General features: G+C 48.6%; 2 protein-coding genes across 5 annotated transcripts; one reads left to right on the forward strand and one right to left on the reverse strand.

Moving 5' to 3' along the window:
• Positions 1–28,263: 28,263 nt before the first annotated feature.
• Positions 28,264–48,473, forward strand: NAGK (N-acetylglucosamine kinase). Of its 2 annotated transcripts, XM_087965730.1 has the most exons (10): positions 28,264–28,432; positions 31,954–32,038; positions 33,571–33,669; positions 36,479–36,620; positions 38,197–38,307; positions 39,568–39,680; positions 42,016–42,103; positions 42,990–43,087; positions 45,301–45,379; positions 47,373–48,473. In XM_087965730.1, exons 1-10 carry the CDS (start codon positions 28,404–28,406, stop codon positions 47,561–47,563), a joined length of 1,035 nt encoding a protein of 344 aa, XP_087821856.1. In that variant the 5' UTR covers positions 28,264–28,403; the 3' UTR covers positions 47,564–48,473. The 2 variants fall into 2 exon arrangements, with proteins under 2 accessions (XP_087821856.1, XP_087821855.1); XM_087965729.1 differs by lacking the exon at positions 38,197–38,307 and having other exon boundaries at positions 28,266–28,432.
• A 1,710-nt stretch (positions 48,474–50,183) lies between these two features.
• Positions 50,184–91,901, reverse strand: PAIP2B (poly(A) binding protein interacting protein 2B). 3 transcript variants are annotated; one of them, XR_015749560.1, is made up of 5 exons: positions 91,507–91,579; positions 63,758–63,921; positions 57,315–57,500; positions 51,654–52,506; positions 50,184–51,547 (listed from the first exon to the last, which is right to left on the reverse strand). XR_015749560.1 is itself a non-coding variant. In XM_087965742.1 (4 exons), the coding sequence occupies exons 2-4, from the start codon at positions 63,908–63,910 to the stop codon at positions 52,450–52,452; spliced, it is 396 nt and encodes a 131-aa protein (XP_087821868.1). In that variant the 5' UTR covers positions 63,911–63,921; positions 91,742–91,901; the 3' UTR covers positions 50,184–52,449. The 3 variants fall into 3 exon arrangements, 2 of the variants coding, with proteins under 2 accessions (XP_087821868.1, XP_026545715.1); XM_087965742.1 differs by lacking the exon at positions 91,507–91,579 and adding an exon at positions 91,742–91,901 and having other exon boundaries at positions 50,184–52,506; XM_026689930.2 differs by having other exon boundaries at positions 50,184–52,506.
• Positions 91,902–102,230: the final 10,329 nt, after the last annotated feature.

Genomic DNA, 102,230 nt, shown 5'->3' on the forward strand with positions numbered 1-102,230 from the left:
TTTACTCTTGTATTGTTATGGTTGAAGCTGAAGTATTCATTTGCAGGTAGGACATTGCAATGTATAATTTTATGTACTATACTTATGTACTATACTTAGTTCCAGAATTTCTAGGTCTAGAATTTCGAGTCTGGTGGCATAAGATATTCTACAATGAGTAGTACTCAGATGAGAGCCCTGCGTGTGATGCAGGGATGGGGCCAGGACCATCAGGGAGTGAAATGCTGCCTTCAGAGATTGTTGGAGGCTGGCAGCAGTGAGGAAGAGGTCCCCGAAGAGCCTGTGCCCAGGGCTGCTTGAAGGAAAGAGCAGCTGCAGCAGCACAGGCGATTCGGGAGTAAGGCTGGAAGGTGATGGCCCCTCCCTCAAGAGATAAAAGCCAGCTGAGAAACTGGAGTTCTTTGCAGGAAGCAAAGAAGTTATTGCACTTCAAGCCTTGTGGACCTTCGGAATATCTTGGTTGGTGTTTGGAGACTTCTTTGTGTTTGAAATATTTCTTAGTAACTTTATCTAGTGTTTTTGGCAGCCTTGCACCACCTTGGCAAGGCTCGTTCTTATCAGAGACGATTAGTTTGAAACAGCCTTTTAACCGGGAAGGAATGGAATTCGTGAAGAATCATTCAAGGTTTTGCTGTTACCTCTGTTTGTTTCCTTGGAACACGGTTTGGGTCAAAACACTCTGGGTGGATACAACCTTGTGACTCTGCGTACAACATTGAAACGAAACCATAAATATCGCGGTAGGGAGAACTTCCCCGAAGAGGGTGGGTGCTTCAGCATGAATCTGAAAGCTTGGAAGGCCAAAACTCTGGTCCTCGTCACCGATCCAGATTAGATCTTGCAACCATTACCTTGGCTGGAATACATACATTGACCTTCATTCATGAAACCATAAAGGTATGGGAAAAAAATGTATAGAGTCCCATTAAAATGGCAATAAAATAGAAGTCAAATTGCTAAAGCTGGGGAGGAAGGGAGGAGAACTTACAGGAGGGAAGGTAGGAAGTGCTGTTGGTTGATCAACTCTTCTGAGGTGGGAGATCTCACCTGGGAAGGTAGGAAAGGTGGGAGAGATCTCATCTGGGGGAGGGAAGAAAGGTGTTGCAAAGGGCACAAGCCATGGAAGAGAAGGCCGTTCTCCTAGACCAGGGGTCTCCAACCTTGGCAGCTTGAAGCCTGGAGGACATCAATTCCCAGAATTCAAAGCTGGCTGGGGAATTCTGGGAGTTGAAGTCCTCCAGGCTTAAGTTGCCAAGGTTGGAAACCCCTGTCCTAGACCCCCTCCAGTTGGAATTCCTTGATTGACGGCAGTGGTGGGATTCACATTTTTTTTTTTACTACCGGTTCTGTGGGCGTGGCTTGGTGGGCGTGGCAGGGGAGGTGACTGCAAAATCCTCCTTCCCTCCCCACCCCACTCACCTGCTTTCCAGCTCCGTTCTCCTGGGCAGGGCAACCAAAGAAGACCCAGCCGATCAGCTGGGACTCAATGGGAGGCAGAGAATTAGAGGGGGTTGGCGGGGCCAGTCAGAGGTGGGATTGGCCGGTTCTCCCAACTACTCAAAATTCCCGCTACCGGTTCTCCAGAACTGGTCAGAACCGGCTAAGTACCCCTTCTGACAAGCGGGGTTTTGGAGAAGGAGCAACTGAAGCCCCACGTCGATGGGTGAGTGAGCAGGTGGATGCAAAGAAGCCCCGGGTGAGGATTGTCACCGTGTCCCTGATGTTCTCTTGCGCTAATGCAGTCTGGCACTTCCCGCTGCTCACTGACCGTGCACTGAACCTGCTGACCTTCGCGCCTGTGCGGCAGGCCGGAGGCCAAGCAGGACCCACATCCCGGGACCCATGGGCTGCTCTGGGGGCATTGGAAGAAGCCGCAAAGCCAAGCCAGGAGACACATGCCGATCATCAGCCGGGCGCCTCCCTTTTCATGAGTGCCAATAGCGGCCTGACCTTGCGTGTGTGTGTGTGTGTTTGTGTGTGTAGGGAGCCACACAAGGGCACCCCCATTGTACCCTCTTTGCACACTGCCAGGAGCATGTAGAAAAGCGCATATGTGCTCTGGGCTTTGGAGAATTCATGTGTTGCCTTTGGCCCAGGATGCAAATCGCCCTCTTTGGAGAGGTCCATTTCCTCCTACAGACACCCTGAGCTGCCTCTTCTCAGCTCTGGAAGGTCCTCACTTCAGAATAACGGAGGTGGAAGGGACCCATGGAGGTCTTCTAGTCCAACCCCCTGCTCAAGCAGGAGACCCTCTACCATTCCAGACAAATGGCTGTCCAGTCCCTTCTTTAAAACCTCCAGGGATGGAGCCCCCACAACTTCTGGTGGCAAGGAGTTCCATTGGTAAATTGTCCTCATTGTTAGGAACTTTTTCCTCAGTTCCAAGTTGCTTCTCTCTTTGATTAGTTTCCATCCATTGTTTCTTGTTCTGCCTTCAAAATAAATTGACCCCCCCTCTTCTTTGTGGCAGCCCCTCTAACATTGGAATACTGGTATCATGTCACCATTAGGAATAGAATGGAATGGAATAGAATGGAATAGAATAGAATAGAATAGAATAGAATAGAATAGAATAGAATAGAATAGAATAGAATAGAATGGAATGGAATGGAACAATTGAATGAAAAAAATAGAATAGAATAGAATAGAATAGAATAGAATAGAATAGAATAGAATAGAATAGAACAGAACAATTGAATTAAAAATGGAATAGAATAGAATTGAATGGAATTGAAATATAGAATAGAATAGAATAGAATAGAATAGAATTAGAGTAGAACAGAACAGAACAATTGAATGAAAAATAGAATAGAATTAGAATAGAATAGAATAGAATAGAATTCTATTCTCTCTCTCTCTCTCTCTCTCTCTCTCTCTCTCACTCACACACACACACACACACACACACACACACACACACACACAGAGTGCCCAAAGCTGGTGGGGTTGGCTGCGACATGGATGGGAGACCTGAACCCCAAAGAAAGCCGGGTCCATCCTAGGGGTCCTCAGACTGTAGAAGAGCGAAGCCCACCACCCTCCAGATTAACAGATGAAGAGAGTTGGAAGGGACCTTGTAGGTCATCAAGTCAAACCCCACACCCCACCCAAGCAGGAGACCCTACACCGTTTCTGACAAATGGCAGTCCAATCTCTTCTTGAAAGCCTCCAGTGATGAAGCTCCCACAACTTCTGAAGGCAACTTCTGTTCCATGGGTTGATTGTTCTCACTGTCAGAAAGTTTCTCCTTATTTCCAGTTGAATCTCTCCTTGTTCACTTTCCATCCATTGTTCCTTGTCTGGCCTTTGGGTGCTTTAGAAAATAGCTTGACCCCCTTCCTCCTCTCTGTGGCAGCCCTCAAATATTGGAAGACTGCTATCCTGTCTCCCCTGGTCCTTCTCTTCCCTAGACTAGCCAGGCCCAGTTCCTGCAACCATTCATCGTATGTTTTGGTCTCCAGTCCCCTAATCCTCCTGGTTGCTCTTCTCTACACTTTTTTTTAGAGTCTCAACATCTTTTTTATAGTGTGGTGACCAAAACTGGATACAGAACTCTAGGTGCGGTTTTACTAAAGTTTTATAGAGTATATTTATAGAGTATATATATATAGTACCTCCCTTGATCTTGATTGTATCCCTCTCTTAATGCAACTTCGGATTGCATTGGCTTTTTTGGCGGCTGCTGCACATGGCTGGCTCCTATTTAGCTGGTTGTCCACTAAGACTCCAAGATCCGTCTCACAGTTACCGGTATTGAGCCTGGTTTCACCCAGTCTATATGTGTAGTTTTGGGGGTTTTTTTCCCCTAAGTGTAGGACTTCACTTTCCTCTGCATTGAATTTCATGTTTGCTAGATAGGGTCCTGATCCCGTCTGGATCTTGAGCTTATCTTTTTGGGGTGTTCGCTATTCCTGCCAGTTTCCCTTTTCTGATCTGGAAGCAAGCAGATCGGCTTCTCTGGCGCTGCTGATGGGTGGGAGGGCGAAGGAGGGAGTGGGGGGGGATCTCCCCAGAGGCCCCTCACCCCATTGTGCCAATCAAGAGGGGAGTGAGGCTGAAATCAAAGGGAAGTGTGAAGTTCAGCGGGAAAACAGCACATCTCCATCTGCAGACTCGCTTCTCTTCTCAGCTCCGGGGAAACATCGGCTGGGAGAGTCCCAGGGCAGCTCTTGGTGGGCGCTCCCCCCTCCCTCCACCGCAAGAAGAGGAAGAAGAAGAAGAAGAGAAGGAGGAGGAGGAGGAGGAGGAGGAGGAGGAGGAGGGGAGGGAGAGAGAAGAAGAAGAAGAAGAAGAAGAAGAAGAAGAAGAAGAAGAAGAAGAAGAAGAAGAAGAAGAAGAAGAAGAAGAAGAAGAAGAAGAAGAAGAAGAAGAAGAAGAAGAAGAAGAAAGAAGAGGAGGAGGAGGAGGAGGAGGAGGAGGAGGAGGAGGAGGAGGAGGAGGAGGAGGAGGAGGAGGAGGAGGAGGAGGAGGAGGAGGAAGAAGAAGAAGAAGAAGAAGAAGAAGAAGAAGAAGAAGAAGAAGAAGAAGAAGAAGAAGAAGAAGAAGAAGAAGAGGAGGAGGAGGAGGAGGAGGAGAAGGAGAAGGAGAAGAAGAAGAAGAAGAAGAAGAAGAATAGGAGGAGGAGGAGGAGGAGGAGGAGGAGGAGGAGGAGGAGGAGGAGGAGGAGGAGGAGGGGAATAGGTAGGGGGAAGGGTAGGGGAAGGGAAGGAAGTAAATGACCGGAAGCAAAGGGGAAATTCTCTCCCTCTCCCTCTCCCTCCTGTCTTATCTATCTATCATCTGTCTGTCTGTCTGTCTCTTTGTATCTATCTATCTATCTATCTATCTATCTATCTATCTATCTATCTATCTATCTATCTATCTATCTATCTATCTATCTATCTATCTATCTATCTATCTATCTATCTATCATCTATCTATCTATCTATCTATCCATCCATCCATCCATCCATCCATCCATCTTATCTCTATCTATCTCTATCTAATTGCTATTAAATCGTAAAGACTGTTCTAAGACCGTAATACAGTTATTCCTTGACTTATGACCTCCAACTCAGCCCAAAATTTCAGTTGGGAAGCGAGACCGTCATTAAGTTAAGTGAAAAGTCGAGCAGAATCTGTTCCGGAGGAGAAAATGTGCAGGGAAATGGAGAAGGCGGGCTGCCCCCAGGGACGGGCCAGGAAGGGTGGGAGAACGCCAGCCAAAGACGAGGCCGCATCTCTTGTAACCAAGTAAGCAGATCCTGCAGCCAGTGGGGGAAAAAAAATTTGGTTGGGGGGGGGAGTGTGGGGCAGGGCTAACCCCACTTGGGAGGGGCAAGAGGGACAATGCAAAAGCAGGAAGGAGGACCCACCCCACACGTACCAACGGACCCTTCTGAGCAAATGAGAATTTTTTTAAAAAAGTTCCCCGAAGTTAAAATACAAAAATCCCCCCAAAAGGAAGAAGAAATCAAGTGACTGTCGTGGCGATGCGAATGATGACTTTTTTAAAAAAAAAAAAACTATGCGTGCCCTGATGACATGACCTTGGGGAAGTGGTGGGATTCAAAAATTTTTTTACTACCGGTTCTGTAGGCCTGGCTTGGTGGGCGTGGCAGGGGAAGGATACCGTCAACATTTCCTCCTCACTCCTGGGGGAAGGATACTGCAAAATCTCTCCCCCTCCCCACCCCGCTAACCTGCTTTCCAGCTCCGTTCTCCTGGGCAGGGCAACCAAAGGAGACCCAGCCGATCAGCTGGGACTCCATGGGAGGCAGAGAAGAGATGGGGGTTGGCGGGGCCAGTCAGAGGTGGCATTGGCCGGTTCTTCAAACTACTCAAAATTTCCGCAACCGGTTCCCGAGAACCGGTCAGAACCGGCTGTATGCATTCCTTCTTAGGAAGAGCAAAGCATTGGATTGGGCCAGAATCAGACAGAATCAGCTCCCTGCAGGCCTTGGGGTGGAGTGGGGGGGCTGCTGGAGAGGAAATGACTGGGAACAGAGGAGAGGGTGCCCAGACTGGGTCCTTCACCCTTTCACCCTGCCTGCTTTGCGGGCACCGAAGGCGGAAATCCCAGGATCGGCTCACCCAATGACTGCCCTTCTTTGGGATCCTGAAGTCATTAAGTGAGAAGTTCCCCGCCAGGCAGGGGTCCTCACTCTCACTCCAGGGGTTGGGACCGGGGAGTGGGGTGACACATGGCCATCCAGCATGGGCATCTCTAGTTTCCCAGGATTTCCCAAAGATGGCTAGGGTGGCTTGGACCAGGGGTCTCCAACTTGCTGAAGACCAACAACCTCCACCTTGAGGATGCTACACACTGTTTTATTGCAAAATGGTCATAAAAACGATTGTGGTTCGGCGCCGTTGTAACTTGGAAATGGTCAGTAAATGTTTCATGGTAAGTCTAGGAATATTGGCCTGGATATTCCTCCGTTGGTTTTTGACCGCATCCCCTTCAGATGTGCAGAGAAGAGAGGACAGCCGTGGTTTGCGTTTCAAAGCAGGGAAACCTGGACACCGGATCCCTCTTCACAAGATCATGTTCAAATAGAGCAAGAGGAAGAACCCACAGGAATCTCCAAGTCCGCCACCCCCACCCCCACCCAAAAAGCTCTGGCTTGATTTCTCCTACAAAAGCCTCCTTCTTCAACCAGATGTTTTCCAGATATGCCGGGTTGCAGCCCCTAAACTTTTCAGCTAACATGCCTGGCTTCCAACCCACTCCCAGTTCTGTTATATTCTGTCGTTCTGTCTGTTATTCTGCTTTTATCTGGGAACATCAGGAACAAAAGCTACCACTTTTGGAGGGCACCAAGGACTATTTCCCCCCCATCCCCTGGGCCATAACCTACCCCCATCCAGAAGACTCCAATCCAATGAATCCCTGTCATGCCCCTGTTGGAGACTGACTCCGAGGGAGAGGAGGAACAGCCAACAGGGAGTGGGAGTGTGGCTCCAGAGGTTGCGGAGGAGGCTGGGGAAGGGCACAGTCTGGCTGGGCAGTCAGAGGAGGACCCAGGCCCATCCCCTCTCCATCCTAGGGCATGCAGGGAGGAGAGGATAAGGGAGAAATGTGAATGACATGGTCTATGAGGGAGGAAAGGGCCTTGATCCCCTTCACGGACTGCAGCTGTGAGAACTGTTAAAAGGACGGACATGCGTATGGGCCAGTGCTGGAAACAAAGCGTGAAAATATTTCTAGTCTGTCCATTCTTATCTGAGTTTGGCATCCTTCCCAGTGTGTGTTCCGGTATCTGTGGACGTCTTCAAGCCCTCATCTTGCCTGGTTTCCTTAATTGCTCAGTGTGGTTTGTGTTGTTGTTTTTCTAGTTATAATTTATAGGTATTTTTTTTAGTTTGAACGGCATGTCGTCCTTTTTGCAACTGTTTGTGGGAGAGTTTTTTTGTCTTCAGTCAAGGATATTTGGAGCTTTGAAAAGCCAGATGGAAGGAATTAAAGGGGCTTCACCTGTTTGTGTGCCTGGGTTTATTTTGTATCCCAACCTGGATCATCACAATCCCATCCCAGATGGCTTTCTTCCCATTTGGCCCAAGAGATGGTCTTCTTCGGGGGACATGGGCAGGGGGGGAGTGCAGAAGCGGGGGTCAGAAAAGATGCACAGAACTGGAAGGGGCCTCATCTAGGTCATCTAGTCCAAACAAACAAAGAGACAGACAAAATGGCTGTCTTCTTTAAAAGCCTCCAGTGATGGAGCTCCCACAGCTTCCGTCCCACTGGCGAACTGTCCTCACTGTTAGGAAGTTACTCTCGTTGATCAATTTCCATTCGTTGTTTCTTGATCCTGCCTTTTGGGGCTTTGGAGAATAGCTTGACCCACCCTTCTTCTTTGTGGCAGCCCCCCAAATATTAGGATATAATGATTTCCTGGGCGTTTTAACCCATTCTAGGCAAGACAGAATAACAGAGCTGGAAGGGACCTTGCAGGTCATCTAGTCCAACCCCCTGCTCAAGCAGGAATTCCAATAACATTTCAGACAAATGGTTGAACAGTTTCTTCCTGAAAACCTCCAGTGATGGAGCAACAACAACGTTCGGTGGCAAGCCGTTCCAACTGGTTAATGATACCTCACTGTTAGGAAATTCCTCCTTAATTCCAGCTTGCTTCTCTCCTAGATTAGTTTCCATCCATTATTTCTTGTCCTGCCCAAACCCCCCCCCAAAACACCCAATCCCCCTTCTACCCCCCCCCCCCCCCCCCCCCCCAAAATAAAACCAACAAAACCCCCCCCCCCCCCCCCCCCCCCCCCCTCCCCCTTCCCCCCCCCCCCCCTCCCCCCCCCCCCCCCCCGCCCCCCCCCCCCTCCGGGCCCCCCCCCCTTCCCCCCCCCCCCCCCCCCCCCTTCCTCCCCCCTTCCCTCCCAAGGCCCCCCCCCAGGGCCGCCTCCCCCCCCCCGGGGGGGGGCCCCCCCCCCCCCCCCAACCCCCCCCCCCCCCCCCCCCCCCCCCCCCCCCCCCCCCCCCATCCCGTTTTTTTCTTCCCCCACCACCAACCCCCCCGCACACCCCTTCCCCCCCCCCCCCCCCCCCCCCCGGGGCGGGCAGAGGGCCCCCGGCGGACGTCTCCACGAACGCCCCCCCCCCCCCTTTCCCCCTCCTCCCCCCTCCCCCCCCCCCTTTCTCCCCCCCCCCCCTGGGCCTTTTTTCCGCCCCCCCTCCTCTCCCCCCGCCCCCCGGGCCCCCCGGGGGGGGGGGGCGGGGGGGGGCCTTTTTACTACCGGTTCTGTGGGCGTGACTTGGTGGGCGTGGCAGGGAAGGATACTGTAAAATTTCCAGTCGGAGGTGGTATTTGCTGGTTCTCCGAACTACTCAAAATTTCCGCTACAGGTTCTCCAGAACTGGTCAGAACCTGCTGAATACCACCTCTGGTTTGCTCCCTGCAGGGTTGGTGCGACATCGGTGCAAAACTTTCCCCTTCGTAGGCCAAGAGCTTGGGCAGGGCCAGCGCCAGGCCTCCGTTCTTCACGCCTCCGTGCCCTGATGCCAGCTGACACGGGAGCCTGCATTTGGTACCTCACACATAAAGAGATCTGAATGGCCTGCTATTTTTCGTTGATGCTAATTTGCTCGGTGGTTGCCGCCACGGTTCGTGGCTCGGTCAGCCTTGCCTGATACTATATTCCCCCGTTCCGCTAAAGGTTTCTACGTCAGTTCGGCTCAGCCTCGCCGGACTTGGTGAACCGTGAATGCACCGTGGTTGGGGATTGGGACACATGAGCTAGCTGCAGCCTGGAACAAACGGCGGTGTGTGTGTGTGTGTGTGTGTGTGTGTACAATCACACACCAGACAAGGAGGAAAGGAAACTTTGCTAAATCCAGCACTGAGAAGCCCAGGATAACAAGAGTTGGAAGGGACCTTGGAGGTCCTCTAGTCCAACTCCTTGCCCAAGCAGGAAACTCTGTGCCATTTCAGATAAATGGCTGTCCAATCTCTCCTTGAAAGCCTTCAATGATGGAGCACTCAGAACTTCTTGTGGCAAACTGTTCCACTGGTTAATTGTCCTCACTATCAGGAAGTTTCTCCTTAGTTCTAGGTTGCTTCTTGGATAGGATAGGATAGGATAAAATTTTGAGTAGTTGTCGGAGAACCGGCAAATCCCACCTCGACTGGGGACATATATCTTGTGCAAATGTTTATATTTTGTATACATTTCTTACTATGATTACATTCATGTTACAACCTACTCGACCTTATAAATCTTATCACTATAACAGTATCATTTAACTTCTTACTTCATTTTCCAACCACTTATAAAATAAATCCCATATCATATCATATTCCACTTCTTCTTCTTTAATTGCCAATGTTAGTCTACTCATTTCTGCACATTCCAATAGTTTCATAATCACCCTCTATTGGAATCTTTTCATTTTTCCAATTTTGAGCAAATACAATTTTAGCTGCTGTTAATATGTGTATGATTAAATATGTGTTTTCTTTATTATAGCTTTCAGGTAAAATCCTCAATAAAAATGTCTCGGGTTTTAAATCTATATGTTGTTTTGTCATCTTTTCCAACCATGTATGTATTTTTGTCCAATATCTTTTAGCTTCTGTACATGTCCACCACATATGATAATACGTTCCAGGTGTCTGGTGACATTTCCAACTTTTCGCTGATTTGCCACCTCTGACTGGCCCTGCGCCCATCTCTTTCCTGCCTCCCAAGTCCCAGCTGATTGGCTGGGTCTCCTGTGGTTGCCTGTTCTGACCCAACGTTGTAGAATACCTTATGCCACCAGACTTGAAATTCTAGAACTAGAAAACCTTGAATTACGCCGTCTTCGGTCTGACTTAAGCATGGTATATAAAATCATACATTGCAATGTCCTACCTGTCAATGAATACTTCAGCTTCAACCATAACAACACAAGAGCACACAATAGATACAAACTCAAAGTAAACCGCACCAAACTTGATTGCAGGAAATACGACTTCAGCAATAGAGTGGTCAATGTCTGGAATACTCTACCCAACTCTGTAGTTTCTTCCCCAAACCCCAAAAACTTTAACCTTAGACTGTCTACTATTGACCTCACCCCTTTCCTAAGAGGCCTGTAGGGGGCGTGCATAAGCGCACCAACGTGCCTACCGTCCCTGTCCTATTGTTTTTCTTATTCTTTTATTTTTCTTATATGTACCCATTTCATGTATTCACAACTATGTATACATTTATACTTATTATCTTGTAAACAATTGGCAAATCAAATAAATAAATAAAATAAATAAATAAACCAGGTTCCCAAAGAACAAGCTCAGACAAAGGCAGAAGCCCCCACCTTTTAAGGTTTAACCACGATTCTGTTCCTTTACAGATAAAAGGCTGCTTTCCAGCAATTAGCTCCCACACGAAAGAGCCTTGCCAAGTTGTTCGTCAATGCTGCCAAAAACCAGAGATAAGAAGTGATTTACAAGACTCTCCAAACACGAACTAAGATGTCCACCAGTTGAGTTTCAAAGCTTCTTTGCTGTCTGCAAAGAACGTTTTTTCCAAACCTGGCTTTCATCCTCTTGAGGGAGGGACTATTACCTTGCAGCCTTACTCCTGAGTCACCTGTGCTGCTGTAATTGTTCTTTCCTCCCAGCAATCCTTCGTGCACGCGCACTTGGCACAGGCTCCTCGGGAACCTCCTCATCGCTGCTGCCAGCCCCCGCAATCTCTGAAGGCAGCAGTCCACTCCCTGATGGTCCTGGCCCTTCATTAGAGTCCTCGCTCTCCTCAGCCATCTGCACCTGCTGCCGGCTAACCACAACATTGTCCTGCACAGGAGAACGGAGCTAGAAAGCAGGTTAGTAGGGTGGGGAGGGAACGTTTTTTTTTTTTTTGCAGTATCCTTCCCCTGCCACACCCACCAAGCCACGCCCACAGAACCGGCAGTAAAAAAAAATTGAATCCCACCACTGATTTTCAACACACCAGATCCTGCCAGGGTGGAGAGCAGGGATGGCACTCCAGACGAAGGTCTCCTTCTTCTAAACCCAAACTGGGTCGGCTTTTCGCTTCCTCGTCCGAGAGCCTCTCTTTCCCGTTGGATTATGAGGCTCTTGGTGAAAAATATACAGATTCCATCATTGCCAATAATCCAGGAGTTACGCACAGCTGGTTTACGTTTTGGAAAATGACATTTTACACAGTTTTGGGGGTGACAATTGAACCCCCTAGACCCAACTGAGAGGCAGCTCGGTCTAAGGGTTACAAAGCAGCAGGTGAGAAGGAGGGAGAACAGGAGTTCAAGTCCTTACCTTAGCCACGAAAGCCAGATGGGTGACTTTGGGTCAGTTGTTCTCTCTCAGCCTAGCCTACCTCACAGGGTTGTTGTTGTGGGGAAAATAGGAGGAGGAAGGCATGCTGAGTATGTTTGCCACCTTGAGTTATTTGTAAAAATAATAAAGGTGGGATACGAACGAATTAAATTTAACTTAGAACATAGAATAATGTTGGGAGGGACTTTGGAGGTCTTCTAGTCCAGCCTCACCTGCCCATTGGAAGGAGATGCTATACAATTTAATTTAATAATTTGTTTTTTAATATTTAATCTAATGTTTAATCTTGAATCTAATCTTTTTAATTTAATTTGTTTTTTTTAAATATTTCATTTAATACTTTTTAACCTTGAATCTAATCTTCAATTTAATTTTTATTTTATTTTATTGTCATTGCACCTCGTACCATGAAATCAAACATCATGTTCAGTGCACATCATGACCAGGAAAATAAACACAAACACACATCCTTCACCCTCCACACATTGAATTGAAAACTCCTGATATTGCATTCATATTGCCCTATACAGTAGGATTCAAAAGAGCTACTGCCCTGGGACAGAAGCTGTTTTTCAGCCTATTTGTCCTTGTTTTTATTATCCTGTACCTTCTGCCAGATGGTATTAGTTCAAAAAAAGGGGGGGGGTGCCCAGGATGAGATGGATCTTGGAGAATGTTTTGAACTTTCTTAAGGCAGCGGGAGCTATAAAGCTCTTCCAAAGAGGGGAGAGGGCAACCAATGATTAAATGTTAACCCTCTGGAGTGCTGTCCTATCTGCCCCTGTGCAATTGGCAAACCATCCACAGGTGCAGTAAGTTAAGATACTCTCTATGGTGCAGCAGTAGAAGGTCACCAGCAGTTTTTCATTCAGCTGTTAAAATTAAATAAATTTTAATTTATTTGCAGGCAGGCATGCAGGAAAGGGCTCAGGCTGCCAGGACGTTTATCCGTGCAGAAGCCCAGCGAGCTCCGCCGAACGTGGCCGGGACACTGCCCAAAGCCACTCCCCCCCCCAGATGGGCAGCCATATAAATTGGATTAATTAAGCCATAAATCAACCCGCCAATTTGCTTCTTCCAAGCAAACCCGCCCCGGATGGTGCTGCCCCTCCCTGCCCAAAGGAAAAGCCAACCGCCCTTTCACATCCTTATTTATTTTATTTATTTATTTATTTATTTATTTATTTATTTATTTATTTATTTATTTATTTATTATTTTATTTTTATTTATTTGATTTGTCAATTGTTTACAAGATAATAAGTATAAGTGTATACATAGTTGTGAATACATGATGGGTACATATAAGAAAAATAAAGAATAGAGAAACAATAGGACAGGGACGGTAGGCACGTTGGTGCGCTTTATGCACCCCTACAGACTCTCTTAGGAAAGGGGTGAGGTCAATGGTAGACAGTCTAAGGTTAAAGTTTTGGGGTTTGGGGAAGAGATTACAGAGTCGTGGGTAGAGCAGGGGTCCCCAACCATCGGGTCCATGGACCGGGACTCACCGGTCCGTGGAACAAGTCCTACCGGGTTAGCGAGCCATGCATTTGCCATTTTGATGAAAAGTGCTCCGGTGAGCTTTCTACCCGAAAGCTCACCGGAAGCACTTTTTCATCAAAAACAAGACATGGCCGCCAGCTGATGTCGGTACTGGGCCGCGCCATAAAAAGGTTGGGGATACCGGGCCGCGCGTAAAAGGTTGGGGATCACTGGGGCAGAGTATTCCAGACATTGACTACTCTATTGCTGAAGTCGTATTTCCTGCAATCAAGTTTTTAAAGGTTTTACTTTGAGTTTGTATCTCATTGTGTGCTCTTGTGTTGTTATGGTTGAAGCTGAAGTATTCATTGACAGGTACGACATTGCAATGTATGATTTTATATACCATGTTTGAAAGTCAGACCGAAGACGGCGTAACTCGAGGTTTTCTAGTTCTAGAATTTCAAGTCTGGTGGCATAAGGTATTCTGCCATGAGTAGAGGACTGGAGAACTCTTCTTTGTGAAATATTTCTGGACTTTCTCAATTGTGCTAATATCAGATACGTAAATGAGGGTTCCAGACTGATGAACTGTATTCTAGTATTGGTCTAGCAAAATGTTTTGTATGCTCTGGTTAGTAGTGTGATATTACCAGAGAAAAGCTAACGTAGGATTAGGTTAACAACTCTAATGCCTTTTGGCTATGTAGTTGCAGTGGGCTCTAGCACTCAGATCATTAGAGGTGAGTATTCCAACGTCCTTTACAGAGCTTGGGTCATCAACAAGGTCTTGCTTGTTGATGACCCAACAGGTCATCCTGCTCCAGACGAGCTGGGGTTGTCAACCATTTTTGCAAGCCCACCCCACCCCTTCCAAAAGGTCAGCACTCAGCCGGCCAGGCAGCAGGGAGGACACGCTGCCCGTGTCCTCGCTTCGGCCAGCCTGCCACGAGACGGAGACCCCTCCCCAGAGAGCTCAGTGACCCCGATGCCTTCCCAGGATATGAATAATGCATGGAGATGCTGCTGCCAGAGCTCCCAGTGGCCGAGGGAGGGGCTGCTGCCCCCCACCCATCCCAGGAGGGAGGGGAGGGAGCGCCAAATCCCTCCACTCAGTTCTTGCAGCCGGACAAGACAGACCCAGACTTCAGAGGATAATTAGGACTGCAGGAAAAAAAACCATTGCTGCCAATCTGCCTTCCATTGATTAGATAGATAGACAGACAGACAGACAGACAGACAAAATGGACAGACAGATAATGATAGATGTGTGTGTGAGAGAGGGAGATGATGGATGATTAGGTGATAGATAGATAGATAGATAGATAGATAGATAGATAGATAGATAGATGATTAGGTGATAAATAGATAGATCGATGATGAGAGATGAGAGATATGATTGATGGATGATTAGGTGATAGATAGATAGATAGATAGATAGATAGATAGATAGATAGATAGATAGACAGACAGATGATTAGGTGATAAATAGATAGATCGATGATGAGAGATGAGAGATATGATTGATGGATGATTAGGTGATAGATAGATAGATAGATAGATAGATAGATAGATAGACAGATGATTAGGTGATAGATAAATAGATCAATGATGAGAGATGAGAGATATGATTGATGGATGATTAGGTGATAGATGATAGATAGATAGATAGATAGATAGATAGATTAATAGATAGATAGATAGATAGATGATTGATAGATAAATAGATTGATGATGAGAGATGAGAGAGAGATATGATTGATGGATGATTAGGTGATAGATAGATAGATAGATACATACATACATAGATAGACAGACAGATGATTAGGTGATAAATAGATCGATGATGAGAGATGAGAGAGAGAAATGATTGATGGATGATTAGGTGATAGATAAATAGATTGATAGATTGATGGATGGATGGATGAATGGATGGATGGATGAATGGATGGATGGATTAGGTGATTTATAGATAGATCGATAGACAGACAGACAGACAGATAATTTTAGATGATTAGATAGATAATGAGCGGGGAGTTAGATATGATAAATGATAGCAAGCGCAAGAGCTCTTAAACCTATATACTGCTTTATAATGCTTTTTTAAAAGCCTCTCTAACAATCTGGGGTCATCATTTCACCAATCTCGAAAGGACGGGAGGCTGAGCCACCCTTCAGCCAGTCAGGATCAAACTCTGCGTGTGGGCAGAGTTTCTGCCTGCCATGCTGCATCCTTACCACCGCGCCACCAATGACAAACTACGTAACATTGCCGTGAAAAGAAGGCCTCGGTTTCTTTCCGTCTCCTGGCTCCAGACGAGTTTTTGAGCATCTCCCACGGGGGGCTGGGCTGTCGGCTCCAATGAACTAATTGCCTGACCCTTGCAAGGGAGCTCGGTGGGGGGTGGAATCTAAGGGGGAGGGCAGGGACTCTCCTTCCCCACCCCAGCCTGGCACAGAGGGATATTACCCTCTTGGGAAGGAAAACCAACTGAGGGTCTCCTTGGAAATGAGCAAGGGGCCATTTTGATCCAGAACAGCCAGCCCAAGGCATAGAAATGGAGATAACCATTAGCGTTCGGTCAAACACAAGGCAGTCCTTAACTTACAACCACAATGGAGCCCGAAACCTCTGTGGCTAAGCGAAAAGACATTTCTTCCGGGAGTTTTGCCTCCTTTTACGACCTTACTTCTCACCGTTGTTAAGTGAATCGCCACCATTGTTTAAGTCAGGAACATGGTCGTTCAGTTGATCTGGCTTCCCCATGGACGTTTGCTTGTCGGACGGTCGCCAAACGGGATTATGGGACTTCCCCCGACCTCACCTGGGACGCTGCGACCGTCATAAATATGAGTCGGTTGCCCCGAGTGCCCAAATTTTGATCCTCCATTTTTTTCAGTGCCGTTGTAACTTGGAACGGTCGCTAAATGAATTGTGCAGAGGGGGTATTCAGCCGGTTCTGGGCAGTTCTGGAGAACCGGTAGCGGAAATTTTGAGTAGTTCGGAGAACCGGCCAATCCCTCCTCTGACTGGCCCCCGCCAACCCCATCTCTTCTCTGCCTCCCATTGAGTCCCAGCTGATCGGCTGGGTCTCCTTTGGTTGCCCTGCAGAGGAGAACGGAGCTGGAAAGCAGGTGAGTGGGGTGGGGAGGGGAGGGGATTTTGCAATATATCCTTCCCTGCCATGCCCACAAAGCCACGCCCACCAAGACACGCCCCACCCACCAAGCCACGCCCAAGCCACACCCACCAAGCCATGCCACGCCCACCAAGCCACGCCCACCAAGCCATGCCACGCCCAAGCCATACCCACCAAGTCATGCCACACCCACCAAGCCACACCCACCAAGCCATGCCACGCCCACCAAGTCACACCCATCAAGCCATGCCATGCCCAAGCCACACCCACCAGGCCATGCCACGCCCACCAAGCCACGCCCACCGAACCGGTAGTAAAAAAATATTGAATCCCACCACTGCCCCGCTCCCATCTACACTCTGCCTCCCATTGAGTCCCAGCTGATTGGCTGGGTCTCCTTTGCTTGCCCTGCAGAGGAGAACAGAGCTGGAAAGCAGGTTAGTGGGGTGGGGAGGGAAGGGGATTTTACAGTCACCTTCCCTGCCACGCCCACCAAGCCACGCCCACCAAGCCATGCCACTCCTACCAAGCCATACCATGCCTAAGCCATGCCCATCAAGCCATGCCATGCCCACTATGCCACACCCACCAAGCCATGCCACACCCACAATACCACGTCCAGCAGGCCACACCACGCCCACAGAACCGGTAGTAAAAGTTTTTGAATCCCACCACCGCTGCACTGCCAAAGGATGGTCCCTCCCACCTCTATTCTGATTGATTGATCTATAAAAGGATGCCATGCCTTCTCCGAGGGATGTCCTTTCACTCCATGCTCTTTGTATATTGTGGAATGTCTACCTGCTCTTCTTTGCATAAATTAAAGCAGATATTTTTCCTCCTCTCTCTCCCTCCCTCTCCCTCCCCCTCTCTCCCTCCCTACCTCCCTCTCTCTCCTCTCTCTCTCCCTCCCTCCCTCTCCCTCCCTCCCTCTCCCTCTCCCTTTCCTCTCTCTCTCTCCCTCTCTCCCTCCCCTCCCTTTCTCTCTCTCCCTCCCTCTCTCCCTCCCTTTCCTCTCCCTCTCTCTCCCACTCTCTCTCTCTCCTTCTCTCTCCCTCTCCTCCCTCTCTCCCTCCCTTTCCCTCCCTCTCTCTCCCTCCTCTCTCTCCCTCCCTCCCTCCTCTCTCCTCCCCCTCTCTCCTCCTCTCTCTCCTCTCCCTCTCCTCCCTCTCCTCCCTCCCTCCCTCTCCTCTCTCCCTCCCTCTCTCCCTCCCTCCCTCTCCCTCTCTCTCTCCCTCTCTCTCCCTCCCTCTCCTCTCTCCCTCCCTCTCCCTCTCTCCTCCCTCCTCCCTCCCTCCCTCCCTTCTCTCTTCCTCCCTTCCCTCTCCTCCTCCCTTCTCCCTCCCTTCCTCCCTTCCCTCCTCTTTCTCTTCTCTCTCCCTCCCTCTCTCTCTCCCTCCCTTCTCCCCTCCTTTCCCTCCCTCTCTCCCTCCCTCCCTCTCCCCTCTCTCTCCTCTCTCTCCCTCCCTTCGATCGGCTGTGGCTCTTTGAATGGCCGAGAATGGAAACTTTTAATTTTTCAGCCTTTTAAAAAGGAATGGATCTGTGTCTCTAAACGGATAAAGAACCAGACACTCGAAGGACTGGAGGCTGAACGTGACTTCCAACTACCCGCCGGAAAGTTGGGTTTGACGGAGGTTGGGCAACCCATCATCCCCGGCCAAAGCCACTGATTGGGTTCCCCTCCTGGCTCCTGCACAGCCCCTGTGGGGCCGCACGGTGGCGCCAGAGTTCTTTAAGGAGATCCTGCTGGGTTGCTGTTTGTGCAGATGTGACTTCTCCATTCACATCTGCTTGTGCAAGAGGCACATCTGTGTGTGTGTGTGTGTGTGTGTGTTCTCAGATACAGATTAACAGAGGAGCCAGCACCACGCCACCCACCCCCCGAGCAGAGGGGGCACAGAGCCTTCCTGCGAGGGGCACGCCAGCTGTTGGTCCAACTCAGCTCTGCTGTGCATGCGCACACGCCTCCTGCTGGCCAATAGTCTTCGGGTCTCTGCCGTGCATGTATGTGCAGGGGGAGGGGCACACACAGGGTCCCAAGTGCATGTGGGGGGAATGGGGGCATGCGATTGTATTTTGGGATGCACACACATGGTTTGGGCACTTGGTACTGAAAACATTAGCCATCACTGCCCTATACCATTTGTGTGTGTGTGTGTGAGAGAGAGAGAGAGAGAGAGGGACAGAGAGAGATAGAGAGGGAGGGAGGGAGAGAGAGGGGGAAGAGACGGGAGAGAGGGAGGGAGAGGGAGAGAGAGAGGGGGGGAGAGAGATGGAGGGAGAGAGAGGGGGAGGGATGGAGAGATGGAGGGAGGGAGAGTGAGAGAGGGGGAGAGTGGGAGAGAGAGAGGAGGGAGAGATAGATGGAGGGAGGGGAGAGAGAGGGGGGAAGAGACGGGAGGGAGGGAGAGAGAGAGATGGGAGGGAGGGAGAGTGAGAGAGAGAGGGGAGAGAGGAGGAGGGAGGGAGACAGGGAGGGAGGGGAGGAAAAGAGGGGAGAGAGAGATGGAGGGAAGGAGGGGAGAGAGAGAGAGAGAGTGTGCCAACCTTCCCTATCCCACTGTGAGTCAGTTTTCTTCCATCTTGGAGACTCTAAGATGAGTGGACTTCACCCCAGAATTCCCCAGCCAGCTGGCTGGGGAATTCTGGGAGTTGAAGTCCAATCCTCTTTAGAGTCTCCAAGATGGAGAAAGGCTGCTCTAGGCCGACTCCATCCTGAGGGCGCAAGAAGCATCTTCTCCCAAAGGTGCCACGCCTCATCTACTTCTCACCTGGCAGCATCTGGAATAAGCCCTGATCTGGACCCTTTAACTGTCTCCCCATGAATTCCCCACTCGAGCTATGGGGAGCCACCCAGCCCTGAATCCCACCCTGGTCCCACTTACCTGAGCTTTGATTGCAGACAGAGGACTGGTCAAGAACTGGAACCGGGGGAGAGGGGAGCCCAGGGAAGAGAAGACAACGCAAGAGGCCGTTACGTCTCTGGGACGTAGAAGAGTTCAGTCCATCACTATCAATCAGAATAGAGCTGGAAGGGGGACCTTGGAGGTCTTCTAGTCCAGCCCCCTTCTCAAGCAGGAGAACCTATGCTACTTCCGATAAGTGGCTGTCCAGTCTCTTCTTAAAAACCTCCAGTGTTGATTGGAAGGCTGGGAGAAGACCTGGGCAACCGGGACCCCCGAGGATCCCGTGCAGACCAGACCAGGGAAACGTAAGTCCCTCGGATGTTTCACAGCCCCGATGGCCATCCAGGAGCCTCAGGAATCCTTTGAGGAGGATCTGAGAGAGCCCAGATCTTCTCCACAGGGAACCGTCTGGACTGGAAGGGTTTTTGCAGGGGAGACTCAACGGCAGTAGCTCTGAGAGGGATCTTGGGGTCCTAGGGGACAATCCCCTAAATATGAGCCAACCGTGGGCGGCAGCAGCCAAACAAAAAAAGCCAAGACAATAGTTTACAGATCCACAGAAGGAAGGGAAGGAAGGAAGGGGAGGGAGGGAGGGAGGGAGGGAGGGAGGAAAGAAGGGAGGGAGGGAGGGAGGGAGGGAGGGAGGGAGGGAGGGAGGGAGGAAGGAAGGAAGGAAGGAAAGAAAGAAAGAAAGAAAGAAAGAAAGAAAGAAAGAAAGAAAGAAAGAAAGAAAGAAAGAAAGAAAGAAAGAAAGAAAGAAAGAAAGAAGGGAGGGAGGGAGGGAGGGAGGGAGGGAGGAAAGGATGGAGGGAGGGAGGGAGGGAGGGAGGGAGGAAGGAAGGAAGGAAAGAAGGAAGGAAGGGAGGGAGGGAGGAGGGAGGAAGGAAGGAAAAGAAGGAAAGGAAGGAAGGGAAGGGAAGGAAGGGAAGGGAAAGAAGGGAAGGGAGGGAGGGAGGGAGGAACTCGAAGGAACGAAGGAACAAAGGAAAGGAAGGAAGGAAGGAAAGAAGGAAGGAAGGAAGGAAAGGAAGGAAGGAAGGAAAGGAAAGGAAAGGAAGGAAGGAAGGAAGGAAGGAAGGAAGGAAGGAAGGAAGGAAGGAAGGAAGGAAGGAAGGAAGGAACAAAGGAATGAAGAAAGGAAGGGAAGGAAGGAAGGAAAGAAGGAAGGAAGGAAGGAAGGAAGCAGACAAGAGGCTGACTCTGTAAACTGCTTAGAGTGTGCTGGAAAGCCCTGTGAAGCAAGATGTAAATCTGCTATTGTTGGGAAGGAAGGAAGGAAGGAAGGAAGGAAGGAAGGAAGGAAGGAAGGAAGGAAGGAAGGAAGGAAGGAAGGAAGGAAGGAAGGAAGGAAGGAAGGAAGGAAGGAAAAAACCCACCACCTGGATCTCCTTGAAGTTCAGGAGCTGACTGCATAACTTCATGGGGGATGGACAATGACGACTGGAAAAGAGTTGGGTTCAATTCATAGTCCGTCGGTCTGGCGGTAGCATTAATCTGGATTAAATGGAACGCCCCAACTCAAATGAAGTCTACCTCGGATTCTCTGATAGCCACTTCGGGTGTGTCCCAGTTGCCGCCATCTCGCTGGAAACCTAAGCAGCTGCTGGAAAGGAGCAAGGGGACCAGTTTAGACCAACCCTTAATCCAGAACAGCAGCTGCATGTCACAATAAGAAGCCGTTGGCTCCGTCTCCTCCCGCCAAGTAAGATTTTAACTTTGCCATTCCGGGAGTCCAACTTTGCTGGAAACTGACCTCAGCTCAGCTCAAAAACCCTCTTGAAATCCTTCCCTTGGCCAAGCCCAGCTCCATGGTGAAATCTTCCTTTAATCCGGGCCACTTTGGGGAGAGGAGACAAGCCACGATTCTCCCTGGCAAGCCAACATTGCTTTGGTCCTCTTCTGAAGATGGGTTACTTTTCTTGGAGGTTTATTTTTTTTTTTTCTTCTTCTTCCTGGGTTTCTCATCTTGTCCTCTTGAAGATCCAATTCTATATGCCCCCCCCCCACCTTCACGCCGGAGAAGAGGCTGCGTCTTTAGACCTCCTGCTTCCAAGTCCTCCCGTTGCGGACAAAGCCAAAACTGGCTGGGTTGAGACCAGCATACCACCGCCGGGGCAGAGAGCATCTCCCACGCCCTGCCTGGCAGCCAGCTGTCTGGGACTGGGTTTTTTTTGAGTTGGAGGACCTCACTTCCCCCAAAGCTGGCTCTTGGTGGAACCCACCATTGATGGCCGAAGCCATGATTGGCAGCTTCTCCATCCAGGCCTTGCAGCCTGCACCCACCTTTGTTCTGGTCCTGAAACGACAACGCCCACACAGCCATGAACGAGACAAAGACGGTGACAATGGAGAAGCCCATCCTATCCGCTCCGGCCATCCCTTCCTTGGGATTCAACTTGTCAAGGGCTACCTTGGTGTGAAGGCTGCAACCTTTCCGGCCCAGGGAGGGTATGTCTGTCTGTCTGTCTGTCTGTCTGTCTCTCTCGTGCCTCAACCAGACCTCCTTCACCAGGGAGTCTCTCCTCCTTCCCACCCACTCGGTGGAGGCGGTGCTAGAAGAATATTTGGGTCACTCAGCACCCCTTGGCAGCGTCTGCACAGACAACCCACTCTCCAGCCCCCTTTCTGTGTCCGTACCCTCCTAAGTCCTCTTCTGTCTGTGCAAAGCTGGACAGTTACAGCAATCGCCCAGGACTCGAACCCTCCCTGTTGATATGGCCAAGAGCCGGTCCATAGAACGTTCACATCAAGTGGGCAGGCACACACACACACACGTACACACCCTGGTCGCTCTCTAGGAAATAGCATTTTATTCTTACGGCCTGCCATTGCAACCTCTGAAGCCGCTCCGCAAAAGCAAAATAAAATCTTTCGAGCCAGGTTGACTTTTTTTAATAGCCTTGTATCAGAGGTGGTATTCAGCCGGTTCGGACCGGTTCTCGAGAACCGGTAATGGAAATTTTGAGTGGTCCTTTTTTATTTTTACATTTATATTTTTATTTTATATATGTGTGTGTGTGTGTGTGTATGTATGCATGTATATATAATTTTTACATACATGTCGCTTGTATCCTTACGATTTATATTGACTGTTTCCTAGTATGATTTGATTGCTTATTGTATCATATGACCATTATTAAGTGTTGTACCTGATGATTCTTGACTCTTGATGAATGTATCTTTTCTTTTATGTGCATTGAGAGCATTTGCACCAAGACAAATTCCTCGTGTGTCCAATCACACTTGGCCATTACATTATTCTATTCTATTCTATTCTATTCTATTCTATTCTATTCTAAACTCTTGACGACTGTCTCTTTTCTTTTATGTACAATGAGAGCATTTGCACCAAGACAAATTCCTTGGGTGTCCAATCACACTTGGCCAATAAAGAATCCATTCATTCATTCACTCACTCATTCATTTATTCACAAGGGCAGGGATTTACTTAACAACTGTGACAAGGAAAAGTCATAAAGCCCACTTAACAAATGTCTCACTTAACCACAGAAACTTTGGGTTCAATCGTGATCGTATGTTGAGGATTACCTGCAAAAGAAGCCAAATTGGATCTCAGAGAGACAGGATGCAGGAAACAACCTGTAAAATTTGCCTCCCGCAATTTGAGCAACATTTTCTTATTGTTCACTTTAAAAAGGGTGAAATTTCTTTTAAGCATCCTCTTTCGGCCTCTTTGTACAGCCAAAATGGAAGGAAACCTCCACCTTTGTAAGAGGAGGCAATTCCAGGGAATTCAATGGCTTATCCTTCTGCAAAAATTTAGAAAGCCAGGCCTTTTGGTTTTTAAGGCCGTTTATCAAGAATATTTCTGGTCTCCGCTCCAGTGCACCAGGGATGTGTGTGTGTACACACACACACACACACACACACACACACACACAAAATAGGGTTCCCAGATGAGATGTTTCCAGCTAGGACTAAATTTATTCCACAATGTTTTGGCTCTGAAACGCCCAGAGATGAAAAACGGCAAAGATGATACGAGGTTTGGAGGTATATCCTATGAGCTGAAAACCAAAGAGGCCAAAAGAAAAGAAAAGAAAAAGAAAAATGAGAAAATGCAGAAATAAAACCCACAAAAGAGGAAGAGGCATAGTTGATAAAAAAAAACATCAGAAGAAGGAAGGAGACAGACTGGAGCTTCTGCAGAGGGACAACTGGATTCTCCAAGGTGAACTGTTGATCATGTATGGAGAGCAGATCAGAAGAAGAGAGTTTGAAGGGACCTTGGAGGTCTTCTAGTCCAACCCCCTGCTCAAGCAGGAAACTCTATGCCATTTCAGACAAACAGCTATCCAACCTTTTCTTTAAAAGCCTCCAGGAATGGAGCACCCACAACTTTTGGTGTCCAGCTGTTCCACTGGATAATTGTCCTCACTGTTAGGAAGTATCTCCTTAGTTCCTTGGTTAGTTTCCATCCGTTTCTGCTTGTCCTGCCCGAATAGGTTGTCCCTGGCCTCCATTCAGATTTGACAAGGACTTTCATGTATTTTCATGACTTTAGTTTAAAAAAAGGTTTATGGAAGGTTTGTGGTAATAATGCTGGTTAGGAAAGCTGCTATGAGGAGCTTTTATCTTTCCTCAGGATTTCTCTCTATCTCTAGGCGACATTCTAGTAAAACCCACGGTCTTCTGCCAAAAATGAAAGCCATTTGTCCCTCCCCCCAAAGTGAAAGATCTACAGAGAGAGAGAGAGAGAGAGAGAGAGAGAGAGAGAGAGAAAAGAAAAGAAAAGAAAAGAAAAAGAACAAAAAAAAGGAAAGAGAAAGAAAGAGAAAGAGAAAAAGAGAGAAAAAGAAAGAAAGAGGGAGGGAAGAAGGAAGGAATGGAAAGAAATAAAAAAGAAAGGAGGGAAGGTAAGAAAATAAAGAAATAAAAAGGAAGGAAGGAAGGAAGGAGAGGAAAGGAAGAAAAGAGACACAGAGAAAAGGAAAGGAAATGAGAAGGGAAGAGGAAAGGAGAAAAGAGAATAGAGAGGAAGGGAGAGGAGAGGAGAGAAAGGAAAGGAAAGGAAAAAGAGAAGGGAAGGGAAGGAGCCTGGGGGGTGCAGGCCTTCCAATGGAAAGGTAGAACTTTTCCACCACCCTATACAGACGATGGAAAAGACTTGGAAAGGGGGATTTTCTCCCTGGGGAGCAGATCCGGTCCAAGGCATCCTTCCTTGCAATGGTTGGTGGGTCAGCCTACTCCGAGGACTTTCCTGGACTTTTGGTGCTGGGAGAATCCAGGCCAGGGTGGAAAAGGGGACAGCTGGAGACAGAGGTTGCTTCATGCTTCGGGATGGGCCCCTGGATCTCTTTTTCTAACCTCCAAGACTCTAAATGGCCCCTAGGATGGCAAGGACAATCCCTGGCAGGAGAGCAGAGCACACACACACACACACACACACACACCCTGCCAACCCTCAGGAGAATGCCAGGACTCACCTGAGTTTCTTCTGCTGCTCCTCACCTTCCTCAGAGCTGGACTGGGGCTGGGGAATGGAGGGCGCTTGGCTCTCCCCCTCCTGGAGGCACCAGCCCAACCACCCCCGCCCCCAGCCTCCAGAGCCTAGACTGGCTGGTGCCAAAGGCGCCAGGGAGTTAATGAAGTGGAGAATTTGATGGCAACTGGCCGGCTGGACTCACCCCCCACAGGTCTGACCCCTGCCTGGCTGCCTTTGACCCTTGCCTGGCCATGGCTCCCCTGTGCCAGGGAGGGGTGTGTGTGGCATCTCTGGAAGCAGCAGACAAACCTCATGAAGAGAGAGAGAGGATGTCTGTCTGTCTGTCTGTCGCTCACTCTCTCTCTGTATGTCTCTCTCTCTCTCTCTCTCTCTTTGTATGTATCTGTGTGTCTCTCTCTGTCTCTCTCTCTCTGTATGTGTGTGCGTCTCTATGTCTGTCTGTTTATCTGTCTGTCTCTTTCCCCACCCCCTCTCTCTGTCTCTCTCTCTTATCTCTCTCTGGCTATGGCTCTCTCTCTCTCTCTCTCTGTGTGTGTGTGTCTATCTGTCTCTGTCTCTCTGTATGTGTGTGTCTCTCTCTGTCTGTCTTTCTATTTGTCTGTCTCTGTCTCTCTCTGACTATGGCTCTCTCTCTCTTTGTCTCTGTCTCTCCTCTGTATGTGTGTGTGTCTCTGTCTGTCTGTCTGTCTGTCTGTCTCTCTGTCTGTCTCTCTTTGTCTCTGTCTCTCTCTCTGGCTATGGCTCTCTCTCTCTCTCTCTGTGTGTGTGTCTATCTGTCTCTGTCTCTCTGTATGTGTGTGTCTCTCTCTGTCTGTCTTTCTATTTGTCTGTCTCTGTCTCTCTCTGACTATGGCTCTCTCTCTTTGTCTCTGTCTCTCTCTCTGTATGTGTGTGTGTCTCTGTCTGTCTGTCTGTCTGTCTGTCTGTCTCTCTCTCTCTCTGTCTCTGTCTCTGTCTCTCTCTGGCTATGGCTCTCTCTCTCTCTCTCTGTGTGTGTGTGTCTATCTGTCTCTGTCTCTCTGTATGTGTGTGTCTCTCTCTGTCTGTCTTTCTATTTGTCTGTCTCTCTCTCTCTGACTATGGCTCTCTCTCTCTTTGTCTCTGTCTCTCTCTCTGTATGTGTGTGTGTCTCTGTCTGTCTGTCTGTCTGTCTGTCTCTCTCTCTCTCTCTGTCTCTGTCTCTGTCTCTCTCTTTGTCTCTCTCTGGCTATCTCTCTCTCTCTCTCTCTCTCTGTGTGTGTGTCTATCTGTCTCTGTCTCTCTGTATGTGTGTGTCTCTCTCTGTCTGTCTTTCTATTTGTCTGTCTCTGTCTCTCTCTGACTATGGCTCTCTCTCTCTTTGTCTCTGTCTCTCTCTCTGTATGTGTGTGTGTCTCTGTCTGTCTGTCTGTCTGTCTGTCTGTCTCTCTCTCTCTCTCTGTCTCTGTCTCTGTCTCTCTCTGTCTCTCTCTGGCTATGGCTCTCTCTCTCTCTCTCTCTGTGTGTGTGTGTCTATCTGTCTCTGTCTCTCTGTATGTGTGTGTCTCTCTCTGTCTGTCTTTCTATTTGTCTGTCTCTGTCTCTCTCTGACTATGGCTCTTCTCTCTTTGTCTCTGTCTCTCTCTCTGTATGTGTGTGTGTCTCTGTCTGTCTGTCTGTCTGTCTGTCTGTCTCTCTCTCTCTCTCTGTCTCTGTCTCTGTCTCTCTCTGTCTCTCTCTGGCTATGGCTCTCTCTCTCTCTCTCTCTCTGTGTGTGTGTCTATCTGTCTCAGTCTCTCTGTATGTGTGTGTGTCTCTCTGTCTGTCTCTCTTTGTCTCTGTCTCTCTCTGGTTATGGCTCTCTCTCTCTTTCTGTGTGTGTCTCTATCTGTCTCAGTCTCTCTGTATGTGTGTGTGTCTGTCTGTCTATCTGTCTGTCTCTCTTCGTCTCTGTGTCTCCCTCTGTCTGTCTCTGTTTCTGTCTCTGTCTGTCTCTCTCTCTCTCTCTGTGTCTATCTATCTATCTATCTATCTATCTATCTATCTATCTATCTATCTATCTATCTATCTATCTGTTTTCTTATCTATCCATCCATCTGATATATTATTATCATATATATATTAGGACCTCCAGGGCCTAACTCCAAGCAAAAACCCCTAGAGAGCCAGGCAAATAATGAAGTGAGGGATGGGAAGGGAGACAAACTCAAACACCATATAGGAGACATGGGAAACATACCCAGATTCAGGCATAAACATCTCAAGGGCCTATATACAAATGCGCAAAGTCTGGGGAACAAACAAGGTGAAGTTGAACTATTAATACAAGAAGGTAGATACGACATAGTTGGAATAACAGAAGCTTGGTGGGACCAAACCCACGACTGGAACATATTGATAGAAGGATACAAAGTCTTAAAAAAAAACAAAAAAAAACCAGACCCCATAAAAGATGAGGTGGAGTTGCACTGTACGTAAAGGACCACTATATTGCTACGGAAATGCATGAAACCAAAGACGAAAACCTCCTAGAATGCAGAAGGGTCAATATCAAAGAAAATGGTTAGATAACAAAGTACAGTAATGAAATATGCAGATTTCTAGAAAATAATAAATATATAACGATGTACTTTTTTTTATTATTATTATAACTACAAAATGATTTTAGGATAGATTTGGGATGATAATATGAACTGTTATATAATAAATCAAGTAAATTATGGCTATCTTGTAAAACATGAATGAAAAAAAAGTATAGTCAAATGATTGATTCATAATGATACTAAGGTATTTAGTTTTTGATTGACAATATGAGATTATATGTAACGTAATTGTAATTTGAAGACTACGAAATGGAAGCACAAAATAATTTGTAAACCAACCGGCACACTGTATGTACACCTATGGAAGATAGCTTGATGTTTTTATGTTTTCTTTGTTTATGTTTGTTTTTAAAAACCAATAAAAATTAAAAAATATATATGAAAGAAAAAAAAAGAATGATATAGCCATAGGTGTATATTATAAGCCACCCAATCAAGCAGAAAAAAATAGAAGTCCTTTTTTGCCAGCCAACTAACAAACATATGCAGGAAACACACAACAATAGTAATAGTTATCATCTAATTAAAAATTGTTTTTTTTTTAAAAAAAGAAGTCCAGCAGATGGGTTGTATGGGCTATTAGTCCCTCCAGATTGGGATGGGGGGGGCGTTAGGTCTGAAACCGCCCCCCCTCCAAGATTAGTGCTGGGGTCTCCAGACCTGGCCAGTCTTTTTTTGGGGGGGGTACAAAAGGTGTCTCCACAACCACCTTAAACCTGCGGGAACCTCTCCCTTTTGGGGAGGGGGACACACACACACTGCCCCCTCCTTCCTCTCTTCCCGGGCAGGGGCACCCCAGCAGCCCCCACCCCCACCCCGCCTTGGTGATTCCGGAGAGATCGCTTCACCTGCCGGACACCTGCCTTCTCCGACTGAAGCGGCGGCAGGCGGCGGGTCCTGGAGGACACGTGTCTCGGAGGAAGGGGCCGGAGCGGGGCTGGAAACACGTGTCTGCCTGACAGCTCCGGCTCTCCCAGTCCCCGCCGCCGGAGGGCTGGCCGGGCAGGAGCGGTCGGAGGCGATTGGAAAGAAGGAAGGAAGGAAGGAAGGACGGACGGGTAGGCGGAGCTCCATGGCTGCGGTCTTCGGCGGTGTGGAAGGGTGAGCCGGCCGGCCCAGCCGGGAGAGGAGCCGGGGGGTGGGGAGGCTTCAAGCAGCCTGAGCGTTGGCTCGCTTCTCGCCTCACCTGGCGCCCAGGTGAGGCGCCAGGTGAGGCGGGGAAGGCGAGCCAAGCGGCTGGGGGTGTGTGGCGGGGGAGAGCTGCGCCCGCCCCAGATCGGGAGGGGGGATTCGGCGGAGAGGAGGGGCTTGGCTTGGAGTCGCCCACCCCCGCCCAATTGGGGTGGCCGGATTCCAGGTATTGGGTGGTTCAAGCGGGGGGTCTTCTTTCTCTGGATTCCGCTTTGGAGGGGCTCCGAGGACCCTTTCAAAGTTGAGGGGGGCTTGGAGGGACCCCCGGGAAAGCCCTTTGGGTATTGCAACTTTGCAACAAACGCTCCCCCCTCCCCTCAAACCCCTCGCCCGGTTTTTCTCATCGCTGGCCTCCTGCGAGAAAGCAGGTGTGAATTGACCAGGGGAGGGGAGGCAGATCGGGCGGGGGGGGGGCGGTCGGAGCTCCTGCAATCTCTGGGCCCGTTAAAGTCTACCTGCGGCCAGCAGCCTTCCTTCCCCCAGCCTGGCGCCCGCGGGCCCCCGGTTGCAAGATGCCCCCCACCGGCTGAATTCCGCCTTCATTCGCAGCAGCAGGAGGAGGAGGTCGTGGTGGGTGACGTCATCGGGGCTGGAAGGCAAAACTTACTAGAGAAAGAAATTATTTCAGAGGCGTTGCATCCCTCTTGCATTTAAATATATATATATATATGAGAATTATTTTATTCTTCACAGATGTTGCTCCTAAAAAATGGCCTCCCTGCAATATTCTCGGGGTTGGCGTCACTTGAGCCCCACCCCCCAAAAAGGAAAGAGCGACATTTCCCAGATTGCAAAAGAGTTGATGTACCATGTGGCTGTGCAGGGCTGCCATGCGAGGAGGAGGAGAGGAAGAGGAGGAAGGAAGCGATGAAAAGCGTGGCAGGGCTGAGATCCGGGCTGGGCTGAAGGCTTTGCCTGGTTCTTGGCCGGCTTCTAATTGGAGGGAAACGTTGGAAACCAAACATAACTAGCCGGGCAGGATCGTGGCTTGCAAGCTGGAGAGAAACCAAGGAGCCTGTTTTGTGGGCTTAAAACAGCTTGGGAAAACTTGCAGATGGGAGGAGGGGAGGAGGGACTTCAACTCCCAGAATTCTCCAGGCAGCCAGTCAGGGTTGGTGGGCGTGGCCTGGGAGGTTCCACACACCCGGATAAGCAGAGCTTGTAACCAAGATTAGACCAAGGACCCAACAACAATATCCAATCAAGGAATTATCCACTCAGATGTACAATAAATAACAACCCAATCAAGGAACTACTAAGAACGCTCCCACCAACACTGTGAAGGCGAGCCACTTGTGTACAAGCAGGTAGCAAACCCCATTCTCTTGGAATGCTGATGATGTTCCCTAGTTGGGTCGTGAAACGTCTGCAAGGAAACAACCAAGTTCAGGGAGCTCCAAGGACCCCACAGTCGTCCTCTTCCTCCTCTCCACACACCCCATTCCCTTCTAGCACTGAAGAAGTTCCCTAGTTGGGTCATGAAATGTCTGCCAGAAAATAACTGAGCTCAGAGAGCACCAAGGACCCCTCAGTCCTCTTCCTTTCTCCTCCCCCTCCTCCCAAGACCACTCTCCCTCCTAGCACTGATGATGTTCCCTAGTTGGGTCATGAAACGTCTGCAAGGAAACAACCAAGCTAAGAAAGCATCAACCTTGGGCCACCAAGATTCCCCCCCACTGCGCCCCCATTTTCTATGTTTTTTTCTATTTTGCCATGGAATTTTTACGTTACAGGTAGTCCTTGACTTACAACAGTTTGTTTAGTAACCATTTGAAGTTACAACAGACTTGACAAAAAGTGACTTAGGACCGTTACCTTCCAAGAAACTATGCCTCCCAAGACATCTGCTGTGTCCCTTTTCCTGCTGGGGGCTCATATTTACAGATTAACAGAATTGGAAGGGACCTTGTAGGTCATCTAGTCCAACCCCCCTCCCCGCCTAAGCAGGAGACCCTACACCATTTCTGACATATAGCAGTCCAGTCTCTTCTTGAAAGCTTCCAGTGATGAAGCTCCCACAACTTCCGAAGGCCACTTCTCTTCCACTAGTTGATTGTTCTCCCTGTCAGAAAATTCTTCCTTATTTCCAGGTTGAATCTCTCCTTGTTCAGTTTTCATCCATTATTCCTTGTCTGGCCTTCAGGTGCCTTGGAGAATAGCTTGACTCCCTCTACTTTGGGGCAACCCCTGAGATATCAGAACAGTGCTATCATGCTTCCCCTGGTCCTTCTCTTCATTAGACTAGACATGCCCAGCTCCTGTAACCATTCTTCATATGTTTTAGTCCAGGGGTCTTCAAACTTGACAGCTTTAAGACTTGTGGACTTCAACTCCCAGAATTCCTCCTCCAGTCATGTTAGCTCAGGAACTCTGGGAGTTGAAGTCCACAAGTCTTAAAAGTTGCCAAGGTTGGAGACCCCTGTTTTAGTCTCCTCATCATCCTGGTTGCTCTTCTCTGCACTCTTTCTAGAGTCTCAACATCTTTTTTATAATGTGGTGACCAAAACTGGATGCAGTACTCTAGGCGTGGTCTTACTAAGGCTTTATAGAGTGGTATTAGTGCTTCCCTTGATCTGGATTGTATCCCTCTGTTCATGCAACTTAGGATTGTATTGGCTTGTTTGGCTGCCACTGCACGCAGCTGGCTCATGGTTAGCTGGTTGTCCACTCAGACTCCAAAAATCCCTCTCACAGCTGCCTCTTATCTGCTGGGTCTCCTGTCTGTTGGCCCTCCTCTCCCTGCCCACCGCCCCAGCGTCATTCCCACCTCAGCCATTACGGAGGGTCTCTTGCGCTGGAAGCCCCCTGTTTCTTGATCGCCCCCCCTTCTCCGATCAGAGCCAATGGATTAGATCAGTTTATAAGAGGCTGGAAACCGTTTATGGACTTTCTGCCTGTTAGCTAGGTGTTCAGGAGAGCCCCTAACTAAGATTCTGCACAGTTCAGAGAAACCTCCCCCCCAAAAAAATCCCATTCCTGGCTGGCCCCGCCCACTCTGCCCCGCCCCTCCCAGGAGTCCCCACACCTCCTGTTTCAGATGCAGGTAAGCGCAGGGTGCGCGTGGAGGCTCGGGGAGGGCGAAAAAACGGGCCTCCCGGAAGTTCGGGAAGGCCGGAAATGGGCCTGTTTCTGGTTTCCAGGAGCCCAGGGAGGCTGTTTTCGTCCTCCCGGAGGCTCAAGGAAAGCCTCGGGAGCCCGGGGAGGGTGAAAACACCCCCCACACACACACTGTGGTGCAGGAGGCCAACTAGGCCATGCCCACCATAGCCACGCCCACCCAGCAACCGGGTAGAGAACCTGTTGCTAACATTTTTTGAAGCCTACCCCTAGCTACCTGTATTTGACACACACACACACACACACACACACAAAAGCTGGAAAGCAGAATCATCTCCTGTAGACCCTCAAGTGGCATTTTTCTTCCTCTGCAGGGGGGGAACCCGCTCCAAGGTGGTGCTGCTCTCTGAAGATGGCAAGATCCTGGCCGAGACCGAGGGGCCCTGCACCAACCATTGGGTGAGGATGGGGCCCTTCTCGGGGGGGGGGGGGGGTGGTAAGAAAGCAAAGGGAAAATGTGAGTAGGGGGAGCTGCTCGATCTGGCTTTCGCTCCTAGGCACGGTCGGGGGGAAAAAACCCAGCGCTATGGCAATCTTCCTTGGGAAAATAATATTTAAATAGCAATAGCACTTATAGACGTATCTTCTGCTTCGTAGCGCTTTACAGCCCCTTTCTAAGCAGTTTACAGAGCCAGCCTCTTGCCCCCAACAATCTGGGTCCTCATTTGACTGACCTCGGAAGGACGAAAGGTTGAGTCAACCTTGAGCTGGTCAGGATTGAACTGCTGGCAGACAGCAGAATTAGCCTGCACTGCTGCATTCTAACCACTTTGCCACCATGGCTCTATGTCTGCCTGCCTGCCTGCCTAACTAACCTATTTATCTAATCCTAATCTAATCCTAATCCTAATCCTAATCCTAATCCTATCTATCTATCTATCTATCTATCTATCTATCTATCTATCTATCTATCTATCTATCTATCTATCTAATCTATCTATCGCCATATTACTAATCTTATATACCGCTTCACAGTGCTTTACAGCCCCTCTCTAAGGGGTTTAGTCAGCCTCTTGCCCCCAACTATCGGGGTCCTCATTTTACCAACCTCGTAAGAATGGAAAGCTGAGTCAACCTTGAGCCGGTCAGGATCTAACTCCTGGCTGTGGGCAGTCAGCCTGCCATGCTGCATTCTAAACGCTGTGCCACCATGGTTCTAAATCTGTCCTTGCCTACCTACCAACCTACCTACCTATCTGCCCACATACATACATACTTAACTAATCTATCTAATCTATCTATCTATCTATCTATCTATCTATCTATCTATCTATCTATCTATCTATCTATCTATCTATCTATCTATCTATCTATCTATCTATCGCAATAGCCCTTAGATTTATATTCCGCTTTGCAGTGCTTTACAGCCCTCTCTACACCATTTACGGAGTCAGCCTCTTGCCCCCAATAATCTGGGCCCTCATTTTACTCACCTCGGAAGGATGGAGGGCTAAGTCAACCTTGAGCCTGGTGGGATTCGAACTGCCAAATTGCAGCCGGCAGTCAGCAGAAGTAGCTTGCAGTACTGCACTCTGACCACTGCGCCACCGAGGCTAAGCGCTAAGAGCTGACCAGAGCTGGCCTAAGCTGGCTTCCTCACCACCACCTGCCCCCAGTCCAGAGCTGGCAGCTACCACCTCTGTTGGCTGTGCTTGGCAGGGCTGGGTTTTTATTGCCAGATGCAGCCTGGGCTTGAGGATGGGGGAGGCCGGAAGGAGACACCCCTCCCCCCGAAAATAGAGATGGCCGGGGGGGGGACACGACCAGTGAGGGACGTTGCTGTGAAGAAACCAAGCCCAGTTATGGTAACGGTGGGAATCCAGCAGGCAGAGGGAAGGCCAGATATTTTTACAATTTTTACTCAAGTGTGCAAGAAGGGGGTGTAAGTGCAAATTGAAAGGGGTGTCTCTTATTTTTCTCTGGGCGAGAAGCTGGTTGGCTCGGACACCTGCCTGGAACGGATTGAGGCCATGGTCCAAGATGCCAAACGGAAGGCTGGGGGTGACCCACACACTCCTCTTCGATCGCTGGTGAGTCTCCTTGTGATGACCAGGAGTGGGGTGGGGGGGATACAAAATAAACACAGTCACAAAACCCTGGTGAAGCCCCTTTTATTCCTTCCCTTTGCTTCCAAGCTCCAAATATCCTTGACGGAAGACAAAAAACTCCCACACAAACAGTTACAAGAAGGAGGGGAAAAAACAACACAAACCAGGCAAGATAAGGGCTGGAGGACGTCCACAGATAACAGAACACACACTGGGAAGGACGTCAAACTCAGAGAAGAACCATAAACTAGAGATATTTCCATGCTTTGTTTCCAGCGCTCGCCCATACGCATGTCCGTCCTCTTATTCAATTGCCACAGCTGCAGCCCACGAAGAGGATCAAGGTCCTCTCCTCCTGAGTAGACCACGTCTCTCCCTTATCCTCTCTTCCCTCCGTGCCCTAGGATGGAGAGGGGATGCGCCTGGGTCCTCCTCTGACTGCCCAGCCGGCCTCCGCCCTTCCCCAGCCTCCTCCACAATCTCCGGAGCCACACTTCCACTCCCTGTCGGCTGTTCCTCCTCTCCCTCGGAGTCCGTCTCCACCAGGGGCATGACACTCCTGCCCCCTTTCCAGGAAAGCCACCCCACCTCTTGCCAGGGTTATTAGACCAAGCCGGAGAGGCGTGTTTTCTACAGCCCACGAAAGTGCTCTGTTGGAGAATGTGATTTATGACAGTGATCCCCAACCATTTTTATGCCGCGGCCTGGTACCGGCATCAGCTGGGCGCCGCGGCCCGGTACCGGCATCAGCTGGGCACCGCATCTTTTTGATGAAAAAGTGCTTCCGGTGACCTCACGGAAGCACTTTTTCATCAAAAAGATGGCGGCGCCAGCGCTTCGGTGAGCTTTTCCGGGTAGAAATGGCTTTCTACCGGAAAAGCTCATCGAGCGCTGACGCCGCCATCTTTGATGAAAAGTGCTTCCGGTGAGCTCTACCCGGAAAAGCTCACCGGAAGCACTTTTTCATCAAAAAGATGGCGGCGCCAGCAACCAGCGGCCCGGTAGGACTTGTTCCACGGACCGGTACCGGTCCGCGGACCGTGGTTGGGGACCCTGATTTATGACACACTCTGGGAGGAGAGGGGAAACACAGTCATAGTTGGGCAGTAAATTACGTGGGGCAGAGTCGACTTCACTTGGGAAAAGTGCCGCCATGTTGCTCCTAATAAATAATTGGATTTCTTCTGAAACTTGGCTCGAAGCTCATGAATTAATTAGGGCATCCGTTGGAACCCTGACACCCCGGTTGTCACTAGGCAGCCACTCAGGGGCATTAGGGAACTGCCCAGGGCAGGTGGGAGAAAGAAGGTAGACATGTTGGCATCACCATGCCTGGGACAGGAGGTTGGGATACAAGCCCACAATGGCAGTATTTTTCTAACGAGGCCACCGGCCAGTCAACATCTTGGTGTCGTCCCGGTTAGCTGTGATGCTGTTGGCCCAGGGTAAGAGAATAACAGTCTTGCAATCTGACTCTCTGCTCAAGCAGGAGACCCTTACAGAATCATAGAATGACAGAGTTGGAAGGGACCTTGGAGGTCTTCTAGTCTGACCTCTGCTCAAACAGAAGACCCTAATCCATTATGGACAAATGGCTGTCCAGTTCCTTCTTAAAAACCTCTATGGATGAAGCACCCAGAATTTTAGAAGATAAAGTTGTTCCACTGATGAATTGTTCTCACTGTCAGGATAATTCCTCCTTAATTCCAGGTTGCTTCTCTCCTGGATTAGTTTCCATCCCTTGTTTCTTGTCCTGCCTTCTGGTGCTTTGGAGAATAGCTTGACTCCCTTTTCTTTGGGGCAGCCCCTGAGATATTGGAAGACTGCTATCATGTCACTCCTAGTCCTTTTTTTTCATCAGACTAGACATTCCCAATTCCTGCCTACGTTCTTCGTATGTTTTAGCCAAGGGTCTTCAAACTTGGCAAGTTTAAGACTTGTGGACTTCAACTCCCAGAATTCCTGAGCTAACATGACTGGAGGAGGAATTCTGGGAGTTGAACTCCACAAGTCTTAAAGCTGTCAAGTTGGAAGACTACTGATCTATCATCTGTTTGTATGTTTGTCTATCGTTGCCCCATCCATCCATCCATCCACCCACCCATGTCTGTCTGTCTGTCTGTCTGTCTGTCTGTCTATATCTATCTATCTATCTATCTATCTATCTATCTATCTATCTATCTATCTATCTATCTATCTATCATCCATCCATCCATCCATCCATCCATCCATCCATCAACTCTCACAAGGGTCTTCAAGCTTGGCAGCTTTAAGACTTGTGGACTTCAACTCCCAGAATTCCTGAGCTAAAATGACTGGAGGAGGAATTCTGGGAGTTGAAGTCCATAAATCTTAAAGCTGTCAAGTTTGAAGACCCCCTGGTTTTAGCCTTCCCTTGGGTAGCAAGAGAAGTTGTCCAGGTTTGCTAGAGAGGACCTCAGCCTCAGTTTGTGGTCATTAGGTAAAAGTGAAAGTAGGAATCGCTTCCTTCCTGACCTCCCAGCCCCAGGAACCCAGGGAGTTGATTAGAAAAGATTCAAGAGACTCCTCCATCCAGAGGTTCCAGATGTGGGACCACAGCTCCTAGATACCCACCTAGGTGTAGTCCATGACCTCTGAAGATCCCCAGGACAGGGGAAGTTAGGGGATGTCCTCCTGCTGCCTTCCGCCATGATTTTTCCCCTAATGCTGGTACACTTTGGGGCTGTCTCCTCCAGAATCTGGGTCGGGTGGTTGGGGGCCTGTCAAGTGGTGGCTGGGGGCTCACAGTGTGGCTGCCTGTTGACTGCAGGGCCTCTCCCTGAGTGGAGGGGAGCAGAAGGAAGCCATCCAGAAGCTCATTGAGGACATGAAGAGCCGCTTCCCACATCTGAGCAAGAGTTACTTCATCACGACCGATGCCATTGGGGCCATAGCTACTGCGACCAACACCGGTAAGCCTGCCCCTCCTTCCTTCCATCCCTCCCTCTCTTCCTTTCTTCCCTCCTTCTTTCCTTCCTTCCCTTCTTTCTATTCCTTCTTTCTCTCCCTCCCTCCTATTTCCTCCCTCCTTCCCTCCCTCCTATTCCTTCCTTCCTTCCTTCCTATTCCTTCCTTCCCTGCCTCTTTTCTCCCTCCTTATTCCTTCCCTCCCTTCTTATTCTTTCCCTTCCTTCCCATTCCTTCCTTCCCTGCCTCTCTTCTCTTCCTCTTCCTCCTACCTTCCTTCCTTCTCTCCTCCTACCTTCCCTCCCTCCTATTCCTTCCTTCCTTCCCATTCCTTCCTTCCCTGCCTCTCTTCTCTCTCCTCTTCCTCCTACCTTCCTTCCTTCTCTTCCTTCCCTGCACGTTCCCTCCCTCCTATTCCTCCCTTCCTTCCCATTCCTTCCTTCCCTGCCTCTCTTCTCCCTCCCTATTCCTTCCCTCCCTCTCCCTATTCCTTCCTTCCTTCCTTCTCTCCCACCCTCCTACCTTCCCTCGCTTCCTATTCCTTCCTTCCTTCCCTCCCACTCTTCCCTCTTCCCTTCTTTCCCTCCTTCCTTCCCTCCTTCCTATGCCTTCCTTCCCTGCCTCTCTTCTCCCTCCCTATTCCTTCCTCTCTTTGTCCTATTCCTTCCTTCCCTCCCTATTCCTTTCCATCCATCCATCCATCCATCCATCCATCCATCCATCCTCTCAGAGTTTGTTCGTTTATTTGCAGGTACTTCATAGCCCAATTAGTTCACATCATCAGTGCAAGGAAATGTGAGGCTTGCTCCCTGGTTATATAACAATAGTTTGCCCTCCCAATTTGGTGGGGTTGTGGTTTTCTCTTCGATAGTTCCTTCATTCTGGTTTTCTGCTGGATTGTTTGTCTGGTGTTAATCCCAGCTTATCTGGCTGTTGGCTGCTTCTGGTCTTTTCGTTTCCTTCTTAGCTTTTTTGCATTGCCTCTTTTTAACAGTGTGTAAATGTGGTTTATTTTTATGTGTCTATCGATGGCCGATTTGCCCGAGTGGCAGGCTGCCAGGAATTCTCTAGCCACGTTTATTAAAATTTAGCTTGGTTTTAGGAGGAGCTCCCTGATTCTTGTGGGAAGTTGGGTTTTATTTTGATAGTGGAACACTGGGTTAGTGTCGGTTTGTTTGTTTTTTCAATAGAATTCTTTCTCATTTCTCACTGTTGCTTCTGCTGGTGAGCTTATCCAGAAAGGATAGTGCAGGTAGTCGTCAATTTATGACCACAATGGAGCCCAAAATGTATGTTGCTAAGTGAGAAATTTGTTCAGTGAATTATGTCTCATTTTACGACCTTTCTTGCCACAGTTGCTAAATTGTCAATCACTACCATTCTTAAATTAGTAACACGGCTACTAAAAGGGGGCCAAAATTACTTGAGCAGACAGTCCTTGACTTATGATGGTTTTGTTTAGTGACCATTTGAAGTTAAAACAGCACTTGAAAAAAAGTTACTCAGGATCATGTTTCCCACTTACGACCATCACGGTCTTCGCCATCTGACTCCCTTCGTGGTCATCCCTTTCCTCTCCAGGCGGTGTGGTGCTGATCTCAGGAACCGGCTCCAACTGCAAGCTCATCAATCCTGATGGGTCCCAGATCAGCTGTGGAGGATGGGGCCACATGATGGGGGATGAAGGATCAGGTGAGGAAATAACCGCTGGACCGGGATCTTCCCAACGGATACATTTGCAGTTCTGGCTTCGGAAGATTTCAAGTCCTATCACTGACATGGCCAGATTAGCTGGGGTGGGAAAAAAAACAACCTCTTGGACTTCTTCTTGGGAGATTCAGACCTTAACAGATGAACAGAGTTGGATGGGACCTTGCAGGTCATCTAGTCCAACCCCCCGCCCAAGCCGGAGACCTTACACCATTTTTGACAGGTGGCAGTCCAGTCTCTTCTTGAAAGCCTCCAGGGATGAAGCTCCCACAACTTCTGAATAACAAAATAATAACAGAATAGGAAGAGACCTTGTAGGTCATCTAGTCTAACCCCCCACCCAAGCAGGAGACCTTACACCATTTCTGACAGGTGGCAGTCCAGTCTCTTCTTGAAAGCCTCCAGGGATGAAGCTCCCACAACTTCTAAAGGCAACTTCTGTTCCATCGGTTGATCGTTCTCACCATGAAAACATTCCTCCTTATTTCCAGGTTGAATCTCTCCCCGTTCAGTTTCCATCCATTATTGCTTGTCTGGCCTACAGGCGCTTTAGAAAATAGCTTGACCCCTTCCTCCTCTCTGTGGCAGCCCCTCAAATACTGGAAGGTTGTTATCCTGTCTCTCCTGGTCCTTCTCTTTACTAGACAAGCCATGCCCAATTCCTGCACCCGTTCATTGTTCATTGCACGCTCCAAGGTCTCTTTCGGCTCGGTTATTTTATTCCATTCTTCCTCCCTGCACCAGTGAAGAGCCAGTTCAAGCTAGCTTTCTATAAGGTTGCCCAGGATCTTGGACACCACGTGGAGAGGCTAGTGGTGTGCCACGGGTTAATGCACACTCCACATTTATCCCCTAACACAGGAGTGGGCCACTCTGCCAACTTTACAACTGGTGGACTTCAATTCCCAGAATTCCTGAGCCAGCTGGCTCAGGAATTCTGAGAGTTGAAGTCCACCGGTCGTAAAGTTAACATAGCTGACCATCCTTGGCTTAATAGAGCCTAGATCAATTTTACCAAGTTTTGCCACAGGTTGAAAAGGCGATGGAGCGATGCCCCTAGGTGGAGAAGTTGCACCTTTGAGCCTCGAAGAACTGGCTACCAAGAACTGGCCCACCTTATCTAAGCATGTAGTACAGCAGCTTCCTTGGGAACCCAGCACACTGGGTTTTACGTACTGCATGGATGGGGGTGAAAGCAAGGTCCAGTCCACAGGCTGACCATCTCTTTTGGTGTTCTGGCAGCTTATTGGATCGCCCACCAGGCAGTGAAGATGGTGTTCAACGGCTTGGACAACCTGGAGGTCCCACCACACGACATCAGCTACGTCAAACAGGCCATGTTTGACTACTTCCAGGTAAGCAGGGGGTCCACACACACACACACACACCCCGCCCAAACCTGTTGTGGTTCGCCGGCAGCTGGGTGCGGACGGCTGATGTCTCGGAGAGCGAGGACTCAGATGAGGGGCCTGCATGTGATGCAGGGATGGGGCCAAGACCATCAGGGAGTGGAAAGCTGCCTTTGGAGATTGTGGAGGCTGGCAGCTGTGAGGAAGAGGCCCCCGAGGAGCCTGTGCCCAGTGCGCGCAGGGCTACTCGAAGGAAAGAGCAGCTGCAGCAGCACAGGTGACTCCGGGAGTAAGGCTGCAAGGTGATGGCCCCTCCTTTAAGGGATAAAAGCCAGCCCTCAGAGGTGGGACTCTTTGCAGGAAGCAAAGACGTTCTTGCACTTCAAGCCTTGTGGAAGTTCGGATTATCCTGGTTTGTGTTTGGAGACTTTGGGTTTTGATTATTTCCTTGCAATTTAATCTAGTGTTCTTGGCAGCCTTGCACAAGCTTGGCAAGGCTTGTTCTTATCTGGGACAATTCGTTTTTAATAGCGCTTTTACTGCGAATGAACGGAATTCGGAGGGAAGCATGAAAAAGGTTTCGCTTTTATCTCTGTTTGGTGTTTGTTTGCTTTGAATGAGGCTTGGGTCAGAACAAAGCCAGACCTTCAATGTCCCCCCTCTTCTGGTGTGGGACTTTCGTCTGTGGGAAGGGGAAGGCGGGCCAGAGTTGTAGGTCAGTTGAAGCAGGAAATCTCCCACTGGGAAAGCTGTAGATACCCCAAGGGTGATGCTGTGGGGCTGGTGGGGAGGAATTCCTGGTAAGAGGAGCTCAAGTAAAGGTTGGAACTACCTCTTAACTCTTCTTCCGATTTCAGAGGAGATACACTCTGCAGTGGAGACACATCTGCAGGATTTCTGAGCGCCAAGCTTTAGAAGCTTCCGAGCATCTCTTGATGCTAGAGATGAAAATAATCTGCACCTCAATGCATAAGTCAGTATTGTGATGATGGGTTGCACGGTCAGCCAGATGTTCGGATGGGGTTTGGCATTTTTTTATTCCTTTGTCATCCTTCCCAAGGGCCTGCGATAGGGAGGCGTTGGATGGGGTTAGAGGTGTTGTGGCAGGATGTCAGCTGTTCCCAAATCAAGCTGCCTTTTGCAATTGACCGAGGGTGAATTTGTCAATGCCGATGGTGTTCAAGTGATGTTCTAGTTGTTTTGGGATTGCATCCAAGGCACCGAGGACCTGACTTGGGGAGGGCTCACCTTGCAGCCCTGGTCAAAAGGGCCCAGCAGAGATTATACGACCTGAGACTTCTCAGGAAACAACTGAATGAAAAACTGCTGGTGACCTTCTACTGCTGCACCAGAGAGTATCTTAACTTACTGCACCTCTGTATGGTTTGCCAATTGCACAAGGGCAGACAGGACAGCGCTCCAAAGGGTTAACGTCATTGCCCAGAAGATCATGGGTTGCCCTCTCCCCTCTTTGGAAGAGCTTTATAACTCCCACTGCCTTAAGAAAGTTCAAAACATCCTCAAAGATCCATCTCATCCTGGGCACCCCCCCTTTTTTTTAACTATTACCATCTGGCAGACGGTACAGGATAATAAAAACAAGGGCAAATAGGCTGAAAAACAGCTTCTGTTCCAGGGCAGTAGCTCTTTATAGTGTAGTGTAGTGTTGGTGTGGTGTTGGGGGTTTCCGGTTCAATGTATGGAGGGTGAAGGATGTGTGTTTGTGTTTATTGTCATGATGTGCACTGAAGATGGTGTTTGATTTCATTGTATGAGGTGCAATGACAATAAAGTAAACTAAACTAAACTATTAATACTGGTACCACCTTTTTCTTGCTTTTGCCACAGTTGCTCTATTTCTATTTTCAGATCTCTGAATTTTGTTATCTTCTCCCGTTCTTTCTCTTCTCTTCTGCTGTCTCCAGCTACTGTCACGTCAGTTATCCAGATTTTTGTCTCTCTGATCAACCGTTGTTAAATCTGGGTGTTATGTGGCAGGTGCCTGTCTGATTGACTTCTAAACTCCGAGACCAAAGTAGCCTCCCTTCTTTTCTGTCATTATGTCTATTTTATGGTCCTACCAGTTCTTGCTTGCAGACAAATGATCTTCCCAATGCGCCATTGTTGCCACTTTTGTCACGCTGTTGCTTCTAGTAAGTCCGTGGGATCTTCTTGCAGCAGCTAACTAGGTAGTCCAAATCATGTTTATTATATGGTGTTTGGGATTCGGATTGGCTTTGGGAAAAGGAAAAGGAGGAAAAAAAGGGGGGGAAAGGAAAAGAAAGAAAGAAGAGGAAGAAAGGAAGGAAAAGGAGAAAGTTTTCTGCATGTTTTCCGACAGGTTTCTGACCGAATGGGGCTCCTAACTCACCTCTACAGAACCTTTGAGAAGTCCAAGTTTGCAGGGTTCTGCCTGAAATTGGCTGAAGGTAGGCCTGCAGGTCGAAGGGATGGGTAACTTTAGGATGCCAGGAAAAAAAAACTGCAAGGTCCCTGCTCAGCCTGATCCTTAATCAAGTTCTTGGATTATATTGAGCCAGCAGGAGGAAGTATTCGCTTTCAGTATTGGGTGGTTGCAGTATTGGGGGATTCTGGGAGTTAAAGGGCGCCCATCTTAAAGTATCCTAGCTGGGGGATTCTGGGAGTTGAAGTCCATCCCTTTAAAGCCTGCTGGCTGTGGGATTCTGGGAGTTGAAGTCTGACCTTTTCAAAGCATGCTTGCTGTGGGATTCTGGGAGTCAAAGGCCACCCACCTTAAAGCATCCTGGCTGGGGGATCCTGGGAGTTGAAGTCCACCCACCTTAAAGCATCCTAGCTGGGGGATTCTGGGAGTTGAAGTCCATCCCCTTAAAGCATCCTGGCTGGGAGATTCTGGGAGTTGGTCCACCCACCTTAAAGCATCCTGGCTGGGGGATTCTGGGAGTTGAAGTCCATCCCCTTAAAGCATACTGGCTGGGGGATTCTGGGAGTTGAAGTCCATCCCCTTAAAGTATGCTGGTTGGAGAATTCTGGGAGTTGAAGTCCACTTGGGTTGTCAAACTTGAGATACACCAATTAGGCTATCAAAAAGGAAAATCAAACTTGTTGCGAAAGTGACGGGACACGCCCAGTGTTGCAGACCCTGTTGTGAAGCTGTTCAGCTTCAAAAGTAGCCAGTTTGGCTGCCATACAGATACTCTGGCACAATCCTCAGCTAGGCTATTTTTACCCAAGTCACATCTGTAAAAAAGAACCTTCTGGGGGGAGTGTATATATTGCACGCTGGTCAGGGAAGTGAAATAAAAGGGTAAAACCGTTTCTCTGTCTGTTACCTAGGTGCCACGGCTGGGGACCCCCTGTGCCGCTACATTTTCCACAAAGCTGGAGAAGTCCTGGCCCGGCATATCGTGGCCGTTCTGCCCAAAATTGACCAGGTAACCTGGGGTGGACAGCAAGAAAAGGGAAGGATTGAGGGCGGTTACTGCTGTTCTGACCTAAGCTTCCCAAGATCACAAAGCAGACTGCTTGTCCCAACAAAACCCCTTTTTATTTAGGTTAAAGTGAATTCCTCTCTAGCAAAATCCCGGCAGTCTTTCACGAGATTTCATAACTACAGACCATTTTTTTATCAGGCTTGGAGAGTTGCCAGGCCGATACCTTCCAAACGCTACTCTGTAGCAGAAATTCCTTGGCAAGAAGTCAGGAACAGGTCTTCACCCTAATGAATTGAACTAATTGTCTCCTGCAAACCCCACTTCCCTTTTGCTCCTCTTTATTCCCTAATGGGAGGGGCCATTCACTGTTCACCTGTGCCCTTACTCCCCAGTCAACCCTTGTCCCTTAACTGTTCCCTTCTCCTGGCAGCTCTGTGCTTGCACACACTGGGAACAGGCTCCAGCTGCTCTTCTTCCCTACTGATCTCCAACTCCGAAGGCAGATGATAACTGTCAGATGGCCCTGGCCCCATCTCTGCCTCCGACGCTGAGCACTCGTCAGTGCCTTCCCCAGACTCCAGGACGGGCCCATGTTCCTCCCCAACCTCCTCACTGTCTGAATCTGCCACCAGCTCCGCTGGCCACTGGCGGGCCACAACTGCTTCCTTTCCCTAGTACACACATCCCAAAGTTAATTTTGGTTCATGAAGCAGCCATATTGATCCTGGGACATAACTGTGGGGAGAGTGAAGTTCAAGGGCCTCCCAAGGAGGAGGACAGAAGGGGAGTGAGTCCCTTTTTACTGATCTGCATCCAAGCTGGCTTTTAGCAGGAAGCGTGTCCTTCTCTGGAGCCTTTGCCCCTAAGCCATCATGTGGTTTGGCATCTTGTATGAATCCAGCCAGTGGTGGCTTATTTGATAAACCCTGATGTAGGTAGGAACCCCGGAAAACGACGGGTTGTATCTTACACATCGACCAAAACAGGACAGATACAGACTTCCAACAGATAAGTTAGGACTGCAGAACGAACCATCTCCACCAGCCTGCCTTTCACAGAGGATGTGTAGATATCAGGCAGGTCAGAAGGAGAGCTGAGAAAATAACTATGAAGCCCTCACATCCTGGACATAAACCGTGTCCACTCCTCCATGCAGGACGTCGCTATAGTGGTGTGTCTAGTGGCGTGCCAAAACAACTAGGCACAAAGGCAGTTTTTTCCCTCGTGCCTCACATCTAATCCTCAGAGTACTAACACAGAGTTCCCCAAACTCGTGTGTGTGTGTGTATATGTGTGTGTTGGGAGGGGATGACTTGTGCTCGCCTGCCACTTCCACGGCCCGGTTCCAAACAGCTCACAGCCTAGTAGTAGACTGTGGCCCATTGGAGACCCCGAGTTGGGTGGGATTCAGCCGTTTCGGACTGGTTCGGGCGAACCGGATGTTAAATTTATACCTGATTCGCCAAACCGGTAGTTGAACCGACCGGCTGGCCCCTGCCAGGAGACTCCACACGGCCCGTTTTGAATGCAGGTAAGTGCAGGGTCCGTGTGGAGACTCTGGGAGGGTGCAAAATGGGCCTTCTGGAAACAGGCCTGTTTCTGGCTTCCGGAGGGCCTCCAGAGCCCGGGGGAGGCCATTTTCATCCTCCCAGAGGCCTGAGGGAAGCCTCCGGAGCCTGGGGAAGGCGAAAAATGGCCCTCTCAAAAGTTGCAGTAGGCCACGCCAACCATGGCCATGTCATGGGCAGCGAACCGGTTGCTGGGATCTTTGAATCCCACCCCTGCCCCCAGCCTTAACATCTATGTGTATTTACCCATATAGTAAGGCTGGAGTATTATTATTTATCCTTGTTATCTTTACTTCCCTATGATTATTTATCCTTGTTATCTTTACTTCCCTATTATTATTTATCCTTTTTATCTTTACTATTATTGGTATGATTATTATTATAATCCTCTCTATTGCTTTGCAAGGACACGGAGTGCCTCTACACCAGAGACAATTCCTTGGGTGTCTAATCACACTGGGCCAATGGTGGGAAGACACGTCCTAAAATGAGGCAAATTTCAAGTAACAAGTGCCTCGCTCGGCGACATAAATTCTGGGCCCAATTCCGGTCATTAAGTCGAGGACTACCCATACCCTGGACAAGAGGGGCCATCAGAGGCGACCCACAGATTCCCCACATCTTCTGATGTTTGTTTCCCTGCAGATCTTACTCCAAGGGGATCTAGGATTGCCTGTTGTCTGCGTGGGATCCGTGTGGAAGAGCTGGGAGATGATGAGAGAAGGTGAGGAATCTGCTTCCCTGTTAGCTGCCCCCAGAACAGGGGTCTCCAACCCCCCCAGGCCACTTTAAGACTGTGGACTTCAACTCCCAGAATTCCCCAGCCAGCTTCTGGGAGCTGAAGTCCACCAGTCTTAAAAGTTGCTGGCTGGGGAATTCTGGGAGCTGAAGTCCACCAGTCTTAAAGTTGCTGGCTGGGGAATTCTGGGAGTTGAAATCCACCAGTCTTAAAGTTGCTGGCTGTGGAATTCTGGGAGCTGAAGTTCACCAGTGTTAAAGTTGCTGGCTGGGGAATTCTGGGAACTGAAGTCCACCAGTCTTAAAAGTTGCTGGCTGGGGAATTCTGGGAGCTGAAGTCCACCAGTCTTAAAGTTGCTGGCTGGGGAATTCTGGGAGTTGAAATCCACCAGTCTTAAAGTTGCTGGCTGGGGAATTCTGGGAGCTGAAGTTCACCAGTGTTAAAGTTGCTGGCTGGGGAATTCTGGGAACTGAAGTTCACCAGTGTTAAAGTTGCTGGCTGGGGAATTCTGGGAGCTGAAGTCCACCAGTCTTAAAAGTTACTGGCTGTGGAATTCTGGGAGCTGAAGTCCACCAGTCTTAAAGTTGCTGGCTGGGGAATTCTGGGAGCTGAAGTTCACCAGTGTTAAAGTTGCTGGCTGGGGAATTCTGGGAACTGAAGTTCACCAGTGTTAAAGTTGCTGGCTGGGGAATTCTGGGAGCTGAAGTCCACCAGTCTTAAAAGTTACTGGCTGTGGAATTCTGGGAGCTGAAGTCCACCAATCTTAAAGTTGCTGGCTGGGGAATTCTGGGAGTTGAAATCCACCAGTCTTAAAGTTGCTGGCTGGGGAATTCTGGGAGCTGAAGTCCACCAGTCTTAAAAGTTGCTGGCTGGGGAATTCTGGGAGCTGAAGTCCACCAGTCTTAAAAGTGGCCAAGATTGGAGACCCCTGCCCCAATGAAAAGGAGGGCCAGTGCCAGCTTAACAATCTTGGGCTGCCCATGAAGTAGGCCAGTGGTGGCGAACCTTTTTGTGGTGTGCCAAAAGCTGGCACCCACAATGCAATGCGCCCTGCCCGTCCTGCACATGCACGCGCAACACCCCCCCCCACTTTACCTGCACTGCGCTTGCGCGCGCCTCCCAGTTGATTTTTGGCCCATTTGAAGCCTTTTTTGGCCTCCCAGAGGCTCAAGGGAACCTTGAGGCTGAAAAACGGGCCTTCCGGAAATACTTCCGGAGGGCCTCTGGAACCTGGGGGAGGAGGCCGTTTCACCCTCCCGGGGGCTCCTGGGAAGCCTCTGCAGCCTTTGGAGGCCGAAAAACAGGGCCGTTTCGGCACTTCCGGTATTTACCGGAAGTGCTGAAATGGGCCTGTTTTTCAGGAGGCCGGAAAAAGGCCTCAAACGGGCGGAAAAATCAGCTGGGAGGCCCGCGCACGCGCAGTGCAGGTAAGTTTGGCTGGGGCTCTGCGCACCACCCGTGGCACGCGTGCCATAGGTTCACCATCACGGAAGCAGGCAATGCAGCAGGATAGCGGGTCTTCCCTTTTGGAAGCAGATGGAGCTGGGTCCCTGCTTGAGCTGTCCAAGGCAAGGAGGCCTCCTTGGAAAGGGATCTGATGGGAAGGATCCACTGGCTCTCCTCACAGGATAGCAGTGCTCCAGTATCTCAGGGGTTGCCCCAAAGAAGAAGGGGGGGGGGCAACCTATTCTCCAAAAACCCTGAACAGGCAGGATAAGCACCAACAGATGGAAGGAAACTGACCAAGGAGAGAAGCAACCTTACAACTTGAGGAGAAATTTCCTGACAGAACAGTTTTATCAGTGGAACCGCCTGCCACCAGAAGTTGTGGGTGCTCCATCACTGGAGGCTTTTAAGAAGAGACCATGGGCTGGGAATGGTGTAGAGGCAGGGTCTCGTGCCTGAGCAGAGGGTTAGTTCAGACTAGATGACCTCCAAGGTCCCTCCCAACTCGATCTGTTCTGTTCTGTGCTTCCAGGATTCATCCAGGTCCTCAGCCAGGCGCACAGCAAGCAGCTCAACGGCGCCTTCTCCAAGTTCAGCCTGATGAAGCTGAAGCAGTCTTCGGCCCTGGGCGGGGCCAGCCTGGGAGCCAAGCACATCGGCCAGGCCGTCCCTCTGGACTACAAAGCCAACGTGGACGCCTTCTACACACACTCCTTTGCCTAGAGGCGGCAACTCCAATCCATCCTTAGCGATGGGGGCCTTCAAAACGTGGACTCTCTCTGCTGCTTTTGGAGGGGCTCAATTTATATGGGCAGGTCCCCGCGCATGCACACACAGTGTTGTTTTTTAAAAAAATAATAGTAGTGTGGTCTCAGGTGGCAATACCACACATACAGCAGCGTGCCTGGATACAGGTAGCCTTGACTTAACAGTAGCAGGGGGTTAGATTAGAACAGGGGTCGCCAATCATTTGGACCTCAGGGACCACCAAACTCTTTAATTTTAAATCCCACGGACCAGAGACCTTGGGAAAACTCCCCCAAAAAAGTCTGCAGGAAAATTCCACGCCCCGTTTTCCTACCGATTGATCATTCTTGATTTGGGATTGCAGGATATCATCTCCAGCTCTGTTCTCAGGGGGAGAGAGAGAGACTTTCGGCTTCATGCAAGGAAAGCAGCAGAAGCAGCAGAAGTCTTTCTTTCTCTCCCCCAAACTCTGCCAGAAATGACTCTTTGTGAGACTTGTCGCACTGGCGCAGCCTCTTGGAGCAGGAGGCCTTGCAGGGTCCCAAAGACTCATTTCTGGCGGAATTTAGGGGAGAGAAAGACTTTTTCTGCAGCCAAAAGCAGAAGAAAGAAGCAACCCAGTGGCCAGGCCACCTCACTACCTCGTGTTGTTATGTGACGCAAGCCTTGTGTTCCTGTGCAGCCTGGATTAATTGCTTTGAGGGTGTGTGCGCTTTGGGGGTGACATTTCTCTCTGGACCACCAAAATTTTCTCATGGACCACTAGTGGTCCTCAGCCCATTGGTTGGCGACCACTGGATTAGAAGACTTCCCAGGTCCTTTCTAATTGTTATTCTGTTGCAACTGTTCATTAAATGACTGGTCAAATTTACAACGGCACTGAAAAGAGGGACTTGTGGCTGTTTTTCACACTTTATGACCATTGCAGCATTCTCCAGGGTCACATGATCAAAATTCAGGCGCTCGGCAACTGACTCGAGTTATGATGGTCGCCATATCCCGGGGTTACACTTTTGCGACCACCTGACGAGTAAAAGCCAATCGGGGGGGAGGGGGAGGGAGATTGGCTTAGCAACCGCATGACCAACTTAACCGCCGAAGCGATTTGTAACTCTGGCAGGGAAGGTCGTAAAATTGGGGCAGAAACTCACTTTAACCACTGCCTCGCTTAGCAGCGGAAATTTGCAGCTCTGTTGCGGTTTCCCCTGGCCTGCAAGCTCGGCTGGCAAACTTGGATTCCTGCTTGCAAAGGAGATGGAATCCAATCAGATCTTGCTATATCCCGGACCGACTGTTCCTACTGGCCATCGTGGTTTGAGCCAGCCCAGGAAGGCCCTGGCTTTTCCTGGACAAAGATGACCCAGAGAGGGGCTCAGCAGGGGCCCTACAACCGTGGGGCTGTCACCAGCTGGAGCAGGGGTCTCCAACCTTGGCAACTTTAAGACTTGTGGACTTCAACTCCCAGAATTCCCCAGAAAGTCGTTGTTTTTTTGGAGTGTTTCTCTGGATGGAGAAGTCTCTTGAACCTTTTTTTAATCAACTCCCTGTGTTCCATGGGGTTGGAAGCTCAGGAAGGGAGTCCTCCTTTCGCTTTCACCTAATGACCACAAACTCGGGTTGAGGTCCTCTCGCAAACCTGGACAACTTCTCTCCCTACCCAAGGGAAGGCTAAAACCAGGGGTCTTCAAAGCCATGACAGCTTTAAGACTTATGGACTTCCAACTCCCAGATTTCCTCTTCCAGTCACGTTAGTTGGGAATTCTGGGAGTTGAAGTCCACAAGTCTTAAACTTGCCAAGTATGGAGACCCTTGGGATAAATGGATGGATGATGGAGGTCAGACAGACAGATGTGGTTGGATGGGGAGACGATAGACGGACAGATATGGTAGACCAGGGGTCTTCAAAGTCTTGACAGCTTTAAGACTTGTGGACTTCAACTCCCCAGAATTCCTCCTCCTGTCATGTTAGCTCAGGAATTCTGGGAGTTGAGGTCCACAAGTCTTAAAAGTTGCCAAGGTTGGAGACCCCTGAGCTGGAGAGTCAAGAAGTTAGGGCCTAACAGGCATTTAAGACCTCCCGTAAAGCTTGATTGACATTTAGATAAAAGGTGTTGCAAAATACCCTTTGCCTCGTAAGCGTCCTGGTTTATCCCAGCTTCCCAGCCCTGCCATCACGCTGTCTTGCCAGCTGTCCCTGCATTTCTGCTGCCTTCCCACCCGCCCCCTCCCCAAACCAGGCCGACATCCCTGGGGGGGTCTGGGGGGGGGCAGAGAGTTTTCTGCACCAGCCGGGAAGACCCTAAAAAGACCCTGGGCACCACACACCCAGCTCAAAATCGATTTATTGAAGAATGCATTCTTGTAAAAATGGGGGCAGCGCATCGTTGCAAAGGCTTCCTTGGGAGGGGAAAGGGAAGCGGGGGCTTGCACCATCCTGCCCCTCGCTTCTCATCGAACGAGTCCAGGTGGAGAAATATATAAGCCCCTCGGTCCCGCGCAAAGCTTAAAAGCCAGAATCTAGAGCCATTCCTGTTCTCCCTTTCCCCACCCAAACCCTTCCCCCAAGACCAGGGGGTGGGTGGGTGGGTATTGGAGCATTTATTTATTTTTTTCTTGCACCAGTTTGCAACACCCGGACTTCCTATGTCAACTTTGCCTCGAAAAAGGTTGGGGAAGGAGAACCTGATGTTGGCCCAGCTCTGCTTGCAAGCAGCTGTGTCCAGGAAAGGAAAGGGAAAGGAAAGGAAAGGAAAGGAAAGGAAAGGGAAAGGAAAGGAAAGGAGATAGATGACAGGAAGAGACAGAGGAAAGGTAGGAAGGAAAAGAAGAGGCAGGCTGGGTCTCCCTTCAGAGCTAAACCTGACGGCACAGATTACCTGGCCCCAGCCTGGACTTTCTTCAGGAGCTGAACTACAAGCCCCATCATGCCAGGGGGTCGTGGTGATAGGGAAGGATGAGCTGTCAGGTAGGGAGCAGGTTGAGGCAGGCTGGCTTCAGCGAAGATTTAGGGCAGAGGTGTGACACTACCGCCCCTTGTGGACTTCAACTCCCAGAATTCCTGAGCCAGCCATGCTGGCTCAGGAATTTTGGGAGTTGCAGTCCACAGGTTAAAAAAGGGCCATAACTCCCGACCCATGACTTGGGGGTGGGTGGAGGGTAGAGGAGCCATGTTGTTAAGCAAAGGAGGGAGGTCTCACTTGCCATCCCTGACTAGAAGCTTATCTCCCACAAAGAGGTCCTTAGGTTGGAGTGGTTGGATGTTTAGATTGTATCGAGCAATGTTGAAGACTTGTGGACTTCAACTCCCAGAATTCCCCAGCCAGCACATGCTGGCTGGGGAATTCTGGGAGTTGAAGTCCACAAGCCTTCAAGCGGCCACGTTTGGAGAGCCCAGGATTATCCCCAAGAGAAGGCTGGTTTTTCCTGTCAACAAGCAGAAGGGAAATCTCTTAGGAGCCCCCACAACCCTGCCCAGAGGCAGAGTTTAGGGGTTGCCCCGAGCTCCTTTGGGTTGAGGGAGCTTTTCTGCTAGTCAAAGAGGTCCCATAAGGATCTCTGGACTTCCTTGCCTGGTGTGGTGCCTCCTGAAGACCCCACCATCCTGCGGGGCTTCTCCTGCCAAAGCTGCCTCAAAGAATGACATATTCTTAAATTTCCACCGAGCAGCAAAGGACCGTTTGGGTGGGAGATCACAGGAGTTAAGCTTTGCTTGAAAAGTTAAGCTTTGCTTCCTTCCCACTCCAGGCCTGGGCCTTGGGGAGCCTCGGGCCCGTTGGGTGGGCGCTAGGTGGTTCTTTTCGTGGGAGGAAGGGCCAGTGGGCCAGGAAGAGAGAATGGTGGGCTCCCTCAGGGAAGGCTGAAGGAAGGATGGGGATTCTAGGTGGAAAGCAGGAGGACATCTCCGGTGGAGGGACCATCGGCCATCTTTTTTAGGACGTCCAACTTAAGCAAGTTTGAAGACTTGTGGACTTTTAACTCCCAGAATCCCACCCAGCCAGCAAAAGCTGGCTGGGGGAATCCTGGGAATTGAAGTCCACAGGTCTTCAAACTTGCCAAGATTGGAGACTCTTTATTTTGGGGGTTTGCTCTGACCGGAAGAGGGAATCTGAGAAGAGACATAAAGGATAGAAAATGGCAGCGAGGGCTACACCCAACGCCCAGCACCCCTTAACGTATCAACTCCTCTAAAAAAAACCACCACCTCCCTCATTCCCTCCAAAGGAGAACCCCAGCGGTTGGGCCAACCGGGACGGAGGGGACATCCATCCGAGCCCACAGCCGCCCAGCCTTCCTGTCCCCCAAAAAACCAAGCGGCTGGCCCCAGTTCCCATCGACGCCTTCCACCCACCCACCCCACCCACCCACCCACCCACCCTGGGCAAAAGCAAATCAGAGGAAGGGGGCTGCCCCTACAGCTGGAGAAGCAGAAAGTCGAAGCAAACGTCCACCAAGAAAGGGGGCACCTTCGCCTACCCCCCGCGACAAAAGAGGTCCACCTGGAGGAGCAGCTAACCGAGGGGAGGGGGGCATGGGGGACGGGCAGGAAACGCTGCCGGTGGTCAGGCGAGGCTGGAGGCTGTTTGAACAGAAAGCAGAGGGGTGGGGTGCCCCTCTCCCCTGTCCGGAGGTGCCCCTTTGGCGCCGTCCCACGGCGAGCCCGGCTTCTCTCTCCGCTTGGTTGCCAAGTGTCCCAGCGCAGCAAGACGACAAGAGGGATGAAAGTAGCTTTAAGGGGCCTCCGGATCGCCGGCCAAGAGTCTCTTTCCCACCAGTGCCGGTGGGCCCCGCTCCCCCCACACCATCCCCACACCCACCCAGGGCAGAAAAAAGTGTCTTTAGGAAAGGGGGGCAGGGCGGAGGACTCAGTACTTCACTCCAGGAACAAACTCCTTGGCATCCGGGTTTAAGGTGCTTTTGCTCTGCAAACGGGGGGGGGGAAAAATGGAGGGGAGAGAAGAGAGGTTAAGAGTTACGGAGGGTCAACGTCAGGAGGAATCCAGCACAAGTGGGCCAACCTACGGCCGTCCAGTTGCGACAACGCTGGAAAAAACAACTGGTCCTCCTGCTTATACATTTCTGCCTTGAAATAACATGGGTTACAGATGTCGTTCATTTATAATTTATAGTCCATAATTTCTCCCATTCGTCTAAATCAATATTGTATCCGAAATTCCGGGCCCATGCTATCATGGTGTTTTTTCCACAACTGCTTCTTCCATTTTAAATCCCAGTAAATATTCGTATGTTTTCTATAGACATTTTTCCTCTGTTCAGACTAGGATTTTATCTAATTGCTTTTGCCCATTGTCGAATTCAAATTCATCTAAGTCTTTTTTTTTTTAATGTCTATTTTGAATTTGTAAGTATGGCCACCAATCAATTATAATTCCTCATTCTCTTAGTTCTTGATTCGATTTGAGTTTCCCTTGGTTATCTAATAATTCATTATAATTCACCATTTTTTTTTTACATCTAATTTATTTGGATGGATCATAGCTTCCATGGTTGACAGCCAACCGGGTATCTTCATGTAATGTTTCTTTTTAATCTTCCTCCAGATTTGTATAAGTGAGTCTCTTATTAGATGTCTATTAAAGTAGACATCTGCTTTACCCCTTTTTTCCCCACAAAAATGCATGCCAACCTATCTGGAAATCATGACCTTCTAGCATTAAAATTCTCTTATCTTTCAGCTTAACCCAATATTTTATCCAATTTAATATTGATGCCTGATAATAGAGTTCCCATTCTGGTAGTCCAAAAACACCTCTGCTCTTATTATCCTGTAATAATTTTAATTTAATATGTGGTTTCTTACCCAACCAGATGAATTTGAATGGTTTTATTTAATTCGATAAAAAAAGTTTTTATCTAATTTTATTGGGATCATTTGGAATAAGTACATTAATGCACTGTTTTAAATATAAGATTTGTATTTGTAGAAAAACACAATAAAAATCTATACATATAAAAAAGAAATAACATGTTAGTTCAGGGGTCGCCAACCTTTTGGACCTCAGGGACCACCAAACTCATAATTTTAAATCCCACGGACCACCAATATGGATTTTGACTGACGGTGGCTTGCTGACGTTGGTGGGAAAGTCAGTACCATATTTCAGAACTGCAGGAGTCACAGGACTGGCCCTTTGGTCATCCCGGAGCAGCTGCTCCTCCACCCAGGTGCACCGGCCTGCCATGGACTGGAGGAGCTGCTCCGGGATGACCAAAGGGCCAGTCCTGTGACTCCTGCAGCTCTGGAATATGGGACCGGCTCATGGTGGGGTTAGAAATCTCCGCCGTAGGGGCTGGCACCTGTAATGTGCAAATTACAGGTGGGCGGGCCATGTGAGCGGTGCAGCCTTGTGTTCCTGCGCAGCCTGAATTAATTCCTTTGGGGGGGGGGGGGCATTTCTCTGCGGATCACCAAAATTTTCTTGTGGACCCCCAGTGGTCTGCGGACCCCCAGTTAGCAATCACTGGGTTACTTAGTTCAGGGGTCGCCAAACTTGACAGCTTTAAGACTTGTGAACTTCAACTCCCAGAGTTCCTCCTCCAGTCCAGTTAGCTCAGGAATTCTGGGAGTTGAAGTCCACAAGTCTTAAAGTTGCCAAGTTTGGGGACCTCTGGTTAGTTACAGAAAAGATGGGCTGTAAGTCACTTTTTTCAGCGTGTGCAACTTTGAAGGATCACCAAACAAATGATCACGAGCCCAGGGTTACCTGAACACTGTTCATAAAGTCCCAAAGGTGCTTTTTTAAAAAAAATTCCTCAAAAGGCAACTGGACTTTCTGGTTTCTCTTTTGAGGACGTTTTGCTTCCCACCCCAGAAGCTTCTTCAGCTGTGACTGGATGGTGGGGAATGGAAGGATTTATGTAACACAGGAGGACAAACCCATGAGGACTAGATTCAGCAACCCACCTGCGTTAGAAAGACAAGGGCCCCTCTTTGGAAGACAGCAAAGTCCACATTTTGGACAGAGATGACCTCTGGTTTGAAAGAGGGGCCCAAGAGGCCATCTATGTCCAAACTGAACATCCCTCTCTCAATAGAGGGGGAAGGATATGACATCATTTATCTCCTGTCTACAACAAGGTCCTTTCAGCGGTTCCAAGAAGGCTCCACACCCATTTGCACCACTCTGGTGACCCTGAAGACACAAAGAGACCTCCAGGTGGCCTCAACAACCCTCTAAAAGGAACAGGGGTCCCCAACTCTCTGCAAGGGGTAAATCCTTCCATTCCCCACCATCCAGTCAAAGCCCGGTGAGCTTTTCTGGGATGAGAAAGGAAAAGCCCTTCAAAGAAAAAGCAGAAAGCCCAGTTGCCTCTTGAAAAAAAAAAAAAAGCCACCTTTGGGACAAACCACGTCCTGGATGACTGAGAATCTCCACAGCCAAAGTGCTTCCGGTGAGGTCACGGAAGCACTTTTTCGTCAAAAGATGGCGGCGCCCATGACCGGTTACCGGGCGCGGTGCCCAGCTGATGCCGGTACCGGGCAGCGCAAAAGGTTGGGGATCACTGCTCTAAAAGGATGCAAATGACCAGCTGTCTGCAAGGAATATCAATCCTTCCATTCCCCACCATCCAGTCAGAGCCGAAGAAGCTTCTGGGATGAGAAGGAAAAGTCTTCAAAGAAAAAGCAGAAAGCCCAGTTGCCTCTTGAAAAAAAAAAAAAAACACCTTTGGGACAAACCACGTCCTGGATGACTGAGAATCTCCACAGACGATTAATAGAAGTCATCCCCTTTAGGGCATCGGTCCAGTCAGCTCACCCAGGGGTGGGAGTCAAAAATCCCAGCAACTGGTTCGCTGCCCATGGGGGAGTGGGGTCTACTGGGACTTCTGGGAGGGTCATTTTTCACCTTCCCAAGGGTCCGGAAGCTTCCCTCGGTTCAAATACCGGTTCGGCGAGCCAGATGCCAATTTGAACGTCCGGTTTGCCCGAACCGGTCCCACCCACCCCTGAACTCACCCCAATGGGACCAGCCCACTCAGTTGCTCGAGCAAAAGCTGTCTGCCAAAGAATTGCAGCTGGTGGGGGGTCCAAGAGAAGAGCCTTTCCTGCTGTGACCCCCATCTTCTCCCATCTAAAGTGAGCTTCGTCCCTGCACGCCTGGTTTTCTGGGGGGAAAAAACTTTCAGCTGGCTTGCAGCCCCAATATGGGTGTTCTATGTTGAGGGCGGCTGATAGGGGATAGAGAGAGTATCTCCATCTCCATGTTGCTCCCCGTTTTGGCTTTTAGTTCCATCTTTAATTTTAAATATTTTGTATTGTCTTTTTTAAAAAAAAAACCAAAACAATTGCTACCAACCTGCCTTCCATGGAGGACCTGTATCCTGCACGAGTCAAAAAGAGGGCTGTGAAAATATCTACAGCCCCCTCACATCCTGGACATCAACCGTTTCAACTCCTCCCCTCATAACGACGCTATAGAGCACTGCACACCAGAACAACTAGACACAAGGACAGGTTTTTTCCCCAAATGCCATCACTCTGCTAAATAAATAATTCCCTCAACACTGTTCAACTATTACAAAGTCTGCACTACTATCACTATTAATCTTGTCATCACTCCTTATCACCCATCCCCTCCTACTTGTGACTGTATGACTGTAACTTTGTTGCTTGAATCCTTACGATTTATATTGACTGTTTCCTTGTATGATTTGATGGCTTATTGTACCCTATGACTATCATTAAGTGTTGTACGTAATGATTCTTGACGAATGTATCTTTTCTTTTTATGTACAATGACAGCATTTGCACCAAAAACAAATTCCTTGTGTGTCCAATCACACTTGGCCAATAAAGAATTCTATTCTATTACTCTACTCTACTCTACTCTACTCTACTCTACTCTACTCTACTCTACTCTACTCTACTCCACTCCACTCCATATATTCTATTATTCTATTCTATTCTATTCTATTCTATTCTATTCTATTCTATTCTATTCTATTCTATTCTTCTGTTCTGTTCTGTTCTGTTCTATTCTATTCCTATTCCTATTCCACTCCATATTTTCCATTCCATTCCATTCCATTCCATTCCATTCCATTCCATTCCATTCCATTCTATTCTATTTCTATTCTATTCACCTTTTATCATATTGTAAAACGCCCACAATCGTGTTAACAGGGAGATGAGTGGCACACAAATTTAAAGGAGAATATTTCTAGCTCGGCGTTGAAATGAGGGGGTCCTGGGTGCTCTCTGAGCTGGGTAATTTGCTTGCAGATGTTTTGCGACCCAAACTAGTTGACAGCATCAGTGCATTCATTGCTGGAGGATTTATCAGTCATCAGCTGATGGGGTTACTTGGTTGGATTAGGAAACATTTCTAGAAAACAACCAAGCTGAGAGCACCAAGGGCCCCTTGCATAAATTTAATAATAAATGCATCTGTTTTCTTTTTACAACCCCTTAATCCGTTTTTATTGGGGTGACTGGAGCTGAGCATTTATTGGCCGGATGCCCTTCCTGACGCCTATGCGGAGTTTGCAGCAAATGTTTTTTTTTTCTTTTTCTTTGCGTTCTGATAACGGAAACATCAGCCGCTGCCTAGGATTGAACTCTCAACCTCCCAAGGGGGGAGGCGAGCGTCTTTCACCTCTAGCGGGTCACTCTAATAAATACAATAAAATAATAAATGAAAGAGTTTTTAAAAAAAAAAAAACGCAGAAGTGCCGCTTATCAATCGGCTGCCCCGGCACCCGTCCTTACCAAAATGTCCTCCGTGATGTGGCTGTGGCTGTTCTCGCTGACCGAGAGTCCGTTCAGCTGTTGCTGGAGCTGCCCGATGCCTTGAGGCAGGTCGCGGGATGGAATGAACCAGTCCTTGTCTTCCTCGTCCAGCATCTCCTGGAAGCAACGGTCCAGGAATTCCTGCTCCTGAAGCTCCTCCTCCACCTGGCGGGGAAGGAGAGACGGGAAAGAGGTTTAGCGACGGGAAAAGGCTGGGGGGGTCACACGCAGGCCAGTCTCCTCCTCTGGCCACTAGGCTAGCCAGCCTCAAGAAGCGCGTCCTCACCCTCGCAAGCGGGGGTGGGTCTCGACTTCTCTGCAAACAGATCCAATACAGGCCAGTCCTCGACTTGTGACCGCTAGGGAGCCCAACATTTCTGTGGTTAAGCGAGACGGTGGTTAGGTGAGTTTTGTCCCATTTTGCCACCTTCCTTGCCGCCGCTGTTAAGTGAGTCGCTGCAGTTCGTACCAGTTATTAAGTGGGCTTCAACTGCCAGAATTCTCCAGCTATGCTATGCTATGCTATGCTGGAGAATTCTGGGAGTTGAAAGTCCACAAGTCTTAAAGTGGCCAAGTTTGGAGACCTCTCTGTTCTTGTAACACTTGCATGCTTTTCCCAAGAAAACTCCAACATCTCATAGCTATGCTATGCTATGCAATGCTATGCTCTTCTAAGCTCTAAACTCTGCTATGCTGCTGAGAATTCGGAGGATCCACAAGTGCTGAAGCCCCACCTCCTGTTCTTGTACCTAGCTTCCCAAAAACTCCATTCATAGCTATGCTATGCTATGCAATGCTATGCTCTTCTAAGCTCTAAACTCTGCTCTGCTGGCTGGAGAATTCTGGGAGTTGAAGTCCACAAGTCTTAAAGTGGCCAAGTTTGGAGACCTCTGGTTTACGTGATCCCCTTTTGTGCGACCTTCCGACCAGCAGAGACAGCGGGGAAGCCAGATTCACTTAACAACCTTGGCAAGAAAGGTCGTAAAATGGGGCAAAACTCACTTAAGAGCCAGCCACTCATGGCACCCTCCAGCTAAACACCGTCTCTAAGTCTGGAGTCATCAACACACCAAATACGAAAGCTGGATGTCAGAAGCGTAGTTGCCGTGTCCCGAAGGGGCAGCACGCCCAGGCAAACCTATTTTGGCTCAGGGTGAAGGCTTGGCTCCCACCTTGAATCGCACACCAGCCAAACCCATCTCAACCGAGGGGAGGAGCGGAGGGCATTGCGTAAACTCAGCCATCCGGTTCTCCAGAAGTAGGCCAAGCCGGCCCTGCCCTGCCGGGAAACCCTGGATCCTAAATATGAGAAATCCCTGCTCCTTCCCAAACTAACAGCAGTAGCAAAAAAAAAAGAAAGAAAAAGAAAAGAAAAGCCAAAGAGTCTCCAAGGTCAGATGTCCAGGGAAGAGCGAAGATCGTTTAAGCCAGGGCTCCCCAACCTTGGCAACTTTTAAGGCTTGTGGACTTCAACTCCCAGAATTCTCCAGCCAGCATAGGGACTATCTGGTGAGCGGCCTCAGGCCCAGTGCATTCTCAAAAGAGGGCCAGGCTGGATTGCAGCTGGACAGGTGGCTGGTCTGAGCCATTCCATTACACCAGAGGTCTCCAACCTTGGCAACTTTTAAGACTTGTGGACTTCAACTTTATAGCTGGCTGGAGAATTCTGGGAGTTGAAGTCCACAAGTCTTCAAGTGGCCAAGTTTGGAGACCTCTGATCTATAGGAAGTCCAAAGCCAGCCTTTGAAATTCCGGGTGGCTGCGGGAGGGAGGGGCCTACAGTACAGGTGTTCCACTTTCCTGAATGCTAGGTGGAGAATTCTGGGAGTTGAAGTCCACAAGTCTTCAAGTGGCCAAGTTTGGAGACCTCTGATCTATAGGAAGTCCAAAGCCAGCCTTTGAAATTCCGGGTGGCTGCGGGGAGGGAGGGGCCTACAGTACAGGTGTTCCACTTTCCCTGAATGCTAGGTGGAGAATTCTGGGAGTTGAAGTCCACAAGTCTTAAAGTTGCCAAGGTTAGAGACCCCTGGCTGAAGCTCTGTTTTGACAGGGTCTGCTGGGACCGCATCCAAGGGCTGCAGCTGCCTCACTCAGAGGCAAAATCTTGGCCTCCTTTACAAAGAAGATCCTCTGACGCTTAACCCAATTTTTTTTTTTCAAAAGGCAACTGGACTTTCTTAAGTTTCTTTCCTTGAAAACGTTTCGCTTCTCATCCAAGAAGCTTCTTCAGTTTCTTACCAGTCAGTTAGAACAGAAGGAGCTTCTTGCATGAGAAGCGAAACATTTTTAAAAAGAGTTTTAGTTCATAATATAAATACGAAAGAAAATAGTCGGGGGGGAAAAGGGGAAGGGAGAAGTGTAGAAAAAAAGGGGGAAAAGAAAGAAAAGACGTTGACTTCCGACTCCCTTTGGTGCAGTAGAATAAGATTATAACAACAAACCTCAACTTTTTACTTTCACTTAACAGTATAAACTAGCCATTTCTATAATAAACCTATCATCACCCTTTATTCAACAACCCCATAATCCCTTGCGGGGTGGAGCCTGGGAAACTGAATGGAGCTAGCAGAGTATTTGAATGGCCGGATGCCCTTCCTGTCACCAATACGGAGTTTTGTTCAGCAGATATATTCTCATCGTGCCCAGAGAGAGAAAAATATGTATCTCTACCTAGGATCGAACTCACAGCCTCCTGATTGTAAGGCGAGAGCCCTCTAGGCCAGTGCGCCACTCCTATAACAACAAACCTATCTAATCGGTAAAGCCCCAAACCAAACCTCCAACTTTCCCCCACCTCAAGCACAAACTCCGGGAGTGGTTTCCAAGTGGAAACAAAAATAATTGTGTGTGTGTGTGTGTTTTTTCCCCCTTTAACCAAAGCAGACACTTTAGCCGTCTCTGCTAACTCCATTCACTTTGGCAGCCCTTCGCCCATGGCGGGATTCAAAGCCTCCTTCCATTTTTGCGCATAGTCGTGTTGCCTATATCACATCAAAGATCCAATTTCACCCCCACCCCACAAAATCTTCTTCCATTAGTTTAGTTTATTGTCACTGCACCTCGCACAACGCGAAATCAAACACCATCTTCGGTGCACGTCATGACCATGAAAATAGACACAAACACACATCCTTCACCCTCCACGCATTGAATTGAAAACCCCTGATATTGCATTCATATTGCACTACACAGTAGAATTCAATAGAGCTACTGCCCTGGGATAGCAGCTGTTTTTCAGCCTATTTGCCCTTTGTTATTTATCATCCTGTACCGTTTGCCAGGTGGTAATAGTTAAAAAAAAGTGGTGTGTGCTCAGGATGAGATAGATGGATCTTTGAGAATGTTTTAAACTTTCTTAAGGCAGCGGGAGCTCTAAAGCTCTTCCAAAGAGGGGAGAGGGCAACCCATGATCCTCTGGGCATTGACGTTCACCCTCTGGAGCGCTGTCCTGTCTGCCCCTGTGCAATTGGCAAACCATCCAGAGGTGCAGTAAGTTAAGATACTTTCTATGGTGCAGCAGTAGAAGGTCACCAGCAGTTTTTCATGCAGTTGTGGTTTTAAACCCCAAAGAAAAGTTTCTGGTTTTATCGTTACATTCCCTATGAGAACATTCTGTGTTAGGGTGTGAATCCTACTCCCAATATTCCTTGGCTGAGAATCTAAATGTTTTCAAGGATAAAAAGCCAGAGAGTCCAGTTGCCTTTTGGAAAAAAAAAAAAAAAGCACTTTTGGGGGACTTTTTTTGGCAGAGATCTCCACAGACTCCGAGTTGTTAAGTGTTGCAGCAGCAGTTCAGCTCAGACCTGGCCCTGAAGAGGGGCTGGAAAGATGCAGCATTTGCCTTCAGCGTAAGCCTGCTACTTGTGAAAAGCCAAAGCACACACAAGCTGGTTTGACAACTCCTGTGGTGCTTTTTTTTAAATTTATTTTCCTTCCAGGCCGAGTTCAAGGCCCTGCGCTGCTTGCAAGTAAAGATTCCCAAAGCTTGCGTCCCACGGCCTTTTTGCAGTGACTGCTTCCTGTAATTAGCAGGTCCCAGCCTCCCCCAGTTTCCCCGTTCTGGGAGAGTGTCTTAGGATGCCACTCTTAAAAGCAGCCGCCCTTCAACCTCTTCTTGCAAGCTACCCTGGCAAGAGGGACAAGCTGTTCCTTGGCTCGTAGGTTTCAGGTTTCGCAAAGCATGTGAATCCTGGCCTTTTCCTCAGCGCTTCTACCGGGGCAGATTTCCTGTTTTTCAAACTTGGATACTGCAACCTCCTGCAAGCTCATGGAAATTGGGTTACTCAATTAATAGATGAAGAGGTTGAGGGACTATTGGGTGAGCTGCCTCAGGCCCAGTGCATTCTCAAAAGAGGGCCAGGCTGGATTGCAGCTGGACAAGTGGCTGGTCTGAGCCATTCCATTACACCAGAGGTCTCCAAACTTGACAACTTGAAGACTTGTGGACTTGAACTTCATAGCTGGCTGGAGAATTCTGGGAGTTGAAATCCACAAGTCTTCAAGTTGCCAAGTTTGGAGACCTCTGATCTATAAGAAGTCCAAAGCCAGCCTTTGAAATTCCGGGTGGCTGCGGGGAGGGAGGGGCCGACAGTACAGGTGTTCCACTTTCCCTGAATGCTAGCTGGAGAATTCTGGGAGTTGAAGTCCACAAGTCTTAAAGTTGCCAAGGTTAGAGACCCCTGGCTGAAGCTCTGTTTTGACAGGGTCTGCTGGGACCGCATCCAAGGGCTGCAGCTGCCTCACTCAAAGGCAAAATCTTGGCCTCCTTTACAAAGAGGATCCTCCGACGCTTAACCCAAATTTTTTTTTCAAAAGGCAACTGGACTTTCTTAAGTTTCTTTCCTTGAAAACATTTGGCTTCTCATCCAAGAAGCTTCTTCAGTTTCTTACCAGTCAGTTAGCTATGCTGGCTGGAGAATTGTGGGAGTTGGAAGTCCACAAGTCTTCAAGTTGCAAAGTTTTGGGGACCCGTGCATTACACATTTTTATTCCCCAGGGATAAAGTGCTGCTTCTCCTCCCTCCCAAATTCAGGGGTCCCCAAGCCTTGGCAACTTTAAAGACTTGTGGATTTCAACTCCCAGAATTATTCAGCCAGCCATGCTGGCTGGGGGAATTCTGGGAGTTGAAGTCCACAAGTCTTAAAGCTGCCATGTTTCACTGGCTGTTGTCAGAAGTCTAAAGCAACTTTTGAATTATCTACAAGGGTTCTGAAAAACATGCTGTCATGTCTAGGGGGTGACATGATAGCAGGGTTCCAATATTTTAGGGGCTGCCACAAAGAAGAGGGGTCCAACCAATTTTCCAAAGCAGTTGAAGGCTGGACAAGAAGCAACAGATGGAAAATAACTCAGGAGAGGACCAACCTTGACCTAAGGAGAAATTTCCTGACAGTGAGAATAATTATTCAGTGGAATGGCCTGTTTCCAGAAGGTATGAATGCTCCAACAGAAGGTTTTTAAGAGACTGGACAGCCATTTGTCTGGAATGGTATAGGGCCGTGATGGCGAACCTATGGCATGTGTGCCACAGGTGGCACGCAGAGCCATGTGTGCGGGCACATGAGCCCCAGGCAAACTTACTTCACTGTGCATGCGTGCGCCTCCCAGCTGATTTTTGGGCCTTTTTCGGCCTGCCAGAGGCTTGAGGAAAGCCTCTGCAGGATTTGCAGGCCAAAAAATAGGCCCATTTTGTCACTTCCGGTATTTCTGGAAATACCGGAAGTGAGAACAGCCTGTTTTTCGGCCTGCAAAGCCTATAGAGGCTTCCCTCAAGAGTCTGGCAGGATGAAAAGGGCCTCAAACAGGAATCTGTCCCCTGCATGCGCAGAGGGTATGGGGGGCGCGCACACATTGCACAGGAGCCCCAAAAGGTTAGCCACCACTTGTATAAGGTTTCCTGCTTGAGCAGGGGGTTGGACTAGAAGACCTCCAAGGTCCCTTCCAACTCTTGTTATTCTGCATCTGCCCAGCCTCATAAGGCAGGGAAATGTAGCATTGGGGGAGGGGAGAAGGGAAATATGTCCAAGAAGGTTCCAGCCAAGATCAGATTGCAAGTCTAGCTTTCCTGGCTCGCATTCTCGCTACAGAGGCACTCGTGGAAGGGCATCCAAATTGGCAGCTCCCTTCTTCCCTCACCACGAAGCCCGGAGGGCATCCTACCCACGTGGGGAGAAGACCCAGAGGCCCACAGTTGTGAGACTGCACACCAGGTCACGAACCACGTCACGGAACAAGAATTCTCCTGCTGCTTGAAGGACTCAAGTTTATACCCTACAGCTTGTGACAGGTTATGGCCTCATCTCCTCCGCTTGTTTCCATTGCAACTGGCTCCGTCCAGGTGCTTTTCAAAGGGAGTGGAGGCTCAGATTTTTTTTGGGGGGTGGGGTGTATGTGGGGGGGGGGGTGTCCCTTGGTGGCATCACCTGCCGGTTGAAGTCCTCCTCGTTCTCCATCCACATGTATTCTGCGAAGGGGTTGCTCTCTTTCTCATCGTGGCCGTTCACGACTTGGTCCTCCTTGGATTTCGCCGGGGGAGCCGCAGGGGGGGTTGTGTTGGCCACATTGGAACCATTCATCCTTAGAGAGTCTGTGGAAGACAAGGAGAGGTGAATTCGGGCTGGAGAAAAGAGGTGCCATCCAAACTCAAGAAACGAGTCTTCTTCGCCAGTCTGCTGGCTACACGGCTGAAACAGCCTACAGCCAGTGGTGGGATTCAACATTTTTTTAATACCGGTTCTGTGGGCATGACTTGGTGGGGAGGTGTGGCTTGGTGGGCATGGCCTGGTGGGCATGGCAGGGGAAGGATACTGCAAAATCTCCTTTTCCAGCTCCCTTCTCCTGTGCTGGCCAACCAAAGAAGACCCAGCCGATCAGCTGGGACTCGGGAGGCAGAAAATAGATGGAGTTGGCGGGGCCAGTCAGAGGTGAGATTTGTCAGTTCTCCAAACTACTCAAAATTTCTGCTACTTGTTCTCCAGAACTGGTCAGAACCTGCTTTGAATACCAACCTCTGCCTACAGCTAATAGTCCTTGTCATGTTACCAGAATCTAGATCAGTTTCTAAGTGAAGTGGTTAGAACACATCGTGGGACAACATCTAGAATTCAACCCAGAAGTGTTTTTATTAGGAATTACAACAGAGGGCTATAGCAAAGGGTCGATTTCTTTAACACTACACATCCTGACACCAGCAAGAAAGGTATACGCCCAGCAGCGGAAGAGCGAAAATAAACCTCTAGAAAGAGAGATAATAAAGAAAATACTGGTTTGCGCAGAATCAGATGGATTAGAACTAAAAAATAAAGGGGAAACTGAGGACGACGATATGTGGAAAAGATTTTACAGATGGCTGGAAGCGAGAGGTGGAAGTTGGAACAACAACAAAAAAGAGCTAGGATAAATAGACCCAAAATGTGATACTTATAGATGAAAAGGAGTATTGTGATCAAAATAATGGCAACAAAATTAGTAATGTATAAATAATATGTTTGTTATTTGTGTTTTTATTTTAGTATGTATGGCGGAGGAAATGCCAGGATGGTTGCACTGTGTTCAATATTTATATACAAAAATTATATATATGTGTGCATGTTTGTGTATGTATGTATACATATATATACTGTATAACACACACATACACACACACACATAAAGAATTTTATATATATAAATGAATTTCCATTTTTATTGGGGATTTTACCCAAAAGTTATAGTAAAAAACATATTTAATTTGAATTGAATTCTTTATTGTCATTGTACGTATATACACAGTGTACATACAACGAAATTCACATAACACCCAGAGACCAGACTCAACATGCACACACACACAAACTGAGGCTGAGGTCCTCTCTAGCAAACCTGGACAACTTCTCTTGCTACCCAAGGGAAGGCTAAAACCAGGGGGTCTTCAAACTTGACAGCTTTAAATTCACAAGGGTTGGAGACCCTTGTGATAGATGATGGATAGATGGATAGGGATGGATGGATGGATGGATGGATGGATGGATGGGGAGACGACAGATAGACAGACAGATGATAGACCAGGGGTCTTCAAACTTGACAGCTTTAAGACTTGTGGACTTCAACTCCCAGAATTCCTCCTCCAGTCATGTTAGCTCAGGAATTCTGGGGGTTGAAGTCCACAAGTCTTAAAGTTGGGAGACCCTTGCTCAAACAAATAAGGAACCTTACCATTCCCTGAAGCCCCATCAAACCCACCCTGTACAAAATCCCAATTTAATAAGATTTTTTTTGGTGTGGAACAACATCCAAATGACACCCCCCCCCCAAAAGGCTCTCTGGAGGATTAATTCCATATCACAAAGCCAACAGACCGAAAACTTTTTTCCTGGATACCTTCCGCAGAAGACACACACACACACAGAGGAGGGGGCAAGAGGGGAGAGTTTTTTTGGGACGCCCAATATTCCTCATTAAGACAGGCCTTTAAGGCAGGAAGCGACACTCAAATCCAGGCTGGGCATTGTATTGTCCCCGTCCCCCCCGAAAAAAATAATAACACAATGGTGGGTGGCTTCCCAGGAAGCAGGGCCCCACGTGTGGAGTTGGCCATTTCTTCCCCGGAAGTATGCGCTTGTGCGGCTTTTGACTTGGAATACAGGAAGGAGGGAGGGAGGAAAAGAAGGGAGGGAGGAAAAGGAGGGAGGGAGGAAGAGAAGGTCTCTCCGTGTCTGTTTGGGAGCAGCTGGAGGAAGGGAGAATAGCTGCCTTGTTTTTCAACCGTGGCCCCTTTAAGATGGGGGGGGGAGACTTCAATTGCCAGAATCCCTGGGAGTTGAAGTCCGCTCCCCCCACCCCCGCCCCATCTTAAAGTCACAAAAAAAAAGGTTCTAGTCCTTATAAACTCCAAATTGCTTAGAGAGCCTTTGGGTCGTAAAGCCTCTCAGCAAAGTGATCAACTCGAGTTGTGAGTTCTGGCCGCACAATGCCCCCCTCCCTCCCTTACTTTCCCCTACGCACAACTCTGTGCGATGAACACACTGCGGCCGTCACAAATACGAGCCCGTTGCCAAGAGTCTGGATTTGGATCACATGATCACGGGGAATGCTTGCAAAGTCCGTAACTGTGAAACGCCGCCTTAAAAGTCCCTTTCCTCCCCCCCCCCAACGCTGCGTCGCTTTGAACGGTCACTAAATGAACTGCGGTAAGCCAAGGACTACTCGCATTGACTGCGAATGTGGCACTGTTCAAACTGCTCTCCATCTTTTACGATGACCTCTCGTCGGAAATGCCTCTGCCATTAAACATGAATCTAACATGGCTAGAATTATATAAAGCTATTATTTTATTAGAGCTTCTTACATTTCTACAATATTACATTAATAATTTCCCCTCTTCTGGTTCCTGTATTTCTGACACGAGGTGAGACAGGGGAAGGCCTGAGGGGTGGGGGAGAGACAGACAGAGAGACATAGATATAGATAGATGTAGACAGACAGATACATACATAGACGGGCAGACAGAAGACAGGCATAGATAGAGAAGAGACAGAGATAAATTAGAGCTAGACAGACATAGAGACAGACAGATAGAGAGACAGAGATAAATAGGATATAGACAGACATATAGAGAACAGAATACAATTCTTTATTGGCCAAGTGGTATAGAGAAGGACATATAGACGAGAGAGAGAGAGAGAGAGAGAGAGACAGAGACAGAGAGAGAGACAGAGAGACAGAGAGAGAGACAGAGAGAGAGAGAGAGACAGAGAGAGAGAGACACAGACAGAGAAGAGAGACAGAGAGAGAGACAGAGAAAGAGAGAGAGACAGAGAGAGACAGAGAGAAAGACACAGAGAGAGAGACAGAGACAGAGAAAGAGAGACAGAGAGACAGAGAGAGAGACAGAGAAAGAGAGAGAGACAGAGAGACAGAGAGAAAGACAGAGACAGAGAGAAAGAGACAGACAGACAGACAGAGAGACAGAGAGAAAGACAGAGACAGAGAGAGAGAGACAGAGAGAGAGACAGACAGAGAGAGAGACAGACAGACAGACAACAGACAGAAACCACACCAGCCCCAGATGCCTCTTCCTGCGTGGAGCTCCACCCACGGTTGGATTCTGCAGCCATTTCTGGAACAGCCCACCATCGGCTTTCCCAGGCTTTTGCCAGGGCTGAGCCGCAAAAGCTGTGAGCTCTCCTGCCATATGGCCCATAAATCAGGCTCGTCTGGGAAAGGAGGGGGGGGTTGCAGAGCGGGAACTGGCAGGAGAAAGGGAACCACGTCAGCTGGAGAGAGCATGGAAACCTCATGCGCTGATGGGCTGGAGAGCCAGAGAAAGTCCCCAAGGGAGCTTGGCTGGGCCGCAGCCAGGCAGAGGGGAGGAGGAGGAGGAGGGAAGGGCTCCGATGGGGAGGGGGAGACCAGCCCCTTTGGAAAGCCTTGCAGCAGAGCTGAACCAAGAGGAAGAGACCACCAGAATAAGAGAATAGGGAGAGCTGGAAGGGACCTTAGAGGTCTTCTGGTCCAACCCCTTGCTCCAGCAGAAGACCCTAGACCACTTCAGACCAGAGGCGACCCAGCCTCTTCTTGACAAACCTCCAGAGCGTTCCCAACTTCTGTTCCACTGATTAAATGGTTCTGTCAGGAAATTCCTCCTTCGTTCCAGGTTGCTTCTTGCCCTGCATTCCGGGGCTTTGGATAATTAGGTGGACCTCCACTTCTCTGGGGCAGCCCCTCCAATGCCAGAACACCGTGATCAGAGGCTGTTATCACGTGCACAAAAGCACATGACTGGCGGAGACACGGTGGCCTTAAGAAAACCACTTTCGGGGAGGCAAGGGTGGCCCAGCCACAGCCGGCTCCACTAAGGACATCTGGGGAGACCAGGAGGGTGGCAGCTGGCAAGGATCAACGGTGTGTGTGTGTGTGTGTGTGTGTGTGTGTGTGTGTTGGGGGGGGAGTCACATTTCCAAACAGCAGCCATCCATGGGCAAGAAATGGCCTTTCTGTGATGGTGGAAAGAAGGACAGCAAAGAAGCCAGCTGCTGACGGATAAATCTGGCATGACCTGCTGGCGCACAGACGTTCCTCTTTGGAGGAAACAAAGAAATTGACCAGAAATGGACCTCAGTTGACACCTGGCCCTCCCAAAAATGCCTTGGACTCCAGAACAGACAAGTTTAATAAATGCTCTTCTGGGCTGCAAGAAAGTGGAGCGTAACAATTCGATTTAGCCAGACCCTTCAGGGGTTCTTTTCATGGGGTTTGTTGCCTAGATCTCCAAGCTATTGTTGTGGTTGGCGGCCTGCGGAGCTGGCAGCAGAGTCGGACCGTGGGAAGGAACATGGGCCAGCCCTGGAGTCTGGGGAGGACTCAGCCGAGGGATCTGCGTCCTGACACGGAGATGGAGCCAGGGCCATGCGGGAGTGATGTGCTGATTCCGGAGCCTCCAGAATCTGATAGCAGCGAAGCCGAGGAACAAGGGGAGCCTGTTCCCAGTGCGCGCTTGCGCAGAGCTGACAGAAGGCAAGAACAGCTAAGACAAAGGGGAGGGGGCGACTCGGGAGTAAGGCTTGGAGGTGATTGGCCCCTCCCATAAGAAATAAAGGGGGGAGCAAAGGGACAGGAGCCTTTGCAGGAAGCAACTTTGTTCGTTCTGGTCGGTTTAAAATCTGAAGCTCCGTGTTGAGTTTGTGCTCCGCTTAGCCTCGTATAACTAATTGGCAATTTAGTCGTTGCCTGCATTTCCAGGGAGATAAAGGTGGGTGCTTATCAGCCTTATCCCGAAAGACTGTTGGCAGACTGTTTGGGACTCATTACGGGCTGTGAATGCATATAATTCACAGCTGTTGAAATAAAAACAAGGTTTTGGGGAACAGCGTGTGATTGTTACTGTCTCAGGAAGCCTTGGTCAGAACAGGAATGACCTGGAAAACCAAAAAGCCCCACTAATGCAAGCAAATAATGTTCTGATGATTATGAAAAATGCTGCCAGCTGTGACCAAATTGAGATACCTATGTTTTCTCCCCACCTGCAAAATATTTAAAAATAAATTTGTTTTACGGTGAACTGTGATTTTTGACTCGTAACAGATTCTTCTTTCAACAGAAAGGATTTGACATCGTGGCCCTTGGCCAAAAGACTTGTCCCACCTGGGACAGTTTTGACCACTGGAGTTTCACACACCTGTTTTAGCAGGCAAATGTTACGAAACCGGAAGGAAGAGGCCTGGCCTTCAAAGCTTGCCCGGTGGCAAAAGTTGTGCAGCTGTGTTCGAACATCTGGAATAATGTCTTGGGTTTTCCTAGCCTCTTCAGGAAAGTTTCTATGGTTTATTTCTTTACGGGACAGGTACAGAAGGGCGGTGGGTGGGTGGGTTGAAAAATGAATTCAATTTTTTACTACTTCTTTCCTGTTCATTGGCAAGAGGCAGAGGCAATGTGAAACCTCAGGTGTGGCAGATGGGGGGCAGAGCCGGAGAAAGGACTCTGCTTACAATGGATTATTTAGTGACTGTCTGGAGTTACAACAGGCAGCGAAAAAGTTGACTTATGGCTGTTTACACTTATGGCCTCTGCATCCCCGTGCTCGCGTGATCAAACTTTAGCCTCTTGGCAGCTGGCTTGTATGTATGATGGTTGCAGTGTCGGTGTGTGTGTGTGTGTCTTTCTGCAACCTTCTGACCAGCAAAATCCAATTCATTTAACAACGAAAGTGCCGCTAAGGTAACAACAGCGATGATTTGCTTAACTACTGTAGCAGGAAAGGTCGTAAAATGAGTCAAAACTCACTCAGCAACAGAAATCTTGGACTCCCGTTGTGGTTGTACGTCGCAGACTGCCCGTACTTCTAAATTCAGTTCAAGCTCTGCTGGGCAGCATTCAAATCCAAAAGCACCCACCCCACAGCTGTGCCCCCCGACTGTCCAGGAGAGCTGGGGTGGCTTCCTGAGCTGCCCAAGGGCTCTGCAGAATGGTGCAGAAATTGGGGAGGGGGCCAATGGTCTGCCTCACGAGGGAGGGGCGGGCTTGCTGGAGCGGCTGCAGTACTTTACTTGCAAGTACTGTTTGATTATTTTTTTTTTTTAGATTATCGGTGTTCCAATTTTTGAGGGGCTGCCAGAAAGAAAAGGGCATCGACAAGAAGCAACAGATGGAAACGAATCCAGGAGAGAAGCAGCCTAGAACTAAGGAGAAATTTCCCGATAGGGAGGACAATTAGCCGGTGGAACGGCTTGCCACCAGAAGTTGTGGGTGCTCCGTCCCTGGAGGCTTTTAAGAGGAGACTGGACAACCATTTGGCTGGGATGATAGTATAGGGTCTCCTGATTGAGCAGGGGGCTGGACTAGAAGACCTCCAAGGTCCTTTCCAGCTCTGTTATTCTGTTACTCAGAATATAAAACACAAGGAAAATGAACATAGTGGAGGAACTAAGGGAAGAAAAAAGAAGGGGTAACAGGGGAAAAGGAACAGTAAAGTGTTGCCTTCTGTCTCTCTTTAGCACAGTTAATGATAATAAAACTACAGCCTCAACCTTCTACTTTTACACTACACACATAAACATACACACAGAGATAGATAGATGATAGATAGATAGATAGATAGATAGATAGATAGATAGATAGATAGGATGGAGAGAGATGATAGGCAGGCAGGATAGATAAACAGAGTGGGTAGAGAGGTAGGCAGGTAGGCAGACAGGCAGGCATGGATGGATGGAGAAGGCAGGCAGGCAGATAGAGAGGATGGATGGATGGATGGATGGATGGATGGATGGATGGATGGATGGGTAGGTAGGTAGGTAGGTAGGTAGGTAAGATAGATAGATAGATAGATAGATAGATAGATAGATAGATAGATAGATAGATAGATAGATAGATAGATAGATAGATAGATAGATAGATAGATAGATAGATAGAGGATGGAGAGAGATGATAGGCAGGCAGGATAGATAAACAGAGAGAGGATAGAGAGGTAGGCAGGTAGGCAGGCAGGCAGGCAGGCATGGGTGGAGAAGGCAGGCAGGCAGATAGAGAGAGGATAGATAAATAGATAGATAGATAGATAGATAGATAGATAGATAGATAGATAGATAGATAGATAGATAGATAGATAATGGATGGAGAGAGAGAGATGATAGGCAGGCAGGATAGATAAACAGAGAGAGGATAGAGAGGTAGGCAGGTAGGCAGGCATGAATGGAGAAGGCAGACAGGCAGAGAGAGGATAGATGGATGGATGGATGGATGGATGGATGGATGGATGGATGGATAGATAGATAGATAGATAGATAGATAGATAGATAGACAGACAGACAGACAGACAGATAGATAAGATAGATAAGACAGACAGACAGACAGACAGACAAGACAGACAATGAATACAAAATACTTTGCTTGCAAGCACTGGAATAGATCAAGAACCAAGGCTTGGCCCAAAGAACCCATCAAGTGGGCTTTAAGAGAGACCCAACAATCACCCTCTAACCTGTTCACAGGTTACCTCCCATAAAACCCCACTCTGAATTTCTGCTCTGGTTTGGGGCCTTGGGGAAAATGCCCCATTTGCTTCTGAGATGAGCTGGGAGCCGAGGGCCTCTCCGTGCCTCCCAGGGAGAAAGGAAATTCCCAGCCTGGCCCTTCCCAGCAACAAGGGGACAGAGAAGCCGCCAGCCCTTCAAGCTCCCAGGTGAAAGAAATATACCGTAAATCTGGCAAGAAAAGATCTGTAGCAGCCTGCAAATAACTTGAAACAGGTTCAAAGCCTCCAAGGCGCAGGAATGTGTTCGAGACTAGAAAGGCAAGTTACTAGTCCTCTGCCTAAGCCAAAGGATGGGGAGGAGAACATTTATGTCCCAAAGGTGCTTTTTCCAAAAGGCAACTGGACTTCCTTGGTTTTTTTGTTGTTGTTGTTGTTGTTGTCCCCATTCTGGGAGTTGAAGTCCTCCAGGCTTAAAGTTGTCAAGGTTGGAGACCTCTGCTCTAGAGGTAGTCCTCGACTTATGACCCCAGTTGAGCCCCAGATTTCTGCTGAGTGAGACAGCGGTCAAGTGCATTTTGCCCCATTTTGTGACTGTCCTTGCCACAGCTGCTAAGTGAATCACTGCAGTGGATACGTTTAGTAATCTGTTCGTTAAGTGAATCACGTGAGCTCGGGACCCAGCAGCAACGGTCATAAAATAGATCCATATCCAAGCGCCTGAATTTGGATCTCGTGCACAACACGAGATGCACAACAGTGCACAACATCTCAGACAAGATCCTCACCGAAGCCGAAACCAAGGTCCTTTCGAAAGGATTCAACTTTGCTGTCGCTCCCACATACATCCCCACAGAAACCATCATATGCGGAGTTGAAACCAGCCTGACCAAAACCAACCCTGATGTTGCTAATAGAATCAGACTCGAAATCACCAACATCCTCTGCACTAGCAAACCACCCAAAAGCAACTTATCCAAAGAAGAACAAACTACACTACGTAACCTGAAAGAAGACACCAGCATAATAATCCTACCAGCAGACAAGGGCAACGCGACAGTAGTTATGAACACATCTGACTACCAAACCAAGTTAACCAATCTACTCCTAGACCCCACATACAAACCCCTAAACACAGACCCCACTACCTACCTAGAAAAAACCACCAGATCCAAAATAAAAGCCTCCCCCATCAGCGAAGAAATCCAGCAAAGAATCATACCCAGAGAGAAATCATCCAGATGCCCTAAGCTTTATGGTCTCCCCAAGATACACAAAGAAGGAACCCCACTTAGACCAATAGTCAGCTCCATAGGCTCACCTCCACAAAACCTAGCCAAATTTCTCGCCAAACAACTACAGCCCTATGCAGAATCCATCAACTCACATGTAAGAAACTCATTCCAGTTCATCGAGATCATAAAGAAACAAAACTTACAACCCAGCGACCTACTAGTGAGCTTCGATGTCATATCCCTCTTCACCCAAGTGCCTATAAAACAAGCCTTGACAGCCATCCAAAACAAATACAACCCCCCCAAGCACATCCTAGATCTGTCCAACCACTGCCTATCCAATACATACTTCACCTACAATGGACAAAAATACAAACAAATAGAAGGAGCACCCATGGGGTCACCCCTCTCACCTGTCATCGTAAACCTCTACATGGAACACTTTGAAATACAAGCTCTAGAAAAATATGATCACAAACCCAAACTCTGGCTCAGATAGGTAGATGACTCCTTCATAATCTGGCCACACGGGAAAGAAAAACTGAACAACTTCCTCACACACCTAAACAGCCTGCACCCCAAAATACAATTCACCATGGAAACAGAAGCTAACAATCAACTTCCCTTCCTAGATGTCTTAGTATACAAAAAATCCAATGGCTCCCTAGGACACACCATCTACCAGAAGAAAACACATACACACCGCTATCTACACGCACTCTCACACCACCACCCAGCACAGATCAATTCCGTAGCTGAGACACTCATCTCCAGAACAAAATGCTTAGCCGATGAACAACACCTAAAAACCGAACTACACACTCTCACTAACGTACTAACAGCCAATGGATTCCAAAGAAAGAAGATTGCCCACTTAATCCAAAAAGAAACCAAAATCCAAGACAGAGGACAAGAGAACGGCAAAGCCCTCCTCCCATATATAAAAGGCACTACAGACAAAATCAGCAAGATCCTCCAAAAACACAACATTAAAACAGCATTCTCCACAAACAGAAAAATATCCACCATCCTAAGAAACCCTAAAGACAAAATCAAGTTAGAAAACCAAGGAGTATACGAAATTCCTTGCACCGCCTGTCCCACCACATACATCGGACAAACTAACAGAAGAATAAGTGCACGCATTGAAGAACACAAGAACTCAATCAAAAAAGAAGAACCGACCTCTTCCCTGGTCCAACACCTCAAAGCCACAGGACATGAGATTGACTTTAAAAATACCAGAACTATCGCCAAAACCAAACACTTCAACAACAGAATAATCAGAGAAGCCATAGAGATAGAAAAACGCCCACACAGCATGAATAAACAAGATGATACCTCCCGCCTACCAGCCATTTGGAAACCCGCCCTCATGAACAAACAAGTACCTAACATGAAGAATGACACCAGACCCACACCCACGAGGGCCACACAAGATGCTACCACCACACTTCCACGTAGAAAGCAGACTCACACCCACACAGAAGATGAGACACGACCACAGACCAGAAGCCGTACCGCAGCTGCATCACTACCCGCTTCAAACCCCTCCGACCCATACATGAAGCGAACGGACGCCCACCATGAAGATGTGGCACGACCACGAACGCGAAGCCAAACAACAGGATCACAGCTCACCAGCTCAATTCCCCCAGCAACTAAGACTAACCTGAGCACAACCAAGCCCCCATATGAACAGAACACACCCCCAGCCAATCAGAACACAGCCAACCCCCAACCAATCAGAACACAGCCAAACCCCCAACCAATGAGAACACACCCGCACCCAATCACAACACAGCCAAGCCCCCACCCAATCAAGTCACACCCCCACTAGCAGTTAAAAGGAAGAAGCAGCTGCAAGCTCACATTACTCCGAGAAGCACAAAGCCGAAGACACAAGCCTGAAGATGATGAATGAGACTTCATCGAAACGTCGCCTAGATACTTCCAATTTTACGCAGGAGAAAACCTGAATAACTAAAGATCCGTATATGCATATGTATATATATATTCATCCTTACTTAAATCTTCCAACATTCTTGGTATTATTTAAGTCTCATGGTCACAGATGTCCTCTTAACAACTCATTTCAATCTTGAACCCTCCCTTTCTGTCCGCACCAATCGTAAAATCTATTCCACAGTATATAATATTCCGATTCATCCTTACTTTTCATCTCTAGTGTTAGCCTATCCACTTCAGCGCAAGTCAAGATTTTATTTATTACTTCATCTTCACTAGGAATTTCTTTCTCTTTCCACTTCTTGGCAAATACCATTCTTGCCGTACTGATGACGTGTATTATCAAATATAACTCTTCCTTATTGTATTTTTTTTTGTATAATTCCCAATAAAAAACATTCTGGTCTATTTTAAATCCCATCATTTCTTCCAACCATTTCCCAATCCTGTGCCAAAACTCTTGTGCTTTTTTACATCTCCACCATGCATGATAGCATATGTCTCGTTCCGTTAAACATTTCCAACATTTTGGGGACTGATTTTTATACATCTTAGCCAGCCTAGCTGGCAGGAGATGACATCAGTAAAACATTTTGAAATACATTCTCCTTGTATGCTGTGTCATCTGAGTTCCGATCACATGACCACGGGGACCACAGCAACGGTCATTAAGTATGAAAAACTGTTGTAACTTCAAGTAGTCACTAAGTGGACTGTCGTAAGTTTAGGACTACCTATGAAGCTGGGCCAGCTATCCCAGTTCCTGAGACAGGGGTCCCTCTGCTCTGTGCTTGCTGGTTGTTTCCAAACTCCAGGGTCTTCCTCCCCTGCTCTTTAAATTGAGAATGGGGAGGGGAGGCACTGGGAGGAGGGGGGGAGAGAGACACCTGGGATCGGGTTTCCAGCTTCGGCACTTATAAATAGCTCTTATAAATAGCTCGGCTGGTCAGTTCCAAAAGGGACCTCAGGTTGCCCCTTCCAAAGGACGCTCCTTTCTCACCCACGGTCTCTATGGGCTGCTCCTCCACCCGTTCTGCTGCCTCCCACAACCCGGATGTTCGACAGGGCGAGAATTGTGGGGTGTGAGGAATACCCACCGAGGCATGCGTCACTTCTCGCAGGAGGGAAGGAGGCTTGGTTCACAGTATGGGGGAAAGGGTGTTGCAAACTCAGAAATGCAGATGAACACCCATAGCTGGGCTGAAATAGGATGCCCGGCTTGCCTAATTCCGAGCGGTGTCCTAATTTCAGACCTCTTGGTAAGAAGAGCCCGTTGGGTCTACTTACCCAAGGCACCAGGGTAGAAACTGAGAGTTGGTCAAGGGGCCACAGGAGTTGCCCATCCTTGTGGTAAAGCCACGGGAAACCTTGACAAAACGCAATGTTCCCCAACCTTTGGTATCTTCCTGAAGCAGAATCCAACCTTCCAGAAACTACTGTATATACTCGAGTATAAGCCAGTTTTTCAGCCCAATTTTGTGCTGAAAAAATCCCCTCGCTTATACTCGAGTCAGATCCCTCTGAAAAAAATGGTGTGGAGTCGCGGCCTCCGGCGGCAGCGACTCCCAACAGCCCAGCCAGGAAGGGAAAGGCAAAAGCGCTTTGCCTTTCCCTTCCCGAGCAAGCGGGACTGGGGCGCGCCGGCGGTAGTGACTCCTGACTCAGGGGCCTCCGAGGGAGGGGAAGAGAGTGACTCCTGCCTCCCGCTGTCATCATCATCTTCTTCTTTTGGGTTAGTGAATCAATTAAACCTTTCATGATAGTGAGATCGTTTCCCAAATTAATTATTTTTATTTTTGAAATTTACCAGTAGCTGCTGCATTTCCCACCCTCGGCTTATACTCGAGTCAATAAGTTTTCCCAGTTTTTTGTGTAAAATTAGGTGCCTCGGCTTATATTGGTCGACTTATACTTGAGTATATACGGTACATAGCTAGTCATTTACCCTTTAAGAACTTTGGTATTTAGAATAGAATTCTGTATTGGACACACAAGGAATTTGTCTAGAACCGCTTTATAAAGCCTTGGGAATCCTCCATCCAGTTTTGGTCACCACAATATAAAAATATTCTGGAAAGAAAGCAGGAAAAAAAAGCAACAAATACGATTAAAGGCCTGGAGGTTAAAACTTACGAAGAACAGTTGCAGGAATCCGGTATGTCTAATCTAGTGAAAAGAAGGGCCAGAGATGACATGGTAGCAGCCTTCCAATATCGGGGGCTGCCCCAAAGAAGAAGGGGTCAATTTATGTTCCAAAGCACCTGAGGGCAGGACAAGAAGCAACGGTGGAAACTGAGTAAGGAGAGAAGCAATCTGGAACTTAGGAGGAATTTCCCGATAGAGTAAGCGGAATGACCTGCCACCAGAAGCTGTGGGTACTCCATCCCTGGAGGATCTTAAGAAGAGACCGGACAACCATTTGCCCTGGATGATAATAGTCTCTCCTGCTTGAGCAGGGGGCTGGACTAGAAGACCTCCAAGGTCCCTTTCAACTCTGTTGTTACGTTACCTGTTAACATTAAACGAGAACATCTTTTAAGGCAGGGGTCTCCAACCTTGGCAATTTTAAGACTTGTGGACTTCAACTCCCAGAATTGGCTGAGGAACTCTGGGAGTTGAAGTCCACAAGTCTTAAAGTGGCCAAGGTTGGAGACCCCCCGTTTTAAGGTGTCCTGCTCAAAAGTGGATGTCAAATCCCCCTGGGGACAGAGGGGGGTTGAGGGGGGAACCGCATATGGCCGTGGGTAGACAAATCAGACGAGCAGCTTCAATTCAATCGAGTGGAGCAGAACTAGGGACAACCCTTGGGCTAGACAAAAGTTTGCATTATTATTATTATTTTTGGCAATTGGGCAGAATGTTTGAGTCCCGGGCTCGAATATCAGCTTGACTGCACATCTGCAGGAGTCCCTACCAGGCGTCGAAACGTCAACCTCGAAAGTTGTACTTGTTTAAACCTCCCTTTGCCCTGGCACCTGCAAACCCTCCAGCCTGGCTTCCCTTTCGAAGGCAAACTGGAGAACATCGCCGTAAAAGGTTGAAACAAGCCGCTGTTTGAAAACGCTCATCTGACAGGGCTGGCCTTACTCTCCACACGCAACCGAGATACAACTTTAAGTACAGCTTCATTTACAAAGGGTTTTCCCCCCACCTTCCTCCTCCGGATGGAAAAGTCCCGCCTGTTCCAACATCCTTTGCAAAAAATAATAAAAAATAAAAATACGTAGGGGTGTCTGATGCAATAAAGCCAGACCAAGTGACAGAAGTGCTTTTGAGCCAGACGTACTACACGGAACATCTGTCAGCAGCAGCAGAAGGCCTTTGAAGATTTCCCCCAAAACGGCTGACTGGGTGTCCTGAGAAGGTCCCAGGCGCTTGCTGAGCCCCCACCCCCGGTTTCTCTGACACAGGGTGGGTGGGTGGGTGGGATCTTTATCACACCCGGGGCGAGAGCCACTAAAATAGACGGCGGTGAACTTGTCCAAACATGAAGGCGCCGTCTCCCCTTTGACGTCTCCTAGAAATGAATTCCGATGCGTCTTCCTCAGATCCTTCCCACCTCCTCATTCTGCGGTTCTGGGCCTGGAGGCTGATGAACTGTTCAGTGCAGGGGTGGGCAACCCATGGCTCCGGAGCCACATGCGGCTCTTTCATCCCTCTGCTGCAGCTCCCTGTCGCCGGTTGGCATCACAATTTTGAGAGGGGATTTCAATTTTTTTTGCAGGGGGGGAATAAGCATGGTGTGCCAGGAGGAGACTCTATGGCAAGGGGTGGGTTTTCGGGTCAGCTCCACAATGGATAGGGCTTTTGGTTAGGACAGGTAGAGGAAAAAGGATGCCACACTAGGAAGAGACTCTATGGTGGGGGAACCGGACATCCGGTCGGCTCCAGAATTGAACGGGAGGTTTCTAGTTAGGACCGTTGTGGCTTTTTGAGCAGGGGTGGGATTCTACCGGTTCAGACCGGTTTTATAGAACCGGTTGTTACGATTCTGCACAGTTCAGAGAACTGGCAAATCGTGCCCCTGGATGGCCCCGCCCCTCCTAGCCAGTCCTTATCATGCATGCCCCCCACGCTCCATTTTTTCCTTCCTGGGCCCCAGGGAAGCCTTCTGGGAGCAAAAATGCCCCTGCCAGGAGGCTTCCCTGAGGCCCAGAAGACCCCAAAATGGAGGGGTGCTGCCAAATGAAAAACGAAAAAAGAAGCCACGCCCACCCAGTCACATGGCCACGCCCACCTAGGCACATCCACAGAACTTTGAATCCCACCCCTGTCTTTGAGTGTTTAAGGTTGCTGACCCCTGGTTTAGTGAAGGAAGTCACCAGCTGCTCCACTTACAACTCTGAGCCCGGCACATTTTAGGAAGAGAACCCGGTCAGTCGGCCCTGGCAAGAAGCAAGAGGCGCCGACATCTGTTTTCAACTACAGGTCGTCCCCGACTTACAACAGTTCATTTAGTGACCATTCAAAACGACAACACCAACACCAGTTTGCACACTTGTGACCGTGGCAGCAACCCCCGTGGTCACGTGATCAAAATTCAGGCACTTGGCAACCGACTCGTATTTATGACCTTTGCAGTGTCCCAGGGTCAAGTGATTCCCCTTTTTGCGACCTTCTGACGAGCAAAGTCAAGGAAGCCAGTTTCGTTTAACAACCAGGTTATACTAACTTATCCACTGCAGTGATTCACTTAACGAATGTTTTGCTTGACAGAAACGTCGGGCTCAATTGCGGTCATAAGTGGGAGGACTATCCCGTACTAAATTTGAGTGGCTTAAAATTAGCGGCCTCCCGCTTTTGAATAAAATGTGTTTGGAGCCGATACGAGCCGACTCCACCTCGGCATGTACAATAACTAATTTTTTTTTTTTTGCCCTGAGAAAATCTAGCTCTCAATTTCTCTGCTTAGAACAAATGAAGATTTCAAAAGACACAAAGTCAAGCCAACACCTCTGCGTGCTTGAAGCTGATTTTGAAAAAAGCTAGAACAATAAAATTTGAAAGACCACTAAGACCTGCATCCAGGGGGGAAAAGTGTTTTTGTCTCCAGGCCCTTAATCGTCTTAGTTGCTCTTCTCTGCACTGTTTGTAACATTAATATTAACTCTAATAATTATAAACTTAGTAAGTCAATATGATAACATTGTAATACTATAACGGTAATATTATAAGCTTCCTAAAACTTATGATCATTGCAGTCATGTGATGACCCAGGGCGGGATACAAAAGCAACAAAGTCACAAAAACAGGTGAAGTAATCCCTTCAACTTGGCTTCAAAGGTCCAATTATCATTGACTGGAGAAAAAACTCCCCCACAAACAGTTGCAAAAAGGAAGAACTTCCGTTCAAACTCAAAATACATATAAATTATCAATAGAAAAAAAACAACACAAACCACACTGAAGCAATTAATGAGACAAGGCAGGATAAGGGCTTGAAGGCGTCCACAGATATCGAAATTACACATACTGGAAAGGACACCAGGACTCAGATAAAAACTGAAAGACTAGAAATATTTTCACTGGCCTATGCGCAGTTTGTCCTTTTAAACAGTCCTCACAGCTGCAACCCATGAAGGGGATCAAGGCCCTTTCCTCCCCCCACTCCCGTAGACCACACCATTCATGTTTCTCCCTTATCCACTCCTCCCTGTGTGCCCTAGGATGAAGTGGGGATGGGCCTGGGTCTTTCTCTGAATGCCCAGCCAGCCTGTGCCCTTCCCCAGTTTCCTCCACAACCTTCAGAGCCACACTCCCACTCCCTGTCGGCTGTTCCTCCTCTCCCTCAGAATCAGATTCTAACAGGGGCATGACAAGTCCTTTCCATCAAAGGGAAGAAACAATTGGAGGCCAACTGGAGCTTCCAACTGATTACAGGTAGTCCTTTGAAAGGCCAAGGGGAAGCGGCTTGTGGCTTGTGCGTAGCAGGCAAAGCTGATAAGACACGGTTGTAATACTGTGATGCAACAGCCGAGGAAAAAGTGGCAAGTGGGGGATGGAGGGGAGTCAGCCTCTTTAGATGCAATCTCTAGGTTGCATGATACAGGAAACAGCAACCTAACGTCCAAGGCCCTTGCAAGCCAGTAACACATCCCAGGATTACACATCCACCCGTTTTACAAAAGGAAAATGGAGGCAGGGCAATTTCTGGCCAATTTCTGGATGAGATGATGGAAGGGGGAGCTAGCCAGGAATTGGCTTTCTCACTACTCAACTGTTTGGTATCTCTCTCTGGTTGATCTACGGTTCATTGGAAGCTGGGGCATCTAACCCCTGGCAATTTCAAACCTTGTGGACTTCAACTCCCAGAATTCCCCAGCCAGCAATGATGACCGGTGGGCAAAACTTGCTTAACACATGTCCTTGCTTAGTGACATAAATTCTGGGGCCCGATATGGTCGTAAGTTGAAGACATCTGCAATGGGTTTTTTTTTTTTGTTTTTTTTTTTGCGGAAAAAGAAGGGAGCTGCTGTTCATCAGGCAAAGCTTGGAGAGATAAAGACCGGTTGATCAACTCCCAGCGACCAGAGATTTACCACTGATTATTGTACATTTTCTAACCGCGTGGCTTTTGTGGGAAAAACACAGCGGTGTTTTCCCACGGTCTTCTTCATGCAATGTTGCCAGTGAGGATCTGCCTCCAGCATCTCCCTGCAGTGCTGCTGGTCCATACAGGGGCCTGCTGGCTTGAGCTGGGCAGCTGGGGTGACTTTCATCCCCTTGGGCGACCCTGCTGAGAATACAGGCCGTCCTCGGCTTACGACCACAATACCGCCCCAAATTTCTGTTGGTAAGCGAGACCGTTGTTAGAGTGGCGCGGTGGCCTAGAAGTGGAGCTCTCGCCTCACAATCAGGAGGCTGTGAGTTCGATCCTAAGTAGAGGCAGATATTTCTCTCTCTGGTCGCAATGAGAATATATCTGCTGAACACAACTCCGCACTGGCTACAGGAAGGGCATCCGGCCATTAAAACACTCTGCTAGCTCCATTCAGTTTCCCAGGCTCCACCCCACAAGGGATTATGGGGTTGTTAAAAGATGCTGAAGTGAGACCGTTGTTAAGTGAGTTTGAGCTCCATTTTAGTCCCCCCGGGTTGTTAAGTGAATCTGGCTTCTCCACTGACTTTGCTTGCCAGAAGATTGGGGGATGCTTCAACTGTCATAAATGACAGCCATCCGGATTCTGATCACGTGATCATACGGATGCAGCAACAGTGGCTCTTAAGTCACATTTTTCAACTTCAAATGGTCACTAAACGAGGGGCTGTTAAGTCAATGACCATCTACATACACTCCTGACTGGACAGACACACTTATCTTTCCACGATGAAGCAGCCCAAAGACTTGGAGGGGGTGAAATTTAGAGTGAATTCAAAAGGTAAAGCAATGTTTCTCAACCCGGCTAGCTTTAAGACCGCTGGGATTCAGCTCCCAGAATTCCCCAGCCAGCGCATGCTGAAGTCCACTGGTCTTAAAGCTGCCCAAGTTGAGAAACAGTGTGTGTGTGTGTGTGTGTGTGTGTGTGTGTGTGTGTGTGTGAGAGAGAGAGAGAGAGAGAGAGAGAGAGAGATATTCAAAGGCACACTACATAAGGCATGTGTGGCATGTGCCAACAGTGAGGCCATGCCCGGATTAAGAGAGCCAACTGCCGCCTCTGTCACCTTCCTCAGCCTTGGAAACCCAAGTCCCTGAGTTCAGGCGAGGGGAGAAGCAGCTGTTGACGGTAACCAAACCCAGGCATCCTGCTCCGTGCTCTACAGGTGGGGAACAGTGCCTTGCGGGCATGCAAAGCCACGGAACAAGCTCCCGGGGAGACGTGGCACCGTTCGGGGGAGGCTGGCCTGGGCTTGCCAGCCGTGGGAGGGTGACTATCCATCAACTGACAGGCAGAGCAGCCCCACCCCCCTGACCTGTTTTCCTATCCTCCCGTTTCCCAACACATCCATTGTGCAATTGTGACCTGTCCATCAACCAATCGGAATAAGAGCTGGAAGGTCTTCTAGTCCAACTACCTGCCCAGACAAACGGCTGCCCAGTCTCTTCTTAAAAACCTCCAGTGATGGAGCCCCCACAACTTCTGGTGGCAAGCTGTTCCACTGGTTAATTGTTTTAATTGTCAAGAAATGTCTCCTTCATTCCAGGCTGATTCTCTCCTTGATTAGAATTAGAATTTAGAATAGAGCTGGAAGGGACCTTGGAGGTCTTCTAGTCTAACCCCCTACTCAAGCAGGAGAACCTATCCTATTTTAGGTAAGTGGCTGTCTAGTTTCTTCTTAGAAAACCTCCAGAGATGGGGCACCCACGATTTCTGAAGGCAAGCCATTCCACTGGTTAATTGTCCTCACTGTTAGAAAGTTTCTCCTTAATTCTTGGTTGCTCCTCTCCTTGGCTAGTTTCCATCCATTATTTCTTGTCCTGCCTTTTGGGGCTTGGGAGAATAGGTTGACCCTCCTCTTCTTTGGGGCAGCCCCTCCTGGAATGCTGCTATCCTGTCCCACCCAGTCCTTCTTTTCTCAAGACTGGCCCTACCCAATTCCTGCAACCGCGCTTCCTATGTTTTAGTCTCCAGGCCCTTCATCAAGTTAGTTGCTCCGCTTTGCACTTTCCCCAAAGTCAGTAAATGTCAATAATTATGGTGATGAGAAGTCCCAGGGCTTTAAAAAAGAATAATAAAGCACAACGATGTGCCATTGGGGTTAAGATTGAGACACTGGCACCCCAAGAAGAACAGAGAGCAAAGGGGGCTTTCAATGCTTTGGCTGGGTTGGAATTTGAAGCCCCCTCCACATATAGCTGTCAATTCCAAACCTTAACCTGCTTCAGACGTTCATGCTGTCCTTCGTGGCACCATCAGTATGCCGCACACTTCCCACTGCCATGAAACATGCTTTCTAAATAGGAGGCCACCAGGATTTTCCCCCAAGGTTGGAATATCTAATTTCATAGCTGCTGGACTAAGAAAAGACATTTTTCTAGAAACGACGCGTGCGAACAAAAGGTCCCTTTGCCCAGAATGTTACCTTTAATATATGTACGTACGTAATGTATGTATATATAAAAATATAAATATAAAAGTTTGGGGACAATTAGCTCACACAGCAGAACTTAGGTTGCGGTGCAGGCGGAGGTAGTCCTCAACGGTTCATTTAGTTACAACGGCAGTGAAACATGGGACTTAGGACCGCTTTTGAGTTACGACCTTTGCCGCATCCCCAGGGTCACGAGATCCAAATTCAGGCGCTTGGATATGGATCTATTTTAGGACCGTTGCTGCTGGGTTCCGAGGTCACGTGATTCACTTAACGAACAGGTTACTAAACGTATCCACTGCAGTGATTCACTTAGCAACTGTGGCAAGGAAAGTCACAAAATGGGGCAAAATGCACTTGACCTCTGTCTCACTCAGCAGAAATCTGGGGCTCAACTGGGGTCATAAGTCGAGGACTACCTCTAGAGCAGAGGTCTCCAACCTTGACAACTTTAAGCCTGGAGGACTTCAACTCCCAGAATTCCCCAGCCAGCTTTGAATTCTAGGAGTTGAAGTCCTCCAGGCTTTGAATTCTGGGAGCTGAAGTCCTCCAGGCTTTGAATTCTAGGAGCTGAAGTCCTCCAGGCTTTGAATTCTGGGATTTGAAGTCCTCCAGGCTTTGAATTCTGGGATTTGAAGTCCTCCAGGCTTTGAATTCTGGGAGGGAGTTGGGATTTGAAGTCCTCCAGGCTTTGTCTCCCAGGCATTGAATTCTGGGAGTTGAAGTCCTCCAGGCTTTGAATGAAGTCCTCCAGGCATTGAATTCTGGGAGCTGAAGTCCTCCAGGCCTTTGAATTCTGGGAGTTGAAGTCCTCCAGGCTTTGAATTCTGGGAGTTGAAGTCCTCCAGGCATTGAATTCTGGGAGTTGAAGTCCTCCAGGCCAGTTGAAGTCCTCAGGCTTTGAATTCTGGGAGTTGAAGTCCTCCAGGCTTTGAATTCTGGGGTTGAAGAGTTCTGGGATTTGAAGTCCTCCAGGCTTTGAATTCTGGGAGCTGAAGTCCTCCAGGCTTAAAGTTGCCAAAAGTAGACCCCTGCTCTATAGGAGCCCAGGTAAAAGAAGGTGGAATTAAACGCATCACTGCTCGCCCTCCAAGCTGCACTGCTGAGCCGTTGAGCCATGTCAGATACACCAGTGTGGTCAGAGAAGGGTGGAAACAGCTGGAACCCTAGTGCTTTGTTAAAAAGATAAACAACTGGAAGCCAACTTCAGCAAACTCCATATTCTCCAGGGAGTGGGAGGAGAAAGTATTTTGTCAGGGACTTACTCACTCAATGAATTGCAAAGCTGGCTAGGAGTGAGCAGCCTCCCTCTGCTCCTCATTAGAAGCTGTGCCGGTTCAGTACTATCCTCGGGATCCATTTAATTTTATTTAATTAAACATTTACGCTCTTCCTCTCCTCTATAAGGCGACTCTGGGCAGCCTACTGGCTGTCCTTCCCATACGATGTGCAATCGAGCCCCACATTTCTGCTGCTAAGTGAGACAGGCATTCAGTGAGCTTTTGCCCCATTTTACAAACTGCCTTGCCACTGTCGTTAAGTGAATCGCGGCAGCAGCTGAGTTAGTAACACAGCTGTTAAGTGAATGGGGCTTCCCCCCCATAGAGTTTGCGGGTGAGAAGGTCCCCAAAGGAAATCCTAGGACCCCCAGGACACTGCAACCGTCATAAATATGAGTCAGTCGCTAATTGTGCATTTTGATCATGTGACCATAGGGGCACTGCAAGGGTTGTAAGTGTGAGAAATGATCATGTCCCTTCTTTTCAGCGCTGCTGTAACTTCGACCAGTCACTAAATGAACTGTTTTAACTGTCAAGGTGCAGATATATACATTAAACTTTTTTAAATGATAAAAGGTAAAGGTTCTCCTCGCATATACGTGCCAGTGGTTCCCGGCTCTAGGGGGCGCTGCTCATCTCCGTTACAAAGGCACTGAAGAGCCAGCGCTGTCCGAAGACGTCTCCGTGGTCATGTGGCCGGCAGGACTAAACGCCGAAGGCACGCAGGACGCGGTTACCTAAGTGGACCCTCTTTTTCTACTTGCATTTTTGACGTAGTTTCGAACTGCTAGGTTGGCAGAAGCTGGGACAAGGAACGGGGAGCTCACTCCGTGACGCAGCGCTGGGGATTCAAATAGCCCTAACTGCCAACCTTTCCGATCGACAAGCTCAGGGTCTTAGCCCCCGAGCCACCGCGTCCCTTTTTAAATTATACAAAGCTCAAAACTAACAGATAAGACAGGCAGGGGGGATGTGGGGTCTTCTTAACCCACTAGAACCCATCTCGAGACCACCCCTCCCAGGCTGGCATTTGTCCACAAGGGCCAGTTCGGCCCATGCCCCCCCCACACCTTCCTCGCTCTGGCTCGGCCCCACTTTCTCAGCTGTGCAGAACCACAGCCCTGGGAGGGAGGGAGAGGTCTTTAAAGGGGCCAGCAACGCTGCCCAAAGCTATGGGCCAAGTTCCCTCACACCACGCCATGCTTCCCGACGCTGGCAAAAATGATTCAGCTTCTTCCACCTACGGCCAAACGCTGGAAGTTGAAGGTTGCTAACGAAGAGGGAAGGGGAAACGGCTGCCGAAGGCCAACGGGGAGATCTCTCCTAGGGCTTGATCCTCTTTCCATTTGACTCTCCAGCCTTTGAAACCCCCCTTTTGGGCTCCATTGCTGTAACTTCTTGAGCCATTAAAAAGCTGCCAAACCTCCAGCTGGAAGCTTTATAAGTCAGCGTGGGGCCTCCCCCTTGAAGTGAGACATGCCAAAGCCTCCGGAGAAGAGATTCCCAGGCTCTGGAATGGCTCCAGGCTGGCCACTTGCTTTCCCCGACAGGATGTACCCTCAAGGCTTCCTGTTCAGCATGGGAGTCTGCCAGGACAACCCCCTTGGTCCTCTTCTTCCAAGTTGGGCCTGACCGTTAGGCTCTTCTGAGGCTTTTATTCAGATACTTTTAATTTTCTCCATTTTATCGCGCGTCTTGGAAGCATTTTTTTTTTTTACATCTGTCACACTCTACTCGCCTCCCTTTTAAGGTCTATTTATTTGGTTGTTTTTTTTTAAAAAAAAAAGGCTGTTTGTTTGTTTTATTTCTTAGTTGGCCGAGCTAGTTTAAATCAAACCCTGGTTGAATGGTTCTACCTCCCTCCCTTTTCTTTCTAGTGTGACCGTAGACTGGCTAAAAAAACGTCAACTTTCTTTCAATAATAATAATTGCAGCTTGTTTCCTGTTTAAGCCCCTTTAATTTTAACTGTAGGTAGTTTGGGAACCAGCGAATCCTCAAACCAGTCTCGAGGCTCCCTTGTTTCAGGCAAAGGGTTCGGGGACGGACACACACACACACAGACACACACACACACAGACACACACACACACAGATTCTTAGTAAAAATAGCCGGGATTAAATCCCACATTCCCTGCTCGTTCAGCAGACAAGGGGAGGCGCAACACACACACACACACACACACACAAACACACAGAAGGCCAGAGCGTGCTGCGGCTTGTGAGGCTGGTTTTAGAGGCTTCTGTGAAATGGTTCTCCCCACGCTTCTAATAGCCTCCCTCCTCCTCCTCCTCCTTACTCACTGCACCTTCTTTCTCTCCTCTCTCAAATGCTGCATGGAGACCCCACCGAGTCAGCAAAATCACAAGCCTGTCGTCGTTTTCAGACACGGATCTGGCACAAGCGCGCTCGGTTGAGCTCGGATCGGAGGCTCCCAGTTCAGGTTCTATAACACAGGCCGACGAAAGAAAGCACAGTCGCGCGCACACGCATGGGGGCTTGCTCTCTTGCAAGCCACGATAGGCAGCCGGATTTCCCGCTTAGACCAGGATCCTAGACACAGCCTCCATCGAAACCCAATTCCCAGTAACTCAGCCAAGGGTTATATCTTGGGGGGGAGAGGGGCACGAAAGGGTTCTGCTTTTAACTGTCAGATCGTATCGTCACAAGTTCTGGGTCAAACTCTGAACCTGATCTGGGGCTTTGCTAGTAAACAGCCGAGGTATCTGCAGAGGCTGGCTGGCCTGGCTCAGGAATGGAGGGAATCAGGGTGGGTGGGTATTTTAATACTACAGGCAGTCCTTGGCTTACGACCATAAACGAGGATGAAATTTCTGTTAAGTGAGACATTTGTTAAAAGTGAGCGTTGCTCTGTTTTATTACCTTCCTTGCTAGAGTTAAGCGAATCACCGCAGTTGCTACATTGGTAACATGGCGGTTAATCTGGCTTCCGAGTTGACTTTGTCAGAAGGTCGCCACAGGGGATCATGTTGGCCCCAGGGACACTGTGACCGTCGTAAATGTGAACTAGCTCCCAAGCATCTGAATTCTGATCCCGTGATCGGGAGGATGCTGCAACAGCCGTGTAAAAAACGGTCCTAAGTCACATTTTTCAGTGGCATGGTTAATTTTGAATGGTCATTAAGTGAACTGTTGTACATCAAGTACAATCCATTTATTTGCCTCTTATCAAGGCATTTCTTTCTACATTCCCCCGCCCCCCCCCAAAAAAAACCAAAATGCTCAGGATGTATTTTTATTGCCAGAACGGCATCCCTTATCACCAAGAGACGGAGTGGCTTTTGCTGAATGGACAGAAAAAGGAACAAAAGGCAGCAAGCGTTGATGGTTCCCCCCGACAAAAATAAAATGAAAACACCCTTGAAAAAAAAAAATCACCTGTCTTCATACGGAGAGGATCTGGGATCCAACACAATCATTTTTGCCCAAGCTCTCTCACCAGATGTCAAAAGGAGGCTGAAAAACAACAGCCGGATTGTGCACCGTGAAATGTTAAACTCCACGCACTGTTTTTCTTCGCCCTTCAAAAGTCAGAAGTCGCTATTTTTTTCCACACCTTCCCCCCCCCCTTTTCTTTTCCTCCCCTGGATAAGGCCAGGAACAGCTGGCACTCCCAGGCTGTTCCAATTTGCAAACCTGTCCGACGCACTCACTTTTTCCTCAGGGGCCTCTCTGGTGCAAGCTCAACAAAATACAAGTTTTTCTGGTTTGGCAGGCATTCAGAGGACCTTTAGCACCCATCCCTTAATTGGACACGAGGCCCCCCCCTCCCCAAAAGGCATCTTCCTTAGCACCTGCCACTCCACCTCAATTCGTTCTCTGGATTGGGGTTTCCTTGTGGGATCTAGTAGGTTAAAGCCTTGAACACAACACTCCCATTCTGCCGCCCCCAGTTTCCTCTGTTGCGAATGTTTAATATTGTTGGGTTCCCAAGTGCTCTCTGAGCTTCGTTTTCTTGCAGACGTTTCATTACCCAACTAGGTAACATTATCAGTGCGAGGAAAGAGTAGGGTTTGTAGGAGAGGAGGACTGTGGGATCCTCAGTGCTCTCTGGGCTTGGTGGTTTTCTTGAAGACATTTCATTACCCAACTAGGTAACACCGCTAGTGCTAGAAGGGAGTGGGATTTGTGAAGTGGAAAAGGTATACTGTTTGTTTTACACAGTAAAATTGTTGCTTTAGTGGTTTTCCTTGGCCAAAGCTTCCTGTCATTTTGTTTAGTGAAAAACAGCTCTTTCTGCATGGAAAGTTTGGCCATAGTCCATTGATAGAATGCAAATGTTTTGTCATTTCCCAGCTGTCTAAAACCATAGCTGCCTTTTGAAAGGTTATATTTACCTACCAAAAGGCATTTCACAGAAACCTGCCTAAAGGGGGAAGAGGACCGTGGGGTCCTTGTTGTTTTCTTGCAGACGTTTTATTACCCAACCAGGTAAGATTATCAGTGCTAGAAGGCCACTATATGGCATTCTTTCCTCAAAGAACAGCAATCAGCTGAAGATGACTAAGAGACTTACTAATTTCTTGCCATTCCCAACCTACATAATTGAATCCTCATCCTTCTTTCTGGAAGCCACCAGAACACCTGGCTTGTAGAACCAGTCTTCGCCAAAGAGGCCCAACCTCTCTGCTTCAGGTACAAGACAGACAGGAACACCATTCAGGAGTGCCCCACAAACAGACCATTTCGCCATTGCCCCAAATGCTGCAAAACAGCCCAGCCAGCCCTTTTTTCCCAAGCAGAAACCAAGATAGGTCAAAGCCAACCCACACCAGAACTGCTTTAGCGACTGCTCTACTACATTCACAACATTCAGTACAAAAAAAAAAAAAAAGTCCGTTGTCCATTAACTAAGGTTACCCGAAACCAGAATATACGTGCTTTGCTTGCTTATATCCATTTTTTTTTTCGTTTCCACCAAATCCAACCAAACAGAAAGAACCCAGGCAACCTTCATTACATTCTCCCCTAACAGCCTTCGTTGGATCAAGCAACACAGGAGACAAATCCAATAAATAAGAGTTAATTTAGAGTTTAAATTAAGAGGTAAATCTATAACTATCCACAGGAAGGAGATTTGAACAAGAGGAGATGGTTTATTTTTCCAGCTTTGCAATGGGGAAAGGAAGGTTGACAAATACCCCCCCAAAAAACTGCATTTCTCAACCTCAGGGTTTTTTTTTGTTTTTTTTTTGATGAGCCGACTCCCAGAATTCCTAGCCAGCATGTTTTAAAGGTGGGTGGACTCCAATTCCCAGAATCCCACACCCCGCTGGCTAGGGAATTCTGGGGGTTGGAATCCACCCACCCTAAAACTGGTTGGGAATTTCTGGGCCTCATGGCTCATCCATCTTAAAGCAAGAGGAGTGGAGCATTCTGGGAGACAAAGGGCACTCACCATAAAGGGGATTATGGGACTTGAAGGCCATCCATCTTAAACCTCTTAAAACAGACTGGGTGGTGGATTTGGGGAATTGGAGTCCACCCCTTTCAAAGCATCTGGCTGGGGAATTATAGGGCTTGAAGCCCCCCCCCCATCTTAAAGCAAGCTAGGCTGGGGATTCTGGGGCTGTAGTCCACCCACCTTAAAAGCAAGCTAGGCTGGGGATTCTGGGGGCTGTAGTCCACCCACCTTAAAAGCAAGTTAGGCTGGGGATTCTGGGGGCTGTAGTCCACCCACCTTAAAAGCAAGCTAGGCTGGGGATTCTGGGAGCTGTAGTCCACCCACCTTAAAAGCAAGCTAGGCTGGGGATTCTGGGAGCTGTAGTCCAGCCACCTTAAAAGCAAGCTAGGCTGGGGATTCTGGGAGCTGTAGTCCGCCCACCTTAAAAGCAAGCTCGGCTGGGGATTCTGGGAGCTGTAGTCCGCCCACCTTAAAAGCAAGCTCGGCTGGGGATTCTGGGAGCTGTAGTCCGCCCACCTTAAAAGCAAGGTAGGCTGGGGATTCCGGGAGCTGTAGTCCACCCACCTTAAAAGCAAGCTAGGCTGGGGATTCTGGGAATTGAAACCCCCCCTTAAAGGGGCTGAGGTAGAGGCAGGCACAGTTTCGGGGGCCGCCAGAGGCAGCCCTGCCCCTCCTCGTCCGACGCAGCCTGGCTGGGCGGGCTGAAAAGGGGTCGCCCCGGGGCCCTCTGCCCTCCCGGAGCTGGCAGTCCCCACGGTGGGCCCAGACGCGGCCGCGTCCCTGCCTACCTGCCGTGGGCCCCGCGGGGCCTCCACCGCTGCGCGATGCCCACCCGCCCGCTGGGCTACCTCAGTTCGACTCGCCCGCTCGCGCTCCCTCAGCCCCGGCCACGCCCCTCCCCACCGCGCCCCTCCCCTCCCCTCCCTGCCCATTGGCTCGCGCCTCGCCGCCCCTGACAGCGCGCCGCCCATTGGCCGCTCGCCGACGAGGCCCGCCCCCCGTTGGCCGTCGGGACGCCCTCACCTCATTGGCCCGCAGACCCGTAAAGACGCCTTTCCTCGCTCAGGGGGTGAGGGGGCGCTCGCCACGGCCGCGCGTGACGTAGGCGGAGGGCCCCCTCTTTCCGAGCGCTGATTGGCGGAGGCTCTGCCCTCCGTCTTCAAAGCGGCTGCGTCTCCCACGTGGCAGCCCTACGATGACGACCCATTGGCCTCCTGAAGGTCTCCGCCTTTGCCGCCCCACGCGGGTGCTGATTGGACGAACCCACAAAGACCTCCGCCAATCTGAGAAAGGACTAAACCAAGACGGCGGTGGGGGGGGGAAACGCGGTCCCGTCGCAGCTCGGCTCTTTGTCTTGGGCGAAAGACTTTATCAATGTCCCCCCCCTGCGAGAAATAGCTTGACCGGACCGCAGCGCCGACACGTGGCTTGGACAGCAGTTTTCCCCCTTGTGAGCGTGGCTGCAGCTGCGAGGTTTCCTTTGGATGGGAGACCCCGAGGAAATCCAGCCAGGAAGAATTTACAGTGTAAACAAATCCCAGAAAACGGGCTCGGAGTGTGGAAAGGCTTACACTTCATGATCCCTTGGCTCAAATCCTGGAGCGGCGAACAGAATTGATAGTTTATTTTTTCTGCTTTGTATATGCCACCCAACTCATTCTGAAAAGCAACTCTGGGCAGTTTATAATTAAAATCGAATACAGGACTTACAACAGTTCGTTAAGTGACCGTTCAAAGTTGCAACGGCAGTGAAAAATGTGACTTAGGACCATTTTTCACAGTTAACGACCGTTGAAGCCTCCCCTTGGACACATGAGTGTCCTTGGGGTCACGTGATCCCCTTTTTGAGAGCAAAATCAACGGGGAAACTGGATTCGATTAATTTAACATATGCAGGGATTCACTTAACAAATGAATAGAGTGAATGAGCTGGAAGGGACCCTGGAGGTCTTCTAGTCCAGCCCTCTGTTTGGTTCGTAGAGTGCGGCAAAACTCAAATTCAATTGTGTTGCGTTGATTGTCACAGTGCTCTCTGCTGACACCTGCTGGTTAAAAATGATTCGGTTTTTTTTCTTAGCGCATGCGCAAAAACCTCGGCAGGGACAGAAGAATACGTGCAATAGGCGTCCAAGAACTATCCTCCATTGGTCGGCGATATCATCCTATGTCCCCTGTCTTTTCCAATCAGTTTCCAGGCTTTGCGCATGCGCCTTGTGCGAAGACGGGGATGGCACGGTGCTGTATGCGGCGGATTCCGTCTCAAAAAAGAAAAAAAAACTTCCGCGCCTGCGCGATGGGCTACCGACTCTCCCGTGGCGCATGCGTAGATATTTCCTCGAACCCAGTAATAGTAGTCGAGTGCCCTGGTTGGTGTGAACGCGGCTCTCCCTTCGTTTCCGTACCGAGTGGATTTAAGGGGGATCCCGGGTCGGTGCGGAAAAGCGGGGACACGCGTCTGGGGTCTTTTGGCGTCGTGTGAATGCTGCAGGGGCGGCGCTTGAGAGGCAGGGAGAAGCGGAGACTGCCGACCCCTCGTGGCGCTTGGCGGCAAGTGCAGCAGAGTGCCCTAGGAAAGAGGTTGAAAGGGTTGGGCTAGATGACCCACGAGGTCCCTTTCCAACCCTATCCTGGGATTTTAGGATTCTGCAGACGTTACACGTGGTCCTCGACTTACAATCGTTCGTTTAGTGACCCAAAGTTACAACCAGAGCACTGGAAACAATTGTGACCGGTTTTTTCACCCTTAACGACTGTTGCATCTCCGTTAAATTTCAGATGCTCGGCAACTGACTCGTATTTATGACGGTTGCAGCATCCCAGGGGTTCATTTGATGCCCTTTTTGCAACCTCTTGACAAGCAAAGTCAAGTGGAGGGAAGCCAGATTGACGAACGCTGCCAAGTGACTCGCTTATCAGCTGTGGCAAGCAAGGTCGTAGAATGGAGCAAAACTCCCTTGGCAGCTGTCCTTGAGTTTCAGCAGTTTGTTTAGTAACCGTTCAAAGTTACAACTCTGAAAAAAAGGGACTTAACGTCCCTTTTTCGCACTTAAGACCATTGCAGTATCTCCATGGCAACTTGACTCGTATTTATGAGCGTCCTGGGGTCGTGCGATCCCCTCTTGCGACCTTTTGACAGGCAAAATTAGCGGCGTAAGCCAGATTCGCTTAACAACCGTCTGACTGACTTAGCAACGGCAGTGATTCATTTAACAACCGTGGCAAGGAAGGTCGCCGAATGGGGCAAAATCACTTAGCAACCACCTTGCTTAGCACCAGAACAAATTATGGCAGTTATGCAGCAATGTGCCTACTCGTTTCCCATCTTGATTATTGCAACGTCCTCTACATGGGGCTGCCCTTGAAAGGGCATCTGGAAGCCCCAGTTGGTGCAAAATGCAGCGGCCTGCATGGTTTTTGTGCAGACCCCGGTGTGCACGTGTGTCACCCTCTCTCCTACAGGAGCTGCACTGGTTGCCGATTTGCTTCTGGGTGCAATTCAAGATGTGCTGGTTGTCACCTATTAAAGCCCTTCGTGGCTTGGGACCAGGTGATCTGAGGGACTGTCTCCTGCTGCTCACATCTACCTGACCCATTAGAGAGGGGAGGCAAGGGTCCCATCCCGAGGGAGATACACCTGGTGGGACCCAGAAGAAAGGCCTTCTACATTGTGGCTCCCTCTGGAACATCATTCCCTCAGAGATTAAAATGGCCGCCACTCTAGCTCTCTTCTGGAAGGTGCTAAGACCTGGTTCTGCCAGCGGGCCTGGGGAGCCCAGAGCGGGATAGAGCCCATCAAATGGCGCGTGTGATCTGCTGTCGTTGGGGCAGGGTGGGTGGGAGTTGAGGGGTGATTATTTATTTTTCCAGATTTTGTTCTATTGTATTTTATTACTTTGTTTAGTTTAGTTTACTTTATTGTCATTGCATCTCGTACAACAAAATCAAACACTATCTTCAGTGCACATCATGACCATGAAAATAAACACAAACACACATCCTTCACCCTCCACACATTGAACCGGAAACCCCCAACACCACACCAACACTGCACTATACAATAGAATTCAAAAGAGCTCCTGCCCTGGGATAGAAGCTGTTTTTCAGCCTGTTTGTCCTTGTTTTTATTATCCTGTACCATCTGGCAGATGGTAATAGTTCAAAAAAAAAAGGGGGTGCCCAGGATGAGATGGATCTTTGAGGATGTTTTGAACTTTCTTAAGGCAGCGGGAGCTATAAAGCTCTTCCAAAGAGGGGAGAGGGCAACCCATGATCCTCTGGGCAATGACCTTAACCCTCTGGAGCGCTGTCCTATCTGCCCCTGTGCAATTGGCAAACCATACAGAGGTGCAGTAAGTTAAGATACTCTCTATGGTGCAGCGGTAGAAGGTCACCAGCAGTTTTTCATTCAGTTGTTGTTTCCTGAGAAGCCTCAGGTAGTGTAATCTCTGCTGGGCCCTTTTGACCAGGGCTGCAATGTGATCCCCCCAGGTCAGGTCCTCTTTTAGGGTAACACCCAGAAACTTCAAACTGGCCACTTGCTCCACTCGGTCTCCATTGATAAGCAAGGGCTAGATGTCTGATCTGTTCCTTCTATAATCTACTATAAGCTCCTTGGTCTTATTGGTGTTGAGGACCAGGTTATTGTCTCCACACCACGAAAGCAACCAGTCCACCTCGGTAGGCAGACTCATCCACCCCAGAGATAAGTCCCACTTATTTGATTATTTTTGTTAGTTTTTGTTGTTTTTATTTTTTATTTTAAATATGGTTTTACATTCTGTAAGCCACCTCGAGTCGCCAGGGGTGAGTAGGTGGCAATATAAATTCACTGTGTCCTGGCGGCGGTGGTCGTGTTATTCCCCTTTGCAACCTTCTGATGAGCAAAGTCAATGGGGAAGCTGGATCCACTTAACAGCTGGTGACTTGCTGAATAACTGCAGGAATTCACTTAACAACAGGTTCAAGAAAGTTCATCCAATGGTTTCACGTAGCGAGAGAAATTTGAGGCTCAATTCTGGTCGTAAGTCGAGAACTAGACTCTGATTGGTCTCATTCGAGGCAACGACGAATCTGGATACAGATAGGAGGTTGTAAAACCTGCTGCAACAGGAACAATCTGGGATTGAACACACTCAAAACTGTAGAAAGGGTGGTCGACTTTAGGAGAAACCCTCCCATAAGACCACCTCTGACAATACTAGACAACACAGTATCAACAGGAGAGACCTTCAAGTTTCTAGGTTCTATCATATCACAAGACCTAAAATGGACACCTAACATCAAAGACGTCATCAAAAAAGCACAACAAAGAATGTTCTTTCCGCACCAACTCAGAAACCTCAAACTGCCCAAGGAGCTGCTGATACAGTTCTATGGAAGAATGATTGAATCTGTCATCTGCACCTCTATAACTGTCTGGTTTGGTTCTGCAACCCAACAGGACAGACACAGACTTCAGAGGATAATTAGGACTGCAGAAAAACCAATTGCTACCAACCTGCCTTCCATGGAGGACCTGTATACTGCACGAGTCAAAAAGAGGGCTGTGAAAATATTTACAGAGCCCTCACATCCGGACATAAATTGTTTCAACTCCTTCCCCTCAAAACGATGCTATAGAGCACTGCGCATCAGAACAACTAGATACAAGGACTGTTTTTTTCCCAAACGCCATCACTCTGCTAAACAAATAATTCCCTCAACATGACAACTATTTACAAAATCTGCATTACTATTACTATTAATCCTCCCATCCTTCCTTTCACCCATCCCCTCCCACTTGTGACTGTATGATTGTAACCTTGTAGCTTGTATCCTTATGATTTAGGTTGACTGTTTCCTAGTATGATTTGCTGGCTCATTGAACCCTATGACTATATTATATTCACTATCTACCCTATGACTATATAACCTTATGACTATTATTGAGTGTTGAACCCTATGATTCTTGACTCTTGTTTATGGACACTGAGAGCATTTGCACCAAGGCAAAATCCTTGTGTGTCCATTCACACTTGGCCAATAAAGAATTCTCTATTCTGAGCTGGAGCAGCGTAACAAGGGTGCCACCTGGTGATCTGAATCGGCTCCGAAAGCAGACCTGACCCCAGAGCCAGGGGTCTTCCTCTGGCCTGACCCCCATCCCTGCCTCTGAGCTAGCCAGCTGGTCGTGAGTGCCTGCCTGCCGGGCCTTGGCACCTGGCCTGGCAGGGAAAGCTAAGGAGATGACAGGGGCGCAGCGAGTCCCGTGATGGGGGTGGTGACTGAGGTGTCGTTTTCCCTTCGCCTCCTCGGCTGTCACTCAAGTCCCCAGAAGAACCACAGGGCCAGGGAGGGAGGCTGGAGGAACTTTGATCCAGAAGGGAGGACGAAGGTCAGGGAGTACTTGGCCCTTTGCCTGTCCCTCCCCCGACACCCCTGCAGCTTAGAAAAGGGGGTCTCAGTCAAGTTACATCTGGCCCCTCGCTTTTGCCAGATTTTCTCTCATGGACGGAACGGCTTGGAGGGGACCCCCGTGAGATACTGTCCCCGCAGCCAGAGAAGATCTGCCCGGATGCCCACCGGCCTCCCCATGGGAAGATGCAAGGGGGCAAAGGCTCAGTAAAGCCCCCCGAGCCCTTCAAGAGGTAAGTGGTTGTGAGGTCTGCCCTGCAGAATGGGACGCCCCCCCCCCCTGATTGGTGTTGTATTGCATCCTATTCCATATTCTACTCTATTCCATTCCATTTCACACTTGGCCAATAAAGAATTCGAATGGAATGGAGTGGAATGGAGTGGAATGGAATGGAATGGAGTGGAGTGGAGTGGAGTGAAGTGGAATGGAATGGAGTGGAGTGGAGTGAAGTGGAATGGAATGGAATGGAATAAATATTGGAATGTAGAATGGAGTGGAGTGGAGAGTGGAGTGGAGTGGAGTGGAGTGGAGTGGAGTGGAGTGGAGTAGAGTAGAGTAGAGTAGAGTAGAGTAGAGTAGAGTAGAGTAGAGTAGAGTAGAATAGAATAGAATAGAATAGAATAGAATGGAGTGGAATGGAATGGAATAGAACAGAACAGAACAGAACAGAATAGAATAAATATTGGAATGTAGAATAGAATGGAATGGAATAGAATAGAAATTAGAATAGAAATTAGAATAGATACTGCAATGAAGAGTAGAGTAGAGTAGAGTAGAATAGAATAGAATAGAATAGAATAGAATAGAATAGAATAGAATAATAATAGAATAGAATAGAATAGAATAGAATAGAATAGAATAGAACAGAACAGATAGAATAGAATTCTTTATTGGCTAGGTGTGGTTAGACACACAAGGAATTTGTCTTTGTGCAAATGCTCTCAGTGTGCATAAAAGAAAAGATACATTCATCAAGAGTCAAGAATCATAAGGTACTACACTTAATAATAGTCACAGGGTTATATAGTCACAGGGTATATAGTAAATAGAATATAGTCATAGGGTTCAATAAGCAATCAAATCATACTAGGAAACAGTCAATATAAATCGTAAGGATACAAGCGACAAAGTTACAGTCATACAGTCACAAGTGGGAGGGGAGTGGTGATAAGGAGTGGTGAGAAGATTAACAGTAATAGTAGTGCAGACTTTGTAAATAGTTGGACAGTGTTGAGGGAATTATTTGTTTGGCAGAGTGATGGCTTTCGGGGAAAAAACTGTCCTTGTGTCTAGTTGTTCTGGTGTGCAATGCTCTATAGCGTCGTTTTGAGGGTAGGAGTTGAAGCAGTTTATGTCCAGGATGTGAGGGGTCTGTAAACATTTTCACAGCCCTCTTTTTGACTAGTGCAGGATACAGGTGATAATAGTAAGAAAAGCCTATTCTATTCTTCTTTGGGGCAGCCCCTCAAATATTGGAAGACTGCTATCATGTCACCCTTAATTCTTTTCTCCAGACTAGCCAAACCCAGTTCCTGCAACCGTTCTTCCTATGTTTTAGTCTCCAGGCCTTGAATCCCCCTTAGCTGCTCTTCTCTGTACTCTTTCCAGAGTCTCAACGTCTTTTTTTTTTTGGTGGTCTGGTGACCAAAATCGGTGGCAGGATTCCAGGGGTGGCCTTAACCGGGGTGTTTACGAATACTTATTTTCATCATCTCGTTTTGAATGGCGAAGCCAGCTTTGCAAACGCACTTTTGCGGAAGCATCCCGCTCCTTTGGGCCAGGATCAAGGGCCTCCGAACTTGGCAAGTTTAAGACTTGTGGACTTCAACTCCCAGAATTCCTGAGCTAACATGACAGGAGGAGGAATTCTGGGAGTGATCCAGGTGCAAACCCCGTAGTCAGAGGAGAGTGAAGATCCAGAAGGAACAGGAGACGGGAAACGAGTTTCGCGCAAGGGTGCCGAGACGTGGAAGAGCGAAGGGCATCCTCTGCCTTTGGCCCAGCTGCTCCAAGGTTCTTATTACGCAGCGTTTAGCAGCCAGTGAGAATTAACTTTGCACAGTTAATCCTCAGAGGTCACCCTGCCTCTTTGGTCGGCTTTCTAACAGCATTCCCCTCTCTCCGGGCGTTGAAAAATAGCACTTCAGGGGAAAAGCCAGCAAGGCCACCAGAGAGAGGCAAGGAACGCTGCCAGTGGTGGGATTCAAAAAAAATTTTTTTACTATCAGTTGTGTGGGCGTGGCTTGGTGGGCATGGCAGGGAAGGATACTGTAAAATCCCCATTCTCCCCTTACACCTGGGAACAGGTTACTGCAAAATCCCCTTCCTGCCCCACCCCAGTAACCTGCTGTGATGACCGGGCGTGGCACAAAAGGAACAAAATCACAAAAGTTGGTAAAGTCCCTTTAATTCCTCCAACTTGGCCCCCAATGTCCAGTTATCGTCAGCTGGAGAAAAAAACTCTCCCAAGAACAGTTTTAAAGGGAAGAAATTCAGTCTGAACCGAAGTACATATAAATTATAAATAAAAACCAACAAAAATCAGAGCTGCAGCAATTAACGAGACAGGGCAGGATAAGGAATTGCAGACTTCAAGAGATAACGAAACACACACGGTTTGGAGGACGCCAGAACCCAAATAAGACTCGACAAACAAAGATAATTCACACTTAGCTTCCAGCAAGGTTCTGTGCGCAGACATCCTTTTTATCCTGTTTTTCCAGCTGAAGCTAATGAAGGGAATCAGGGCCTTTTTCTCCCCCATAACTCATGTTGCTCCCTTATCCTTTCCTCCCTGCATGCCCCAGGATAAAGAGGGGGTGGGTTAAAAAGGGCGTTTGCACACAGCACCTTGTTGGAAGCAAGATCTTTGTTTGTGGAGGCTTATCTGGGTTCTGGCATCCTCCCAACTGTGTGTGTTTTGTTATCCTTTGACATCTGCAATTCCTTCTCCTGCCCTTCTATTTATTGCTGCAGCTTGGTTTGTGTTGGTTTTTTATTTATAATTTATATGTACTTTGGGTTTGGACTGAATTTCCTCCATTTAAAGACTGTTCTTGAGAGTTTTTTCTCCAGCTGATGATAACTGGACATTGGGGGCCAAGTTGGAGGAATTAAAGGGACTTTACCAACTTTTGTGACTTTGTTCCTTTTGTGCCACGCCCTGGGTCATCACATCGACCGTCATAAATAGGACCATAGTTGCCAAGCATCTGCATTTTGATCGTGTGACCATAGGAATGCTGCAATGGTTGTAAATGTGAAAAAAGGATCCTAAGTCACTTTTTTTCAGTGCCATTGTAATTTTCCAATGGTCATCGCAAAGGTGCTTTTTTTTTTTCAAGAGGCAACTGGACTTTCTGTTTTTTTTCTTTGAAGACATTTCACTTCTCATCCCAGAAGCTTCTTCAGCTCTCACAGGATGGTGAGGAATGGAAGGATTTATACTCCTTGCAGAGAGCTGGTTATTTGCATCCTTTCAGAGGGTCATTGAGGCCACTTGGTGGTTTTATCTGTGTCCTCAGGGTCACCAGAGTGGTGCTCCTGGTTCCTGTAGTCTGCCATTTTTTTTGAAGCACCTCCAAGTGGCCTCAACGACCCTCTAGCGACTTTTTTTTTCTTTGAAGACATTTTGCTTCTCATCCCAGAAGCTTCTTCAGCTCTGACTGGATGGTGGGAAATAGAAGGATTGATATTCCTTGCAGACAGCTGGTCATTTGCATCTTTTTTGAGGGTCCTTGAGGCCACTTGGAGATTTTATTTCTTCTCCTCAGTCATCTGCAAATGTTTCCTGCAGCCTGCAATTTTTTCCCCTTTGGAAATCCTTTCCTACTCCCACACCATTCAGAGTGTTCATCCCAAATTGTATAATTAAAAGTCTATCAAGATTCTCAGTCCTCTAGTTAGGTCAGAGGTCTCCAACCTTGGCAACTTTAAGACTTGTGGACTTCAACTCCCAGAATGCTCTAGGTCATGGTTGTCCCAAAGGTGCTTTTTTCCAGGGGGCAACTGGACTTTCTGTTTTTTTTTCTTTTCTTTAAATCTCCAAGTGGCCTCAACGACCCTCTAAAAGGATACAAATGACCAGCTGTCTGCAAGGAGTATCTTTCCCTTCCCCACCATCCAGTCAGAGCTGAAGAAGCTTCTGGGATGAGAAGGGAAACGTTTTCAAAGAAAAAACAAGAAAGTCCAGTTCCTGAAAAAAGCACCTTTGGGACAACCAGGACCTGGTGATGACTGAGAATTTCTACAGACTTTTTCCAATGGTCACTGAAGGTACAGTTGTAAGTTGAGCACTATCTGCATTTATCTGTTCAGTTTCTGTGGCCACTCATGTCAGCCATCCTTTCCATGGACTTCTCTTCCAGAACAAGAGTTTTCCATTCTGCACAATGGGAACAATGGGGTGCAGACTTTCTGCCCAGCATCCTCTTCCCAAGCTGGCCGGGGAATTCTGGGAGATGGAAGTACACCCACTTTTAAAGTAGCCAAGATGGGAAAACGCCACTCTAGCCTGGCTACACAGGTGGTCCTCGACTTACAACCGTTTCTTTAGGGACCAATCGAAGTTACACCAGCACTGGGAAAAGTGGCTCATGATTGGTTGTATGTGAATTGTGTGCATAGGCAGGAGTGGGATTCAATTTTTTTAACAACCGGTTCTGTGGGCGTGGCTTAGTTGGTGGGCGTGGCTTGGTGGTCATGTTGTTGGCTGGTCGTGGCCAACTCAATATCACTCACATCGAGGCACGCATCTCCTCGCCTGGCCTCTCATGACTGTGGGGATGCTGCAACAGTCTTAAGTGTAGAAAATGGTCATAAGTCACTTTTTTCAGTGCCATTGTAACTTTGAATGGTCACTCCACACACAAGCAAAGTACCAGCAAAGGAGGGGGGAAAAACTCCAGAGAAGTTCCAGAGACAGGAAGTCCAGTCCTGCCAAGAATGGAATAAGGGTTAACGGAGAGGCAGTTTCTGTAAGCAACACCAGAATGTTTCCTTCCTGCCTTCCTTACAGGATTAGGCCAGTAATTTCTTCTAACAACTGGCTCTCCAAACTGCTTAGAATGTTAACAACCGGTTCTAGCGAACCGGTAGAATCCCACCCCTGCGCATAGG

This window comes from Notechis scutatus, chromosome 4 (genome assembly GCF_049901735.1).
Source record: "Notechis scutatus isolate UNSWTSFEM ecotype Mainland chromosome 4, rNotScu1.2, whole genome shotgun sequence".
Taxonomy (NCBI): domain Eukaryota; kingdom Metazoa; phylum Chordata; class Lepidosauria; order Squamata; family Elapidae; genus Notechis; species Notechis scutatus.

What these genes read in the sequence shown, in the direction of transcription:
- NAGK (XM_087965730.1), top strand. Translation starts at nt 28,404, where the DNA reads ATGGCTGCGGTCTTCGGCGGTGTGGAAGG. An exon ending in ACACTCCTCTTCGATCGCTG is followed by an intron (nt 33,670 to 36,478) that starts GTGAGTCTCCTT and finishes TGTTGACTGCAG; the next exon opens with GGCCTCTCCCTGAGTGGAGG. An exon ending in TTCTGCCCAAAATTGACCAG is followed by an intron (nt 43,088 to 45,300) that starts GTAACCTGGGGT and finishes GTTTCCCTGCAG; the next exon opens with ATCTTACTCCAAGGGGATCT.
- PAIP2B (XM_087965742.1), bottom strand. Translation starts at nt 63,910, where the DNA reads ATGAATGGTTCCAATGTGGCCAACACAACCCCCCCTGCGGCTCCCCCG. An exon ending in AGGAGGACTTCAACCGGCAG is followed by an intron (nt 57,501 to 63,757) that starts GTGATGCCACCA and finishes CTTCCCCGCCAG; the next exon opens with GTGGAGGAGGAGCTTCAGGA. An exon ending in ACATCACGGAGGACATTTTG is followed by an intron (nt 52,507 to 57,314) that starts GTAAGGACGGGT and finishes CCCCGTTTGCAG; the next exon opens with AGCAAAAGCACCTTAAACCC.